General features: G+C 30.1%; 2 protein-coding genes across 2 annotated transcripts in view; one reads left to right on the forward strand and one right to left on the reverse strand.

Annotated features, from left to right (window-relative positions):
* Positions 1-20,238: 20,238 nt before the first annotated feature.
* On the reverse strand, positions 20,239-80,456 carry LOC142322280 (alpha-amylase-related protein-like). The gene is made up of 11 exons (XM_075361188.1): positions 80,063-80,456; positions 67,877-68,022; positions 62,689-62,866; positions 57,442-57,563; positions 56,396-56,538; positions 45,193-45,318; positions 41,053-41,204; positions 38,027-38,222; positions 28,031-28,167; positions 25,826-25,999; positions 20,239-20,451 (listed from the first exon to the last, which is right to left on the reverse strand). Exons 1-11 carry the CDS (start codon positions 80,393-80,395, stop codon positions 20,425-20,427), a joined length of 1,734 nt encoding a protein of 577 aa, XP_075217303.1. The 5' UTR covers positions 80,396-80,456; the 3' UTR covers positions 20,239-20,424.
* Positions 80,457-100,305: 19,849 nt separating this feature from the next.
* tous (testes of unusual size) overlaps positions 100,306-144,179 on the forward strand; it is a 51,024-nt gene continuing 7,150 nt past the window's right edge. Inside the window, exons 1-11 of the mRNA XM_075359259.1 lie at positions 100,306-100,514; positions 111,474-111,744; positions 114,970-115,235; positions 120,148-120,309; positions 120,548-120,722; positions 127,120-127,324; positions 130,061-130,278; positions 133,430-134,134; positions 139,589-139,773; positions 139,913-140,012; positions 140,745-140,926. Coding sequence (XP_075215374.1) covers positions 100,306-100,514; positions 111,474-111,744; positions 114,970-115,235; positions 120,148-120,309; positions 120,548-120,722; positions 127,120-127,324; positions 130,061-130,278; positions 133,430-134,134; positions 139,589-139,773; positions 139,913-140,012; positions 140,745-140,926 — 2,678 coding nt within the window. The remainder of the gene's footprint in view (positions 100,515-111,473; positions 111,745-114,969; positions 115,236-120,147; positions 120,310-120,547; positions 120,723-127,119; positions 127,325-130,060; positions 130,279-133,429; positions 134,135-139,588; positions 139,774-139,912; positions 140,013-140,744; positions 140,927-144,179) is intronic.

The raw sequence follows: 144,179 nt of genomic DNA on the forward strand, positions 1-144,179 counted from the left end.
AATATCAATTGAAAATGAAAATAATTTTTCACAAGTTTCTAAAGCTATTAAAAATGATTTCTTTGTCGATGGTCTCATTACGTGTTCAGATAACCTAAAAGAAGTTATTCAACTGAAAGACGATATCCCCAAATTATTACAACAATATGGTTTTTCACTTCACACTTGGTATTCTAATAATTGCATTATTTCTACGTCTAATCATAATTTATCCAAACCATCTAAAAGGAACACAACATACGTACGATTTCTATGGAACAATTCAGATACACTAAATTTCCAAATCACTCATTCTAATAATTCTAAAATTTATACCAAAAGGAATATTCTTTTCATCATAGCAGGTGTCTGTGATCCTTTAGGACTCATTCGCCTACTATAGTTATATAAAAACAGTTTATGCAGTCATTATGACAACTCAAAATTGACCGGGACGAAATTTTACCCAAGCCAATAATAATACGATGGCTTTCATCGTATAATCAATTACATTTGAGTCACTTAAGATAAGTAGATCCATTAATTCTCACAATAATATTAAAATTCATTCTATTCAATCGCATGGATTTTCTGATACCTTTATTAAGGGCTACTACAGTTGTTGCCTTTGTATACGCCCCTTATTTGCCAACCTATAATTACATCTAATCTACTATGTTCTAAATCAAAACTAGCCCCCTTAAAACAAATCACATTACCCAGAATTGAACTCTGTGGTTGTTTACTACTTACGCGTTTATTCGTGAAGTTATCTAATGCGTTAAAGATACAATTTGACGAGATACACTTACACACGGATTCCACAATTGCACTTTGCTGGATTCATGGACATCCTTCGAGTTGGAAAGTATATAGGTAATAGTTTCTGAAATTCAACAAAACACTTAATTATCAATTGCCATTACATCAAATTTTCTGATAATCCAGCAGTCGTACTGTCTAGAGGTTGCTCACAAAGCAAATTGTTTGTGTCACTGTGGTGGCATGGTGGCCTTTACAATCTTCTTCCCATTGGCCAACGGATCGTAATATTGCGTTTAATGATGGTAATTTAAATCCTGAATGCTTATTTGAAAGGCATAAAACTATATAATTAATGATTTATTAATCAATAAATGCTAATATTTACATCTTAATAATCGTATAGATTTATGTATGCATTCATACATAAGATTTAGGTTCAATAAGCAGTATAGATTACCCGATTTACTAGTAAAGACGATTATTAAGATATATGTGCACTTATTACAAAGATAATATTGATGTTTATTATTCATTACTATTTATTATTGTATTTCGTACAAACCGATGTGAACATAATTTGAAACTATAGATTCAATAATTTAATTATAAGCGATATGTGTAATTAATTTTTTTCTGATATTAATAATACAATATAATACATAATATAATTTTGAAATAATTATTATTTCATGTTATTAGCTGTAACTTTTAACATCTTAAATTATCTTTCTATGTGTAATACATATTTATAATTGTATTGTAAACTTATCGAGATTACAAAGATTATTTATATTATTTGATGTTATCACTTATAATATTTCATTACAATATTATAAAGAAAAATCCTCTATTTTTGTCGGGTAGCAATGTTCAGTTTTATGACCTCCTTATTAACGGTAAATAAACTAACTCTTTTCTTCTTTCATATCAGCAAGTAGACATGAAAACAAAATGTGAAGAAAACTGTCTCTAAAAAAAGATAATTGAGATTTATTCATATGTAAAATATTACCTGAAAATCTTTATTACTACCTATTCCAGTAAGTATTTGCGACGGTCGCAAAGGTAATGAAACTTTTTGAAGTTTTAAAAACCCTTTTATAAAATTTTAAGATTTGTTGTTCAGTGTTTATATTTTATAATAATAATCACTGACTTCTTGGACTAAAAATAAAAAAAAATCAGTGTTGAATCTAGAGCTTAGAGTGACCTAAATGAAAATAGGGATGACAAACTCTTAAATTTGAATTAAAGTTTACACTCTATTTTCGTATATACCAAAAAATTGTAAAACTTGGATAATGAGAAATAATTCGCAAGAATCTTGAACAGGTTTTTTATCAACAAAGAAGCCAGTTTATATCAGGACGTTAATTAAGAAGCAGAATTGTGATTTCTTATGGTTTTTGACATGAAAAATAGAATAATACCCACAACCGTAATTGAGGTGATTTTTCAGAAATCAGGGTGAAAACCAATAAATTGGTGTAAAAAAAACTCTGTTTTATGTTTGACGCACAATAACTTTGTTAAACAGGTAAAAACCACATCAAACTTTTAAAAACGTTGTAGAGAATTTAATTCTGAACAAAATGGTGTAAGATTAGTTGAATCAAAGGAACATTCGAACATTTGTTTGAATGTTTCTAACCTTTAATTTTGTTCGAAATTATTTTGTTTAAAATTATTTCATAATTTCATATTTCACAGACAGATCTAAATGAGAGATATTTATTTAACGTGTATGATCTATGTCAACAGGTGTTTGTTTCTGAATTATAAGTTATTCAAAAACATGCATTTGTTCGAATGTTTATAAATATAGAATTATTTATAAATTAATATATAATTATGGATAAGAAAATTACCATATAATTTTCTCTATAACTTTTGTTGTAGAATTTTAAGTTTTATATGTTTATTACATTTTATTATGTGTAATAAGTTTATTGTACGTCGAACATTTGTTTTTATCGCAATTTATTGGTTTTCAACGCCTTTTAATTTCTCAATTACTGTAGATACGGTTCTGGGATTTATTATATTCAATTTTTCCGGTTAAAAATCATAGGAAATCACTAATTTTGTTCTTATTTGAAGTCCTAAAAATTTCAGTGTGGTCTCATTTCACCAGGTAGCTGAAATCCGAAGGAAATCATTCACTAGTCGTAACTCGCAAACGGCTAATTTTAGGACATATTTGTATAAAATATTTCCATTATTCTCACAAGTAGATAAGGTTATGAAAGTCCCGGGAGAACTTCATGATACACTTTAAATGCGTATATTTGTATAATATATATTATATCTTTGTATAAGACGTAATTCTTTTACGTTAAAATATTAAGGTTTTTATGTAGTACGCAGCAGGAAGGATGTATATCGTTGGTATTTCTTGAAGCTATCAGTCGGTCAATAAAAATATTAAATATCGACCACACTGTTGAAATTCAAAGATATGACGCTCACAATTCCTAAAGAATATATTTCAAGGAAAAAACAGTTAATAACTTTTTTAATTAATCATTTTGGTGTCATTTATTGGTTACAAATGAATCATGTCATCATTTATGTCATTTCATGATCTATGTCAACAGGTGTTTGTTTCTGAATTATAAGTTATTTAAGAACGCGCTTTACTACAACGAAAAAACCCATTACTTGAAATGAAAAAAATACAAAACTGCAACATCTCAATTACAGGAAAATTTTACATAAGAATTACTTTTTAATATTAATGATTTTTACCTTAAATTTAAAACATTATGCTGTTATCTTTAGTATTATTATAAATCAAATTAAATAATGACCAGGCAAGAACTTTGAAGTAAATATTCGCATTACATTCCAAATTTTACCCTATCGAAAATAAAATTTGTGAGATTTTGGAGGCAGAAGTAACAATTGAAAGAATATTTTTTTACTTGAAAATCTTGTCCATTAAAAATAATGCAGCGACAGAAAGAAAAAATAGTGGTTACGTCTCAATATATGAAATAATAAATGAAAATACTGGAAAACTTTTTCTGGATCTTGAAAACGTTATAATCTGTCTACGATATCATTTGTCTACCTTAAACAAGTTAGCAGAAAATTCTCTGCATTACTTTTATTTTTTTATAAAATACTTTATATATATATATATATATATATATATATATATATATTTTAAATATTTAAAAAAATACAATCTAATATCTGTTCTGTGAAAGAAAATTCTGTAATTTTAAATAAATTAGTGTTATGATCTATTAAACGGGTGGGTAATTAATTAAAAATTGTCAATGAAGCATGATAAGCCCCTTCATTAAAATTTAGTTAATGTGATAAGAACTAGAAAATAGTTCTGCAGCCTGGTTAAATGTAGATAGATGCTGCTGCAATTTTTTTTTTTTTTTAATAAATGACGAATTTTTTTAACGTATATAAATGCATCGAAAGTAGACTTTTAGTCGACTTTTAAAAGAAAGGAATTTTCAATTTTATTCGTATAATTATTTTTATTATTGTTGAAGTCTTGTTCCTCCCTCATTCGGCTGATCGGTCTCTTCGGTAATTTTTCTACATTCTTTTTCTTAGATACATTTTTTTTTGTCTAAACTAGAAAAAAGGCGGGGCTGTGGCTAGCCGCGAAAATGTTAAATGGTTTATGTGTCATTACACATGATTCTGTTAAATGTTCTTGACCACTATAAATAAATAACGTTCAGTAAATAAATAACGTTCATTAATTTAGCGTACTAACAACAAAAACTTTTACAACGAAAAGCTTCTAAATCCTGAACATTTGTAGCTCTTTCTTGAGTTGTGATATTTTAACAGCTCTAACCCCAATTTTTTCCTTTTTTATCCCCAAGGGATAAATTTAGATAAATCGTTCGTATAATAAAGTATAAATACTTCGAACCAATGAATAGTTTGAGAAGTGTAAATCGTACGAATGAAAGGTTAGTGCGCTGCGCTTAGTTGCCCAGCTGCCCGGCGTACCACGTGGTCTGCTCTGCGTCAATACCAGCTAAAATAAAAATCATTTTTACTTTCTTGTACGAAGTAAAGAGTATTGTGAACGTGAAAAATTTCGGTTTTCAGATTTCAACGGAAATATTCATTTTGACTAGTTTTGGCGTGACTCTGTACGTACGTATCTCGCATAACTCAAAAACTATTAGCTGTAGAATGTCGAAATGATGGATTTAGGACTGTTGTAACATCTGGTTGTGCACCTCTCCTTTTGATTGCGGACGACTGGAACAAAAGTTTCCATAAAGCTCAAAATCCAAAAAATTTGGATTTTAGACTTTCTTAACTACAGTAATAAGCCCTCATCGAGAGCTTTTCAACGATATGCCATAAGTAGTACTTATTTTCATTGGTTTCAGAGTTTTAGTTAAATTAAATTTTAATTAATGAAATATTTTGATCTTACAAGGGGAATACCTATCTGCTCGAATCCTACACTATATATATATATGTATACACAAATATATCTTTTTTTTTAAATTTAAATATATGATTTATTAATAATATTAAAAAAAGTTTTACAATTATTAATAATAATTCAGTAATAAAAAAAATGAATAAAAATTATAGAATTTTATGTAATTTTCAATTTAATTAAAAAATTAATAATTAATTATTAGTAATCAATATATTGAAGCTAAAAAAAAATAAATAAAAATATGTATATGAAAGTCCGATTCTAACCGATGTGTCCGTGGTTACGGGTTCTCACTTAACGCCACATACGAGCGTCGTGAAACAAAATTATTATGTAAACTAATATAAAATGCTGATGCGGACACTACAAAAGAATGTGATGCAATATGATGTCCACTACACTGCAATTATGTAACTGTCCATTGTATTAAAGAATTGGAGGATCGTATTTCACTTTGAAATGAAATAAACTTAAATGAAGTTCAGCAAAAAATATGTATATGTAATTTAATAGGCGTACAAGGAAGTCAAATGGTGCCCACATCAGATTTTTTGTAGAAAATTATATGCAGGTTTCTTATGATCTTTTTACGTCTTGCAAACAGGTATATTTTCATAAGAATAGCATTGTTTGTAGAGCTTCAACTTATATTTGAAATAAAAGTAATAAAACAAAGTAGGCCTGCACCTAATTACTTGATGTTAGGTAGGTATTTTTTAATTCAGCACAGACTTGAAAATGTAAAATTTAAAGAAATAATTTATAAAATAATTATTCAAGCCGTAAATTTTGAATCGATTACGTAGTTTTGCTTTCTTACATATTTATATGCTTTCTACTCCTCGAATTAAAAGTCATTAGCATGAAAACTAACAGAATTATGATGAAAATAAAATGCTTGTCTCGCTTTTTTGGAGAAAAATCAGCAATGAAACAAATTATTTTTTCGCAAGAATTGAAATTGAACGTAATCCTTTTACAATTTACTTTAAGAACTCACAATATGTTCTAGAAGTTTGATAGGTTTGGAATGCCTAGATTTGAAAAAAGGTTGAAATTTCTTAAAAAATTTTCTTTTTTTCACAATAATTCAAAAACTAAAGAAAATAGGTAAAAAAAATGCTAGAGTACAAAAATATATTTTTTTTGGTAAAAATTTGTTTTTTTTTATTTCTGTAGAATAAAAATTGAGATTTCATTGTTAGAAGTTTGCATTTAAGTGCGAGGACCACCTTCCCCAAGCCCTTTAAACCCAAAAATTTCAAAAACGAAAGACTCGAGACATCTGAACTTTATAAGCCTTGTAGCCCTTGAAATTCCCTCCAAAATGGTTTTTTGAGCGATTGGATAGCATAAAAATTAAGGAAGGGTTGAAACGTAGTAAAACATCATAAATTATATTCCACAACATGTAAGAATGTTTACTACATATTTAAATATTATTTCAATCTATGAAACGTTTAAATCTATGGTTTTAGAACTTTTTTTAACAAGGGGTAGTTTTCACCCCCAATAAACAAAAAGCACACATCAGGAACGTATAACTTTTGAAGCAGAGGGTTAAATACACTTAATTACAAATTTTCATGAAAATGTTAGTCGAAAGAATTCTGAGATAATATTCTTATTTTTACTGTCAAACACTGGACTAAAAGATTTCAATATCTCTGCACAAAATGAACAAAATCCAAAAACTGCAACACTACAAAGACCTCACAATTTGTCATGAAAGCTAGATCAAAACCCTTTAACTGCATCTTAAAAACAGTAATTGCAATTATTATTGTTAACAGATGGTAAGTTTAAAAATTTTGGGGGTGCTAGAAAATGTTTAATTCTCACTGGGGGCAGTGGGCAAAAAAGTTTGAGAATCAAAGAGCTAGAGCTACGTTACACAAGTAAAATTAGGCACATTCAGATATTAACCATGTATCACTGTTTTAGTGATTTTTAATTATTGCACACTTGAAAATAATAAAAAAAATTATATATTTGAAAAACGTTTTTTCAAAAAAATACTGAAATTTGAAATTTAAAAACTTAACGTATCAGCTTACCCTTGCTTAAAAACTAGAAAATAATGCTGCATAGATATTTTTGACTAAATTCACCATAACAAAGTTAATTCTTGAAAAGTATAAGAAAGAAGTGATGGATTTCTTGAAATTTTGTCCATATCTTGGTCAGCTTTGTAGGTGCAACACAGAAAGCTTATGCAAATTGTAAGGAAGAATTTCACTAAATCATGTTTCAAATGTTTTTCTTAGTTCCTTTGTCAAAAAATTAATTATGAAAGACTAGTATAAAAAATAACACACTTTAACAGTGATGGAGGAGAAATAAAAAATGCAAAAATAAATTACAAATATTTAAACATTTTCTTTATCATAAAGAGGTAATTTTATAAAATTTAAAAAAGATCTAATGATAGTTTGTGGTAAAATCAATAATTTCTTTAATATTTTCAAAAAACCTACTTACCCATTTTCCCTTCACAACACTTTAGACTAACTCGAGAAGGTGTCTTCTCCTGTGGGGGTCAGGATATACTGGGTCACTAGATTGTCACAAGGTGTCTTAAGTTGCAAGGGTCAGGATGTAGAATTATAATGCAAATAATTCACTAGATGGTTTTTATTAATAGATTTTAAAACATAATTTAATAATGCAGAGAAATAATATGAATCTTAAAAGATTAATTTCATAAGACATGAGCTGCTCATGTAATATGTAGTAACTGTGCGGTCAACTTAGAATTGGCTAAAAGGCGGATGAAATTTCTTGCCGTTTGGTGTCCCTATGGCGTAAACCAAAAGATTACTTAAATGATTGTTATTTCTGCTTAACTAATGTGTTTGGAATTTCTAAGGAGTCTAATACACTGCATTCTATCTTTCATTGCCATCTGCACTTAAAACCTGTACCTCAAAGTGAATCCACCCAACTTCCAAGCTTCCTGAAAACTTTTTCGTGATAACAGTGATGAAGAAGAATACATTATGAAAGAAGATACAATCATGATCCAGGCTTTGAATTACAACCTAGTGACCCACATCTTACCACAAGATGTGCTAAATGACTTGATAAGAAATTTTAAGTGTATCAAAAAGTCAAGTTGAACTTTTAGGCTCAAGAATGCAAGATTGGAATTTATTTTTAAAAAATACAAAAATCTTGGACTATCGAAACGTTCAGAAATATCTCTCTCAATACTTTGCTGAAGAAAATGACTTATTTACTGTACAAATATTGATGAGGATGTTACAATTAGGGTAAGTTCCTGAACATGGGGATTAGCACCTTTTCATTGGTACCTCCACGTACAGCTTAAAAACAGTTCTGTTTCACAACAGTAATCAATGTCAGGGAAACAAAAATTAAATAAAGATTTTTGTTGGCTCTAAAATAAGAAAACTGGTTAGAGATTCAATGTTTTATTAAGTGTTGACCAGTGTATAACTTGTTACTTAGACAGAGTTTAACTAATTAACTATAATTATACTTTATAAAAACACTTTTTTTTTATAGGAATTCAAAACTTTAATCCTTTTTAGTTTTGATTTTTCCTCATTTTACATGATTTATATGTAAGTGTTGCAATTTAACATTTAATTTTGCAAAATAAAAATTAAGTGAAATAAGATTGTAAACAATTTTCATAGAAGACTATATTGATTTCATATTTTTAACAAACTATGAAGAATCCTTTTTTTTTTGTCTTCAGTCATTTGACTGGTTTGATGCAGCTCTCCAAGATTCCCTATATAGTGCTAGTCGTTTCATTTCAGTATACCCTCTACATCCTACATCCCTAACAATTTGTTTTACATATTCCAAACGTGGCCTGCCTACACAATTTTTCCCTTCTACCTGTCCTTCCAATATCAAAGCGACTATTCCAGGATGCCTTAGTATGTGGCCTATAAGTCTGTCTCTTCTTTTAACTATATTTTTCCAAATGCTTCTTTCTTCATCTATTTGCCGCAATACCTTTTCATTTGTCACTTTATCCACCCATCTGATTTTTAACATTCTCCTATAACACCACATTTTAAACGCTTCTAATCTTTTCTTCTCAGATACTCCGATTGTCCAAGTTTCACTTCCATGTAAAGCTATGCTCCAAACATATACTTTCAAAAATCTTTTCCTGACGTTAAGAATAATTTTTAATGTAAGCAATATATTTCTGACTGAAAGCTCGTTTCGCCTGTGCTATTCAGCATTTTATATTGCTCCTGCTTACATAAAAATTACTTTTTAATATTAATTATTTTTACTTTACATTTAAAATATTATGCTGTTATCATTGATAATTATAAATCAAATTAAATAATGACCAGACAATTACTTTGAAGTAAATATTCGCATTTCATTACACATTTTACGCTATCGAAACTGAAAAATCTGATAGGAAAATGGGCGAATTTTTTTTTACATAAATCAGTGCCGGATTTACCTACGACGAGGCCCCAAGCAAATCGATATTTTTGAAGCCCCCCTCAAAAATGGTTTGCATGACAAACCAATTTTAAAATATACTGTCATTATAATCTATGCTATAAATATAAATGAAGCTTTTACATAATTGAAGATAGCAATTACAATTATACATAAGTTATAAAAATAATGCATAAAGTATTATAAATATATTCTTTATTTTTTGTTAATTTTACTTTTATTTTTCAAAATTTTTTGCTTCAAGGCCTCTGTCAAAGTGAGGCCTCAAGCAGCTGCTTGTTTTGCTTTACGGTAAATCCGTCACTGACATAAATAAACGCATCGAAAGTAGACTTTTAGTCGACTTAAAAAAAGGGATTTTTAGTTTTATTCGTATTATTATTTTTATGATTGAAGTCTTGTTCATCCTTCATTCAACTGATCGGTCTCTTAAGTAATTTTACTGGATTCTTTTTCTTACATAAATATTTTTTTAGCACGACTAGAAAAAAGGGCCGCCGCGAAAATGTTACATGGTTTATGTTTCATTACACGTGATTCTGCTAAATGTTTTTGACATCTGTAACTAAATTACGTTCATGAATTTAGCGTATTAACAACAACAATAACTTTTGCAACGGAAAGCTTCAAAATCCTGAAAATTTGTAGCTGTTTCTTGAGTTATGATTATTAAACATCTCTAACCCCAATGTTTCCTTTTTTATCACCAAACCACAAATATAATTTTTGATAAATCGTTCGTATAAAGAAGTGTAAATCGTTCGAACGAATGAATTGTTCAAAAAGTATAAATCGTTCATGCGCTGCGCGTAGTTACCCGGTGCACCACGTGGCTCGCTCTGCGCCAATAGCAGCTAAAATAAAAATGTGAGCGCATACATCAAACAAACAAACTCACGCGCCATCATTTTTACTTGCTTGTACGAAGTAAAGGAAGTATTGTGATCGCGAAAAATTTCGGTTTTCAGATATCAAAGGAAACATCCATTTTGACCATCTCTGAATCCGATTTGACTAGTGTCGTTGTAACGTCTATACATACGTATGTATCTCGCATAACTCAAAAACGATTAGCCGTAGGTTATTGAAATTTTGGATTTAGGACTGCTATAACATCTAGTTGTGCACTTCCCCTTTTCAATGCAATCGACTGAACCAAAACTGTCCAAAAAAGCCCAAATCCAAAACCATTTGCATTTTGGACTTTTTCTTAACTGCAGCAATACGCCCTGCCCTCATCGAGAGTTTTTCAACGATATATATCATATGTGATACTTATTTTTATTGGTTCCAGAGTTATAGCCAAATGAAATTTTAATTAATGAAACGTTTGGATCTTACAAGGAGTGCCGCCTATCGGTTCGAATTCGACGTCATGTACATATATTTTTTATTTATTTAAATATATTGATTTATAAATAATTATTAACCTTTGATTGTAAAAAAATTTACAATAAATAATAATTCAATAAATATTAAAAAATATGAAAAAAATCAAATATTATTAGTGAAATAGAATTTTATGTACTTCTTATTTTAATTTAAAATTTTTTTACAGAGGTTAAGGGTAATGCAACTTACGTTACCGATCACGATATACTATACCCCGCAGGAGGTTTATTGATAATTCATAACTGTACACAAAAACTGCAGAAATACATCAAATTTAGTGATTCCCAAAAAATAATTAGCATGATTGTAGTACGTCTTAACAAGTAAGTAAATTAATATTAATTAATATAATTTCTAATATAGTAATATAATTTAATAATAATTTATATTTATATGTAATATTATTAATATTCGGATATGTTAATATATCAGATGTATTAACATGTATTGTTAATAATCTTAATTATTAATATATTAATATTCTGTAACAATAACGTTTTATTAAATTTTATTGGAAATTTTCATAAATGCTAGATATTCATTTGCTGTATCTATCACACTGTAATTTATGCGACTTACTTTGCAAAAATAAATTTAAATACAGCAACTAACTTCCTGAAACTATTATTCATCTCGTTTTCGTCGTGTTGAATATGAAGTCGTTGTATTCTTTTTTATAATGTTAAAACCTAATTTAGTATACAAAATAAATTTCTTAGTATTAGAAATCTTCATCTATTAGTTTTGTTTTGTCTGTTAATAAGTTGTTTTTGTCAGATTTATTTTTTTAGTAATTTTCAGGTACTTTAAACTGTACCATTTTTTTACAAATATATAATAATAATAAGTGTATACTTTTAACTGAGTATTTGGGCTCTAATTATCAAGGAAATTTTGAAAGAATATTTAACTTTGTTTTTTCATCTAGTGAAAATTTATGTATTGACATATATTGTTGTTAATTGTAAGATTTAACATTTTGTACACGCAAAGACTAATCTAAGCTTTATAAGATAGGATATATTAGACAAAAATTTTTGAAATCTGTTTTTTATTGCAAGATAATTTTTATGAGAGATGCATTTGCTTGTTATTATTTAACTGACCTTATACAATTAGCACTTGCTTAAAACAAAATAATGCAATACGGTGAAATAAGTATATTACAATCCGAACGTCACAAACAACTAAAAACAATGATGAATGCACAATTTTCTCGGCTCATGTTTGTATTATGCAACATACCAATAAATACAGTAAACTAAATAAATAAAATAAATAATTTTCACCCGGAACGAACTACGATTTCACTGCCAACTCAAAACAACAAACGAATGACATTTATGTATTACGTAAAATAAAAACATAAACAATCGTTAAGGTCAAAATAATAATTATATATGTTTACTATCCGAATATTAATTGCGATTTCACGTGCGAATTAAAAAAAACAAACGTGTAACCTCTGTCAAGTGGACTGCCATGTCTACCATGACAACCAATCACGTGATCAGAACAAAAGTCATTTTGACACTAGACGAACTTTCGCCAAACCGTCTTTTTCGCATAAAATGAGATTTACGAAAAATCGCCAGTTGGTCTTTTCAGCATAAAACTGAACCTAACGGAAAATCAAGTGGTCTTCAAAGGGTTAATAACTTTTAAAAATTTTTGATATACTTTCATATGTTTTTTTCATTCCTATAGCATGTTCTATCGGTATAGAAGAAAACTTATTCGAGTTATGCAACAACACTGCCTTTAAGCTTCTTTTTGATGAGCCTATGAATAAACGCCGATCATGAATAACATATTCAGTGTCCAGTTTAGACATCAGCCCCCTAACAACATGACAGGAACAAATAAAATCATTTCTTCTAAAGTATTTCAGTAAATTTTCTTTCGATTCTATATACTGAAATTTTTTGTATCTTTATTTAATAAATTCCATTCTTTATAAAACGTGAACCCAGGAGTTGTGCATGTTGTTTAGACAAATACAAGTCACGAATTAGGTCGCTCAGTTCTGCTTATGTGATGAGGTGAGGTTTAATATTTGATTCTTCTGGAATGTAATTAATATCTACTGAAGTTGAAAGCTTCTTGAATACCAAGAAGCTGAAGCGATCGGAATCGGTCCGGATTGCTGTAAACATTTCAGATTTTTGCCACCAGTCTCACACGTGGTTTTTGGGCCCCAAATATATGAGACATTTTCAAAATCTTACGATTTGGATGCCATTTTTTTTTTATGAACACTGTAACAGTCCATTTTTTATAATTACTACTAACTAGTTCCTAAGAGTTAAAAATTAAAAAAACAAGCCTGTTAACCTAAGCCCTTCATTATTTATTTTTGGACCAAAATTTGAAAAAACAATTTGTAAACGTGACTTCAGTAAACATTACATGATTTGGTTATGTAACAAAATGAATTTTGAGTATGCTACGGTGAAATCTTACCACTCGCGCCACGGAGGCCGGCAAACATATTCGTTAGGAGCCGAATAAAAACACGACTTACCAATATGGCGTTGTGTGTCAAACCAATTTTATACGGACTATAATTACTTTTAATACGCGAAACCCTTTGCAGTGATTGAACATTAACTTAAACCTCTTCAAAAATTATTCCTTTTGAACTAAGCCACATTTTGATATCATTGTTTTTCTATAACACGGCTGGAATTCTTTTCGTTTAATGATAAGAAGCGTTGTCGAAGACAATAACCGAATTCTCTTCCAAAGGACATAATACACCGCTAAACTATTTCTAAATAATTCAAATTCGTGTAATTTTTTTACAAATCGCGTTTTTATCAAAATCTCACCTTTTTCTCAATTGACCTGCAGGGTTTTGTTTTTGGAGACCGTAATTCATTAGTAGATTCATACTCGAGAATCACGTTGTACACTGAAGCAGCACAACTTCTACTTACGTTAGCAGTTTATTAACATCTGAAATCAACGCCGTTTGATTATTCTGTAATTTGTAAGTATTACTCTGATTTTGTAAGCATTTAAAATGATGTGTTTTTTCGCACGACTTAAGGGCTTTTTTTCGCAGCCCACAAATCTTTTTATATATAGAAATGTTAAGTTCGTTTGTGTACGCTTCAAAAACTCAAAATGTTCTGCACCGATTGAGCTCAAATTTTAGCACGATATATAACCCGCATCAAAGATTGTTTTTATCTATTTTTCGCATCAGTCACATACCCGCGACCGCGAGAAAACAGTTTTTTTAACGGTCAGCTGTGTTCCAGAGACCGCGCCATCTGCCGGAAGCAAGGGGAACACTCGCCATACCAGCTAACGACAACCGCAGTCACATGTGAAACAATACCTGTTCCCAATTACATTGTTTATTAACAAAAAAAAAAGAGTTAGAATTGTGTGGTTTAGATTTAGATGCGGATTGCTTCTCACATGGGCAACTGTATGTTGCGTGTTCCCGAGTCGGCAAACCAGATAGCCTTTATATCTACGCAGACAGTTGAAAAACAAAAAATATTGTATATCCACAAGTGTTGCAAAATTAAACTTCTATGAAACGTATGCTTTGTTTTGTTTCTCATTTCTCATCCATGCAACCACAATGTACCACAGCGGCGTGACGGGTAGAGCTAGTTCTCTATAAAAACACCGGTAGTTTAATTAGTTGATCATTTAAAAACCCTAGAATTTAAAAAGTTTTTGTTAACTACTAAATAAAAATAATTAATTATTTTTATCAAAATAATTAATTTTGATAAATTAATAATCTTTTTATGAAATTTCCTACATGGTAAAGAATGAAAAAAGCTCAACAGGATCCAGAACCATGCGAGAATGTATTTTAAAACACTATTATACTTTCAAGAACAATACTTGAAAATATGGTATTAGGGTGTTGTACAATAAAAGATTTTGTCACTACCTGGATTTCTTAAAAAAGGTGTCAAACTCAAACTCAGTTATGCCATTTCATGAGGTATATTAAGTAGGATATTTATTTACATCATGTGAATTGCAGTACAACCTAAAAAAAAAAATACTTATTTAACCCTCATAAACATTCATCTGATTCAAACATTCTTCTGGTAGACCTTGAAAAACCGTATTTCAGGTTATGCGACTTTTGTAATGGCGGTTTCGTCTCCTCAGTATTCATGTTAGGCGAATGTTAATGAATAGAATAGGAGGTAGTTGTGTGTTTTATTTACAATTTCATTTTTTTGCAATCTAGTAAACTTTTTTTTTAAGTCATGCCAGCAGGTTTTTTTTATGAAAAGTATTTGTTTTTTAATTTTAGAATTAGGATTTTTCTAAGTTTAAATAAAATTTATTTCCACAAAATATAAAAACATGGAAAGTCTTAAACCTAGTGACATAAATCGTGTGCTTCAAGAATTGTATGACAAAAAGTTTGAGAATGATGCTCTTGACACTTTGATTCGACCTCAGAAACAGAAGATAATATTGAGAATCACTGTGTGTTCGATGAACTTTACCTCAATGATACTGATCCTATCTAGACAATATCTGACAATGAATTGATTTGTAGTGACAATTCTTATGAACGAACAAATAAAAACATATCCTCCTGCAAAGAAAACAATCTATTTTACAACCTTAAATCCTCGTATATTTCATCATCCGCATCAGCTAATCATTGCTCTCCTTCAGGCTCACCAGATATAAATCCCAGTATTTCAACTGCATCCAAATTTCAACCTGTTTCTTCTCTATCCCTGGTTCTACTAGATACTCAATCCAATAATTAAGGAGTATATCATTCTTTATCTCAAACCATAAGCAACGTAGTATTTCCAAATAAGAACAATCTGCGTGGGGAAAAATGGTCATAAATGGTCAATTACTTCTAACACTGTTTACTCCTCTGGAAACCTTTCCATTGTTTGTAACACCATAATAAATAAAACAGCCACAATAAATAAAATGGTCATTTACACAATTGAAGTAAAAAACAAATATAAAATCCAAACAGTTACTGTTTCTGCCACAAGCTTTCAAGAAATTAGTGCTTTAAGAGGGATATTAAACTTTATCAGCTGCCTTACATGATAATAGAAAACCAGTTGAAATGTTTGATTAAACTATCAGTGATACGCGCTATGTCTTTGTGATGAGCAGAGAATGTTTTGATTTTTTGCTGAATTGTCTTCGTTTTGATAGCCTATTAACGCGAGAAAAGAAAAAAATGACATTTTTGTTCCTTTACGTGAGATATGGGAAAAATTTATTAGTTCCTGTCGCAAAAATTACATGCAAGGTTCTCATACTTTACGGTGGATGAGCAATTGCTTGTGTTCAGATGACACTGCCCATATAAAAAAAATTATATGCCGTCTAAACCAACTAAAAATCATTGTGGTTTGTGATGATGCAACAAAGTGTATAATAAATTCCACTCCTTATTTAGGAAAATTTACAAAAACAAATAAACTGCCATTGACTTATTATTTTGTGACAGAGCTCATGCAGCCTATTCATGGAAGTAATTGTAATGTCACAATGAATAATTGGTTTACATCCACCTCACTGACAACAGATTTATTAAAAATTCATAAAATAACGATTCTTGACACTGTTCGCCAAAATAAAAAAGAAATACCTCCAGAAATGTTACAAAGAATAGGAAAATGTTTACTTCCATGTTTTGTTATAAGAAAACTATGTTATCGTATAAAATAAAACCAAAAAATAATGTATTTTTAATCTCAAAAATAAAACCAAAATTATCTTGCTCGTCTGACTGAAAATCTTTCATTTTTTTGAAGACCTACCTCTACAATTAAGAGGAAATATGTGGTTTCATCACAATGGAGCTCCAGTACATTTTAGTCAGTTGGTATCAGATTTCGTGCATGAAACTTTCCATGAAAAATGGTTAAGCCATGGAGGGGCAGTGCCCAATCACCTGACTTAAACCTTCTTGACTTCTACCTGTGGGGCCATTTGAGATATATTGTTTATTCAACTTCAATACTCAGCATTGAGGATCTTCAGCAAAGGATCTAAAATGGATTTCAAGAAGTTAGGAATAGTCCTGGAATTTTTGAATGGTTAAGACAAGCTCTCAGAAAAAACGGAGACTTGTGTAATTTCTAATGGTGGACACTTTGAACATATCTTATAACTTTTAACAATTGATAACTATTTAAAAAAAAAAAAGTACACCTAATGTTCTACAACAATTAACAAAAGATTATTACAGGTAGCTGTTTTATTTTTTTAATTATTAGGTTTATTATTGTGAAAAAATTATTACTTAATTTGTGACTAATTTACAATACTACAATTAACAATAAATAAAAACAACTAATATTTAATCGAACTGAACATAAAGTGGAGGACATGAAAACAGACAAAAAATTACATCAATTTTCTTCCATAACTTGGCTATTTTTTAACCAATTTTAAAAAATAAAATGTCAATTTGTTCAAAAGTAAAGGCTTAATACTTTAGCAAATAATAACATTTTGATAAAATTTATACATATAGAGATATAAGAGATTGAAAAATAAACATGGCCACCATTTTGTAATTTGCAAAGGTCTGTAAGTTCTAATTTTATGCTAACTTTAAAATTTATTACTACGTCGCTTTCCAAATATTAATGGAATTCCTCTATCCAAACTTGATATAAAAAATTTTAATAAAAATAACATAATGGTGAACCGGTGAGAACGAAGGAGAAATTGCCATTTTTCATAAGAATATTTTATGTTTAGTTTTACAACTAGAATCCGAAAAAGTATAGCCAGCCCACAATTTTATAAACACTGTATATCATATTTTAATTGATGTACAAAAAATCAAATTTACTATATCTATTATTACCTATTTATATTTTATAAATAGCTACTTATATATTTTTAATCAGTTTATACTGAGGGAGGGATATAAACTAAATTTGCATATAACATTAAATGTATTGGCCAGCCTGAATACTTTAAATTCAATAAAACTCAATAATAAATGTATTAAAAATGAATTTCTAAATATTATACTTGTAATTGTGCTAAAGATCTTTTCACAAAAATGTAGTTCTTTCATAAGTCTTGTTGCAGAGTGCTGGTAAACCTGACTTGAAATGATTGTAAAATCTGTTTGGTATGGACAAATAGTATATTTGACTTGTGCTGAATCAAATCTTTATTTACTTTGCCAGATTTAATGAATTTAAAATTGTCACACTGGTTGAAGTGTGTAACTTATCGTAACCTTTTTTTGTACTTGTAAAACATTTCCATCGTCTGCAAGGTGGTTAACATTTTTATACATGTGCGTGGATTTCATCCACTTTATTATAACAGTTAGTGTGATTTTTGTAAACAAAATAGATATTCTTTTGCAGCACATTATTTTTTAAATAACCGATTGTTTGAAAAAACAGTTGAAATCAACTTACATTAATGTTAAAAATGACTGAAAAAACTACTTTCAATTGAACATATCAAAAAAATATAAAATGTAAAAGTCCAGTATCAAATAAATTTTGCATAAAACTAATTTTGTAATGGTTATAAGGCCTTTTTTTTATTGCTCTGTTTCCTCATTTCCAATAATCACTTTCTCTTAAGCAATATTGTTCCACTTGCATGTTCACTGGCCTATCCATGCACTTTACTTAGACTAGCCTAATTTTCAGAAAATATTCTAAAATATCTATGCTTATGTTTACTGTCAATGGTTTATCATGCTTCCATTTACTGGAGGGTCTGATTTGTTCACTGAAAATAACTTTGAAAATCAGTTCAGTACTGGACTATCATTTTAAATGTGAATTAACTTCTCTTTTAAAAATACACTTTATATCAATTACCCCTCAGGAAACAGCATAAGTAATACTGTACTGGTAGCTGCAATTATGATACAGTGATTTTACATTTTTCTTTTAATTTGTTGAAACATTTTACCACATCCATAATAGAAATTACTAGAACAAAAAAAATTTTTCTGCTACATGCATTAAACATGATGTCTTATAGGTCATCAAAATTTCAAATCTGCAAACCAGAAGTGAATGGAGGGCGCTTTTTAGTTAAAACTGACTTAGTAAATCTAATTTTTAAAAGGGATATACAGTCTACAGTAAATTATTTTGCCTAATAACACCCTTTCTTTAGTTTTCTCATGTATTCTAAATCTAATTTTTATTTTTTCTTGCATAACAGTCTGCAGTAAAAATTGGCAAACATGTTTTTACTCATTTTTCCCTGGCAGGATGTTTCCATAATTTGTATATCTTGATAAAACTATTCACTGTGCTCATCGCTTACATTTCCAAGGTTAAACTCCTCTCAAAGTCTGAATCCTTCATTATAATACGTTGGCCATTATGATCCATTGTTTTGACAAACTTTTATATATAATGGTGAAAGATACAAATTCTTTGGATTCAAAGAGCTTTATAAATAACATTCTTCTGACCAGAATGAGAGCTTCTCAATTCCACCAGTTCTTTTTTAATGTAGTGGTTTCTTTCTGTCTCTACTTTCTTTCTTTTTCCTGTTTAGCCTCCGGTAACTACTGTTTAGATAATTCTTCAGAGGATGAATGAGGATATGTATGAGTGTAAATGAAGTGTAGTCTTGTACATTCTCAGTTCGACCATACCTGAGATGTGTGGTTAATTGAAACCCAACCACCACAGAACACCGGTATCCACGATCTAGTACTCAAGTCCGTGTAAAAATAGCTGGCTTTACTAGGACCTGAACGCTGGAACTCTCGACTTTCAAATCAGCTGATTTGGGAAGATGCGTTCACCACTAGACCAACCCGGTGGGTTTTTCTACTATCTTGACATAAGAAACAACAATACTTAGTATAACTAAGCTGCAGTTCTACTAAAGTGATTATCGCCTTTAGCTATCCACATAATGTGCCAAGAATAATTTTTTTTTCATACTTCAAAAACTTCAATTTGTTATACATCTCATCTCATCTTCATTTATAAAGTTTAATATTTCTGTACACGTTAATTTTTTTCAATTATTGAATTTATTCAATACCGAAATAAATTAATTCGTCAAAAACTTAATCCAGATCAAAATGTGATACAAAATGGTTACTATTTTAAAGAAATAAAAAATATTCTAGTGGAAAAGTATAGATAGCATTGTTTAATTGATAATTCATATTAGAATGTAAAATGTATAAAACAAAATTGGTTAAAAAAAAATTATAAAAATTTATGACCAAACTAGTATTTATTTTTTGTTTTTCAAACAAAGCACAGTAAAATATTATGGTAACCAAAATAATAAAATAATTATAATATTATTGGTAACACAAAATGCAAGATTATTTAATGACTTTATTTTACAATAATAATAATGCTAACACACAATGCAATTAATTATGTAATGATTTTATTTTACAATTCATCTCTGGTAATTTTCATCTGAAACAAATATAATTAACATTGAAAAGAAAATTTATATTGATAGAAATAACTTAGAACGCAGTGATTTAAATAAAACTTTTGGAATTAATATCTAATGTCAAGTTCTGATATTTAGCTCTCTTTTCTATTTTAATAATCAGCATATAAATAAAGGTCAGTATGATTACAATGTTTTAATGTTAATTAAGTTGAGATGATATGTTTGAAATCATTGTTTATAAACTCTTATTTTGGCATCACAAGTTTAAGTTTAGTTTAATGTGCAATGTACGATGTACAAAAATGATATATTTCAAAATTTGCCATGCAGAAAAGGCAGATTTCACATTAACACACTCTGGTTGGAAAGATTACATCTTTTTGACCAAAACTCAAATTGCCTGCCAAAACTCAAGATCCTCCTTATTGGCATCAAAATTTTAATTTTTTTGCTTATCTTTTCCAAATCTGTTGCGTTTTCAAGAGGTTATGGCTCAGGTAAATCTTCAACAGTGATGATATATTAGCCAGCCACCTATCATGGCTAATGGCTAATGTATGACTCTAGCTAAACTAGATGTGTCCAGCTAAGCTCATCAATTTTAATTGATGAATATATCTGCAATTATATCACTGACTTCAGTAATATTTCTGATCACTAACCAACAAAGCTTGTTCAAAAACTAATACTGGCTTGTATAAGTGTTGTTACTATCAGAGACCCAACCTAAAAAATTAATCACTTTTTTTTAAAAGTAATGCATCTAAAAAAACAAAAACCTTTTATGATTAAAATTTCTGAATGATGATTTAAATATCTTGTACAGTTTTATTGAGTTGGAGCTCGTATCTTTTGTTCATATATGAAGTGTACCCAGTTGCTATATTCTTTGATTACCAGGCCACATATTTTGATTTTAAACATGAAACCATTCCAATATTTGGACTATTGTCCAAATATTTTCATTGGGTTTAAGTCTGAGGAATGGCCTGGCAAGGAATTACTTTAATGTTTCATTAATTGAAAGATTTTTCACTTTTTGGCAATACTGCATGGCATCAAAGGCATCATATCTTGCTGGAGCACTCTTTTGACTTGCAGGAATTTGTTTTGAAGTTGTGTCACAACCCTTCCTGCAGAATCTTGATATATCCATCCCTTTTCAATATACAATCTACTGGAAGTAATGAACAATGAGGGCTTTCAAATGTGAAACAACTCCAAAACTTTTTTCTAGAGATTGGTAACCGATTGTTGGATATGGGCCAGTAATGTATGTTCATCTGATGCTTTTCTAATGTATAAAATCCTAAGCCCCTGAACGTAAAAATGTGACTGTTGAAAAACATAACATTTTTCCAGTCTTCTTTGGATCCAGTTTAGTCCAAAGCAAATAAATTTTAGATCAAGTTTACTTTTTCTCACTAATAACCAACTCTGTGCATTCTTGGAGTTGTATCCATCATTAAAAATTCAAAACAGAACAAAAAATACAAAATTATGATTTTGTAATAAAAATGAAATAGATTTTCACAAAACACTGTTTATAACATGAGAACTGCTAAATAACTGAAGAACAATAACCTCACATAACACAGATAACTTAAAGGATGGCTGTGGTCAAGTATTGTAGCCACAACATAGAAATAAACAAGAAATTTCCTGTTTTTGGATTAATAAGCTTGTTACTGTAGAAGCCAATAAAAGAATGTAGATTGAAAGTGACAATATCAAGGAGCCAATACAATTAGAATATTATTAGTCTGGCATAGTAAGACATTTAAGAAATTAGATTTCAGTTAAGAACTTGTCAAGAGCATAAAGCCAGTAGATGTCAATTAAATTTAAAATCATATCATAGTATTTAAAGCCTATTGTGAAAAAAAAAACATTTTTTAAGGTAAAAATTTCTGTTTATACAAGAAATCCAGGTCAATATTATTGTTATATAATTCAATAATATATATATATATATTTTTTTTTAATTTGAAAATTAAAAAATTAATTTTTATTTGAGAAATAAATGTTTATTTTAAAAGTTTTATTCTATCACTTATTCTATTGGCCCACCCACACATTTGATACCAATTAGAAGTTATTAATATAATATTTATACCAGTGACTCTAAAATGTCACAATGTGGCTAAAATTTTTTTCTTAGCAATGGCTTATACTGCATCATCATTATTTCACTGCTCTTCATTGCAGCTTTACATTATTTAGTTAAAACAAGCAAAATATTTATAAAAATTAAATACACATCATAAATTTTATAAATGATTTATCTAATAATACACACAAATTGCAGAATATTTATATTATTGTAAAATAGTTTTATTAATCCACTGTTAACTTAATACATTTGTGTAATTTGTCATTCTTGAATCTTATAAAATTATTGAGATCATTTGCACGCATTAGCATCTGCTTCATTAATCTAAAGGATCTGTGTTGACTGTTTGTACATACATTTTATACACAGTGAGCACTGTGTTATCAAGTCTGAAAACATGGATGTTTTAATATAATGTTATATATAAATAATATTATACCAGGTGATCATTTGAAAAGTTATCACATTTATTATTCAACAGTTATCAATCCCATCATATCTTTGTTTGCAGACATGTATCCCATTCTCAGTGGAAACATTTTTTTAAGTTATTTTCAAGGGGTGGAACCCATCCTCTCCGCTACACCTACCCCAACTCATCTTAAATGGTAATGATAACATTTAATTACATTAATTTATAACCAGGAAAAAATATTGAATTTTGGAGAAAAGAAATTAAAATCCGCCCACCTCTTCGCTTGGTAGGTGCGAAATACCATTTGGGATAGTACTTTTTTTAAATTTCAATCCAACAAAAATAACTATAAAATTACATGATATTACTTCTTCAAACATTTGAAATAATCATAATTTGTGAATTAAATCTGTGATTTTTTTAAAATACCATCACAAACTATGCCCTTAAATGTTCTCTAGGGTTGTTTTCTAAATTTTCAAGGGTTGAAAACTTATTTTATTTTAGATGAGACAATGTAGCTTGTAACATCTCATAGAAATCCTTTGCATGACAAGTAATTTTGTACAAATAAATAAATTTATTTTAAAATGTGTTTTTTTAGGTTATGTTGGGATACAGTGTTATTGATCCAAAGGATTAGAACTAAGATTGTCCATGCTTGATAAAAAAATATGGGTTTTAGGTTTCTTCAGCATTGAAAAATCGTACCAGTAAACATAACATTATAACACCATTAAACATATGAAAAACCAATAATAAGATACCAACTTATTTACTGGCAACATGCTGAAAAATTGATAACAGGTTATAATTTTCTGCCAATTATTGAAATCTTAGTTTCTATCGTAAATTTTCGCAAATTGTTTTCTTTCATATTATAGGTAATTAGTGGCAAAAAGTATTTATTTCATCATCTTGTTTTATTTAAATTGCTGTATTCTTTAGTTAAAATTGGAATTTGGTTTGTGTTATTGTTCTACCATTTGGCATTTCATTTTTTTAGTAAATTTGTCTCATTAAAATGACTTACAATCTGGAAGAAAGGACTGAACTAATTTTTAAAGAACAAAATAAATGTGCTGGAAGAACTGCCCCAGAGTTTAATGAACTGCATCCAAATAAAAATGTTTCACGATCTTACATTGTAAAACTTTTAAAAATAATTCAAAGAAACAGGATCTGTCATGAATAAGAAACGTGCAGGACAAAAAGGTTTTAGACAAATTAACTGGTTGAAATCTTGGGAAATGTAGTAGTAAATCCTCAGGCCTCAATTCATAAAATATCAAGTGAAATTGGGGTTTCTTATGGTTCTGTTTTCACTACATTAAAATTGAATAAATATTTTCCATATAAAATTCAACTGCATCAAGAACTGATTGAGGATGATGCTGACAGGATTGAATTCTGTGAAAAAATGATTCAATTAATTTATGCCAATTCAATGTTTATAAAAAATATTTGTTTTTCTGATCACCTTCTTTCTATATGGCTTTGTTAATAAACATACCTGCCGATACTGGAGCGGTGTAAATACTCATGTTTTCAATGTTGGGAACATGCAGCATCCTTAAAAAATAAATGTTTGGGCTGAGATTTACGGTGATAATATAAAATAAGTCCAGTATTTATCGATGGGAATTTGACAGGTGAAAAGTATTTGCAGTTGCTGGATGAAGTTATTCACCCACTAATAGTTGATTCCTTAGAAAATCAATTAGATGACAATGGAAACATGTTACTTAATAAAGACATGCTTTGCTTTCATCAAGATAGAGCACCTGCTCACTATTCACTTCCAGTTCAACAATGGTTGGCCCAAATGTTTCCTGGTACTGGATAAATAGAAGAGAAGGAGTTGAGTGGCCGGCAAAATTTGTTCATCTTACACTACAAGACATTTTTTTGTGGGGTCATTTAAAATCATTAATTTGTAAAGAAATTATCATGCTAACATACAAGAGTTGAAAAATGAAATTGTAAGAGCATGTAGGGATGTAACTAAAGAAATTTTATTAAAGTAAGATGTGAATTTCGACAAAGACTTTATTATTGTTTACTGGAAAATGGGAATCATTTTGAACAAATGATTAATAAAGATTAACACTTCATTTTATTGAGGTAAAAAGAATGTGTTTCATATATTATTTCTTAAGAACTTTTATTGTTAAAAAATTTCATAACAAAATTAACTAATTAATGATTTAAGCTTTATTTTTTAATTAACAATTAGTTTCAACATGTTACAAGCAAAGAAATAGGTAGGTAGCTTATTACTAGTTTTTCGTCTGTTGAACTGATGTTATAATGCTGTGTTTACTGGTAAGTTTTTTCAAAGCTGGAGAAATCTAAAACCCATATTTTTAACAAGAATGGACAATTTCATGGTTTAAGAAGTAATATCACGTAATTTTAGTTATTTTTGTTGGCCTAAAAAAGTACTACCCCAAACGGTTTTTTGCATCCTACACTCTGTAGGATGAATTAAAATTCACCTACACCCATCACTCTGATGGGTGTAGGTGAATTTTAATTTTCTTTTCACCAAAATTCATTATTGTTTTCAGGTTGCCAATTAATGTAATTAAATGTTACCATTGCCATTTAAGACTTTTGAGTTGGGGTAGGTGTAACGGAGAGAGTGGGTTCTACCCCTTTGAAAATAATTTTAAAAAGGTTCCCCTTGAGAGTGGTGTACATGCCTGCCAACAGAAATAAGATGGGACTGATAGCTGTTGAATAATAAATGTGGTAATGTTTCAAATAATTACCCAGTATATAATATTTAATATAACATAATAAATTAATGTTTCCTTTAATATTAAAAAGACACACGCATATCAGATGTGTATAAACATACCGAGTTGATATGGAATAAAGCAGCTCCTTCATAAGCATCCATATTTAATTTTCCCATGCCATTTTCATTGACACGGATATACTTTCCTGTGCAAGGGTTTTTATCAGCTTCCCAGTTATTATTTAAAGTTCCACCAAATACATCACAGTAGATACCTGGCTGTTTAAAACATGTCTGAAAAAGAAATTACTATATGAAATGTTTATATAAGCCAGAAATAAAGACAACAAACAGAAGAAAATTTTCATGTTATTAGTTTTCTAAAATTAAATATTACTTTTTATTAGTGTTGATGGTTTGAAATTTTCAATTCCACTAAGTTCATTTACTTGCTCAATGAGTACTTATTTTATTCCAGAAGTTGCATATTTTTTTAAAAATGTATTCACAAAATTAAAAGAACAAGCTCAAAACAATAAATAAGAGAGCAAGTTTTTTTTTTTTTTAAACAATGTAGCAATATATTTTTTCTACAAAACTGACTTATAAATATTTAGTTTTGAAAACTTTTAAAAGAAGTCTACTTTTTTAAACAACTTAAAGAAAAAAAGAGGAAGTTCTCAATTCGTACTTTGTTCCTGTATATGTTTTTTAATATATGTTCAAGAATTAACTTTTCACTTTTGTTTTATTTTTCTGTAGGGCTATTAATTTTTTTTTTTTAAATTAAAAACAAAAAATTAAAAATTTTTTTTCTAAGAAACATTAAAATTAATTTTATAAAAAAAAGAAAGATCTCACTTAAAGTGTGATCTTTGTAAGTAATATACTTTGTCCCTTTATAAATCAAAGCAATTAATAGTTCAAGCTTTCATTATGATTTGAAAACCCATAGGTAAATGTATCATACATATTTGTGGAAAACTAAAAAGTTGATTCTAACTAAAAAGTTAAAACTATAATACTGGCTTTGGAAGCCCTGTTACTGATAAATGTTCAGCTGTACTACTACAATTAATAAATAGCACAACTTAATTAAAAATACTGGTTTTTAGAGTTATCCACATGAAAGATTATTAAATGTATTCTATTATACAGTGCAAAAAAATTTGATAATAATTATTAATTATGACTACCAGAAAAATCTTGTGTAAACCAAAAGCACACTATTATATAAATTGGTTATGTTTCACAATCTTTGATATTATGATTGATATTGATTTTATCTACAATAGTTTTTACTTTCATTTCATAACAACCTGTTGCTATAAGTTTTCAGACAGTTTAATTAAGTCTATATTCATTTAAATTTGAAAATAATTAACAATAAAAATTAAATTATTCAGCATTTTCTGATATTATTTTTTAGAATAACTTCACTTTTACATTGTACAGTTTACTCTTTACTGAAAATTTTCATTAAGTGCGAATTAAAGAATAAAAAAAATAGTAAGCACTATTTATAAATTATAACTGTATATCAGGTGACATAATCATATGATAACAGATAACCCTATATAAGATCAGTTAATCCCAAAAATGCCATTTCCATTAACTGATATCTTATGTATTTAATTCATGATATATGATATCATTTAATACATGTTACTCATGGATTTAATTATTTGTTTTAAAACTTTTAATAAAATTAACAATTTCAGCTTTACAAAGAATCTGCTTACAATTTTCCAAATCTCAATTATTATTATTTTCAATGAGATTACACTATTAAAAACTTAAATAAAGGCACCAGACACATGCTTCACATTTGAAATTAAATTGATGTTCTACAGTCCTTACGCCTCTTTTATACTGCTAAGAGCAGTATAAAAGTTATGTAATATGTTCAGACATATATGCATGTTCGAACATGACACTTTCACAGCAAATATTATGCAAGCAGACCAAATTACAAGAAGCACATATACATCAAGTTGGAACTTGTAAATTCCTCATGTTTGTACACTTCATACATGCATATTCATACCCATTGCTATCAACAGAACTAAATAGTTTTAACTAGGTTTCATTGGGATGTGGTTGGGGCATGAAATATTGATTATATATATATATTTTTTTTAATTTTTGGGAATCATGAAGCTAAAGAGGTAGGGAATCACTGCATTAGAGTAATGAAAAATTATAATAGGGTAAAGATACAAAGCAAGGTACGGCAAAAATATTTATCGGTACAAACAAATAATTAATAAGTATAATTTACAAAGTACTGAAAAAAGAAATATATATGTATATAAATTTATTTACCTGAACTTCTTTATCAAAAGGTATATGCTCTTGAAAATTATTAAACGCAACAAACCCAATATCTCCTACACAGTATGTTATCTGATATTCACCATGATCAATAAAATTTGTAATAGGTGGGAATTCACCATTATTCTCTAAAACAAACATATAAAAATTCAACTGATGCACATAGAAAGAAACATTGATAAATTCTGTAAATATACTTTAATAACAAAGATTTCAGCATTGTCTCGGTAAACCCCATTCCTTATAGTGTTTCTGTAACACTTGGAATGTCTTGAAATCCTAGAAATTAACGTTAACTAAGGAAAATATATCAATCGCCAAAACCATTTTAAACTGGTTTCCATACATTACTGAATCTAAACAACACGTGGTGCAATCTCATTACATGCTGTTAGTGTTTATTAATGTTTAATGACTAAACAATTTGATGTCACCTAAAACTGAAAGCATTAATCTGAGCAAATAGATGGGATAGAAATTGCAAAAAAAAAATTTTATTAAATTCATAATTTACAGTCACTTTTATTAAGCTATTATTTACTGAAATTTAGTATCATTCTCCAAACTGTCATAGTAACAAATAGTTTAATATAAATTATGTATGTAGTGTTTTTCTTTTCAAATATCACAAAGTATTATCAAGATTATTTTTTTTTTTATAAACAAAAAATTACATGTCATCAAGTAAGAGTAAAAATCTTTGTTTAGGCTCTGATTACACCCAGCACTTTGTCTTCATTCTATCATTTTCATTAATGAAACTGAACTAGAACATCAACTTTGTTAACCTCTTCCATGACAATTTATTTTTTTTTAAATACCCGTTTTTTAGCAGTTTCTAGCATCTTCATTTGTTGTGTAAAAATTTAAAAAAATAAAATCATTTCTTTTTAAGTCGCTTATAAAGGGGCTTAAGTTAATGTACACACGTGCCATTGCACATACTAAGTACTATTCAGATAAGGTTTTAAAAACTGCAATGTACTTTTACTGCTGCTAAATTCATTTGTAAGCTATTTTGAAATTAATTTTATTACAAAGTAAAAGATGGAATTATGGTATCAATATAAACATATATATACAAAAAAAAAGATATATATGATTTTAAAATATTTCAATAATATAAAATGATTTCTAACATGATGAAATTGCTTTCCTATTTGTAACAGTCTATTTTTTGTTCTCGGCTACAAAGTAAAATAGCAATTTACCAAAAAAATTAAGTTAAAAAAAATGTCTAAAATGTTTGTAAATATTATAAAGAAATAAATGTAATCTTATATTCCAAACGCATGAAAAAAAATATTCTTCTAACACAAGTTACTTCAGGTCCTAGAACATTTATATAACATTACACAATTAATATTTACACACTAAACTTTACAAACATAGAAATCAAGAATGAAAATTCTTCATACAGCCTGGATATATTAGTATGTCACATCTTATATAGAAATATGTTCTGCGATAGCAATTTTTGTCATGACATCTTGGTGCATTTGGAAGCTTTCTTTATTCTGGATAGTGACCTCCACTATCAAGTTGCAGTTCATCACACAACCAGAACAGGCTCTTCTCTTGATGTCCAATTCAAGCTCCTGGGACAATTTACCTCTCTTCTTAACGTTTTTGCAAATGTCGAATACAGTCTGGCAGATATCAATTTTAAAATTGACAAGTGACATTTCATTTTCCAAAATTGTTCTCTGGACAATCCAGGCATTTGCAATAGCCACATTCAAAATATGATTAAAAAAATCCTTTGATAATTTTTTTTATTTTTAATCCAGTGATCTAAGCCCCCCATGAACTAGTTATAATATCATCTCAACTATTCTTTTCTGTGTTCTTTCATAACAGGAGACTTTATCAAGCGGTTACTTTATATAAAGTCAACAGGTGACTTTATCAAGCCTGCATAGGATGACATTACCTTAACAAACTTGTTATCCAGCCAGCGGGTGACAGTAACATTTTTATTAGACATTGCACACTGGTTGTAAACCCTCTACCATCTATTGCTAGTGCTTTCATATCTATTAAGTTTTTTTGAGCTCCCACCAAGGTATTAGTTATGACAGTCCCAACAACATACATTGCAACAGTATCTCCAATTATGCCTAACTGTTGCTGTTACAGCTCTAGCTCCTTGGTATAACTCAAATTTTAAAACATAACCCTGGGCATTAGCTAGAGTCCAAACCTTAAAAACCCAATTTTTTTTATTTTGATCTGGTGTTTATTTTGCTTCTTCCTTTACAAGGAATTGCCATTTCATCCACAGCAATAAGTTCTGAGAAAGACATAATAGACTGAAATGCATTATTGAAAATATCCATTGCAGGGCAAATTTTTATAAAAATATCTTTATTATAGAATTGTTATCAATAAAATAAAAATCTTTTTAATTTATCAAACCATTTTATACGCATTGCATCAGCAATAAATGGTAAACTTATCAAAGGATTAGATGACCAGCACATCCTATACAGAGGAAGATAGGGCAATACTTTGACAACTCATTCTAGAGGTTAAAAATAAGAAAAAATTCATATAAACATACGTCCAACAACGCTTCGTTAGCAAGTTATACAGGGTGATAGATTTCGCCCGAGTTTCAGTTCCTACGGCAAAATTAAGGCTGTCTGAAATTCTGGGAAGGTCAATTAAGGGGCAAATTCAATTGTTTCTTATGGTTTTTGAGCTGGGAAATCGAAACAAATAGGTCCCAGAACTGTATCTCTCTTAGTTTCTAAGATATCCCATGTAAAACGCCAAAAATAGGGTAAAAAAAACACATTTTTTTACGTTTGACGTACAATAACATTATTAAATTGGCAATAAATCATAAATTTTTTAAACATACATTGTAGAGAATTTAAGTATAAGAAGATTGATATAAATACTGTCAACAGAAAACAAATAAAATTTTAAACATGTCGACTTTTATTAACAACAAAACAGATTAATTTTTAACAGATTGAAAACACATTTTCGTTATGTACAGTAGAAAATAACTGGAGGAAGAAAGAATACTTACTGATTTTTTTTTTTTATGATAATGATAAAATGCTGCTTACAAGTAGTATTTCATGTGGTTTAATAACTTTCAGAAATTCCATCGTTGTGTTCAATGCACTTTTCAACGCGTTGTATTAGATTTTGTGTTGTCAGTATCTTTGCGTTCCTTGATTATAGCTGCAGCGTTGAGAATGCGAGCAATCGCGTGTGTCTACTTTTTGCTTGTAAACCTCTTTTTTCAACCATCCCCACAAACAATAATCCAACGGAGTGAGGTCTGGGGATCTCGGTGGCCAATTAACCAGCCCTCCACGTACTATCCATTTACCAGTAAACTTTTCATCAAGACATTGCCTTATTTCATTAGTGAAATGTGTAGGAGCTCCATCAAGTTGGTAATACATTTCAATTCGTTTTTCTACGGGGATATTTTCCAGCAATATAATAAATTCACTACGTAAAAATTCCAGATAATTTCTCCCTGTGACACGATGTTGTAGTATGAAAGGACCAATTAATTGGTCATCTATGATACCACACCAAACATTCACTGAAAATCGTTGCTGCAAATTTTTTTTCCACTGAAGCATATGGGTTTTCTTCAAAACACCGATACGCATTCCGTGTGTTGTCTATTCCGTTATGAGTGAAAGTAGCTTCATCCAAAAATAGTATAAATGGAATTAAATGTTGATTCCTTTTAACCCACTGGCAGAACTGCAGCCGGCTGGCGTAATCACCAGGCTGGAGATGCTTCCTTTCTGAATATGAAAAGGATGCAATCCATTTAATGACCTCCATACTCTACTTTGTGAAATATTGAGCCGTGTTGCAAATCGTGTGCTCGTTGCCGGACTACGTTGAACCATCAGCAGAATGTTTTCACCTTCATCAGCGTGATTTGCTTGTCGTTCAGATGAAATATGAGTGCTGGGAAGTGTACCATTCTCTCGAAGATTATTAAAAATTCTACTAAATACTTCACGATTTGGTACAACACGACCAGTATACCTATGTCGGTATTCCGTAACCGCTGCCGCAGCAATTCCATTACAAAATCCATACATGAAAATCATGTCGACATATTCAGCATTAGTGGATACACGGCATTTTTCAAAACAAAACTAAACAGAATTTCACACTTTTTAACAGACTTGATTTTTATGTACTGTAAAATGAATACAAAATTACACTTCTTAACAGTTTTCTGAAAATTTTACGATAAAAATTCGACGTCATACTGCAAACACGATTGATCAGCGAAAGGTTATTTAACACATACCACGATTAACTGACAACAATGAGTAATATTTAAACAAATTGTGATGAAAAAAATCAGTGTTGCCAGCTTGTTTTCCGTAGGTCTAAAATTATTGTACCTACTAGACACATTTGGTCTCTTTTTTTGTAGCATTTTCTTCTAAGTTTTCGTCGGTTTTGTTGCTAATAAGAGTCGACAAGTTTAAAATTTTATTTGTTTTTTGTTGACATTATTTACATCAATCTTCTTATAATTAAATTCTCAACAATTTATGTTTAAAAAATGTATGATTTATTGCCAATTTAACAAGTTAAACACATACCATGACCTCCAAGAGTTTACTGCATAAAAATACTGCTATAACCTTTTACAAACTGAAGAAGCACATGTAAACTGGCTAAGAAACACTAAAATGTTATTGGTATCATATAACCCAAAGAGCAAATGAAAGAAAAGATTTAAACAACTAATAACTGCGTATTGACACTCTATAACTGGATAGAGGATCCCATGTATTGTAACTGGTAAAATTTGAAGCATAAACAAACGCCAACAAATGAGTAGTAGAACTAAAATGAAACGGCGCATGCGCGGAGGTAAGTGTAAGAGTATTTTACATCATACGAGGTCTCCTATCCAATTTATAGAAGAATGAAGAGGTCATCGGTAGGAGAAAAGGAAGAAGAAAGAAGACCCTCTACGCGACCCAACGTCACGGACAGGAGTCCGGAAAAGAGCCCAGCGGAGATGCACCATGAAGGGCAGTCGTCAAAGAAGTGCTTCTACTTAATCTTTTCTTTTAACTTACAATTAAATTAAATCAGCAATTGCGGCTTCCTCCGGAGAAGGGAGCGCATTGCTCCCTCCAAATAACTAATGCCCCCTTCTGGCGTATTCCTGCTAGCCAAAAAGGACTTCAGTGGACGGACTGAAGGGGAATCACGTAGGGAGCACGGGTTTTAAAAGCCTAGCCTCCTGCGGTCAGACCCAAAAATGGATGTGAGAACGCTGGACTCATACGGATATGGAACGCTATACAAAAATCCATCCATAAAACTAAAAGAAACCATTAAAATAAACCCCTAAACACGACCGATTAATAGATAGATATAGCAGCTAGGGACACTGTCCAGGCTCTGCATTTTCGAAGGGAGAAATGAAACTCCTGCCACTATTGCGTTCCGTTCCGTTTATAGAGATCAGTGGTATTAACATACCGGCATCATGTGTGCCAGTGCCCGGTAAAAGTTTAATGTTTGAAAACTATTTTATTGTAATAAGAATATTAATTTTTTAACAGCACTGAACAGCTGTTTTACGGAAATAGCTATGGTAGAACTATCGGTACGTAACTTGGCACAAAAAATTACTAGCATTCAATAAATATTTGGCATAGTACGTTAACCAAAAATACATACATACAAATTAAAACTAGTTTGGTATCCCAATTAATATTATTATTTTAAAGTACTTTATTTTTTTGTACAATTTTACTACTGCAGCTAACCATTTTATCATATCGTTTTTTAAAGAGTTAAAATTTTGCTGCTTTTGTAGCAGAACGTTATGACACGATGAGTTATCTAGAACCGACTGAGGTGGCAAGTTGGGAATACACTTTCCCGTAACGATTTCGTGTACTTTTCGGAATCGATCTATTTGAGATAATCTCCTTTCTTATTTACTCATACATTTTAAAGCATTGTTAATAAATCCTGTATTACAGTTGGCATGAACATTTATTAATAGTGAGCCTTGGATACCGGTGTTTTCAGTCCCCCATGAAGGTTTGTTCTATCTACCCACAATTTGGTGTCGCATGACTACTGTGAATATAGGTTTCATCTGTGTATACAATCGGTCTTCCTTCTGCGCGAAACAGGGAAATTTGTTTAGAAATTTCATTTTAATGTCATGCCGTTCCATGAGTATTTTCCGGTCGTCTTCTGTTTTTTCCATCTAAATTCCATTTTACGTATTATTCTCCTTAAAGATCTTAAACTCCCCTTGGAATTAATTTCACTTTCACGGGCTTTTTGCATAATTCTCTTCACAGTAGGAAGGATTTAATCGGTTACATAAAATTTATTTATTAAACGCCTCAAAGCATCCGTGTCAAACGAATCTAAATTGCACACAGTACTGGGGCGATTTACACGTTTTCTCGGCGAAACGAACACGGATTACTAATCGGATTTATTTGATTCCCTTCTGCTATAATTCTTCGGACCGTTCGTTTTGATACTTTTGTTGTTTGAACAACCGTATTCAGCACTTCAGTTTTCTTCACTATTCCGGTTTCGGCATTGCTTTGTAAAAAAAATTGTAAACATTGAATAAAATTTCCTTTGCCTGAATATGAACTACTGTACCTTCTCCTCCTAACTGGGCATTTTAAAAGAAAATTACTATATTGAAATATTATAAATTTAAATGACTGAATTCATGGCAAAGCTCTAAATAAAAACAACGCAAAATATTAAAAATAAATCACTAACAAATAGCTACTCACTACATTAAGTAAAATATACACTGCAATAAATGTTTTTACAATAACCACTTCTTGAACATATTTACAAGCAATATGTGGCATGATTCTTCACAGCACAATGATTACAGTATATTAAAAATAAGTAAATGAAATTTGTAGAATTGCGTGCTATGTTTACAACAGTTCAAAAATAGCACATAGTCATGTATTATTCTATTATTATTAGTTGCTATACAACAGGAAATAGACCTAGGTCACAACATCAATATATGATTGTAGAATAAAACTCAACAATTATATATGCTACAGCAAGTTTATGAAACCTCTTACCATAAATGACAGTGTTTTTAGTTTGCTTGTAGCAGAGGCCAATGCATGTAAAATGCTAGTAGATAGGCTTTCAGTCCCTGTGCCAACATATGTGCCAATACATTTAATGATGATATAGGATTTGGATTAATTAATAATGACAGCTGTTTTTTAATACTTAGTCATTTTTCCAAATAATAAACAACGCAGTACAGATTTCCCAGATACAATCATTTAATAGTAACAAAATAATCTGCAATTTTATTCCTAAACTAGCTAATCATTTTCATTTTTGCCAAATTCCTTTTCCTTGAAGTATTTTTAACAGTAACAATAGACTCAAGTAGTGCAGGTCAACATACTAAACTACACTCACCATGTATTAAAAAATTTATAACAAAAAATTTTCTTATCATAACTTACATTAACATTGAATATATAAGATATAGTTTCAGAGATGTTGAGTCTTCGTAAAAATTAAAAAAGTTTAAGATATAAAAAGCATTAAAGGTTGTGTTTACATATTGCTGATCTAATAAAACATTATGAAAAATAATATCTCAAAATCTAAAGTCATGGGCAATTGAACTTTTTGAGTTCAGTGGACCTTTGAAATCAAATTAAAATGTTTTAAAAACAGGTTTGCACAAAAAGAACATTTTTTGGGGTTACTTGGCAAATCGCAAACAGTGTCTGAAGTATGTTTAAAGCTAGTTAATAGGTTGAATCTTTGTATATGCTTAATGAAAATCTGACTGTCTGTTTCTGAACAGACAGTCTTTTGCAATCTTGAAATGTGATTGCAAAAAATATTTAATTAGAAAACAAATGAGTTTTACCAACATTTGATCAGCTGAATCTCCTAAACAGACGGGTTTAATAAGTGATAATTAAGAGTGAAAAGGTATTCTAAGCATATAGTTGGAAGTGATATTAAACATATCAATATATTTTTACAACTCTAAAAAGTTTTCCACTTAATTTTTGTCATTGAGGATGGTCAGGAAAAAAGTGAAAAAAGTTGCGACATTGAGTCTAAAAAACACTTTTTAATAATTTAGTTTGGTTTGTTACAATTTTAGAGATTGTCAGCCTAGTTAATACTTTACAGCACAATGGTACTCAGTTTATACAGTAAAACCTGAATTAACAGAATTTCACAGGACCAAAAATATTTTCCGTTGTGAACAGGATTCCATTAAATACAAGGATGAACTAGCAGACTGCACAGTTAAAAAGAAAAAATTATGGTAATGTACCAAAACCCTGTTTAATTTTCAGCAGTGGTTGTAGAGTAATTTGTTAGCGAATTCACAAGCACAAAATTAATATCTCATGTTAGCAGGTACAGAACAGTAAGCTGGATTTAAAACAATTTTCGTAGTTTAATTTAAAAAACTTTAAATTTAGATACTGATAATTTTGAAGAAAAACGAATTTCAGTACCTTAAAACTAATACACTAAAGTAAATTTAGTTTAAATTAATCTAAATGTACTTACTTGATTACTAATTATTATGTAATTTAGACTTTATTATAAGAAAAAAAAATTTGTAATTTATTTTCTACTGAACTTTTACTTTTAGCTACACTGTTTTTTTTGTCAACATTCTGGTTTTACAAATTACGTTAAACAACTCTGAATCATTGGCTGTAAGTGAAAATTCCTGAAGGTCTAATAGGTTGGATAACGCTGCACTGTATGATCTGGTTTATGTATCGTTCATTATTGTTCTAGTATTACTGTCCTAGTCATCAAATTGTTTTTGTCTTCGTCAGTTTTCTCTCGATGGTGGTCAATAAATTCTTCTATATTCTCTATGTTAGTCTCAGCCTCTATTAAGTTGTCCATGTTAACAAAACGTTCAGCAATTATATTTTCATAAGATTAAGCCCAGTTCAGTTCTTCCTGCAAGTCATCAAATGTTGTTGTAAGTTCCGTTTCTGTGGTTGTGTACAATTGAAAGTTTGCTTTTTGAAGCAAATGCTGATAGGCATTTAAATGCTCCGATAGCCAAATTATAGTGTCGAGCACTAATATAGATTCAGTAAGTTAAGTAGTTGATCGTGCCGTTTCAGTAGTTGCTACAGAGATTTCAGTAAAAATCTATGATAGTGTAATTTGAGACATTTAATTACACCCTGGTCCATAGGCAGCGTAACACTTGTCGTATTTGGTGGGAACCAAGCTAACTTATAATTAAACAAATAATTTATAATAATAATTCTCCATAATGGACGTTAATTATTTTTATTTTTGTAATATAAGGTTCAATTACTATCTCATATTTTTACTTATCTTTTTATAAAAAAAAGGTATTTTCTAAACTTTTTATGAATATTTTCAATTTTTATTCATGATTTTAGTAAAACTCTAATTAATTATGTAAAGACAATCTTTTTCATTTTTGAATTCAATAAATGTATAATAATATTTCATAGAGTAAATGTGTGATAATGATTTTACACACCATCCTTGATGTTCCCCTTACTTGCACAGTGATATATGATTTCTGATAAGGAAATCATATATTTTTACTGTGTACTTCATATGACCCCTATTATTGTTGCTATAAGAAAATTGTTAAAATTAATCTTTTTTGCATTAAAATTTTCTTGCTTTGAAGTGATTTTTGTATTAAATTCTTGTGCTTTAAAGAGTTAAAAATAAATAAATTTATTAATATAATAAAACATAATACCGTATTACAAAATTTTGTAATTATATGTGAATAAAAATATTATTAAAAAATCCATCTGAAACCAAATAGCTTGTATATATATTTGTGCATGTATGTATGTGTTGTTGTTGTTGTGTTGTATGCAACCAAATGTTTGAATTAAATTTTGTTAAAATCTGTTATAAAAGAACTCAAATTCAAAATGTTCTTTAAATGAAACTTACTGGATTTAACAAGCTTTCGGAAATCCACACCAGAGTAAATTTCACGTAAACGGTGTATGCCAGTAAATTTTTTTCCAGTTGTTTTCATTAAAATTTGACCACTACTGTCAATTCTCTCTGCAACCTTAGTAAATGTAAAACCTGATGTAATCAACGGTATACCATGTCCATGCGTTAACATAAATACAGTGGCCAGCTTTAAAGAAAAATATTTTTTAATTATTTCACTGTTAACAGAATAATTTCATTGCATTAATTATGTACAAGAATAAATTTATTGAATACTAGCTAATAACCAGCATTGCAGTGCCATCCAAAGAAAGAAAGTGTTTGTGTTTTAATTCTGTTTATTGAAGTGCTTTCAGATACACAATATTTTTTTGTTTTTCCGTCTGGTGTGTACACGAATAAATCAGAGGGTTTTCCAACGCTGAACAGGTCGTATACAGATGTACATGTGAGAAGCATGGATTTTCCAAATTTAGTCCACACATTTGTTGCAATTGTCCCTGTGCTTTGTTGATGATCATTGCAATTGCGAGTCGCATGGGAAACTGCAAACGTTTGAATTCGATTATCATATCTGTCTTTTTAATTTGTAAGGTGGACAATCCTAGTTATTGAGGCCTTTACTAAACGTCTTTGTTTAATTAATTGTTTCATTTCCAAAATAGTATGAAATTAATATAAATTACTAATATTACAGTAATAATGAAACAATCTAAATTAAATGTAATAATAACGTAAAAGATATTACATCAAGTAATGTTGTAGATATAATTGTTGTGATCCCTGGATGTATGAAGTTTGTTGTATATGAAGATTTTTGTGTATGAACATAGAATTGTCACCCAGCTTTATCCAGACTCTCACAATCTCGTATGAATTGTTGATTTGCAAACAGCTAACGGTCTATTAAGGAGACCAATGCATAAATTATGCCTGTTACCAAGCACATTTGATTAATGAAAATAATATATTTTCTTTTTATAATATTTTTAATATAAATATTTCATACATTTGTTTCATTTGATTGTATTTTTATAAAATATCTGTGAACATGATTAAAAATTACATATTGTATTAATTTAATTATGATTACATAACACGCAAATTTCTCATTTGTATTATTACGTACTTTGCCAATATGTTATTGTTATTTTTTCTTACAATTCATTACAAATTGTACATTTAACTCATTTATAATTGTAAAAAATCAGGTCTAAAAACAAAATCATATAACTCATATTATGGTTCATATTAATTTAATTCATATATCGTATGATTTTTGGCGGACAGCATGTTAAGACTCAGGGTTTTTTAAATGATATATTTAATTTTTAAATACTCTTATAAATGTTCACTTTTTGTTGCTCCTGTTTAAATGTTGGAGCTTTAATTTTTATTTAATATAGGACTTTTAAATTTAAAGATCTTCGGCTTCAATCAGATTTACTTGGCTCCAACATTAAGTGGCTGTTTACACTTCACTTGGCTCCTTTCTGATGCACTCAACTTTTTACAGTTGACATGGCTCTTTTCGGATGCACTCAGCTCCTGATGAATCAGTGGCAGCACCAACAATATATAAGCAAGCTCTTCACTTCATTACTGCCAATTTTACACCAGTTCTGTCGGTTCTACACCAGTCCAGTTCCAGTTCTACAGTTCTACAATTCAGTTCTAGTTCTATTCCAGTCATTTCACTTAAAGAAATATTTACAAATACAATGAAGCAGTTATAATTAATGTTATATTTCAATCATATTCAAACAATTAATGTTTTTATAAATATATAAAATACTTCAATCGCAATAAAATATTTATAATAATAAGAAATAAAGGCTTAAATTATTAAAAGAATCAGCGCCTCTTTTCAACAGTAGAGATATGTTATGTTGTAACTTAAGTTACTATTTAACTGTTAATAATTGATTAACAGAGTTAAAAGTATATTCTGAACATATAAATACAAAGCAGCCATATAAAATAAAATAAAAAATACATGTACAGTCATGCATCATATACTGTAATATAATTTCTATGCATAATTCTATTTCATAAAAATAAAAAAGATACAACTATAATCATGCATCATGTAATATCAACAATTTTCAAAATTTAAATTTTGGAATTTTTCAAAAACAGCGTGATGGAAAACTATTGATACAGATTCATTATCAGCAAAAAAAGAGATTCATTATCATTAAAAAGAGATTCAAGTATCACATGTTAAGAAATAGAACACAAAACACAAAATTGTTTATAAATGTTGTTACTACAACTAAATATTATCAAACCTCCCTGGTTGTACATTAAAAGTTTTGAATAGCTTTAGTCAAGCAAGTCTGGTCAGAATAAAAATGTTAGTGACAAAACTTAGTTAAAGTTTTGTATGATTATTCTTTCTGTTTTATTTACTTTATAAATGAATAATAAAAAAAGAAGAGAATAGATAAATGGTAAATTAAAACCTCATAAAATTTTTTAATACCAATTTTAATTGATCTTTGTTCAAAAGAGGAAAGCAAAACCAGAAAATGCTAGTAATTTACATTTTATAGTGTTATTTTTCTAAGTACTTTCTTGTATCAGCTTGTAATTTTACAGTAAAAATTGGGGAAGAAATTGAACACTTTTCTCTGCCAATGAGTTAATGTGTGTTACTTAGGTAAGGACAACTGCATTATTTGAATTAGTCATGCTGATTCTGCTTATTATGATGAGAAATTTTTTAAGGAAATAATTCAATTGATTTGAGATTTGGAGATGGATTCTTGCGTAGTTGCCATCAACTTTTTAGCGATATACTAACCTTTGGATCAGTAAGCTTGCAAAAATGCCAACTGGTCTTATTAGTATTATCTCCTTTATGAGAACCTGACAATCTTCTTTTTATCAGAATTATGATCTCAAAACATGACATACTGGTTCACACATGAATTACACCTGATTAATCAAATTGCTTAAATAAATCATGTGTACTTATAAACAGACATCTAATATCAATTATCAACACATTTTACCTTAAATGCTGTAAGCCCATCACTGTCATCTGTATTTATAAAGTCCCATCCATTTTCGGGAAAGGAAAACCCCCTATTAATATAATTAGCAGTTATAAAATTGTGAATGAATACAACTGAATTTTCACTTTCTTGCAAACTCCATGCTGTTCCTAAAACACAAACACAAATTGGAAAAATCTGAATAATTATCTGAAGCATTAGAATATTTATTAATATTATCTACAGAAAGTGGTTTATTTATGGTATTATTTCATTAAAGCAAATAAAAATGTACAAAGGTATTAAATAATTATAATGAAGGTAAGTTTGAGGAACATATTTTTTGTGAGAAATAAAAAATAAATAGCTGCTAAAATAGAATACAGTAAATTAATTATTAATGTATTAAAAATTGAATTATTGATTAATTAAAAATTACTCATGAAAATATAATATATTAATATTATTAAGACCTATGATAATAGCTAGAACAATAAACAAAAACAAAATTAACTAAACAAGCTTTTTTGACAGTATAGATAAATGTTCTTAGACATTTTTATCAAACACATCAACATATTCAAATCCATATGAACAAGTACAACTTCTGTATTGTCACAATTTGCCCTGTTTTTTTTTGACATTTTTTCTTATTGTTCACACATTATAAATTCCAAAATTATGACTCTTGCCTAACACGACTTATAATTTTGTAGTAGTACAATTTTTGACTATCCCTTTGGAAAATTAAGTCCAATTCATATAGTTCAGAGTAAGTGCCAAAAATGGTGCATATGTTTTACATGAGTGCCTCTGCCCCTAGACTGTTATAGCTTATTATTGTCACTATGTACATGTCTAACGATAATTTTCAATATGGATATATAGAAAAAGGTGAATTTCCATTAAATTTTATGAAAATCTTTAAGTAAGTTGTGAGTAGTATAATAGAAAACTGAAGATTGTGAAATAAAGAAAAAATAGCTACAGCTAATGATAAACAGATTCTCTTACATCACCTTAACAGTTCCATTTCATCCAACGAGCTAAATAATCCTAGATATTGTTTCCTCTGCATGCGCTGGGTAATGGAGTTGCAGTTGATGAAATTTAAAAAATACATCTTTAGATCAGACATCTAAATTGAATAAAGGCACATAAGTTGGACTATATAGAGCTATACTAGGGCTACAGCCCTACAACTTGGATTGGTTAGCTATATTTAGGTTGGGTAACTAATTAATTAGGTTAGGCACATGTTACTTTAGTAACTAATTGTGTGGCTCAAAGCTGTTTAAATCTCCAGCAATACATTTTTGGGCATATCAATTCCTCAAGATGCCAGTCAGTCTCAAGACTACAATATTCTATACTTATAATTAGATGAAAATGACTTCAGGTCATGGAGAGAATTCTGACTGAAAACTTTTGTGTATACCACATGACAGTTAATTTTGCCCTGCACTCTTGAACATTTGGCCAATTGTAGCAATGTCTGCATTGAGATTCTGTTATTAGCCTCAGAGATACCTTCTTATCCATGTCATAGTTAGTGATATGTTACAACACCAAAAATAGAGAAAACCTGATGAATTTTTACTGCAATTTTAATAGTACAAAAGATTCTTTAATTATATATGTATAAAAATCACTTAATGAAATGCCTAAGGCAATAAAAAAATCTATCACTTGAAATTACTAAAAACAGAATAAAAAGTTAAGTAAAAATAAAATCTTAACTTAAATGACTATTTTCAGTTTATTTCTGGTACTGTGGTGTAACTAATTTCTAATCATTGTGTAATTAATTGATAACTAGTCATAAATTTTTTTATTATTTTTTGATTATGATTAAAAATTTCTACATTTTAGAAATTAACATCTTAATATTGATATTATTTCTCAAAGTTTTAGAACAAACTAATATTTTTAGAAAATTTAGTTGAAATTCGTTAATTACGTGTTTTTATTATTGTTTTAAATTATTTATTTTATTTACTTTGATATTTGTGATATGTGTATATGTAGATTATAAATAAGTGTATATATATATGTGTGTATATATATATATATGTATATATATATATATATATATATATATATATATATATATATATATATATATAATATAATATATAATATATATATATATATATGGAATATATATATATATATTTATTTATAAGAATGATTTTTCTAAAGACAATAATTATAAGGTCCATATTCCTCTGTACAAATATATTGCATTTTTATAATCAAAACCAACTTCAACAACCAAAGTACAGAATTACAAAGTAAATGAAGTGACACCTGTATATAAGATATATTTATTTAAAATTTCCTATCAAACATAAAAATTTTTAAATTAAAATTACAATCATATATACCAAAACCTATGAAGTCAATTAAATAAAATAACTACATATATAAAAGTATGACATCATAATTAAAAAATTTAGAATTATAATTAAATTTAAAAATAAAATAAATAGAAAATTTATACTATTATACTATATAACCTGGCCAGCCAGTGTTATATTACTGAATGGATTTGAATTAAGTTATTTATATACATTATGATTATATCTATTTTTATCTAAAAACGTGCTGCTATCTGTTGCTGTTTTCATGAGAGTGTCATGTTCATAATCTGTCGAAAGTTGATCAAGTTGGAAGTTCTTTTATATTTATATATATAAAATCTCTCCAAAATGTTCAAACTTTTACTATTAGTATTTAGATTAATTTTTTTGATTTCCATTATGTCTAAATTTGTTCGACATCAGATACAGTATGTTTGTTAATAATAAGGTGATCAGCAACATTAGATAAACTCAATTTATCATTTTTATAATTTCTAAGTGTTCTAAAAATCTAGTTTTAGAATACCTATTAGTTTTACTTATATATGTATGGTCACAATCATTACACTTTACATTACAAATTCTGCATGAATTGTGATTGTTATTTTTTTAATATTTTATTATATCATTGTCTTGTATGCAGGTTTAAATTTACTTTTATCATTAATATTATTTATATTTTCAACAACATTGTCAATGTATGAAAAAAAAAGTGTCACTTCATTTACTTCGTAATTCTGTACTCTGGTGTTCAAGTTGGTTTTTGATTATAAAATACAATATACGAGAATATATATATATAATCAAATTTGTATTATCTAGATTTAAATAATAATCCTTACATCTCATGTTCTTATAAGTTTCTTCAATAAAGATACAACTACTATTAAAGATAATTTTAGCCTTATCAAGATTCAAAGATACCACTTAAAGTGAAAATTAATGTAAAGAGTAAGTTCATCATTTTCTTGACATCGTTGAACAAAAGTGCTTATCCCAGCTTGTAAATTTAATTAACTTTTGACAACTTAATATAAAAATTTACTGGTTGAAGTCAAACTCAACAAACAGCAGTTTTTATCAAGATAGCATGAATGAGCGTCTTCTCTTCCACTCTAAAGTCAAATTTGACTACAAATTTCTGTCCCAAAAATGATTTTTAAGTGAAAAAATGTAGTTTTGATATTAATAAGGACATCCAGAAAGCATTAACAATCTTTTAAAAGCAGACTTTCAAAGAAATAGAAGAAGTATTGAGAACACAATATTTGTGTGCCAGAGAGCTATATTATATACATGGAAACGATATCCTTTTTATGATAGCCAAAAGGAGCTGTTGAATGAGTTTTTAATTATTTACAGCAGTACAAAGCAATTTACAGCAACGTAAAGTGTTTACAACTCAGCAATTCTTTACAGTTTATTTTATTAAAATCTGGAATAACTGAGGAGGAGTGGAAGTTTCTAAAACAATTCAGATTTTTAAACCAGAAACTATGCTGTTGATGTTGGTATATACAATGATTTATAAATAAACAAATCTTTCTTTAAAAAATTTTACTTGAAACTTCCATTCCTCATGCTGGTTACCATTTTTAAACAATAAAATATTAACACATTTAACAAAAGTAACAAATAAATGTTGGAAAAATACTATCAAAATTGTTTTAATCAAAATTAGGTGCATCATCTTCTCTAGAAAAAAGGGGGATAGATATTCAAATTATAAAATTTTGTAATAAAATGGAATAAAGAATTATAAGTCAAAAAATTCTGTGTAATAATACAATATTACCCCAGTTTTTGAAGTATGACAGTGGATTTTGTCTCTTCAAAAAGGTCCTGGACATTTCTGCAGCATATTTATAATCTGTTGCTCTGGTTCTTTCAGTATAATCTACAGCTTTAATAACACGCACAGCTAAGGGAAAAAAATGTTAGATATGTTTATCAGTATGAATTACATTTTCATAGAATTAAAAACCATAAGACTAAAATATTAAATACTAAATAAGTTAAAACTAACTGTAATTTACTGCATACAGTCTTGAAGGAGAGCCTAATTTGAAGTGTAAAAAGGTATTAACTTACATACATATAATTTAAATGGAGCTAATACTGTAACATAAAGCAGCTCATAAAAAGAAAAGTGTCAAGAAATTAATAGAGAGCCAAAGGTTTATTAAACTTAAAAGGACAGGTAAGACTTAAAAGGTAAAGGTAGAATTAATGGAAATAAATAAGAACCACTTTGGATAAACAAAGATATAAGAAATAAAAATAAAAATTATATATATATATATATATATACATATATTTGTTAAAAATTTATTTATTATATAATAATAATCAGGACCGTACCAACAAGGGATTGAAAACTGGATTTAACGGCGCGAAAATCTAAAGGGAGGTCGGAACGTGAAGCAAATATTTCTTATAACGAAAAATACAATGTTACCAATACATTTATTAAAGGTTTTATTCTAAGCTTAGACTTAAAAGGACCTTAGTGGGTACGTATTCATCCAGGTATTTTTTTTTTAGCCAACATTGTCGTTTTAAATTACGTTTAACTGTAAAGTCAATAATATAAATTAAAACATCTAATTAATAAAAAAATATATATATATAAATAAATTTACATTAGTATTTCATTGTGCACACCTGTACATAGAATCTTGTAACTCTTTCGAAAATAAAAAAAATTAAAAAAACTTGTGAAAGTATGTAATTTAATTTATAAATTGTGCTGGATTCCCATGTTAAACATCAACTATTTATCCCCGAAAATTCAAAATTAATTTATAAAATCTTTCAACGTCAAAGGTATGCGAAATAATAATAAAAAAAATAATAAAATAAATTCAGCGGGAAAAATATTATAGTATAATTTTAGACAGCACCCGAGATATTTTACACAAAGATTAATTACTAGAAATTATAAGATATGATGAGTATTCCGATGGAAATATACTGTGGAAGAAATATTCGTAGAGTTTATAAACACACCAAAGAAAACTGAGGAAGGAATTGCAACTGAAATTAAGAAAACGCTGATCAAAAATGGGTTACTAATCGAAAATATTCGTGGCCAGGGCTATGACAACGAAACAAATATGTCTGGCAAATATAAAGGTGTATAAAAAATATCTCGCTCGCAAGATATATCCCATGTTCGCACAGTACAAATCTTGTAGGTGTTTATGCAGCATCATGTTGATATCACAAAGTTTTTTAATGCTATACTAGAACTTTCAAATTTATTTTCTGCTTCTACTAGTAGATGGGAAAATTTATCCCCTATTACTAAAATTAGCCTCAAAATGCATTCCGATAAGAGATGGTGCTCTAAAGCATATACAGTCAAGGTCGGTTTGATCGATTTGAGGATATCATTTCAGTCTTGAAAAATATGAAAGACGATCCTTTTACTGGCTCGCATTCGCTTCCTGAATCGCTGTACAAGCAGATGTTGAACTATAAGTTTCTTATATTTTTGGATCTTTGGAATCTGGTACTATAAATGCGTTAAACAATGTCAATATATTACTTCAGAAGAGAGATTAAGATATTTATAGATCGTAGATCAAATTTCCATAAAGATTGTTGATTTTTAAGACAAATTATGCATTAATACCAAACCAGATAAAAGAAAATATAAAAAGAAGAAAATGAGAGATGAACTTGCCGATGATGAATCGCTGAAATTTATATTTTGTTACAATGTGTTACAGCGTTGTAGATGCTGTAATAATACAATCGGAAGAACGCTTTCACTGCATTCGACAGATTGCGGAAGAGTTCTATTTTTTAACCGAGAAAGATATAATTTCATCGTCAATTGAAATTGAAGAAAAATTTATTGTCGGTAGTAGACCCAGAAATAAACAAAAATAAGTTCATAAATGAATTGAAGTGTTTTATATATCAAATAAAAAATTTATTGGAAAATAAAAATCCGAGCACTATTTATCATGCGGTTATTTTGAATATATAAATGAATGGGATTTAGAAGAAGCATATTCAAGTATTGCACAAGCTTTAAGCATACTTCTGACAACGCTAGCGACAGTAGCTTCGGCCAAAAGACGTTTTAGCAAATTAAAAATAATCAAAAATTGAGATAAACAAGTAATCAAGTTCGTACTTCAGATTTAAGCCTTTTGTTAGTAGAACATAAATTAGTAAGCGATTTGAAATTCAACGATACCGTTAATGATTTCACTAATTCAAAAGTGAGAAAAATAAAATTATAGAGGCATTTTTTATTTAAATTTGAAGTATGAATAATTAATTAATACCATGAATAAAAGTTACGTTTTATTGTAAATTTATATTTTACATTATTATTGTTTTAAAAAATGCTTCATTTTGAACTATTTAATTTTATTGCAATAGATAATTTTCATTACAAAATTATTTCTTTAAACATGTTTTTTCTATTTAGCTATTTAATAAAATCCCTTTCGGCACGCCGGAAGGCGGAGGTAGATTTCACCGGCGGTAAGTAGGAGATAAACAAGATTTTCACCTTAAAGTTAAGAAAAACATTAAATTTATTCAATACGACAATAGTTGCATGTGAAAAAAGTTTCACATGTTTAGCATACGACAAGCCCCATCTATTTACGTACAATTCCAGCAAGTTTTGATCATCCCTTGCCGTAAGGGTTGGTCATATCAAAAATTGTTTCAAACAATCGTTTTAGGTAATGTTTAGAGGACTAACGAACACTATCAACCAATTCGATACTGTGCCTATTAAGAGAGGTATGATTTTTTTTGTCTTCGAAATCCCCTTGGCCAATGGTTGGTGACATCAAAAAACGTTACTTAAATAAGTTAGGCCCTTACCCAAAGAATAATCGGAACTTTAAATGAATTCGATATTCTACTTAACAAGAAAGCTATAGCGATATTTTGTTTTTTCGAAAAAGCCCCCCTCACATTTCCACCCCTTGGTCCTATTTTGCCCATTAACGAACTCAACCGAGATTTTTGGTCGTTATATTTTATGTATCAATTTGAAAGTTATTGACGGAAAATTACGGCAGTTTCCGTGTCCACAAGAACCTTTGAACTGACGGTGGTTTTGAGTCTGGGGGATGTGAAACGCGAAAATATGTCGAAATTTTCTGGAAGTCGAATCATGGTACCTATACAACAGGTAACTTTCTAATGAAATCTACCTAAAAAGACATAAAGAGACGCCATATTTAATATTTTCCAAAATCATTGTTACGGCTCTGATATTAGTTATATATACAGGTGCGGCAGAACCGATTAAACGGTTAGGAAGTGTCAACGCTAGGGCGGTGTTGGGAAAGACCGGTAAATGTGGTCTCCCTCTTTTCCATTGGTGACCACGCTTCAGCAGCCAACGTGGTTTAGACCGGAGCTCATCGAAGTTTTGCCGTGCGCGCATATTTTGAAAACAGCCGATCTGTGATCGTGATGCAAAGAGCTTTTTTACAACGGTTCAACATTCCGCAGAACAATGCTGTTCCAAATACAAACACTATTCGGTCCTAGGTTTATACCCTGTAGTCTACTATTTAGTTTCATTAAATATTAAATCTTCAAATAACTATGACTTCTTTAACTGAAACTGAGAGAATAACTCCCTTGATGATGTACAAGTATGGTGACAGAGTTCAGTCTTTACAAAAAGTATGTGATTTATTTAATAAATTTCGAAACAGAGAATCAATAAATAAATCTACTGTGATCAACACAGTACAGTAATTTGAAGAAAGCGGTACTGTAAAGAATCGTCCTTGCACCCATGACTAAGAACTGTCACAACTGATGCAGTCATTAGATGTATTACAGACCTTTCTTGAGTATCCTTATTCATCGATTTGAAAGCTGTTGTCCAACATGGTATCAGTTATTTTTCAGATCAACAAATTCTTAAAACAAATAAATTTCACAATTATAAAGACAACTAGTGGAAGAACTTTAGGAAGATGATTTTGCCGAGTATTGTGTTTTGTTTTTTTTTTTGTTTGTTTGTTGAACCTCAACCTCCGGGTCTGCAGTCAAGCAATTATTTCTACAGAGGATGAGATGAGTGTTTTGTAGCGTGTGTGAAAAATGCCATGCCTGACCGGGATTCGAACCCAGGACCTCCGGGTGGAAGGCCGAGACGCTACCACTCGCGCCACGGAGGTCGGCGAGTATAGTGTTATACGAAAGTTAGACATAGACACAAATTTTTCCAATTCAATAATATTTACTGATGAGGACTTTTATGTTAAATTGTCATGTGAATAAGCAAAACTGTCGATATTGGAGCGATAATAATCCCAGACGGATGTTGGAAGATCGTACAGAGCACCCTCAGAAAGTGAATGTTTGGGCGGTGATCGTTGGTCATTGTACTATAGGGCCTTTTATTTTAGATGACAAACTTGCTGGAGATGCTAACTGCAACGTGTTAGCCGATGGGATTTTACAAAATATCTAGGAAAACAGTTTATCACTGATATTTCTATCTCTTGTAAATTAACGAATTTATGCTTATTATATTTTGTATGATCTGCATAATTACTTTTTTTACCATACTTGTAAATATGTACTTTGAATCCTTTTTCAAATATTCTGCTGATCATGCCTAAATAAAATTTGTTACAGTTCACTACCACAGTTCATTATATTTTTAAAATCTATATTATTATCGTTATTATTATTATTTTTTTTTTTTTTTTGAGGTTTTAGGAATACCTACGCTATGGTTTTAGCCCCTTCCACATAAAAAAAATTAAAATAAAAAATATATTTTCCTCCCCTAAAACGAGCACAAGTGACATAGTCAAGAAGACGTCTTGTCAAAAAGAGCATCTAAAAACAGACTTATCAATGGTTATTGAAACCCCGAAAACAAAGCATAACAAGTGTGTAAAAGTCCTTGTTATTGTAAAATTTTTCTAGCCATTTTTTACGAAATTTGGTCAAAACTATCATACAAAACTTCACTGTAACAAAAATTAAAACGCACATTGAAAAATTTTTTAAACACAATGATAAAGGTGTAAAGGGTCCTTGCCGTTTAACATCACACAGAATACTTATAATAAAATATCAAAAAAACATATCATAACTAACATGTTAATGAAAAATTAAAAACGCATCTTTTATTATAACACTCTTCATGGAAACATACGATCTATCTATTCTTCAGTTCTATCGCCTTGGTTTCCCTTCGGCCATCCTTTTTTGCTTCTTTTTTCCATCTTCCTAAAGACCTCGATGTCAAATTCCAAGGTATCTGAGGCCTCGGAGATGGAGTATTCAGATCCTCCAACGTAAGTCTCGGAGGATGTCCTGCTGCTGGCATCGGATGACACCGGCTCCGCTGGCACGGTCAGAAGTATATCACAGTCGAGTCTGGATGCACTCACCACTAAAACATGTGGGGCAGCCAAAGTTCTCACCCTCAAGCTAAGGGCCTCCGTCCTTTCGGAGGCTCCATTGTTGGTTGTTTAAAATCTTTCTTTTCCATTATTACCACTTCTGGTTTGCGGATCCCTCGATGAGGATTTTTTCTTCCCGCACTTTTACTTTAGATGTAGTTGGCTCAGTCTTTCTCTCAGTTACTGTTTCTTTTAGCTTAACATATGTACTAATTGTGGGCTGAAATTTAGGCTTTACGGAGCTCTTTTCCACGGAAACTTCTGCGACACCTTTGGACTATTTCCTCTTGATGGGCGACTCTAAATTTTATCCTCGATAATACGTTCGACCATCTCAGCCAAAGCTGGTGCCAATACTGAAAGCACATCTCGTGATTTTAAAGAAGCTGCAGGAGCGGCTGCAACTTGTGCATATGAAGCTATCTTTGGCGTAGTCCCAAGCACAATTTTCTTGCTTCAAAGTAGTTGACTTTCTGTACTGTCTTGATCTCTTTAACAGCTACTTCCTGTTTACAAATAGGACAATTTCTAAACCTTGCAGAATGGTGTCCATGACAGTTGACACCGACAGGAGAATCCCTGCACGGGTCATCTGGTAATGGTTCATGTAATGGTTCACAATGTACACATATCTGCTTCCTTGTACAACAGCCGCCGTGAGTCTGAATCTCTTGACACCCAAAACAACGCAAAGGTGTTGAGATAAACGGGCGCACATCTAACCTGTGAAACCCAGCTTTTATCGTCTCCAGACACTTCAGTTTACTGAAAGTAAACACGTGTGACGTAGAAGGTAGAATTTCTCCGTTGCGTCGCATGTATAAGCGACGGCGCGCAACAACACCTTGTTCCTGAAGTTCATCTACAATCTCCTCTTCTATGCAGTTTAACAAATCCCTACATACGATAACGCCCTTTGAGGTGTTCAAGGTACTGTGGGAATATAACTCAATCTCCATTACTCCAATCTTCTAGGCTTTTAATAATCGCAACGATTGAACGTCGTTGACAGTTTCCACAAAAAGTACCACTGAAGTTTTCCTTGTCTCTTTAACCGGTCCTCCAGCAGCTTCCGTGATGCCACGAGCTATCACGAAAGGGTTATTTTTCAAACAATCGCCATCTTTCTTCTTTACAACTAAATATTTTGGTACTGAACAACTATTCTTCGGTCTAAACTTACAAGTTTCCTTCTTCCTTTCCAGATTTATAACCTCTATTTTATCACTAAAGTCTACACTCTTCCTTCTCTTCGCCTGCGAAGAGAACTGTTCGCCTGCGAATAGAAGTCTGTCCAGGATGCGGGTTTTTACGTAGACGCTCTGTCACAAAGGTTGTCCATAAATCAATATTTACGCTAGTCATGATGTTACAAGGTGCAAGCGAAGACGCGATTGGGGCGCCCAGGATCATTGATTCTGCCTGGGTTCCCCAGTCAGCTGCCTCCCATAAATTTAACCCGGGCCAGGGCGTCAGGTACTGCCTGACCCACGATGCCAACATCCCAGTGCACGCACGTAGCAGAAAGGGCTCCGATACCCTTTTCATGGGGTAATCCCTTCCAAGGACCGAAGTTACTGACCCACGCTAGACGACGCAAGACTTCGGCAGAGCAAACTCACAGCAGCCCACCGTCAACCCAGCTCCACTACCGATAAGAGGGATGAACACTCCCCGTCCGTACTCCTTGATAACTCTGATGAAATAAGAAATAAATTGGACTATCTAGAAATATTTAACAGAGAAAAACCTAAAAACGAAAAAGTCAGAAAAAGAAAAAAATTAGAAAAGAACTTGTAAAGCAATTGGTGAGGCAAGTGAGAAGTATGAAAAAAACCTAACATCAGATAAAGAAGAAGAAGAGCGACTTGACGGAAAACTATACATACTGTATCCCATGGAAGACAGAAAAACTAAGGACTGTGTGGTATGCAGTGATCGCAGTGGTACAGAAGCAAGAAAAACGAGCAAGTTTTTTTTTAAAAACATGTCAGTCTCAGCTAGGACTTTGTGCAGGCGTATGTTTTGAAAAATATCATACGCTAAATGACTTAAAAGACTAGATTTATATAAAAAAGAAAAAATAGTTATAGGACACAGTAATTTTTTAGTCTATTTTCATTAGCGATTATTGTTTAATATATTTCATAATTATATAAGGTGAAATATACATTGTTTTTCTTAATTTTATTGGTGTTCTATGTAATGCAATATTGACTTTTAAAGTTATATGTGGCTTTAAATGTTAAAACCTTAGACCCTTGTACAGTTTCAGGATGTAAATAAAAACATAACCCGAGTTCACGTAGCGGTGTTGGCCTGACCTAAGAGAACTTACGAAATACTGCGCGATCTGACGGGGAATGACGTATGGCCAGCAGCGCTGGCCATCTGAGCGCAAAGGGATAAGAAAGATAAAACAATATCATTTACAATATACAACAGAGCTACAAATTAGACATTGCTTATGAATTATTGCGCGATCTGACGGGGAATGACGTATGGCCAGCAGCGCTGGCCATCTGAGCGCAAAGGGATAAGAAAGATAAAACAATATCATTTACAATATACAACAGAGCTACAAATTAGACATTGCTTATGAATTATATAAATACTTCTATTGACCTGCAACAGTTTGTACCCGTAATTTCCAACTGAACAACAACGGCCTCACAAGAGTAACTATAGTTTTCTAATTTAAAACTATGATGCAATAATTTATGAATTAATAATAGTTTGGAAAATTAGGTACTCCTTTGGGACAAGAGTCCTGTTTGGGGAGTTACCATCAATTTATGATTAAAACATAAAAGATTATTAAAGATATATAAATGAGAACAAATGTGGCTGAGTAGAAATTTAACTATTACTATAGATTATAAAAATATTAAAGAAAGAGAAAATCATTCAGTTTGCCATTAGAAGTCAAAAGGTGATTCACGTAAGCCACAATAAGTTTTATGCTTCTCTAGGATAACTTGTGAATTTTAGTCATAACTGAATCAACAAAAAAAAACTCAGTGTTTTCATACTGAATGAGCCAGCACTCAAGAGAAATTCTGGACGAATTTAAACCTAGACTATTTTTCACATACTTTGGCAAAATATTATAAACCTTTGGTGCCATAAGTGGAAAATCTACGAAAATACTTCTTCCGGAGTCTAGAAAGTACAAAATTACACTTGTTTCGCATATTTCGGCCAGTTAGTTTATAATTAAGAGCCTTTTCTCCATTCCTAAGAAAGAAAAGGTTAAGTACGTTGAACAAACATAAATGCCTCAGGGAACAAGTTCAAGATACAAAAAAACGGGAATGAATGTGTCCTAGCAGGTATTATACTGCTAGGACAGTATTACTGGACAGGTATTGTACTGCTAGGACAGCTGGCCTATCACTACTGGAAATTTTATTAAAATTCGCACCACCCCAACACTCAATTCCATATCTTAATCGAGATTCAAGCAAAGCTAAGTAAAGCATTTTTAGAACGCCAATCGGGCAGAAAACTTGATGATAATAAAACTTTCTCACGTAACAAAACATTTTATTCTTTAAACTAAGAATATGTTTTTCCCGTGAAAGATTGCAATCAATAGTTATCCATAAATATTTCATACTATCTTCTTGATCAATACTATCGCAACTACAGTCAGCTATTATATTGCAAGTGAGATTATGATATCTAATATGCAAGTTGCTAGTTTTCTCACCGTAACTGGAAGGTTACCTATTTGGATTTAGATACATTTAACGTAATCCCGTTTTTGGGTATAAAATAACCTTGAAAAAACCATGAAATTTGCCCGAACATTCGTTAATATATATGAGGAACAAAATTGGTCCCAATACTGAACCTTGAGGGATACCGAATTCTAATACTTCCTCATTACTGAGCGAATTTTTATTTTGAGTTCTTCCCTTTAAGTAGGATTCTAACCCGTTAAAGGATAAACTTCTTATACCTGCTTGCTCCATCTTATTTAATAATATCTTATGATCAACGTCATCAAAAGTACTTTGGATATCCAGAAAACGGGTGCCCTCTTTCTGTATCTTCGTTGATGCCATTTACCAATTGTGAGACAAATTTCAGAAGACATTTTCAGTGCCTAAATTTTTTTGAATACCAAATTGATTAACAGTCACAAAACTATTTTCATTAAGAAAGTTAACTAGTCTTGACTTTACTGTGGTTTCCACAATCTTTGAAAATTATGCAAACAGGGATATGAGCCTAAAGTTCCCGACATAATTACTCTTTTTTTTTATAAATAGGAACTACCACTGCTTGTTTAAGTTTATCTGGAAATTTATCCGACTGCAGACTTAAATTGCATAAATACACAAAAACATGAGAAATATATTCGCACACAGATTTTAGGGCATATGAAAAAATCTCATCAAAACCAGATGACATTCTGGTTTTCAAAAACTTTATGATTCTATCTCAAGATAGTGTGTAGACTCTAGGAAAATAGTGGATCCGATTTCGTTGAGATAAAAATATTGTTATATAAACATTGATTTGGAACTAATACTCTCAAGAGGTATTTTTAGTTTCTTTGTGATTCCTAAAAAATAGCTATAAAAATATCTGAAACTTTTTGAACCTCATTAACTACCTAGCTGTTTATATCGGCTTTAATTCTGTCTATTTTATACGTTTATCCTTTTTATCTATTAACTGATCAATTAGTTTCCACTGTTTCCTAGTATTACCAGTGTTATTAATGAAAACAATTGTAAAATGTAATACTTTAGACTTCCTTATGTCATAGATAAGTCTATTCCTGTACCTACTGTAATATCTTTTTAAATCTAAATTATATGGTTAATTTTTAACTTTTTTAAACAATAAATTTTTTCTTTTAATTTTATTTGATAGATTATCTGATACCCAGGGTTTAATTTTCATGACACTTTTAACTCTTTCATTTTTTCAGAGCATACTTTTAAAAGTTTATAAAATAGCTCAAAAGCTCTGTATACATCTTTGTCATTAAATAGCATTTAAGATCTCATGTTTAAACGTAACTAAATTAATAAAACTATATTGATGTAGAATGTTACATTCTGAGTTTACTTTATATAAAGGCTTTTTATCACTGCAGACAAGCATAAGGGAACGGTCTGTGATGCCAGCATGTGTGACATTAACAAAAAAATTTAAATACAATTACACAAATATATATATATAATCTGTGAACTGGGGTCATTGCATCAAAAAATTAGATGGTTTAATTCATTTTATTAAACTTCCATTATTATTAGAAGATGCTACTAATTCACCAGTTCTCTCTGGTGGACTGGTGCATTGTAACAGCTCTGCCATTCATACAGAAAGTTTTGAATTTGAGTCACTCTTGGGATTTATCTATAATTCAAAATTCAAATCATAAAAAGAGATATAGGATGACTGTAATTGGATGTTAGCCTCTTGTTGAAAACACAAATAAATAAGAGTGGTTTAAAAAAATATACTAAATTCTATTTTAGATTCCTAGACTAGGATTAGAATTCTTAGTAGATTAGACTTAAAGAACATTTGCAATTGATATCTTAATAAGTTTCCTGTATTTACCGTCACTGTTGTGATGTAAATCATACACATCTTGATAGATGAAAGGTCGTGCCTTAGTCTCAGAGTTTGGTATCGTGATATCAGGTAATCTGTCATAAATTTTTAATAAATGTGATGGATCCATATGATCAGCCGCAAGAATCCTGTAAAATACATAATTTGTTTTTTTTTTTTTCAGTTACTAAAATATAGTAATACTATACTATACTATAGTAATAGTGATCTATACTATACTATACTATAGTATAGTGATCTATACTATATATAGTATAGATCTATAGTTTTTTAAATACCAATTTGTTAGTTTTTAATATAAAGCTATTAAACTAGATGAAAGCACTAATTGAATCCAACTTTTCTTAATATAAATTTACAAATTCATGAACTAATTATCAGTTCAAAGGTCAGTCATATCACTCACTAGTCTACTGTAAATAAAAAAATGCGCATAACGTAAATATAAGACTAAAGAAATTTTAATTCAACTATTATAAATCATGATAAAAAAATGATAAATAAAACCATTTGAGATCTGTTCATTATATCAAAAGTGATCTAAAAAAATTGGACTTAGATTGCTTGCAAGTCAAATAAAATGCATACTGAAATAAAATTGCAATCAATAAAAATCCCTGCTTATACTGCACAGTTAAGGAATTTTATTCCAGCAGCGAAATCAAAATATGCTGCCCATAAAGAAGTGAAATTAATTACACATCTTATGGAAATATGCCTGTTGATCAGTGATATGATAACACTTGTTAAAAATTGATTCAGTTTAAATAAATATCTAAATTTTTCTAGATGATATGATTAATCAACTTTTCTGATAAACACATTATAGATTTAAATCAATATATGAATAGTTATTTACTGACTCAAAAACAAACTTCTTAGAAACAACTATTGCATTTCAATAATAGACACCATCACAAAGTTTAAAACCACTAAAAACAACTTTTTGTGCGTTAATCATTTATCTAATTCTAGATTAATGAATAATTATTATTATTAATTAACAAAATGAAAAAGAAAAAGTGAATTACCTAAAACCAGTGATCCCCAATTTGATAAGTTTTGTTAAAAAATTAACTAAATGTTTATTAGGCTCTCCTTTATCATTAACCTGTTTCAAATCATGACGATGTTCTAACTCGCAAGTTCGAACCTAAACATCAAAAACATTAACTTTTAATTATTTATGAAATAAAATTACACTTCAAATTACTTATACAGTATTAGTTACAATGCAATTGTTTATTTGTTTATTACATTTAGTTACTCTCTAAAGTTTACATGTTTAAATTTGCAAGATTAGTTGTCTGTTTTAATCCATAAAAACCTTGTTAATGCAGTTCACCTTCAACACAACCACTATTGTATACATCCAATTTGTGGAAGTTTTCAAAATGTGAGCATTGCATACTTTTTCAACAAGCTTATAAAAATATCTTCTTCCTCCACATCATTTCCATTTTTTCGTTATCAAAATTTGATAATCATTATCAATAAAAGCACTGATTGGTCTATTCTGGTGGTACATTCCTAGTCTTGCTTATAATATATTCTAGGGGCTTTACATCCTACCATCAAGTATGCACATCTTGTATTCAGTTTAGTATTATTCTTCCAGAAAAGTTCATCACAGTATAGTTGCTATCCTTATTTAGTATTTTAGGCATATATACTCTTATTTTACTCATATATTACTCTTCTTTATGGAGATTTATTATATCATTTATAAATGAAAAAAATTATTTAACCAAATATATATATATACATATATATTATATTAATCTGATCAATCCAATTACAGAACTAATAAAATAAAATGACATCTACCTTATTTCATAATCCAACTAAAGCACTTTCACGAGTACCTCGCACCATCAGTTGCTCTATAACTTTTCAAATCTTTCGTTGCAAATTACAAATTAAAATTAATATTGAGATTTTAAATTGTTAAAGATCCTTTTCTAATTAAATCAAAGCAGAAATAAAATAATTTTTTTTTATATTCAAAATTTTAAATTGTAAATTTAAATTAAAAATTAAAAATTGCATATATACAAAATATGAAGTCATTAATAAAAAATTAAATTAAAAATCAAAATTAAAATAAATAATATAACTTTGGCCAGCTAATCTATACGGATCTTTGTTTTATTTTAATTTTTAATTTTAATGTGTTATTTGCAATGAAAAATTATAGAACAACTGATGATGTGAGGTACTCGCAAAAGCGCTCTTGCTTGGATAATGGAATAAGGTAGGTGTAATAAGGTATTTTACTTTATTAATTGTGTACTTGGATTGAACGAATTTATATAATTTGTACGGTGCAGAGGAATATGATTCCCAAAAGGAACGATTTTAGACAGATAAATTATATACTATTATATAGTATATGGGGATCCCCATTGTAGCTTTGCCTTGCCTATATGGTTACTTGCATTTCCCGTCGCAGTCACTTTTTTTTATTTTATGTTTTTTAGTCAAGTAACCGGAAGCAGATGCAGCCAGTCGCATCACATATGTAGTAATAAAGGCAGTGGATGTGTTGGTTAAGCTGCTACGCCATACATCATCACATGCTTTAAGAAATCAAAATTAAAAAAACCTGAAAATAGATTTTTGATATTAATATGAAGAGTATTTGCAAGCCAAAACCTAGTGAATATCTTGTTTAATACATTTGGAAGTGGGGAAAATTTGCAATCATTCTTCAAATTTTTTTTGCCTTTCTTTATTCCTTTCTAGGTAGAATTTAAAATAATCTAAAAATTGGTTTTTAAATATTCACATGAATACTCCCGCCAAACGTCAAGTTGATATCTTCATTTGTTATCAAAATTAAAAAATAGTTAACGTCATTGTTACTACATTTTAACTCTTTAAAAAAACTCAGATTTCAAAAATCCTTTCTTAGTATGCACTTACACCACAAGAAAAATATTTATATAAATGTTCATAATTTACTTCAGTAGCTTTTTCTGAGCATTGATTATGAATCACTCAACATATTTTATATATTATATATATATTGTTACCACATATATGCCTAACTTATCATCGGCAGATGGCAACGGTAGCAGCTCAGATGTCAGCGAGAGTACAGTACACGTACGCGCTTGCACGCTTCATTCCCACGGAAATGACCGCGCAGTTATTCCTCCTTAGCGGCGCTGCGGCCCCACTACTCTCAGGCTCCAGTAAAAGAGCGTGCACGAGAGTGAATTTTTAATTCATCATCGACCACTACCTGGAAAAGACCAAGAAGAAGTTGGAAGAAGACAGAAGAAGTTCTCTGGCCGCCTCACCGTTGGACCTCCCGGCGGATGCCAACATCTCTGCCGGAGCAGCAGGCCCGGCCGGCTCGCTAGGGAGCTGCTGGATGCAGACGCTACCTTCCCCCTTCATCTAAACCCCGCAGAGGGAAGACACCCACCTTGTGACGTTACCGGTCGCTACCCCCTCCGTTCCGATCCGTGAGGGGCTTTATCGGAGGTCGTCTTTAGACCCTCTAACTGATTACATCTCATAGTCATCAGCCAGGCCTCGGTCGGGATGCCATCATCGTAAATGCCTCGGCAGACATTTTCATCAGTAAAATACAAATCAAAATTTGCCTTCACGTAGGCCTCAAACGGACATCTTCAATCCAACCTAACATGTTTCCCTCAAACTAACTAACCCAAAACGCAAAAGCGGAACTCCACGCCTAGTCCAAATTTGACAGCACCGTTCGTGACTGTGAATGCCTCAGAAAACGAACGAATGTAGGATTAAGGCAAAAAGAGAATTGAGGTAAGTTAATGAATTGTAAATAATAAAAAGATACGTCGCTTACAAATTAATATCATCATAAAAGCTACTTCCTCTTGGTAAGAAGGTAATTTGATCTCAAAACCTAATTATGCCACAACATGTGTAATGTTTGAAGGAATGCATCATACAAATTTAAGGGTGTGAATAAAAGACAGAATTTCAACTACCAAAACATTAAATAAACTATTCTCTGTAAAATATCAGTTAAATAATGGTAGAAGCATGATCAGGTTTCACTGCTGTGTATTACTGTTTAATGACTATTGAAAATGACACTAAACTTTTAAATAACATTTGTACAAATAAAATAACGAATGTTTAAAAAAAAAGAAAATGTAGTGTATTAGCTTTTCTTGATACATTTAATCATTTCTAGAATTTCAATATAAGTTTAATTTTAGTGTAATGTATAAAAAAAGTCACGATTATTGCCAGATATAAATTGGAAGATCAATCAGGTAACTTTAAAACACGATTATCACTGACCATTTAAATCTACATAAAATAGGAAGAAAAAATACCTTACATACTAGAATAACTCATAAATAAAAAGTATAGAATAACACATACAAAAAAGCCTTTTAATTACACTTACAAAAAAAAAAAGCCATTTACATTAAAAATATTTAATTTAATACAACTGATTTTCTTTTACTTCTTGTTAGAGGGTTTTTATAATGTACACTTCTTTGTCATCAACAATACTAATAAACACAATCCTTTTCATAGAATATAAGTTAAAAAAAAAGTTCAAACTAAAAACCTTTGATATATTACAGAAATAAATGAACTGAAATATAAGGAAAAAATTGAAAAAAAAAATTATGTTTTCAAATTCTATATAAGACAAAAACAATTCAATAAGACAAAAACAATATAGCGATTCAACAGTGTTTGATAACACTAACTTTCAGTAACTTAAGCAACTGTGGTTTTGTGCTTGGCTGTACTAGCAGTTTCATTTATTAGATAAAACAAATTCATAATAAAATATAATAAGTAGGTAATTTCATAACTTTTAATAAGCATATTTATTTATTTAAATAAGTAATTTTAAATTGTATTTTAATAAGTTTAGTAGTCACTTTCTAAAATATTATTAAAAATTCTTCCCTGGAAGAGTTTCTAGAACTTCAACAGTTGGCTGAAAGGGTTTGTGTTGTCTTCATTTACAGCAACATACTTCTTCCAGAACACTGACAAGAGAATTTGTTGTAGAGAATTGTGTTTTTAATTTTCTTTTACTGTGGCAAACCATACTGACAGTATTCCATGCTCTGTTAATTTTCTTCTGGGTCTTAACACAGCTAAGTTTTATCTCTAATCAAAGTATTGTAAAGGAAGTTATCTTTCTCGTCACAATAACATTTCGGAAGCTGTTCACAACATCTCTTTCAGTGTTGTTTATTTTTTCTGTGAGTTCATGTGGAAGGCACCCGCTGCAAACAGATTTTACAGTAGTCTGTGTCCTACTCTTTCTTTCGATATGGCTAACTGGGTGGTGATGCATTGCTGTTTGATGCGACAATCATTTTGAACCGATTCATCCACTTCCTTTTCATACTTCTCATCAGTCACAGAAACTGGTTGACTAGTGCGAGTTTGTTTCTCAATATTCACTTAAGCAGCTTTTGATGCAAGAAATTTTACTGCCCACTATACATATTACTTTCAACAACAATTTCATCACTATGAACAATTTTAGACAATGCATCTAGCATTCACTTTTTCATCTGTTAAAAATTCAATCAATGCACATTATTTTGAACATCTGATCATAAAAGATGTACACAGCTCCCTAGCAATGACAACTGACAAAAAACAAAAGCATGTGGATCAAAAAGTTTTTGAATGTTAGTAGCAGGGGAATGAAACTGCAAAATGGCATGCCCTTTCATTTTATGCAACATTTTGTGCTCCCATTATGTTTCAGTAAGAATGCATTTCACCATTCTTAATTTCTTAGTTAATTGTCCTCAGAATCGTAGGTATTAAAAGATTTTTCTGGAAGCATGGAAAATTATTTCACTGCTTTCAAAAGCATATTACATTTATTATTTCATAAAAGTTCAAACCACATTTTGCCATGCTGTATAATAATTAAATACTATTTTGTAAAACATGACACAATATGTAATACGTGAGAGACATTAATACATTTTTACTATGTAGGTGGTTAGTATTAAAATTATTTCATGTGTGGTTTTATTTTTTGTATGTTGAAAATTCATATTTTTTCAAATTTATTTTTCAAGATTCTGTTTTGTTATCAATATAAATCTCTTGGTAATATTTAATGAATAATATGTAGGTTGACATAGAAACAAAATCTATTACCTTTCATTGAATGAATATAAAAAAATAAGAGTAGAAAAAGCTGACCACAAAAAATAATGTGCAAATACATTATACATATGTAAAATTATTTTGAATAAAGAATTTATAAAATAAAATTAATTACTTACATTTTCAATATTTGTAGCATAATCTGTATCTTTTATTTCACATCCCTTATGAAAATCATCTTCAGTATAAAAAGGAATCTTGTGACAATCTGAGTATCGCTTGTCACTGTAAGATACTCCACATTTTGTTTTATCAGTTGATTTGGCCATATTATTAAGAACAACCTCAGCAAACACACTAAACATTTAAGCAGATATTTTAGATGCAGATATTTTAAGTAAAATAATAAAATTAGAAAAGTATCATCTAGTTAAAAAACAGACGCATTGCAAGTCATCATGTCACTGTGTTACATGGTTTTACACATCACCATAGTTTTTGAGCTAGACATTAAACTGCACTTGATTACAATCCAACAATTCAATACACCTCAAGTATCTTGAAGAGTTATGCTGTAATATGAATATTTCTCTTGGTTGGACGTGCCATTTTCCACACTCATTTCAGTATCATAAAAAAAAATACAAATATAATTAGTGTTGTTCATATTGCTATTTGGCACTTGTCTATCACACATAAAAATCAATAAATAATAAAAACAATTTTTTTAATAAACTGTTATTACACTAGATTGAGAGTTTACATATATAGATGATTCTTTTTTATCATTGACATAATTTACTTTATAGCATAATAAAAAATAGAAATAATCTAATGTATTGTATAATGTTTAATCTAATTAACTGATTATTTTTAATTACAAGAAAAAAATCTGGGAAAAAATGACAGATTTCTAAAAAGGGCTTATAAAAATCTCTCTCATTTAATTTAGCACGCACAGTATTCATTTAGTACACACAGCATCCATTTTAAATGTTCCACAATTAGGAGCTCTGTAACAGCCTTAAAAAACTTTAAATGGAGAACTAAATAATTTTTTCATAATCATGATAATTAAGGTACTGACATTTTAATTTTGCTTGCATTTTTTAAATATATGAATCAGTTTATTTTTTTTAATAGTAACCTCTCATTTTTTCCAGCTCTCAATATCATTTTAAGACAATAACGCATGTGTAAATTCACATAGCTGTAGACTTTTAACTTAAATTACATAAGCCAACTGAAGACAGCTTTTAAACAGTCGCATTTGGGGAACAATCCCCAAGAATAAAGATGGAAATGATGTTTTCTATTAGAAAATTACATGAAAAATATAAATTGTATTTAAAAAAAAAATTATGTTTGCCATCAAACTAATTATCACTTTTGAGAACCTGTAGCTTCTGAATGGTTTCATTTAGGAAAAAATACCCAAAAATAAAACGATTTTAAATGTCTTTTATTGAGAGCTGGAAACAAAGGATTGCTATTTTTAAAAAATAAAGTTGTCCGTCATACTGGAAAAATGGAAGCAAATTTACAATGTCAATATCCTACTTTGTGCTAAGAGAAAAACTATGAAATTCGCCATTTGAAGTTTTTTGTAGTTGTTACAGTTTTAGAGCTCTTAATTCTGCCATACTTAAAATGAACACTAGATAATTCGTATATGTTTCAAATAAAATATCAGTAAAAAAATAAATAGTTGCATTTGATTTCATTATTATTTGAGCAATAAGTGTTCATACGATTGTAAAAAATACAACATTCATACAAATACAGAGTCCGGCATATAACACTGACGATTTTATAGTAATTGTTATGTTGGCACCACTGTCAATGGAAGGCGGGAGTGTTGTTCATCGACAGGTTTATTCATACTATTTCAATAGCCAGTATGTCGTGGTCGGGTGAACAACGAGCGTTTGTGATTAAAGCCTATTTTAAAAATACTGACTCGGTTATTGTAACACAGCGTTTATTTCGCAGATATTTCAATTTAAATCGCACGCGTCTGTTCCTAGTAGGAATACGATATTGTTGTGGGTGAAGAATTTTAGGAACACATCGTCGCTTTAAAAATGAAACAACAGGACGAAAACGGACTGTGAGAACGCCTGAAAACATTAACGCTGTAAGGTTAGCTGTTACGCGGTCTTCACGACGTTCAGCAGCGAGACATGCTGCTGCGCTAGCCATTTCTAATCGAGGTGTACGACGAATTCTTCATGCCGACCTGAAATTCGATCCGTATAAGATGATGTTAGTGCAGCAACTTAATGCAAATGATTGGGCGTCTCGCAAAGCAGCTTGCGAGGTCATCCTCGAAAATGTCCACCAGGATGCCATTATTCTTTTAAGTGATGAGGCGCATTTTCATCTGTCAGGATTTGTGAATAAACAAAATTACCGTTATTGGGCTTTGCATAATCCACGGCAAATTCTTGAAAAACCACTTCACAGTCAATATGTTACATTGTGGTGTGCGGTTTCAAAGGTCGGCTTAATCAGCCCATACTTTTTTGAGGAGTTAAATCGCAGAATAACAGTAACATCTCATCGATACGTAAGCATGTTGAATGAATTTTTGCGACCGAAACTGAATGACTTTCAAGAACATGAAATTTCGTTTCAACAGGATAGTGCCACCGCCCATACGGCGAGAATCGCAATGGATGTTCTGCGACAACCCTTTCCTGGATGTTTGATTTTCCGATTTGGTGACATTCCTTGGCCAGCGCGTTCACCTGATCTGGTTGTTTGTGATTTTTTTCTGCGGGGTATCTCGAACATAAAATTTTCAGTAGTCGACCGCAGTAAATTGCAGAACTCAAGGAGGCCATTCAACAAGAAATTGTAGCAGTTCCACAAGTGATGATTGAGCGAGCAATGTCAAATTTTAGAATGAGGTTAAGTGAGTGTGTGAGAAGTAATGAAAAACGACATAATATTCAAATAAAAAAAATCTATGTAAGTAATTCACTATAAATTGCAAAAATTGATCTTTAATTTGATATATTAAATGTTTTAATAGTACGAAACACAGTTTAATTACTATCCCTCAAAAATCGTCAGGTTTATATGCCGGACCCTGTATTATTTTTACATACAGAGTACCCCACGAAGAAACGGATACACCACGACATCTTCTACTGGTGAAAATAATGAAAAACGTTCATGTAAGCATTGGTCTAGAAACTCTTAGCTTTCGAGATACGGCTTGCGAAATATTTCGCCCTGATTTCAGCTGTTCTAATAAAAAAGCCCTACTGTAATATTTGAGACCGAAATTAAAGAGTAAAGCTGACGGTTTATTATTTAGTTTGGGCTGGGAAATAGGATAAAATAGGTCCTAGAACTGTAACTCCAGTAGTTTTTAAGATATCCAACTTACGGTGTCGAAAAGCAAGTTTTTTTTTTGTATTTGTAGTACAAAAGCTTTGTTAAATGATTAATAAATACGGAAGATTTAGGAACAAAACTTGTAGAGAATTTAATTCTGAGAAAATTAATACAACTACCGCTAATAAAAACTTTTATACGTTGGTTTTAATTGAAGCAGAACAGACGAAAAGCAGACAGAAAATCGTATTATTCTATCTGTATCTAATAAACATTCTTTTAATGCATTCTTTTAGTATTTTTTAAACATTCTTCGGTATATCAGCATTTACAAACAAAAGGGTCATTTCCGTTCGTTTTCTGTTGAACGCCAACTAAATCATCGTATGATTCAGCATATTTAGTGTAACCCAGGCACCCACCGGATTGGTCTAGTGGTTAACGCGTCTTCCCAAATCAGCTGATTTGGAAGTCGAGAGTTATAGCATTCAAGTCCTAGTAAAGCCAGTTATTTTTACACGGATTTGAATACTAGATCGTGGATACCGGTGTTCTTTGGTGGTTGGGTTTCAATTAACCACACATCTCAGGAATGGTCGAACTGAGAATGTACAAGACTACACTTCATTTACACTCATACATATCATCCTCATTCATCCTCTGAAGAATTATCTAAACGGTAGTTACCGGAGGCTAAACAGGAAAAAATAAAGAAAAGTGTAACCCAGGCAGTAGTAAAAGCGAATTTCATGTCACACTGGTTTGTCAAAAATCAAAATGTGGCGCATCCTACGGAATGAAGATCTCTTATCCTTCCGCCTGCAGAAGGTTCAAAACTAAATTCAGTTTTATTTAATGATGAAACCACTTTTATGAGAAACGGTGTCTTCATTTTTTTTTAATAGTCATTTATGGAGCGAAGATAATCTACATTGTACTGTAGAAACTAGTTTCCAAGGTAGATTTTACATTAATGTTTGGTATGGCATTATTTATAACAAAATTCTTCATTTGTTTTCAATGAAAATCTTGCGGGAGATGCATACGTTCATTTCTCCAAAAATAATTTAATTTGGCTTCTTTTTTGAAGAATATACCTTTACAAACTACATTGCAAATGATTTTCCAGCACAAAGCTGCAACGCCACATTTTTTTTTAGTAGCTATCAATCATTTGAATGCTAATTTCTTAAACTAGATTGGACTGGTGAACCAATTGATTGGCCACCACGATCGACTTAACCAACAAAATGTTAAGACTAAAGAAGAGTTATTTATTAAAACACGAAATGAATTGAATTTATACAAAATGATACGGAAAGCCACCGGAAATATTTTACGTCGGTCAAGTAGTATGTACCTAACATTGTGAAAGAGGGAATTTCGAAAAATTACTGTAACAGAGGTTTGCTATTTTGTTACCATTTATCAATTCATGTATTTTTTTTTTTTGCTATATTAAAAATAATGTTTATAAGTTACAGAATGAATAATATATTTTTCCTGTCTATTTTTTGTCTGTTTTGCTTCAACAAAAAACTGATTTTTAAATGTTTTTATTTACATTTTATTGGCTGAATTTAGATTAATTTTCTCATAATTAAATTCAAGTTTTGTTACTAATTCCATTTATTAGTTATTTAACAAAGATATTGCACCACAAACCTAAAACAATCTTGTTTTTTGACGCTGAATTTTGTATTTTACAACGGATAATTTAAAAACTACTGGACTTACATTCCTGAGTCCTGTTTTATCCTATTCCATAGCTCAAATTACATAATAAACCACAAACTTTATTTCTTAATTTTAGTCCCAAAAATTACAGTAGGGTTTCTTTTTATTAGAAGAGCTGAAATCCGGGTGAAATATTTTGCTAGCCGTAACTGGAAAACAAGCGTTTCTAGGACAATGTTTATATGAACGTTTTTCATTATTTTCACCAGTAAAACATGTCCTGACAGTATCTCTGTTTCTTCATGGAACATTCTGTATATTAAAAAGAAGTGATTAATGATTTACCTGATACCAAGTGAATTACATTTTTCGATCATATCTCTTAGACTTCTTTCATCACCAGAGTCATTATTAATGTTGTAATTAGTAACACTATATCTTTCATCCCAACTTCTACCACGATTTATAGCATGCTCAGTCACTGGAGATATCTTTGAACATAAAAGAAAACCAAGATAAATAAAGTCAAACTGATTACATATGAAGGTTAAACAATATTTTATCAAAAGTTCTTTTACGTAACTCTAATGCATAACATATTTATTAAAAAGCAGACCTTGGGTGTACCTCATGTTTCACAATGTATCAAGCAGCTGAGTTACATAATGTATTAAATATTATGTAACTAGTACAGATATAATTTTGACTTCTTGTTTGTATTAATGTGCAACCAAATTTACCTAAAATATGTAGATTTGTTTTTAGGCATTCATACTTTACAATGCAATGGTACTTTTTTGTGACTGCATTTAATGTTTAAACAAAATTGCTGTAAAAGCATTTCTATTAAATATTAATCTTTAAGAAATTAATTTCAAAATGTTAAATAAAACGTTCATGCCATATTTATATGTACATTTATTGTGCATTAAAACCTAGAAGAAATTGTTAAGAATAGCGTCTAAATTTAAAATTCATGCATTTAAGAATAACAGTTTTTTTTAAAATAGGAAATGACAAAAATTGTGAAAAATATCTCTGAAAGTATTGTAATGACAAAAAAAAATTAAAGCATATAATACAAACATTAAGACTTAATAAAAAATTAAAGCATAAAAAATTTCCTTAAAATTATTTTTATTTTTGTATATGTATAATGTTCATGACATTAAAGTTTTTTGAATTTTCATAAAAATTTACTATTCTTGCACTTAAAAAAATGTAGGGTAAATTTCAAATTTATAACAGTATTTTCTAAAATCTTTGTTTTTAGAAAAAATATCCATTAAAAATATAAAAAAAATTCCTATCAAAATATGTTTTATTTTATTATTTGAACTGTAATTAACCTTTGTAAAATACTGAAAATTAATACATATATTTTACAAAAAACTTCTGATATATCAGACTGCCTTGCTGCCCTAGCCATTGTTCCAAAATTCTATAATTAATTGTTTAAAAACCGAATAACATTATTTTTAGTAAAAAGGTTAAAAATTAACCTTAAGTAGAAATTTACAAAAATTAAAAATATGATTCCCACAGAAAAAGAAATATGTGGGTACACGAATTTTTATATATATTAATTTAAAATATCTTTTACAGCATTTTGCATGATCATAAAAATCTAGAGCTACATTATACAAGTAAAATTAGGCTTATTCAGAAAAAAACCAGACATTGCTTGTTTAATAATTACACACGTGAAATAATAAACAATTTTAAATACCTTTTTATCTTATGAAATTTATAATTGAAAAACTAACAAGCTTATCCTACTTAAAGACTACAAAATAATGCTACATAGATATTTTTGACTAAATTCACCATAAGAGAGTTAGTTCTTGATGAAAAGTATAATAAAGAAGTGATGAATTTCTTGAATATTTTTTCCATAGCTTGATCAGTTTTGTAGGTGCAGTACAAAAAGAATATGTAAGTTGTAGGAAATTAATTTCACTAAATCATGTTTCAAATGTTTTTCTTAGTTCCTTTGTCATAAATTTAATTATGAAAGACTAGCATAAAAAATAATAATACTCTTTAACAGTGATGGGGAGATAAAAACAAAATACTAAATTAACAGTGATGGAGGAGAAATAAAAAATGCAAAAATAAATTACAAATATTTAAACCTTTTCTTTATCATAAAGAGGTAATTTTGTAAGCTTTAAATATGATCTAATGACAGTTAATGGTAAAATCAGTAATTTCTTTAATATTTTCAAAAAACTTTTCTTACCCATTTTCCCTTCAAAGCAGTCTAGACTAACTTACCTCCTTTCCCATCACAACACTGTAATCTGTTTCTTATACTTTCCAGAATCGTAATAATAAGATAAGCTACATGTGTCAAACAAAAAACATTGATGACCCCAGTTATACAACCTATATTTTTGTAGTAGTAAATTACTATTTAGTTTAAAAATATAACTTTTATTACAAATTAAAAAAGAATTGTATGATATATTCCCAAATACTCACTTATGTTCAACAACTACGGTTGGAGGGTATTAGGGAAATAAAATACTAAGGGTAGACAAAACCAGTGAACTGGTCAACATCCTTGAAGGCAGATGAGGAAGAAATTCCCGATGGCAGGAAGGGTGGAAGAGCCCAGGAGGTGGATCTTCAAATGAAACCCAGAGCAAGTCTAGGAGCTCTTAGGTGGTAGCCCGACCACTGATTTTACTTTACAAAGCATTGGTAGCTCTTTTAGAGGAACTCTTTTCTTACTCACAATCTTCAAATACAAAATCAGGACAGGATTATTAGCAATAAAAATAACCAGAAATGTAAAATAAGAGATTAAGGATAGTGGATAAATTAAAGTTAATTACTTAGAATGTACGCAGCTTGGGAATAAAAGAAGGTGAGCTAGTTGAAATATTGAAAAGACAAGAAGTTGATCACTGTAGTTACCAAAACAAAGAAAAAACTTCAGGGAACTAAAGAACGTGGAGATTACAGAGTGATATAACCCAGAGTAGAAGAGCTTGCTGTGAAATAGCAATATTAATTAATTAATAGGAAGTGGAAATAGAAGCTACAGAATTATGAGTGTTGGTAAGAGATTGGTGATACCAAGATTCCAGATTATTAGAGGTCATCTAACTACTGTAGGAATATATGCTCTGGAAGAAGGTCAGAGAGAGGATACAGAAATGTTCTATAATTCTTTGCAGAAACAGTGTGATATATTTAATAAGAGTGATCATTTAGTTTTGTGTAGAGATTTCAATGCAAGGATTGGAAATCACCAATTGAAGGTGTTGGAGTTCTTGGAGAGTGTTGTCAGAATAGTAATGGGATTGAGCTGAGGTAGTTTCCAAGTTTTAATAAGTTTTAAATAAGTTACTCCTTTTTTTGTGGATACCAGTGTTCTTTGGTGGTTGGGTTTCAATTAACCATACATATCCGGAATGGTTGACCTGAGATTGTACAAGACTACACTTCGTTCACATTCATACATATCATCCTTATTCATCCTCATCATTTTCTGAAGCAATACCTTACAGTGGTTCTAGAGGCTAAACTGAAAAAAAGTAAAAACTCCTTTTTCAGGAAAAAGAATGTCCATAAATATAGCTGGTCGGCTCGTGGTCTTCAATGTAACTCCATTGTAAGTAATACATTATATTATTGTCAATGATAAGTTGAGATCAACAGTTGAAGATGCTGCAGTGAGGCATGGAGAAGAATAGGTTCTGATTATTTTATGGTCACCTTATTAAGGCTTTGGACAAGGTGGAAAACTAATACAGGTCTAAACAAGACAAAAAAAAAAGAAGTTGTTAAAGTGCATATTTTGCAGGTGGACTCAGTGACTTTTACCAGAAGCGGCTGAATGAACGTTTGATGGCATTTGAAACAGTTAAGGATGAAAATCAGGGATGGTGAAATGTAGAATATTGTATTAAAGGTATTACTTATGAAATCATTGGTATTACAAAGAGTAATAAGGGGTTGCAAGGCTTGCACAAGTGGAATGAAGATTTAGATAGAATAATCCAGGGAAAAAGGCAAGCGTACCTGTTGTTGTTACAAAATAAAACAGAAGAAAATGAGGAAATTTATGAGGAAAAAATAAATTGATAATGCAGCTGATCATAAAGAACACCAGCAGTCATGGGATAGATTTACATAGATATTAACATAGGTATAAGACAAACAAGTAATTTATCTACAATTTTTAATATTTACATTAATGGCACTGTGAGATGACAGAAAATTAATGTTTTTTATAGTATAACACTTAGTCCAAGAACAATCATTTTACATACATTACATACAATAATGTTAGTTTGGATTGTTTCTGTTAGGCTTTATATTTTGTTTAAATAGAAAGTAACACATATGCACAGACAATGAGAATCATGCAAACAGAACATTATACTGCCATTGCTTTGTTGATAATATATACCAGCTATAAAGCCAATAAATAATTTTTTTTAACTGATCAGTACATAATACAGTTCACATTCAGAATGGATAGATACGGTACTCCATTGATAATTAAAGGAACTGTCCCAGCATCGCTTTTTTTTCTTTTAACCACTGCGACCACCGTTAGGTATTACTTCAGAGGATGAGATGAATGATAATTTTTGTAGCGTGCGAAAATGCCATGTCTGACCATGATTCAAACCCGGGACCTCTGGATGAAAGGCCGAGATGCTACCACTCGTGCCACGAAGGCCGGCAATAGTAAAGTAAAATGCATCCCAGCATCACTTGAATGCATCAAAGGAAACTGTGGTAAAATCTTGATCAGAACATAAAATACAAGATTAGTAATAAAATAAAAAATTGAAGCAATTAAAGTCCATTCAATTAATATATTGTAGTTAATTATTTAAAATATCTAAACATTAAATAATAATATTAAAACAGATAGATGAAGATACTAAATAAAAAAAAAAGACCCTACAGAATAAATTATGATTCAGAAGGCTTCAATGAAAATTATATGACAAAATATTTAGATGCAGGTTGAACGGATGTGCAGAAATTTCAGGTTTCTTTATTTTATTGTTTATTTAGAACTACATAATTGTTTTTTTGACTGAGTAATATTGCTTCTGTAAAAGAAAATGTTTTAATAGTATTTCAATAAACTGATTGAGAGAGCAGTATGATTGGAGAAGAACTGAAACTGGGAAGCCTTGTGGAGTCAATTAGAAGATCAAAGCTCAGGTGATTTGGGCATATTGAAAGGATAGATGAGAAAGGATTGCCAGAGAGTATTTTGCATGTAGAGGAAACAGGTGGAAGACCAAAGGGTAGACCATGAATGAAATGGATGTATATGGTGATGGAGGAAGTGCACAAGAGAGGGATGTAGTGAGAGTAATGGAAGAGAGTTGGTTCATGGATTGAGGCAGACAGAAATTTTGTAGAAAGTTCAACATAAGGAAACTTGGATTAAAGGTAACTAAGATGATAATGATGATGAAACTGATCAAGATTTTTAAATGATTCAGCAATTTATTAAAAATGACAACCAATTATCTGACAGTCCATTTTGTGTCTTGAAAAATCTTAACTGAGAGAGAGCTCAAGAGATGATATTATACTTCAAGAAGAAATATACATATATTTATATATATTTTAAATTCTATTAACATAAACCATCCAATGCCAAATATTAAGGTAAAACTTATCTTTTATTTTATAATGATAGTACTTTCACAGGGTCCCACTCATGATTGAATTCATTTAATTAAATTGTATATTAATTATATTAAAAAAAAATTCTAAAATAAACCATGCACATGGTGTAATGTATGTTACATTACTGTAAAATTATAATTGAATTGTAGGAAAAAATTATAGTTGTTGCGATCAACACTTGTTTTGTTGATATGAAGACAGTATTTTTCGTGTTTAAAGACTCAATCATGTAATGATCTGAGTACAAAATCTAATTGGTTAGATATACGATGGTTGATGTGTGAAACCTTCAGTGTTAGAAGAAGGCACAGGGACTACGCTTCAACTAATCTGTTAATTTGATATTTAAGGGTTGTAAGTTATAGTAGGTGGTCATGGTTGGAAGAGGCCATACGAAGGCGATAGTAGGTTGAGTAAATACACTGATGGAAATATTTGCCAAGGCATTTGCATTGGTGGCAGACAAACAGAGGCCAAACTGATGACTGTGTTGTGTTACCAAGTTTACAGGGTATAAAAGACGACCTCTGATACAGCCCATCAGTACTAGGAATGGACAAAGTGATAAGCCAACTGGGTTTATCACAAAGCGAGAAAGCATCTTCTTCTGTGGGGGTCAGGATGTAAAATTATAATACAAATAAATCACTAGGTGGTTTTTATTAATAAATTTAAAAATATAATTTAATAGTGCAGAGGAATAATATGAATCTTAAAAAGATTAATTTCAATAAAATAAACATAAAAGCATGATAAATATTTAATATTGAAGAAAATTGCAATGTTTATTAAGGTGCTTCAAAGCAAAACAATACAGTAATACAACAGACAATGTCATGTATTCTTTACAATCTTATCAATCTACACCCAATTTACACTTCACAATAGTATATGAACATTACAAAGTATTCAACTTTCTAAATGTCAACATATCCAATCACATACACCCTTCAATATATAGAAAATATAGCACAACTGAATCACTTAATAAAAACACCAGATCCCCTGACAACTAATTACATTGAGACATGAAATTCTTGTTTCTTTTTTTTTTATTGCTGAAAATGAATCTGAAGTCAGAATTTTTCCATCACCTATGTTTTTGAAAAATCAAAATCTCCCTATTGAAGCATACATGAACAAGATTCATCACATCTGTACAATTCAAAACAACACAAAGCTTGTTGAGTTTGTTAGCCTGTTGCTTTTAATAGTTTAATATCTTTACTTAGTGTGATAATTGTATTAAATGAGTGAAAAATTAAGTATCATAATGCTCTTATGTGTGTGAATTATTCCAACAGTTTTTAATACGTGTATGGCAAGTTCACAATAAAATCAAATAAGAAAAATGGTACTCCTTTAATTAAAAAGCTTATAGATTGTACTTTGTAAAGTTAGTGATCAGGATAAGGCACGAACTGTTTATGTAATATGTAGTAACTGTCCGGTCAACTTTAAGAATTGGCTAACAGGCAGATGAAAGTTCTCGCTATTTGGTGTCCCCATGGTTTGGCGTGAACCAAAAGATTACTTAAATGATTGTTATTTCAACTTAACTAACGTGTCTGGAATTTCTCACTGGATTCTATCATTCATTGCCATCTGCACTTAAAACTTGTACCTAACAATGAATCCACCCAATTTCCAAGGTTCCTGAAAACCTTTTATGTGAGAACAGTGATGAAGAAGAATACATTATGGAAGAAGACAATCATAATTCAGGCTTTGAATTACAATACAGTGAGCCACATCTTTTCACAAGATGTGCTAAATGAAATTTAAATGTATCAAAAATTCAAGTTGAACTTTTAGGCTCAAGAATTCAAATTTGGAATTTATTTTAAAAAAGTACAAAAATCTTGGACTGTCAAAGCCTACAGAAATATCTCTCTCAATACTTTGCTGAAGAATATTACTTATTTACTGTACAAATACTATGTTACAATTAGGGTAAGTTCATGAACTTGGGGTTTAGTGCCTTTTCATTGATTCCACCATGTATAGCTTAAAAACAGTTCTGTTTCACAATAGTAATCAATTTCAGTGAAACAAAAATTTAATAAGGATTTTTACTGACTCTCAAACAAGAAAATTGATCAGAGATAGAATATTTTACACAGTGTTGTAATATAAGGTTATACTTTTGACATGTATATAGTATGTATTTGTTTCTGAAACCAAACATCTTTTTCAGTATGATAAATTAGTGTCATTTGATTTTTTCTGTCATGCTTGATTTATGCAGTACAACAAATTATTGGAAATCCATCTACATGCCAAAAAAATTAAATAGTATTCAGTAGAAAATAAACTGCAGGGTTTCACTGAATGCTTGATTGGGTAGACTGGATGCACATTCACCCACAGATACGATGCATGTGTACAGGCATTTAGTATAACAGAATCAAATTTTATGCATAGCACATGGATCACAGCATTTAAGAAAAATGCCATAAACATTAATGCTAAAAATTTAACTCCTTTTCAATATAAATGGTGTATGACTGGTGACTCTAGGTCTATGTAAAAAAAAAAATCTACTAATTTGAAAGCGACTTGTCCAATATTTAATAAAGTTACATAAACTGAAAAATATAAAATAAAATTTCAAAATTCGTAATATATAAAGATAGCCTACTGCAGATTAATATAATTATAAACCATTTAAAATCGCATCATAATGTGATGCTTTTAAGTCAACTTACATTCTTCTCTAATACGTTAAAACAATTTCATTCATCTCCCTGCCTTTATTTCATTTCAAACCAAAATACAAATAATTTCAAAAATCAATGAAAGTATTTTTTATCAAGTTATGGTAATTACTATGATACAAAATTTACAATTGTCCAATAACCAAGAAAGTTGTCTGGATGCATCTTAGCAATTGTTTAACCCACCGGATTGGTCTAGGGGTGAATGGGTCTTCCTAAATCAACTGATTTGGTAGTCGAGAGATCCAGCGTTCAATTCCTAGTAAAAGCAGTTACTTTTATGTGGATTTGAATACTAGATCGTGGATATTCTTTGATGGTTGGATTTCAATTAACCACACATCTCAGGAATGGTTGAATTGAGATTGTACAAGACTACACTTCATTTACACTAATATATATCATCCTCATACATCCTCTGAAGCAATACCAGAACGGTAATTCCCAGAGGCTAAACAGGAAAAGAAACAAGAAAAAGTAGGTATTCTTTAACAAAAGGTATCCCTATCAGAATTATTACATAGTATGAAAAATTTTTCTCCCTTACAACATAGAAATATAAATACAATAATGCAATACAAATTCCGTTTCTTTATGTCTTTAGGTTTCTTATTATGCAAACGATATAAAGTAAATATAACAAGATTAAACATTTTTTTTGAATTTTTGTTTTTGTTTTCAACCTACATTTGTAATTAAACATTCATATTATCTTTATAATAATGCACAGATAAGACACAGATGCAATTACATGTATGAACATTATGAAATTTCCCATAGATTGAGAAGTACCTAATATTATAATGTAGTATTACTGATTATTGTAATATTATATATGTAGTATTACTATCAGTATTACTAATTCAAGGATAACGAATAATATTAAGTATTCAACTATAAAAATTATCGGCAATATTGTATGAAAATGGATACTGCAAATTCACAACCAATGAGTGAAACTGACAATTATAGAAACTGTGCACCACACAATGTAAAAGAAACTAGAGAAAATGATTTTTGTGAAATTGGACCAGAAAGAAATACAGCAGCATCTCGCTGGTAGCAGGAAAAAGGATATGTTAAAAAAGAAGACAATTTTTGTGCATAGCAAAGGACAGGTATGAAAGAAACAACAGAATATCCATCCAATTCAAGTCAACAACAGCAATCGTCATTTCCGTACGGTAAACTGCCTGTTGGAGTAAGCGCTGCATTACTGGTGGCTTATGTTGTTAACAAAACAGTTAAAAGAAACAACACAGGAATTAAAAAAAAAAGAATTTGTATCAAACAACAAAGTAAAGATACCTGCACTTTTACTAAAAAATTATAATCAGCTCATTAATAACTGTGAATAAAGGTATTCCATATCATTTAATAATATGTAAATAAAAATTTGAATCCAGAATTTATTCATAGACTGTAAGGTAACCTTACCTTCCTATAAACTCCCTGTTTTTATAAATTTTTTTTAATCTCATTTTTATGTTAATAGTAGCAAGAAGTGTTTTTCTCACATGGATTGTGCTAAATTAAATTAAATTAGAATCTTCATACAGTTATGTTTTGGTTCATTGCACACTTTCGTAAGACAAGTTATAGATATATAAAAAAATATAAACAAGTGCTTTATAAAAACTTGCCAACAACAGTATTTAAAAATACACAAAAACACTCTTAACCATTTTACTAATGTACATCTAAGCAAATGAACATAGATTTACAACAGAACTTAGTCTCTCGAACAAAGGGAATAAATAAAATTTACATTTTTCTAATAACAAATACATAATGAATGTATTTCTTTCTAACACTTAAATAAAATTGTACAGAATAATTGATTCCAATAGGTAAGTTTACTTAATAATCGAAACAGATTTTTTTTTTCTTAATATAGTACTTAATACATTACCAGGATGAATTAAAAATTGCCAATTAACTCAAACTAAATGAAATCACTCCTAACTTAGTCTAAATAAAAACTTAAAAAAAGAAGTTTGGCAATTATAGTTTACAGTGGTTAAAGAAAAAGGTCACAAACAATAGATTTAAAAAAAATTAAATTCTGAATCAGATCTTCAAATAAAAATTAATAGATAATAAAACTACACACAGCATATAATTACAAAAAAAAATTTGTAAAATACATTTCCTCCTCACTTTTTCTTTATTAAAAGTACAATTCACTTCAACAAATAAGACATAAGTTAGACATGTCACAACCACATAGTGGTCCCACATACAGATTAATTAAACATGTAGACAAAACTATCAAATCATACATTAATAATATGGAATAAACCCATGCAGATGGGATAACAGTTAATATTTAAAGAACACAAAAACTATCTTCTTCACAAAACTAAGGATTTCACATTACACATTTGGATCCTTTCATGTAAACAGTTTTCATACTAATCATCCATTTTGGGGTTACATTGAAGTATACAATGTATACTTCATATATTGCATAACAAAAAATAATTGACTATTTGGTACCAATGGGTTTATCAGTTTTGAGTCGCCTGGTTGAAATATTTTTACATGCTACAAACAATCTCATTATTACACAATATCCAATGAGAAACATTGAGATGGGAGTATAACTAATGAGACAGAGATTATGAGGTATTGCAAAGCTGATGAATCATACTCCCATATAAAGGAAGTAACATGGCAATTCATACATTCATCATCCAATATATGTTCAGATATTCATCAACCCACTTTATATTTCACTATGAAATATGAACACAACAAACTAACTTTGATCTCATCATATCCAAATAAACACATTTTCAAATTATGGAAAAATTCACTAAAATTAGCATGCTGAACAACCACTTAACACTTCTAATCTTCCCACTGGGCACTAAAAAAATAAAATTAAAAACACAGCATCAAAGAGTATACAGTACAGTCCCACTATAATGCTATAACCTGTCCCCCAAAAAATATCTGAAAAAATAAAATAGGATGAATAAATGCTAGTCACCCTACCACTGTATTCGATGTTGGTGTAAAACCCACCATAAATCATTTGAAATTGTCAACAATACGCTTCTAATACAACATCTGTCAATTAGTAACGACCAACTTTAAAACCTTGGAAGTTCCAAAAACATGATAAAATAAAACTAAACTATGATTCTAATACAGTAATAAGAGAAATGTCCTGAACCAGTCCCTTAAGTTTAGCTAACACCTGCCAGGATTCCCTATGCATATCAACCAACAGTCATACAATATCACTAAAGTTATAAGGATAGAAGATTAATAAACTGGTTTAGAACTACTAAAAAATTATAAAACAAACTGAGATAACATGGCAATCCAGGAATATATTAACTAAACCACAATTAGTTGCACAAAATACTGCAGGCTGGATAATAGATAGATTGAATCAACACATTCATTAATATATTCATAGATTTTTTGTTTAAAACATTTTAAAAATTTTTCTCTGAATGTTATTATTTAAAATTGAAAATTATGAAAATTTTTTTTTAATTTTGAATAAAAGACTTTGAAGAGAATAAAAACAGTATAACAAAAAATTGGTCACTGTGATTTTGAACTTTCATCTAATTACAAACTCGACCTGAAATTACCACACCTGAATAATAGTCTACTTATATCTTGTTTTTGTTTATTGGTGTTCTTTTATTAATATTTATTAAAAATCATTTTGTACCAGTGTCAGTGTGAAATTAAAAACAGAACTTTTATTTTTATAAGTTACATAATACATACAATATACATCATTTTTATACTTTACTAGGAAATGATACTGTCAAAAGAAATGAAAATATTATGCAGGAATGGACAATGTGGTACCAGTATTCTCCTAAACATCACCTTAACTTATGAGGTGATTTTCCTTCCTGATAAAACTGATTCCAAAGAAGTTCAGATTATAATTCTGCAAGTTTAAAAAACAGTAGAGGCATATTAAACTATTCAAAAATAAAAAAATACATTAGCAAAATATTGAAGTGGGTATTTATAAACTGTTTTGTGAAGACTATAAATGTTTAATAAAATAGTAAGAAGCAAAATCTGTAATACTATAAATAAAATGGAAAAAAAAATTTCATTAGTTTTCTAATTAGTATAACTGCAAAATGGTTAAGCTGCTCACCTGAACTGCACCATACCCAAGCATTGAAAGTATCTTGCATTCATCTTTTATGTGTGTGTACGGCCAGTCAACTAAATGCACAATTACATCAGAGAATTCTGAAAATTTATGCCAGGTCTTGTATGAACTTTTTTCATCAATGGACTGTGGTTCTTTTCCAACAGAATCAACAGAATCAACTGAAGCATTCTGATCTATACCTGATTTAACATGATGTACTTTAGAATTGTCTGTATTAAAACTTTTACTGTTATTGTTCACGACTAGATCTTCTCCATCTCCATGACTTGAATGTAATAAATAAATTACAAAAATGAATCTGTAGATCATCATTAACCTAATACATTTAAAAGTACTGAAAGAATAAGATAATTTCTAAAGATTAGTGTGCATTGCGATACCAGTTAATTGCTCATTATATACCCGTTAAGTCATGTGTTAGAATTAATTTTACTAAATTAATTCATGCAAAGGCAAGTAAAAGTAAACAAAAACAATTTTTTTTAAACAAATACATATTCAAAAGGAATATTAAAAATAAAAGTTGTTTTCAATCCACAAGAAACTTAGAAAAACAACCATGTAAGAATAATTTCATATAAATTAATGCAAAACATTTAATTATTATTCATTATATACCATTCATTTCATGCAAAAGTAAATAAAATCAGTTTATTTGTTGTAAAATAATAATTATATATAGAAGTAATAAGTAGTTATATGTATAGAATTAATGAGAAAGAAGATGTTTTCAACAAAAAAAAGAAGAGATAAAAAAAGTATGCATATCCATAAAAATAACTTACAATACTAAAAATACTTCTTACAATAGCATCATGAAGTGATACTATCACATTTGATAACAATGTTGTAGGTATGATTATAAAAATTTGATTCTGAATTAATGAAATCAAATTTAAAAAGCCCTCCTGGTTTAGGAAACATTTACCACTGAATTTATTTCCTTTTAGTTTTGGAATTCATAGTAATAGATTTTTTAGACTTTTTTCAATTGAATTTAAAAATAGTAGTCGACATTTAAATCTACATTAGATGAAAATATTCATACTTGTGGCTTTGCAAGAAAGGCAGATGGAGTTTAGCTATTGGATGTTATCCTCTTAAAACATTCAATAGATTCTCTGTTGAAGAGAGAGAGATCATTAACTGGTATATTGGTGGGTGGAACAGATAAAAATCTCATCTCAGAGAATGAAGAAGAAAAGATGTCAGGAAATTTAAAACTGAAAGAACAGCCAATCCCTATCAGGAAAAATCGTGTCAACAGTTAAATGAAGAAGACTCGCGTTTAAGACAGGTGTTAGCTGCTAGAATATATTTTTACTTAAACCAGAGAGGTAACAGGATTGATAAAGAGTGAGAAGGCAGAGCACTGAGATATAAGGAGATATGTCAGACATAAAAGCAAGCCTAGGAAAAGAATACAAGAGCGAAATCTAGAACAGTGGTGGAATAGTGTAAGGAAAGAAGAAGATTGGCAAGTAAGATACTCAGTAAGAAGAAGAAATGACATCAGAAGTTACAGTCGGAAGAGTTAAGAAAAAAAAGAAAGCTTCGCACCAACAGGTGTTCTCTGCAAATAGAAGAAAGATAATTTGATTAGAGGCAAGGAAGCCGCTAGAAAAGGAAATAAATATTTTGATGGAGACAGATGGAGGGAACAGGAATATTTGAGTTGGTGATGTGCCAGAAGAGGACTCAAGCAAAGAGTGTGATAGAAGCAATAACAAAATTTTAAAAGTAATAGAGTAGCTGGAAGAGATGACAAAACAATGATAAAGATGCTTAAATGTGATTGTGATTAAGTAGAAAAGATTCAAAAAATAGCACAGGGGTCTGAATAAAAAAAGAGGTATAAACCAGAAGTGTAGATGAAGATTAAAATTGGATAGTATAGAAAAAAGGATATTTTTGCTTCAGATGTAAAATATCATCAAGGACTTTGGCTAGGAGATAGATATCCTAGACAAAATATAGGAATACATCAGTATGACTTCATAAACTTGACACAATATACTACACATAAGTTTGACAGAATATACTGATGATGTAATACCTAGGATATATTCATGAAATAGAGATAATAGTGTCATCAAAATTTATTTAGAAATTATTCTTACCGTTAGACAGAGAAGTTGGAAAGGTAAGCTGGGAATTAAATGCAGAGAAAACAAAATAGACGGTTACATGTTTTAAATTAATTACTAAGAGTGGACTTTAATGATTGCTTTTGTCAGGCTAGTGTAAAGATTAATAATTGAAAGATGCTTGCCTGAAACATATTCTTTGTGGATTTAGTGCAAGGTATCTGAAAGGTAATTCATTAAGGGGTTTAATAAGTGTACTGGTTACATGTGTTACACATAGCTCACCAGGCTGGTCTAGTGATTAACTCTTCAAAATTTCATTAATTAAAATTTAATTTGGATATAACTCTGGAACCAATGAAAATAAGTACCACTGATATGTTGTTGAAAAGCTCTTTATTAGAACTTATTATTGCAGTTAAGAAAAAGTACAAAATCTAATATTTTGGGATTTTTTGTACACTTTTGTTTCAGTCGATTACAATCAAAAGGGAAGGTGCACAACTATATCTTACAAAAGACCTAACTTCAAAATTTCAACATCCTACGACTAATCGTTTTTGAGTTATGCGAGATACATACATATACAGAATGGATTCAGTGATGGTCAAAATGAATATTTACGTTAAAATCTGAAAACCGAAATTTTTCGCGATCACAATTCTTCCTTTACTTCGTACAAGGAAGTAAAGACATTTAGTTAATTTTTGGAACAACCTATATTTTTAATACATAGTTCTGACGAATAACTTCACAATGCCGTGTCGAACACCTTCCTACATCTAGTAGAACCCGAGATTATCAGATGATCAAAGGAAATATTAATGACAAGGGTCTTGTGTCGAGTATATATAAACGCATAAATAGGCTGATATGTATATTGAGTGCCTAAGGACACAGAGTAGTTTTCCTTTAAATTACCCTTTGCATTAGTATGAAAACTCTTTGACAAATATCTGTGAACAGCAAGCGATAATCGATGCATTTGTAACTAACAAAGTTTTTTTTGGCAGCTTTACTGCCTCCAAACGGTAAATATATTAAGGGGATTAGTTATGTCAATAAAATCAATACTTTTAGAATAGAAACTTAATCTGACGTATCAATCGGTATCAGATTTGATTTTCATTTGCTTACGATTAGCGCAAGTCCTAAAATAAGAGTTGAAAAAACATGCCTTATTACAATATTCATTACTTAGTTACTTGATCCTTAGACACTAATTCTCTTGTTAAAAATGTTCTCTTGCGTTTAATACCCATTCTAAACGTAATAAATACGAGTTATTAGGTGCACAAAGAAAAAAGTATGACTAGCTTTTCAAAGATTTAAGTTACGAAGTATTTCAAGAAACGATAAATTTTATTTTTTGGAAAATTGAAGATCTAGTTTACTTGAAAGATTTTTTATTTGCCTTGCCTTTGATTAATTTCAAAGTTCTCCAACTCCGTAATCTTTCACTTTTTTACTATTTTTTTTTTTTTTTTTTTTTTTTTTTTTTTTACTTCCTACAATTATCTTCTTTCTTAGAATTTTGAAGTGCTATTAACGTCTTTCGTTTACTTCTATTGTTTCTTACCCGTCTAACGTAAAGTTTACTGCCGGATGACATAGATTTTTTCCATGGATAAAACATAAAACATTCGCAGTGCCAATTGCATGTGGCTTCTAAACTGTGGTCGCAACTGTTCGTCTTGAATTGCTTTGAATGTCGTCAACACCCTGCTATATACTGCTGTACATATATTCATTTGCGTCGTTGCAGCTGGATAGTATCATTTAATGTTTGATATGTATCTTTAGTATCTTTAGTCACAACTATATTTTAAAGCAAACAGCCGAACCGATATTCAAAATATTTTTATAAATCAATCTTTTATCACATTTCTTAGCAGAATTTTTAACATTTAAATATTTAATTTTACAAACTTTAGAAAATTATTGTTTTGGCTAATACAAAAGAATGACTTTCCTCTTAATAGGAATTGTACTATTTTGTGAATTAAGCTTTTTTTCAAAATAATTCTTTGAAAAATTTTGCTTTGAAATTTTACGTTTACAAGCGTCAGATAAAATTCTAAGAACGTAATAATAATAGATAATATTATTAAGAATTTACCTTTCCCGAAAATTAGAAATTTAAAATACATAAAGTAGTTTTAGGACGACCGTAAACCGCTTTTGAATAATCCATGGCGGGTTCATGTTTTATAAGTTTCCGCAACCACTTTTGTAACAATTCTTTCAGATAGATTTCAGTCATTTTCTTTCAGTTAATTTTAATACTATGAACTAATAATCATTGCAAATATAGCATAAATAAATATCATTAGTACAAAGTTAATACAAAAATACAAACCACCGGTATTACTAAATAAAATCCAATATTGTAATTTTTCAATAGTTCTCCGAAAATTACCTAAAGGTGCAAAACACTTGTACAGTAAATTTGTTCTTCTTCCTCTAAATGCTGGGACATTACACTTACGTAATTCCAGTCCACAGCAACTTCACGAACGTACTGTTTAGTTTCATGTCCTCCTTATTCATGCTAAATACTATGCTATTTTATACTACTGTCTAACTCTTTTCTTTTTACTTATGTAAAGTATATAAATTTGTTATTCTAGTTGAGTTCAACAGCTGTTTTATATTACATATTTTTTCTTTCTAATAGTATTATTAGTCTAAATCAATCAGTAAAGAATGTAACTTAAAATGTTAACTAAATATAAATATGTTATTTATAATACTCTTTAAACATTTATATTGTACATGTACACCATTTTAAACTTAACTATGCGAGATAATTTACTAATGATATAATATTTAAATAAGTGAAAATGTATCTAGATGTGCTATAAATTATTTGAAAAATAATTTATAACACATCACTTATAAGTAATTTATAACACTTTAATATAAGTTATATATTATAACTTATTTAAAGATATTAATGATCCAGCGGCATAAGTTCTGCATAATGAAAGGTGCACTTAGGAATAATTATTAACTTTATTTGTTCCCCCGGGCAGGATATATGAATATTTGATTTATTTATTGTGGAACTCTTCAAACAAAAACAATCCAGGTTAATGTTACAAATCTTTCAACATATCAATTTATGGCTAATCAAAAGGAAATATTAAAGATGCCAATTATTCAAGTGAAATGCAGCCTACAACAACTTATTTCTTCATTACCAACAAGTAATTTCATTTAATTATTTCTTATTTAACATTGTTAATTAAGACTGTTAATTCACAATGAAGAGAACAACTAATTAGACAGAGAGGATCAATTAAATCCTCAATAACAAGAATCTGTACATTTATTGAAAAATATGTCTCTCAAATTTATATTCATCTTTTACGAATTAAATTAAAAAAATCCCTTTCGGCACGCCGGAAGGCGGAGGTAGATTTCACCGGTGCTAAGTAGGGGATAAAAAAGATTTCCACCTTAAAATTAAGAAAAACTTCAAATTTACCCAATACGACAATGGTTGCATGTGAAGCAGATTTTAGATGTCCGAAGTATCTTGGGGTTACATTCCAGAAGAATTGCAGATACACTGAACACATACTTAATATATGTAAAAAAGCGGAGGTCATGATTAAGAGTCTCAACATAATCATGACTACACAAAGAGCCCCTAGAGTATCGAAACGGAAATTAGTTGCATCGACTGTGGTGTCCTCACTACTGTATGCAGTGCCAGTTTGGTAGCCATCAGTTAAGATCAAGAAACACTACGATAGGCTAGTGAGGACACACAGAAGATTATTATTTGGTGTTGTCACTGCATACAGGGCGGTATATTTTACGACGCATTATGTGAGCTGGCCAAAGTACCTCCTATAGACCTATTGGCGCATTATAGAGTTGAAAGGGCGCAAGGATTAGAGGAATACGAGGCCAAAAATAGGCTATTAAACAGATGGGAAGTAAGATGGAGACAAAGAGGGAGTAGCGAAGAGTACCAAAGACCTCATTACAAATTTACCAGCATGGCTTGGGAGGCGGCGTGGAGAAACAGATTACTATATTACCCAGTTCCTCACGGGACATGGGAATTATAACAGTTATCTATACAGAGTGGGAAGAAGAACGGAGCCCACATTAATGTATTGTGAGGAACTGGATGATGCGGAACATACGTTTTCTGATTGCCGTAAATGGGCACTGTATAGGATAAATGCAGGCGTAGATGGTAAAAATCCGGCAGAGGTGATGAATGAAATGCTCCAGGATGAAGCGCAATGGCATGGGAGAATTCATTAAAAAGGTCCTATCACAAAAGGATAAAGACGAAAGGGCATTGGGGTATTAAAAAGTAGAGTAGAGTAGGGAGGATAGCCTCAGTGGTGAGGGCCGTCATGTTCAGGTGTGGCGGTCTTGATGATCCACTGAGGACTCCAGGGGAGAATAGGAAAAATGAAGTGTACGAAAAGACCCGACACCACGTCGCGACAATACGTGGTATGGCGTGGTGTCATAAATGGGCATTGAAAGAAAAACTCAAAAGAGCTGACCGGCAAACGAAAAATTCCGACCGATAAATTTAGTGGAAAATGGGAAACCAATTTATGAAACTAACTCCTTAAAATATTTAGACATTTTTTAGATAAAAGTGGATAATTTACTGACCACATCAATAACTGTAAGAAGGCAGAAAGAACGGTTGAAGCACTTAACGCAATACTAATGTCAAAACGCGCTCCAAGGGCATCTAAGAGAAAGCTTGTATTATCAACGATGACCTCCTCTATTTTATACGCAGCATCAGCGTGGGGGAAAGCCTTACGAGTCAGAAGGAACCTCTCACGTGTGAATAGTGTGCATAGAAGAGCCCTGATAGGAGTAGTTTCTGCCTACCGGACGGTTTCGTACGAAGCATTATGCGTTCTTGCTTCGGTCCCGGCAATCGAGTTGCAAGTGAACGAAAGGGTAGACATAGCACAAGGCCTGAGTAAGCAAGATGCCAGAGTAAGATTGATCACCGAATGGAAGAGCAGCTGGTGAGCAAGAGGGGTGGCACAGTGGACCAAGAGGAACTTACGTAATTTAGAAGCGTGGAACGGAAGGAAATTTGGAAATGTAAACTACTACACAGCACAAATTTTAACGGAACACGGTAATTTTCAGGATTACCTACATAAAATTGGTAAACGAGAGTCATCGACATGTATGTTTTGTGAGGAGGATGACTCTGTGGAATACAGTCTTCAGATTTCGACGATGGAACACACTGCGGAATAGGGCTGGAATTGCTCAGTGTACCCTAGACAACCTGGTTGACTTCATATTAAACAGTGAAGATCAATGGAGGGGAGGGAGTAGATGCATACGCTAAGGAAGTGCTAAAAAGTAAGGATCAAGAGGAGCGGCGCCTGGGCTATTAGGGTAGAGTAGGGTAGGAAGGACAGCCCTAGTGGCTAGGGCTGGCATGCCTAGGTGTGACAAAACCAATGAAACTCTGGGGACTCCAGGGGATAGTAGGCTGAACACTAAGAGAAAAGACCTGGCGCCGTGTTTGGCAGAATTGTCCGGACACGACGTCAAAAAGGCATACAAAAGTTCCTCAAAAGAGCTGACCTACCATGCCGGATATACAGCCGGTGGGTGGGAAAGCTCGTTAGAGTAACCAGACACTCCTTCAGGTGGAGTTAGACCTACCAGTTTGGTCCAACCTCGAGGAGTAGAGGAGAAAAAAAAAAGAGTAACTGAAATGCGAGGGAAATCATTCATTAGTCGTAACTCGCAAACGGCTTATATTTGTATGAAATATTTCCATTATTCTCACGAGTAGATAAGGTTATGAAAGTCCCGGGAGAACTTCGGGATACACTTCAAATACGTAGTATATTTTATATATCGTTGCATAAGACGTAATTCTTTTACTTTATGAATATGAAGTTTTTTATGAAGTGCGCAATAGGAAGATATAGATGCGTATCGTTAATATTTCTTGAAACTATCAATCGGTCAATACAAATATTAAATATCGACCACACTGTTGAAATTCAAAGATATGACGCTCACAATTCCTAAGGAATATATTTCAAGGAAAGAACAGTTAATAACTTTTTTAATTAATCATTTCGCTGTCATTTATTGGTTACAAATGAATCATTTATCTCATTTCATGATACTTAAGTCAACTGGTGGTTGTTTATGAATTACAAGTTATTCAAGAACACGCTTTACCACAACGAAAAAACACATTACTTTAAATGGAAAAACATAAAACTGCAACATCTTGCAATCTCAATTATAGGAAAATTTTACATTAGAATTACTTTTTAATATTAATGATTTTTACCTTACATTTAAAACATTATACTGCTATATTTACTATTATAAATCAAATTAAATAATGACCAGGCAAGAACTTTGAAGTAAATATTCGCATTGCATTCCACATTTTACTCTATCGAAAATAAATTTTTGAGATTTTGGAGGCAGAAATAACAATTCGAAGAAAATTTTTTTACTTGAAAATCTTGTCCATTAAAAATAATGCAGCGACAGAAAGAAAAAAATGTGGTTACGTCTCTAAAAATATATGAAATATTAATAAATGAAAATACTGGAAAAATCTTTCTGGATACTTGAACACATTATCATTAGTCTACGATATCGTTTGTTTACATTATCATTTGTCTACGTTAAATAAGTTAGCAGAAAATAAATTCTCATTGCTTTAATTTTATCTTTTTTTATAAAATACTATATATTTTTTTTAAATATTTAAAAAAATACAATGTAATGTTTGTTCTGTGAAAGAAAATTATGTAATTTTAAATAAATTAGTGGAATGATCTTTTAAACGGGTGGGTAATTAATTAAAAATTGTCACTGAATCATGGTAAGCCCCTTCATTAAAATTTAGCTAATGTGATAAGAACTAGAAAATAGTTCTGCAACCTGATTAAATATAGAGGCTGCTGCAATTTTTTTTTTTTTTTAATAAATGACTGGAATTTTTTTAACGTATATAAATGCATCGAAAGTAGACTTTTAGTCGACTTTTAAAAGAAAGGAATTTTCAATTTTATTCGTATAATTATTTTTATTATTGTTGAAGTCTTGTTCCTCCCTCATTCGGCTGATCGGTCTCTTCGGTAATTTTTCTACATTCTTTTTCTTAGATACATTTTTTTTTGTCTAAACTAGAAAAAAGGCGGGGCTGTGGCTAGCCGCGAAAATGTTACATGGTTTATGTGTCATTACACATGATTCTGTTAAATGTTCTTGACCACTATAAATAAATAACGTTCAGTAAATAAATAACGTTCATTAATTTAGCGTACTAACAACAAAAACTTTTACAACGAAAAGCTTCTAAATCCTGAACATTTGTAGCTCTTTCTTGAGTTGTGATTTTTTAACAGCTCTAAACCCAATTTTTTTCCTTTTTTATCCCCAAGGGATAAATTTAGATAAATCGTTCGTATAATAAAGTATAAATACTTCGAACCAATGAATAGTTTGAGAAGTATAAATTGTACGAATGAAAGGTTAGTGCGCTGTGCTTAGTTGCCCAGCTGCCCGGCGCACCAGGTGGTCTGCTCTGCGTCAATAGCAGCTAAAATAAAAATCATTTTTACTTTCTTGTACGAAGTAAAGAGTATTGTGAACGTGAAAAATTTCGGTTTTCAGATTTCAACGAAAATATTCATTTTGACTATTTTCGGCGTGACTCTGTACGTACGTATCTCGCATAACTCAAAAACGATTAGCTGTAGAATGTCAAAATGATGGATTTAGGACTGTTGTAACATCTGGTTGTGCACCTCTCCTTTTGATTGCGGTCGACTGGAACAAAGGTTTCCATAAAGCTCAAAATCCAAAAAATTTGGATTTTGGACTTTCTTAACTGCAGTAATAAGCCCTCATCGAGAGCTTTTCAACGATATGCCATAAGTAGTACTTATTTTCATTGGTTTCAGAGTTTTAGTTAAATTAAATTTTAATTAATGAAATATTTTGATCTTACAAGGGGAATGCCTATCTGTTTGAATCCGATTAATATATATATATATACTAGCGGACCCGACAGACGTTGTCCTGACGTGGCATTGTTCTGTAATAAATGCACAACACATAAATATAAGTAACTTATTTAAGTTAAAATTAGCAGGAATGTGGACGAAATTTCATTAGTATGACTATTATCAGTTTGTGATTGTTGTATTATTGTAATGGGTTTATTGATTAATTATGTGTAGTATGGTTAATATTTATTTTCACTAAATATTGAGATATCTGACGAAAATCGAAACGTCGTAAAATTAATAATTAGTGTAATTAATAAATTTTGGTACTTACGTATTAACGCCACCGCAGCTACAGCTTTATTTAAAAACAAAGTAGTCAATTGGATTTCGGTGGAAAATGGGCCAATATAGAGTTTAACGTAGATTAAAAACAGTCTATTAATTATTTTAATGGTTATTTATATTTATTTTTTTTATAAATATAATTTAACCAAACTTAACCTACGCTCGCTTCGCTCGCTAACCTTGACTAATTAACAGGAGTGTTTTGATTATTTAAATAATAAATAATTGCAATAATTACTGAATTTATTAAATAAATACTCAAAAAATTACGGTATTAATTAGTCAAGTTTAGCGAGCGTAGATTAAGTTTGGTTAACCCACCGGGTTGGTATAGTGGTTAACGCGTCTTCCAAAATCAGCTGATTTGGAAGTCGAGAGTTACAGCGTTCAAGTCCTAGTAAACCCAGATATTTTTACATGGATTTGAATACTAGATCGTGGTTACCGGTGTTCTTTGGTAGTTGGGTTTCAATTAACCACACATCTCAGGAATGGTCGAACTGAGAATGTACAAGACTAACACTTCATTTACACTCATACATATCATTCTCATTCATCCTCTGAAGAATTATCTAAACAGTAGTTACCAGAGGCTAAACAGAAAAAAGAAAAAGGTTAAGTTTGGTTAAATTATATTTATAAAATCAATAAATATAAATAACCATTTATTAAAATTAATAAGAGACTGTTCATTTTCCACCGAAATCTGATTGACTACTTTGTTTTTAAATAAAGCTGTAGCTGCGGTGGCGTTAATACGTAAGTGCCTAAATTTTCATCCACGTTACTTCTAATTTTCACTTAAAATCATTTTAAAAAAGTACCTCCTGCATTTTTTTTTTAATATAATAATTTTCATAACCATGTGATAGCTTAATTAATCAATTAATAACAAATTAAAGTACTGTAAAAAAGCAACGTTGTTAAAATTTTAGTCGAAATTTTTATCATTTTTCTCATTCTTTATTTTAACATCTACTTTAACAAATTTTAGATAATTGTAAATTAAAAACAATTTTAGGAAATTTTTTATAAAATTAATCAGCTACAAAAATTATAACTTCAATTTTTTAGATATATTTTAAACTATAATTATTATACGTAAATTATATTTTAATTGTATAAATGTTATAATTTATTTTACAAACTGACATTTATATTTTCAAAGAGCCGTTCAATACTTCATAAGTTGCATAGAATCAAATGAGAACTGACAATTTAAATTTGTAGGTTAAGTTGATTGTTATTGAATGCAGGTGTATACATCATTAAAATTTATGAAAAATCATGTAAAATACTCACGTCAATACTGCATCTTACAAATTTGCACAATGTATATTTTTTAATTACACTTTAAAACGTTATTTAACTAAATAATATTCTCAATAAGCGCGCAATTCTAGCAGACTCGGCAATGCTTCGCTATTTCTAGATTTGAGTATACATACAAATTAATTAAACGCAATTGAAATTTTCATAAAACCTTAAAAACAATGAACATTAGGAACTTCACAAAATTTAACCTTTCACTTTATAAAAGTCAGAAGGTAAATAAATCCAAATGGCAAAACAACAGCACTGCCTATCGGATTTAATTCACACCACTTTCTAATCATAGTATTCGGTGGAAAATAATTTTTTAACGAAAAGGGTTGTGGCTGCAAAATCACTACAATTAATACTCAACATTAAGAAACTTACAAAATATTACGGAACTTCATAAAATTTAACCTTTCACTTTATAAAAGTCAGAATGTAAATAAATCAAATTGTCAGAACAGCACTACCTATCGGATTTAATTCAAATTACTCTCTAAACACAGTAGACTGTTAAAAATACGAATTTTAATATAATAACAACATTAAGCTACGACGCAAGTAACTGATATGCGAAAAGGCAACAAAATAAAAAAATTTCCTAGAATCCGATCGCACCACCAACTACTGACTGATTGCCAAAAATTAAAAAAAAATTCTAAAACGCGATCGCAGCGCTGCCTACCGGATTTAATTGTGAACCTTAACCAACGCAAGATCAACAACAACACATAAATAAATGAATTAATTAAAAAAACATTTTCTATCGGATCAAATTGTAAATCTAAACCATTCTCGAATCAACTTAATCACACACACAAAATTTCATCAAAATCAGTCCGGCCGTTAAGGAGGAGTTCAGTGACATACACACGCACAGAAGAAATATATATATAAAGATATATATATATATAAACTTTTATTTTTAATTTAAATATATGATTTATTAATAATATTAACCTCTGATTGTAAAAAAAGTTTTACAATTAAGAATAATTCAATAATAAAAAAAAATTAATAAAAATTATAGAATTTTATGTAACTTTCAATTTAAATTCAAAAATTCTTAATTTTGTGCTTTTCTCGACTTACGCGATTAATTAATAAATAAGTAAGATTAATTTTCTCGTAATATTTTAATTTCAAAGGATAGGTGAAAGTAAAATAGACCTATTTAAATATATATATATATATATATATATATATATATATATATAAATAAATAATTCATTTCAACTTGGTCTCCTAGTAATGGCAAGTCTTTTTTTATCATTAATTCGCGAATCACGTTTACGTTTGTTCGACATGACTTGGGGTTTTAATTTTTGTAATTAACGCGATAGTAAAATACAGAACGCGACTACCAAGAAATAAATTTATTTTTAAAGTAAAGAAGTTGAGTTGGGGCACGCGCAAGCGCACACCCCCACCACACTGATGGTGGAGGTAACTCAGTTGTGCGCTTGCGCGTGCCCCAGCGTGGGCATGCGTGTAGTATACCACGCCTTAAACTAAACAACTAAAATTTAATTTTAGTTGTCGAGGATCGACTGTATTTTTTAAAATTAATTCAACTTTTGAAATTTCTTCTTTTTTGCCTGTTTTAGCCTCCGGTAACTACCGTTCAAATAATACTTCAGAGGATGAATGAGGATGATATGTATGAGTGTAAATGAAGTGTAGTCTTGTACAGTCTCAGTTCGACTATTCCTGAGATGTCTGGTTAATTGAAACCCAACCACTAAAGAACACCGGTATCCACGATCAAATCCGTGTAAAAATAACTGACTTTACTAGGACTTGAACGCTGGAACTCTCGACTTCCAAATCAGCTGATTTGGGAAGACGACGTTCACTACTAGACCAACCTGGTGGGTTAACTTTTGAAATATTACCTTAAACTAACTGCTCTATAATTTTTTTTGTGTGGGTCTCTGGCTTGAGCAGAAGTTTAATCTTAGCCGCTTTAAAATGTTAAGTAAATTTATCTTTTTTTAATATTATTTATATAACTGAAAAAAAATTTTCATCCAATCCAGAGTTAGCACTATTTCTTAAAGTTTTACTAAGTGTGGATATACTTCAGGGAGACAGACAAAAATTTTTTGTTTATTAAGTTTGTTTTTTATGTTTATATTTCAAAGTGTTAAAATCCTCTTTTAAAACCCATTTTATTTCTATTACTTATCAATGACGTCAAGTATAATCTACTTTTTTTAAATTTCATTTTGTGATACCGTAGATTGAGTAGCATTATTTACATAATTATATAAATCAATAAAAGAACTAGTTAATTTAACAGTACAATCATTCTATTTTTGTACAGAAACCCCTTACCTAATACCAATCAGAACATTATTTCTTTGTTTAAATGTATTTATATTTTGTATTTTACTAATTATTAAATCATTATCCTTAACTATGTGAAACATAAAACCGTAACGGCCCATTATAGTGAAATTACATATATTACAATTAAACTTAAGTCTATTAATTCTATAAAAAAAAAATGGATACAAAATTAAATGGGCTCAATCAGTTATTCTATTATTTTTATTAATGTGAGATTTGAACCACTGCTATAAATCATGTACATAATTCACTTTTTTACGTAAATTTGTATTTTTAATATTTTGTATATCACTCTAGTTGCCTCATACATTCAAACAGATTATGAACTTCTTCATCGATACGTAGAATATTCGCTTCCTTAATAGCACAATAAATTTAAAAATCATCTTGCTGGTGAAGGTCATGCGACTTCCATATTTTGTTCCCCGCCACTATTCGTATTCTGCAGTAGCACGGAGCGCGTACTGCCGGTACATTATCACATCCATCATTAACTATCCATCAGAAATCTAATAAACCCCACAAATATAGTATTTTCAGTAGATAACTAAATCACAAAATAATTTTATTCATTCCCTTCGCTTACGGTATTTTCCGAACACATTAAGGCTATCTCATTCTAATTACTTGTATTTTCCCTTATATTTCGCGATCGAACTACTTCATTCCTTTTTGTATTGTTATTGAGTAACAGTCACGAACAGAAGTAAATCTTTTGTTAAATAAAAAATTCGCGCAATTATCATTTATAGTATTCAGTTTAATTGTTACTTTGAATAATCTACGTTTACTAATTCAAGACGTTGTTACATCACGTTTGTCACCGCATGCGCAACTTTTGTTTGTAATACAATTTCGAACAGTTCAAATTATACATCAATCGCAAGTGCAGTTTCTTTAGTTGATCTTTAATTGTGAATATTAGGTTACTTTAATTCTGTAAATATAAGTTAAAATAGCATCTAACAGTCCTCATCTTCAAAAACAAACCAAAAAGTTATTTATAGGGTATATAATTATTTAAAAGAACTTGTGCGTAGCAAACCTAATGCTAATATAAAGAAGGTTTTTAATGCAACACAGGAAGTGTGTGCTGTATCAGAGCCTACTGAACAAAGTTTGTGTCGTGAAGGTAATGAAAATTCATCAGTCCAAGGCGAATTGTGCGAACATTCTTTTGAATCGCCTCGGAAAAAATTGCTCATACAAACTGATAACCGATCTGGACGATTCTAATGAAGATGTAGTTCGTCGTTCCATTCAAGAATTTTACGATTGAGAAGAGTATCCAACGTGCAGTAAAATTAGAGACATTTTGAACAAATAAATAGATTTTACGGAGGGTGCAGAAAATCCGTGTGGAAAATTGTAAGACAATAAGGGTTCCGCTTTCGTAAGTGTAATGACGATAAAAAAGTTTAGATTGAGAGGTAGTTCTTGCTCGAGTAAAGTCTTTGAGGAATGCACGAAATTAGACAAAATAATTCTCGACCAATAATTTACCTACATGAATCGTGGATAAGCCAGAACCATTCTATAAAATTCATCTGGCAGAATTGAAGAAGCAGTGGTGGCGTTAAGATTCCGGTTAGGAAAGGATCCCATTTAATTATATGGCACGTTGGTTTCTATGAGCGTTTTTCAGTCGTAGGTTACGGGAGACTTCCATTAAGAAATGAATGGTGATGTAATCCGAGAATGGTTCGTAAATCTGTTGCGATTTTTGGAAGAAGGCTGTATTATCGTGATGGATAACCCCAAATAATATTCTGTTCTTAAAGATAGAGTGTCAGTGATCAACACAAAAAAGGCGGAAATTGTTTCACGGTTAGAAAGGAAGAAAGTTTTATGGTACAAATATAAAAACTACTTTTTTACTACACCCCCACCGTTTTTTTTAGATTTGAATCATTATTTAATTACCATTAATTATTTAATAGATAAATTATTAATAATTATTTATTTTAAATTACAAGATAATTACGAGTATAATTTAATTTCTTTAGCTTCAACATATTTAGAGTAGTGATCTCACGAAAAAAATTAAATTCTTTTTGCTGACTACGTCATTTTTGTTTGTTACTCATTTATGTAAATTATTCGTACATTTATCTACATAAATGCATGTATAGTATCAAACAACGGTAAATATTAAAACATTCTTAATGAAATTTTCCATTAATAGTGAAGTTTATATTCATGCTATCATTCTGAAATATTAAAACTCTGATGAGAATCAACATTTTTTTATCAAAACGCTTAGATAAAATAGTAGTTAAATTTATTCCCCTAATACAGGCAATCATTACTATTATATTAAATTAATATAATTTCTTCTATATTTATTTCATAAATTAATGTTTTTTAAGCAGCCAGTCTGAGGTTAATTCAATTCCTTTATTTTAATTTTAAATTCTTTAGCCAAAGAATATTAATTGTAATTAAAAATAAATTTACTGTAAGGATTTTGATTTGTCGAAATCTAGAACAAACAGAATACGTCATCTTAAATATCTTAGAGGTAGGCTGCTTACTTTGTAATGTTTGCACTACCATTATTTAATATTTTATTAGTTTAAAAATTACTTATCTTTTGAAATAAAAAAAGATATTTTTTTGTTTTCTATATAACGAAAAACTTTTATATTATTTTAATTTACCTAATTAAAAACATAATTTTCCCTCTCTTATCTGTTTGCATTTTCTTTTACTCTAGTTAAACAATTGGCGGTTTTATAATTATTTTATGATTTGATGTCGTTTCCGAAATGATAATAATTTTTATGACATAACTATTTTTATAGTTATGTCATAACTAAGTTATATATAGACAAAGTTGTAGTCCAATATATTTTTGTAAATCAACTTTATTAATTGTTAATCAGATATATTTGTCAGTTTGATTTTATTATAGGTTATTTGTAATTATTATCCACCAATAAACAGATACACCTTTCCTTCTGCTTACGTGTGTAGTGAATGAAATTAACTATCATTAGTACTTCACTAGTCTTTTACTCTGCTAATAATTACAAATGACCCAACCACCAAAGTCATTCGACTGCCGCTGTATCACTGCCAGTATAACCCAATAGAGCTAAAAATATTGAATTTCAAATAAATTACGTAAAAACGTTACTGGAAGATGCCATAAACCGCGTAACAACAGATGACTGAAGAAAATACATTCAAGTAGAAGATTTTCATAAAGGATTGTGGGATGACCACTTACAACGCATTGTAGTGAACTAACAAGAAGATGACAGTAATGACTACGGCAGATTCATCAGGTGATGAAGGCTTATAATTTATTTCAGCTGATACTGACTTTCAGATTATATCTACTTAGATTTTGTATAAAGTTTTACGATTGTTTCAGTTTTAAAGTCCATATTTAAATTTAATTGTAACGTTTCCAAATGTTTGAACGCGTGGGAAAATTAAGGAAATAGTTTATGTAAAATAGAATGTTTCAGATGAAAGATATTAACTTTTTATGCGCACCAGAGTAATGCAATAAATACGTAACATGAGTTGACGAAAGGTTGGCCTGTAAAAAGAAAAGGAACAATTCAGTACTGCATTATTACTATGGTGTAAGGAAAAGGAGGACAAACCTTAGGTATTGAAAGGGGAAAGAGCGCATGACCTTCACCCATAAGATGATTTCAAATTTGTAATAGTACCAATGAATCATTTATAGATGTTTGATGACAAACCAACTTCATTTATTTAACAGAGATTTTAGATATTTATTTAAAATAGGTTATACTGAAATTGAAATGAATTTTATCTCTCATTTTCGTTTCAGATAAATGATAATGTCGAATTTCGATTAAATGTTAGATTAATTAATCAAAAATCGCATTCGTATGAAAAACAATCATACTTATTATTTTTTATATACTATTACTTCATATTATAATATCAACTGTTTAACAATCGAAATGACCAGTTTCAAATTTTAAGTTTTTTTAAAGCAGTTTTTGAACGTTTTCTTGATTTCCAGTTGATTTATTCATTTTGATTTTTACCCGGCACCAATTTAAATCGGCTATTGCGGTTAACCTTTTAAATTTTTATATTTGTTAAAATTAACATCTAGTCATTGCTCAAAACGAAATAAATTCAATATAAGTCTTAAATATTTAACACTAGTCACAAGATAGCACAAAACTTATGTTACTTACTTATGTTAGTGTGTAATATTACTGATATTGAAAACTATATTGTCGCATGTTTCCGGCTCGATCAGGATATTAAGAGACTGACAAATTAAAAATGTTTATATTATTACAATTTATTAGTTTAATAACATAAGTAAAATAAGACAAATCAACAATAATAATAATAAACAATGATTAAATTCAAAATATAATTTCAAGTAAGGACAGGATTTATTTACAGGTAGTTAATCATAAAAACCAGAATTCAGTCCCGTTGACGAAAGAGATTGTAATGGCCGCTAATATTTATACTTTTAACAACTGAGATTGTATTACTACGAAGATAATATTTTTCTAAACTTCTTTCTACTGAAAATTCCTTTCCTGTTCAAAAATAAAACTACCCGAACAGTTTATGAATAAATTGAATACGTTATTCCTTTCACTAATTGTCTAACAGTAACTACGGAACAACTTCCTGCATTCACCCATTGACCACGCTGGAATGCTTGTGTATCAATTCAATCGCTTCGAACTTGTACGCACTAGAAATTTTCTTCTTCACTGACTCGCTTAATCTAGGTTCTTACTCCTCGCTTAAACTGATCTTAACTCGCCTTTCGTGAAGTATTTATACTCCTATCCTCTTCACCTGCAAAACCACACCCAAATTGAAGCGTGAGAATGATCGTCTGAGTCCTTACATTTTCCCATGAATTCCTACCCATGTCCAGTAATTCTTCTCATGGAATAATATTTATTGTAGGTTGTAGTTGACAACATTACAAAGTACGACTGTTAAACGGACCTGTTCCTCAGAAAAAGAATTCCTGTTAGTCCTCTTCTGATTTCCTCTTTCATTTGTTATTTTCTACTACTTTCTTCTTAAATTTGCAGGAATCCGTTACTCAGCTCCGTTATACCGGTCATTACAATATTATATATTGTCAGAAATTAGGGATATCAACTTCGCTTGCTATTTGAAATTCTCAGCTTTTATAATATCACTTTACTTACAATTTTTTAAAAATCGGATATTCGAATTATCGTGAAACAGTTAATAAATAGATAACACAAAAGTTATTTAGAAGTAATAAAAACATGGAAGCATTAGGGTAACTGTCTCGTGAGGAGTTTAGTTGGACATTGTCTAGCCAAAATCTGAACAATAAATTAAAATTCTAAACAAGCTTAAAAACACTGTTTAATTTTAGCTAGTACACAATACAAGGAATACAATATTATACTGAATCGGGAATACTCAATATCATTAATTTTTAATATTATTCTTTTCGTTTTTGGTTAAAATGCGTTGTGTCAAATTGCTGTAACATTTTAACAATTTTTTTTCTTTTCAGCAATAGTTTCATAAAACTAAATTCAGTGGAGTAGTAGATTCTCACTTGAAGACTAGTGATCATTTTATATTATGGTATTAAACATTTCTACTGGTAAAACAAAAAATTATTAATTTTTGACAGAGTTGAAACACTTCGCATTCCGAGCGGGAAAAATATCTAGTGTGGAAGCTTTCGCGTGCTGCGAAGCATTTTTTAATTTAACTTAATCAAATGAAAAAAAAAATATATATATATGTATACATTGTGTAAAGGTAAAAAATATTGAACTGATGTACTACTGTAATCATTACGTTTAAAAAAGGAGTACTTATGCGATCGAAATTAGTTAAGAAACCAAGATAATGTAAAAGGAATTTATTTTTTAAATTTAGAAGATGAAAAATTAATTTTATAAAAAATATATTATTATATAACGTCCCTACTAATCATTAAAAATACTTCTAGGTGAAACAGCTGGTTGCTAAGATAAACAAAATGTTTTAACAACGATGTAAGTGATTGAATTCCAACACACCCCTTTAAAAATAGTTATATTTTAATTTCATTTTAAGAAAAGTCGATTTTATATTGTGTGTTTCGTACTGCAGCACGATGAGTACGATACCAGGTTTACAAGTGCGTTTATTTTTGGGACTTAACAATACCATTAAGGGTAATGCAACTTACGTTACCGATCACGATATACTATACCCTGCAGGAGGTTTATTGATAATTCATAACTATACACAAAAACAGCAGAAATACATCAAATTGAGCGATTCCCAAAAAGTAATTAGCATGATTGTAGTAAGTCCTAACAAGTAAGTACATTAATATTAATTAATATAATTTAATAACAATTTATAATTAATATACTCGTATTTATTTGTAATATTATTAATATTCGGATATATTAATGTATTAGATGTATTAACATGTATTGCTAAAAATCTTAATTATTGATATATATAAATATTATGAAATAATGTTTATTAATTTTATTGAAAATTTTCATAAATGCCAGATATTCATTTGCTGTACCTACCATAATATAATCTACGCGACTTACTTTGCAAAAATAAATTTAAATGCAGCAACGTACTTCCTGAAACTTTTATTCACCTTCTTTTCATCGCGTTGACTGTGAAGTTATTGTGTTCTTATTTATAAATGTTAAAACCTAATTTAGTATACAAACTAATTTTTTTAAAATTATAAATCTCCACCTATTAGTTTTTGTTTCTGTTAATATGTTATTTTTGTCACTAATTTTATTAGTAATTTTCAATTATTTTTAATTGTACATTTTTTACAAATTTATAATAATAAATGTATAATTCTAATTGAGATTTGGACTCTAATTATCAAGGAAATTTGAAAAGATTATTTGATTTTGTTTTTTTCATATACTACTTGGATGTATTCTTTATGTATTGACATATGTTGTTAATTGTAAGATTTAACTTTTTGTGCAGGCAAAGACTTGCTCTAAGCTTTATAAGATAGGGTATTCTAGACAAAAGTTTTAAAAATCTGTGTCCTTTTTTTGTCAAAATAAATTTTATGAAAGATGCATTTGCTCATTATTATTTAATTGACCTTATACAATTAACACTTATTTAACTTATTTATACACAGTCAGCTTACTTTAGGGACAGTAATTCTGTAGCATTAAACTTAGGTTAGATTAATTTTAAAATGCTGCTGCAAGCAATACCCACCACTCCCCCAAATCCTTTCTTTTGCACTAATTTGGGATCTGCAAAATAATATATACAAATAGCATGAAACTGACCGACCTGGCTTCAAATAACTCTTCAGAACTACATTCTTTTCCATGTTTCAACATAATTATTATTACTAAGCAATTTTTCACAATACAGATGAGACTAATGCACAAGATGAAGCGAACATTAAGAAAACACATAGTGATAAACATAAACAAACAGACCCAGGAGTGCACAAATTAAACTCCATTGATTACACCAAACACTACAATGGAAACATATTTACTCGCGCGCGCGCGCGCGCGTGTGTGTGTGTGTATATATATATATATATACAAGACACTATTTATAACACAATCAATTTTTTCAAATCATTTCATAGATATAGAAGACAAATACAGAAACATTAATGTGCAAAGTTTTACATAGTACATAAAAACCAAAATGTCAACACGCACAGAAATATATAGAACTTATAAACATTCAGTATGTAACATAAACCATATATTTAATGAGCTAACATGACGTAGGTTGATTACATTATTTTATCACATACTTAAAAGAGTTTCCTATCCTTTAAGACACGTACCATTAACACCAATCCTGACAATAAATCCATTTAAGAGATATTGAAAATGCAGTGAAAGATCCTTTGGAAAAATTAATTCCTAACTTTTTAAAGCAGTTAATTATTTAGTAATTTAAAGTGTTATCATATTTCACCATGGTATTCAACAAATAATAAAAAGTGCATGCAATGTAAAAAACAATTTTTATTATGACTTTCCTAAATGTTGAAATTAAAGCCTCATGACAAAACTATAAAATACATGCATAATAATTAAAAATAACTAAAAGCAAATGAATAAAACTGATAAAAATTAAATAAACCTGATTTTTTTTTAACTTGACAAAAATTTTTAAATCGACTGTATGTAATTTAATCTGCCAAATGAACAATATTTAAAACATGTACTTAGTAATGCTATTCAGTAAAATTTATCAACAAAAGTAAAATTAAAAACTCTAATTTTAAGAAAATAAAAATTTAAAAAAATAAAATTATAAGTGAATATTTGTTCAATTTATAGGCAAAAAGAAAAACAGTTAATTCAAAAATGGTTGAAATGAAAAAAAGATACTGCACTGTATTATGTTTCAGTGAAATGTTCAATTAAGGTTAGTAGCAACCAGCATAGATTTTACGAAATACATTTGGTCAGAGAACGGTTCGTTAGCAAGTTTTGGCTCGCGAAACATTTAGCCCTGCTTTTGCTCCCTCTTTGAAATTAATCCGTACTAAAATTTTTACAAATCGAGGAGTAATTTTGGTGCTTACTTGTGGTTTTTGATCTAAGAAATTGAATAAAAGTTGTCCCAGACCTCTATCTTACTTAGGTTATAAGAAAAAATGGAGTAAAACAAGAAAAGGTTTTGTCGGAAAATAAACTTTTTTAGGTTTGGAATAAAATAACTTAGTTAATTTACCGATAAATAAATGAAAACTTCTAGCTTACTTTGTAGAGAATTAAATTCTGAGAAAATTGCTGTAAATAACGTCTATTAAAATTAAACCCAAATTTGGGAAGTTCAGCTTAATTGTAAACAAAACATAATAACTGCATCGGAAAAGTGTAACAATTTTAAACAGAAAAATTTACATATAAATGCTAAATTTATAAAAATAAATTTGAAAGACATTTTTCTAAAACATATTAAAAATTTTTATTTTTTCATAGGTTGGCAATAGCAGCTGATCAACAATTAAGTTTAGTTTGTAACATTTCAGTATTCATTTGAGCGATATTTGTGGTATTACTGTTCGATCAGTCATTCATAATGGACGATACCACAAACTTGTTTTCGTGTTGAGAGTTGACGGACATGTTAATACTTAGGTAAAGTAAATAAAAATGGATTGGCTGATGTGTGTGAATCCGGGAGAATTATCCAGATTGAAGAATACTGGATCGTAAAGCATTTGAGGCTTTGGAGAGGCGAGTTCGAGGAACAGGTATGCGTAAGGTTTGTAAAGGTCGTTAACCTTTTGTGAGAAATGTCAACCCTGAAGAAGCAATATTGAATGCGGCAGAATTACCTCCCACCACAAGCACCAGATCTTGGTGTTATATCTCCTTTATGTTTCTCAATCAAGAGTGTGGCACGTTACGGAAGCAGCAATTATACGATTCATATAACACGTATGCAAGAGTTATTACCATCTAATTTTGATAAAGGGATGAAAATCTGTCTATGGTTAATTAGAAAATGGGAATATCAACTCGATTTCTTAAGCAATATTCACAAGGGTCATCGAAAAAGGTTACAGTAAACAAAAAAAAATCATGTCCTCCTATGCGATTGAGTTGAAGTATTAATTGAAACAGCAAAACAATCGGGATATCAAGTTTATTTGGACCGGCCGTGACCCTGAGCCGATGTGCACAACGCCTCTACGCCAGTCAGTCAGTGTAATGGCGTCAGCTCAGCAGAAAACCACAAAACGCGCAGAGCGCGTTTTGTGGTTAGCGGAGTATAAATCGGTTATAGCTGTTGAAACAAACTTTCTGGCGTGTTTACGACAATGATCATCTCTCTCATGCAAACAGAATTAGACGGTGGTAAGAGCAGTTTAAGGAATCTGGCAACGTGAAAGTGAAAAAGTGCCCGGACGGCCCAAGACTAATGACAAAGCAGTAAAGCAAAGTTGTTTAAGAAGCCCTAAAAAATCAATTTCTTGGCGAAGTTTACAGTTAGGAATTCTAGAGAAAACAAAAAATTCCTGTTGCACAAGCCTTTATGCCTTCACGCTTACAAAATTTAGTTTAAACGTCAAATTAAACTTACAGATCGTCCTAAACGTGTTAAATTCGCGAGTAAATGCTTAATAACATTGACAATGACGAAACATTTTTAAAATGTGTTATGGTTACAGTTATACGTATTATGTTTAGTTTATATACGTTATTTTACATGTTACGGTTACGGTTGTGTCAACTGGTATCATTCCAGGATATGGAGATCTCATCAACCCAATGAAATTATTGAGTATGTCAAATTCCCAAAAAATAAACGTGTGGTGCGGTTTGATATCTGATTGGCCCATTCTTTTTCCAAGAGCCTACTATCACATGGTACGTTTATTTAGACATGCTACAACTGTACGTTTTCCAGCAAGTTAACCAAATTGAACAAGAAAGTAACGTTGCTGTAATGTTTCCACTAGATGGTGCGCTTCCACACTTTAGCCTAGCGTTCGACGCGCTTTCAATGAAAGATTGGCAAATTGTTGGATTGGTAGGGTCGGTCCCGTGCTTCGGCTTCCGAGAAGCCCAGATTTGACATTACTAGACATTTTCTATAGGGATATGTCAAAAATATTGTTTACAATGAAAACGTCAGGGATGTACAAAACATTTAAGGCAACAGATCACAATTGCCACAGTTACGCCTGCAATGATCCAGAAAACCTGGGTAGAAGTCGATTATCGGCTGGATGATTGCAGAGCGACCAACGGAGCTCATATTGAAACATTCTAAAGGTATGTAAAAAAACTTTTTGAGTTGGTAAATTAAAAAAAAAAAAATACACATTTGATTACCTATAATAGTTTCTGAGATACGGAATCTTTTCTAAATTGCACCAGTCTTTTTCGATAACCCCTATTACTAATGAATCCTATTTTATAAGAAAATATCATTGCAAATTATCAAAACACTCAAACTTGGGTAGAAGGAAATCCCCGTCAGACTGCTACAAGACATTTCCAACACACCTTTTCGTTTAATGTGTGATATGGTAGTAATCTCATAAGCCCTTTTTTCTTACCGCCAAGGCTCAATGGAGAGCGGTACATGCATTTTTTACAAATAAATCTGATGAAACTCTTGAAATAATACATTTCACATGCATATAGAGCGCAGATGTGGTTTTTCAGTTAAAATAAGAAGTTGAGCAGTCCAAGAAGAAGCAGTTTTGGATTGTGATTCAGCTGTCAGAGACATAGTCAATAGATGGAAAGTGGGGAGGTGAGGGACAGCTCTCAGTGAAATCGTTGTCTGTTCGTGCTTGTGGGGGTGGGCAGCGATGATGAAACTGTGGGACGCCTAAACCTCCCTGCTTTGACACCCCCGGGGTTGTGTTATAATTGTAAAGCCAACCCCAGGTAGAGAGGAATTGTGAAATAGGAGTTTTAGTCGGTAGGGTACGAGCACGCATTTGCTCTAATAAAAAAATCCACCCGAACCTTGCGAGTCCGACACTCCCTCGCTTGTGGGAGGTAAGTAAATGGTATTTCTCCGCAACACAGATAAATAAAAAAAATGTGGCGCCCCTGCTCACTGCTGTCGTGATAAGATGAATAATTTAAATAACAAATTTAGTAAACAATGGATTGGTCAAAACGGACCAGTAAACTGGCCACCTCGATCTCACGCCACTGGACTTTTTCCTTAGGGGTTGGATGAAGGCGTTAGGCTATTCCGTACTGGCATCAGGAAGAAGTGAGCGTGCCTGGCATGCATGGATTCGCCGAGCTGAACTATGCATTGAACCGAATGGCGTCCAAGTTCAGCAGCTGCTTCCAAAAAATGTTTCCAGCTTTTTCGAGTAACCTATTTATATTTAATAATTATTAGAAAAAATAAAAAAATATGTGGTTTGTACTTGTTTTCATTTACATTATGTTGTTCAAACATTGACGAAAATTGTTCTGTTTAAAATCATATCACTTTTCCGATCCATTTTGTGTTTTAATTAAAATTGAACTTCTCAAATTTGTGTTTAATAGACGCTATTTTACATAAATTTAAAGAATTTAATTATCTACAGTTACTAGAAATCTTTACTTGTTTATTAATAAAGTAACAGTTATTTTATTACAAACTTAAAAAAATGTATTTTCCGACAAAACATTTTCATGTTTTACCCCGTTTTTCTTAAAATCCAGGTAAGATAGAAGTCACTTTTATTCAATTTCTTAGATAAAAAACCTTAAGGAAGCACCAAATTTACCCTCGATTTGTGCACCCCAAAAATTTTAGTATGGTTTAATTTCATATAGGAAGCAAAAACCAGAGCTAAATGTTTCGCGAGCCGAAATTCGCTAACAAACCGCTCTAATCTGTTTATATGAACATTTTTCTTATTTTTGGGTATAGAATCATCTACGGAGAGATTGCCGTTCAATTTGGTATCACGTGTATTTTACTTTAACCCCTTCTTCTTTTTTCTCTTTCTTCTTTTTTCCTTTTTAGCCTCCGGTAACTACCTTTCAGATAATATTTCAGAGGATGAATGAGGATGATATGTATGAGTGTAAATGAAGTGTAGTCTTGTACAGTCTCAGTCGACCATTCCTGAGATGTGGTAAATTGAAACCCAACCCCCAAAGAACACCGGTATCCACAATCTAGTATTCAAATCCGTGTAAAAAAAATAACTGACTTGAACGCTAGAACTCTCGACTTCCAAATTAGCTGATTTGGGAAGTCGAGAGTTCCCAAAAAAAAGAGAGCTCCTTCTAAAAAAACAAAACTACAACTAATATTTATATTACGAATCATGGCAAAAAAATGAACGAAATGTCACTGAATTCCACCTGAGTGTAATACAACATTTACTATACATTAGTAGGTATAAAACAGCCTTATATTGTTGTAACAATACATTCTTTAATGGGGGATTTGGCTAAAAGTATTTACGTAATTTAATTGAATACTTTGGCACAATCACCCAATACTGAGAATGAGCAACTCGTGGAAGAAGCCTGGGCATGTTATCAGATGGACCTTTATTATATTTAAAAAAAGTTTTTGCATCATGCATATTTGAGTTGCTCAGTGCAAAAGTTGTGTCTGTAATGAGCAATGGATCCATATAAAAAATTCATGGTCTTTTTGAAATTCTGGTTTGGATAGGATTATTTCATCATTCTTCTGTGGTAAATTTGATCTTCCTTATTATTCATCCTTCCTTCATTATGTTGTTCTAGTTGCATTGATTAAATGATTACTGGATTCATGCTAAAAATATGGGATCTTTTAGAAGTTTTGTGCCCTTAGTATTTTGGTATCTTCATTTTATAGGGGTGGAACCTTACCAGGATTATGTTTCTTGTACGTTGAATGTACAACATATTGATCTGTGACTGGAGATAGACTGTCTGGAAAACACAAGTCTCCAATTTTACAAACAGTAATTCAGTACTTTATTAATAAATAATTTATTGAATTCATCCTTGCAGCAAAATATAACTATTTCAATGTGTACTCAATTTTAAATGTTTTTGAATTATTTTTCCTGAGAATACTTTAGTTTTGATCACTGCTGCTACATTAATTCTTGCCTAATGAAGCAAAGAAATCATGCCAATGATTGCTGCTGTGAAATTCGTGAAAGGCTAATTGTGGGAGCTACCAGTGTTAGATGTTTAACTCTCAAGATTCCAAATTAGTAACTAGGATAATTAAAACATATATATATATATATATATTAATTAAAAGTATAAACATGTAATATACACATATTTATATGATACAAAAAATATATCGAGAGGTAGAAAATATAATACATGTAGCTGAATTTGGTTTCTAAAAACATGTAGTATTAAGAGAATCAATTCTAATTGTTAGATTAATTTTAGAAGGCAGGTTGAAGAAAAACATAGTTATAGTCGTAGAATTTTTAAATCTTGAAAAACAGTTTCATGACATAAAACAGAATAGAATGTTTAAGATTTCATAAAAAATAGGATTAAGAACAAAGTAATTCATAAATGGTATAAAAACCAGGTTTAAAGTGAAACTAAAAAATGAGTTAAGGTAAAGTGCAATAAAAAAAATGAATGAGACAAGTACTTAGTTTGTCCCCCTTTTCATTTTACTTTGTTTACTGAAGAAGCAGTTAAGGAAATAAAAGAAAATCTAGAGACCAAAGTAGGCAGACTGGAAAAAAATGTAAAAATGTTTATATTTGCTGATAACAATTTATTTATTTAATAATAAGATTGTTATTAAAACAAAATAGAAATTAAATTATCCCCGGTGTTTTAAGGATACACAAAGTAGAAATCTGATGTAAATCCATAGTAAATAATTTGACTGAATCAAACAAAGATTTTTTTTTTTATAATAAAAAAATAACAATTTTTTAAATATATGCAGAATATAGCACTTTATTGTTTTAAACATTAGATCACAGGAAAATTAAATAAACAAAGATTAGACATTCAAAGTGTGATAGAAAATGCTGGAAATTGAGTATGAAAGGAAATAGTTTAACATGAACTGAAGAAGAAATAAGTTTTTTGGAAAAATATTTTATGAAACGAAGGTTTAACAAACTTAGTTCTCTAAGTACAAGTTTAAATCAATAAAGGTGAAAGATTTTATTGAACCTTGTAATTTTAAATCAGCTGATTTCAAAGTTAAGAGTTCTAAGAGTTCAAATCCTAGTAAAAGCAGTTACTTTTATACAGATTTGAATACTGGATACAAGTGTTCTTTGATGGTTGGGTTTCAATTAACCACAAGTCTCAAGAATGGTCGACCTCATTCATCCTCTGAAGTAATACCTTATGGTGGTTCCAAAGGCTAAACAGAAAAATAGAAAAAAGAATGAAAGGAATGGAAAAAATGTAACAAACCAGTCATTTGACTGAAGACAAAAAAAAAATTTAATTAAATACTAGAAATCTGAAAAGAATAGTGCGTAAGTAGAGTCTTACTGGTAACATTTTAAGGTGAAAGAATCCATAGTGCTGCCCAGTTACTAAAGGTTGTGTAATCTCCTACATATAAATGAATGAGAAAGCACTTTTGACTCGCTTACCACAAACTCTTAGACAGCTAGAAAGATGAAATTTGGGATAATTATTTCTAATGGGATATCTAGGAAGAGTAATAAAAAATTATGTTAAAAGAACCCTAAGGAACTAAAGTTAAAGACAAAAAAGCCCCAGATGCGAATGACATTCTAGCTGAACTAATAAAATCAGCAGGAAAACAAGCACAATGCACTTTATAGATTAATATGAAACTGATTTATAGATTAATATTAATATGAATATTTATGAAACTGGAAGATCTTCCAACAGATTTTTAAAAATGCATAATTGTACCTTTGCCAAAAAAGGCTTCTGCTAAAAGGTGTGAACATTAGTGGGATCTTGAGCTTACAATATCACATACATCAAAAATATTAACAACAATCATTCTTAAAAGAATAGAAGATAGAATTGCAAAATAGATTTTACACTGGCTGAAGACCAGTTTGTTTTCAGGAAGGGACAAGAGATACAATCCTATTACTAAGATTAATTCTGGAAAAATGGCAAGGAAAAATAAAAATACCTTTGTAGATTTACAAAAAGCTTTTGATAGGGTTAAATGGGGTCTTTTGTTTAGGATACTAAGGGAAATAGGAGTGAAGTACAGTGGTAAGAGGATTATTTGGAGTTTCTACATTCTACAGTATAAAGACAACGCATAGAGCATAAGCAAGAGACAATCATTAGTAGGGCATTAGACAATGTTGCTTGCTTGTTACCTATACTTTTTAATGTTACATCCAAAGGATTCTGAATGACAATCAAGAGAGGTTAGACTTACCAGCTGATATTAAGATTCAAGGAAAATAAGCATGTTTAGATTTACAGCCAATGTAGCAGTTTTATCAGAAAGTGAGGAAGGGTTGACAAAAGTTCTATGAGAAATAGATAACATCTTGCCACTTATAACATGAAAATTAATTATGATAAGACACAAACAAAATATAACAACTCATATAACATTAAGTGAAAAGTATCTAGGAAGTGTTATGGATTTTACATACTTTGGTAGTAAACTTACAACTGATGGCCATAGCAGGAAGAATACAAAACGTAGGGTAAAACAAGCAAAAGCAACTTTCAATTTGAAAGGAATATTGAACACATCAAATAATATTAACCTGATATTAAGGAAACAGTTGCTAAAAACTTGTGTGAAGCATAGTATTATACAGAATTGAGTCTTGGACATGCGGGAAGTCAGAAAAAAGGAGGCTTGAAGCCTTTGAGTTATGGTACTACTGAAAAATATTGAAGATATCTTGGACAGAGAAAGTAAGCAACAAAGAGGTTTGAGAAAAATCGGAGAATCACAATTTTTGATGGATCATTGAGGAAAAGAAGAAATAACTGGATTGGACATGTGTTAAGGGATGACTATTACTAAATATTGTGAAAGGTTCTGTGGAGGGTACAAATTGTAGATGAAGACCTCATCTGGAATATATGATCAAATGATTCAAGATTTTGGTTATCATTTATATAAACAACTTAAAGGACTAGCACTAGGTCGAGAACTCTGGAGAACTGCTAGAAACCAACCTGCAGGTTGCTATCAAAAAAGAAAGAGCTAAACAAAATAGGAGTTTAAAAAAAGGGGATGAGACCAGAAGCAAGCCTATAAACTTAAAATCTGGCAGGTATGTGTTTATTTTAGGATATGAGCTACTGCTATGTAGTGATTTTATTTTTACCCACCTCTAAGAGAAAATGAGATCAAATTCAATTGTTTTTTGAAAAACCTTCTCTGATGTACTTATCACTTATCACCTCTGGGACCACTGTCAGAGGATGAGATGAATGTTTTGTAGTGTGTGAAAATGCCATGCCTGACCGGGATTCGAACCTGGGACCTCTGGATGAAAGTCCCAGATTCAAATCTCCATCAGGCAACCCTGGAAAGTTGAAATTTTTTTGAAGTTAGACCTTTAAGATTAATCAAAACAACTTTTCCTTATTTTTTAAACACTTTCTGAAGTGAAGATTATATTTATTTATTATTAACTGAAGTCTAAAAACCAAAACACCCTGGTAACATAGGCATTTAAGTCAATATAAAAAAACAATATAACTATTTTTACTGTACTCTGAAAGACTGTCAGCAATGCAGAACAGTTTCATAAAATCTGAAAAACTGATACATGTTTACTGTTAAGAGTGTATGCTGATCTATACATACTTATCCATACTCAGACAAATTGTTTAATTATCATTCCATTTTTAGAAAAATTGTTGCTCTGGCTGAGAAAGGAGAGAAACCAAGTATTACATTATATGACTTGACTACTTTAAAAAAAAAGAAAGTACTCGGTTTACCATATGAATCTGCAGTGCATGAATTTGCTTCAGTAACATTTACATTTGACAGCAAATATGTGGTAGCAGTAACTGGAGACCCAGATTGGATGATGTTATATTACAATTGGGAAAAAGGAAAAGTAGAAACTTCAACAAAAGCAAACAGTCCTCCTGCAAATACAGGACCAATTGTACAGGTATGTAGAGATATTGTTTTATTACTTCATTCTATTATTACATTCTGAAATAAAGTTTTAGGTCAGTTCTTACAAGAAAAATTTATGTAATCTCGTATGTAGCAAAATTTCAATCATTCCAAGCGCTTAGAGTTGACATAATAGATGAATGGTTCTTGACTGGTTGGAAGTATAAATAAATTTAATCAACTGTGTTTTCATGTATTATGCATATGAAACATATTTCCACATATTTTTAAAGCAACTCATTCAAACTTTTTTCTGAAGTTCTTTTTCTAAAATTATAAAAATACAGTATTTATCACAACACAAGCCTTCAGAAATTTAAAAAAAAATTCATGTATAAAAATTATATTTTATAATATACATGATGTATTTCATGTATATTTTTTCATATATACCAGATATCATGAAAAAATACAAATGTTTAGAATTTATTAGATACATGAATGTGACACTATTAGTATTTAAAAAAGAAATAAATAATAATGAAGAAAAGATTCTGGAAGAAATGAACAAATTCCACCATAACATTAAATATACAATGGAAAAAGATAAAGAAGAGACTATCAATTTTCTAGAGCTAACAATAAAAAATAATAATCTAGATTTTGTAATAACACAGAAAAAAACCTTTACAGATAACATCATAGGTTGCGATTCGAGTCACCCAATGGAGCATAAATTAGTAGCTTTTAGATACATGATAGACTTCATAAATTACCATTAAAGAAAATAGCATATAAAAAAGAATTACACTATTTTCCAAATAGCAGAAAATAAAAAGTATAAAAAAGAAATTATCAGATAAATGAATAAAAATAGAAATAAATTAAATTAAACGATAAAGAAACCTTCAAATGGAGTAAATTAACATTTACTGAGAAAGAAATTTACCCAATTAAACAATTTTTTAATAAATATAATATAAGAATGGCTATAAATACAAATAATAAAAAAGATTTTTAATAGCAACATAGAAGAAAAATATATACACAACAGTAATGGTAAACAAAATAAAATGTAAATGCAATGCAACATACATTGGACAAATGGGAAGAAAATTAAAATTAAGGTATAATAAACACACAAGATCTTTCAAAAATCAAAAAAAAATTTCTAATTATGCAACACATTTAATAAAAGAAGGACATACCCCAATGAAATTGGAAGAATCAATGAAATATGAATATTTTAGAAAATCTAGAAACTTTAAATTAAAAAGTAACAATAAAATGATCATAAATAAAAAAATCTGTAATAAGTGGATGTTTTTTAAGAACCTCAATTTATTGAAAGCAGGAAATAAATAAAAATAAAAGATAAGTACAACCATAAATAAAAATAAAAATAAACATGAAATATAAGTACAACAAATAAACAAGAAGAAGGCTAGATAAGGCATCATGTCAAATATAGGGAGAAACCTTGACTTAACGTTACATAAAGACTAAGAGAAAAGTAACAGTACCATAAGTTTTGACAATGTAGTGGTTCTGAAAAGTGTCAATAAGAGATAAAAGAATTAAGCTAAGAAAGGAAAGTAATACTAAACATAGAACTATAGTGATCTAGCAGAAAAGAAAATAGTAACTATTATCTTAACAACAAAAAAAATACTTTTTACTTAACATGGAATTGAGTTTCCAGAATATCTTTTCAGAACTATTATGCAGCTATTTTGTTGTCTACAGATGACATTGTTGTGGATATTTCTATTAATTTGATTACAAAAGAAGGCTTGTGAAGTCTTATCAGGTGTTTATAGGTATATTTTCACAAATATTTGTAAAATATTATATCTACAGTATATATTTATATTTGCAAATACATAAAGATGTATAGCTACATATTTTTCAAATCACAATACATAGAAAACATTTCTCAAAAATAATACTTTTAATATTTTTGTAGACACCAGTATATTATTATGTTTTACACCATATTGCATAGCATGAAGATAAGAATTATTCAATGATTTAAAAGTATACTCATAACTGGTCACATTTTTACTATTTATAAAAAAAAAGTAAATACATACTGAATAGTTTGATGGAATTCAGTAGGATTATTTCTAGGTGACCTGTTAAATTCTGTGATGAGACAATAGCTTACAATGTTTTTTTTCAACAAATTCCTGAAACTTGAAGAATATTATGATGCCTGAATTTTTTGTAATTTAGAACATGATGAAGGATTATATAAAAACTATTCCATACCTATAATGCTTCTCTGTTAGTTTTGATTTTATTAGCTTTTAAAACTGAAATGCCATAAACACCTATTATCCATGGAAACACCTGTCAGGAGAAGCATTCTTCCAAAAACAAAATTCTTAAGCTACAGTTTATAGCCAAGCTATTATAATTTATAGCCAAACTATACCAAAGGTCTTCAACATGGTGAATCTGAGTGTAAATTACCAGTTTAATAAAAAATAAAGATATAATTAAAATTATGTCACTAAATGAGTGGATATGAGAATACCTGTAAACGATTTAAATAACAAGAATGAACTGTGTTTGTTTATTATATATATAACTTAAGTCTAAAATATCCTATCACTGATTGAAATAATTGTATTCTGCAGAAGAAAACAATTTTGCAATTGATTGGTGTTTGAAGTAGAACTTGTCAGCACACTCCATGATTTTGCACAACCAGTATTTACTTATATTTTTTCAAAAACAATTACATCTTAATGTGATTCATTTAAATGGCAAGTTCACAAAAATTAGTTCAGTATAGCAAAGATAAGGTTCAAATTTTGCTACTGATAATTTTCAAACTGATCAATACTTTAAAATTACACAAATTACTTACACATCAAAATAGAGATCCAGAATGTTTGCTGACATATTCCACCAAAAATTAAGTACTTGTGCATATATATATATACACATTGATTCTCCCTTCTTAACAAAGACTGAATTTTATTTCAACTTTATCCTGAATTATCCAAGCAACTTTCATTTGGATTAGAGCAATAAATCAAATCTAATTACATTAAATTCTGGCCAATAGATTACCCAGTTCATCACAAGATTTACTTAAATAAAACTGATGAACAGACTTTGATTATAATTATACCAAAAGAAATCTATTATTGCTTTTAATAATTTTTTTTATATTTCATGATTACCATATTTTTATTACATAAATATTACACTAATTAATCTTACTTAATGTGATATTGTAATTTATAAAACCCTGTTCTTTCTACAGGTAGCAACTAATCCCACAGATAACACTGTAGTATCACTGGTTGGTCCAGGTATATTTCGACTTCTGTCAGTATCTGATATGGTCTGGCGACAGTATGGTTTTCAGAAAGCAGAAAACTTTCCATTGACGTGTGTTTGTTGGTTAACATCAGATCGAGTAATAGCTGGAACAAAAGATGGAAGACTTATAATTGTAGAATATGGTGATTTACGTGCTTTATACAAAGCACAAGAGGTTACGCTGATTGATATCAAAGTTAAAGATGAGTAAGTTAATACATTTACATATAATTTTATGTGGTAGTGTATAGATATTGCAAACCATAATCCATTTCACTTATGTTTGGAACTGATGTAAACAAACCATTCCAGCACAAGGAACATTATTCCAGCATAAAGACATTCCTACGATGAGCAACAAGGATCTGTAGGTAACACCTCTCTCTCTCTCTCTCTCTCTCTCTCTCTCTCTCTCTCTCTCTCTCTCTCTCTCTCTCTCTCTCTCTCTCTCTCTCTCTCTCTCTCTCTCTCTCTCTCTCTCTCTCTCTCCAACATGGTATGGAATTTTCATGAGCTCAGTTCCAATCACCTTCTTGAATTATTTAAATTTCTCACTTGCATTATAAGAAACATATTTTTGTAGATGTTTACTTCCTATTACATAAAAATGGATTAAATGTAAAAAAACTATGATTGAACAGTCAAAAGTATAAACACTTCCATTAATACTCAAACCAATCCAGTATTACTGAATAACCAGAAATGGTAGAAATATTTATAATAATTTTAGATTATATGCATGTGTTGTCAATTAAATCAATAATAAATTTTAAACTAACTGCTGTTCTCATTGTCACTAGCCAGCGCTATATTACTTGAGAAGGCAGCATGTAATGAGCCAACTTTGTTGTTGTTATTTATAACAACTCTAGACTCTGGTTAACCAAATATAGGTTGCAAATACACATGTATTGTGTGTTTTAATTATTATTATTTGTTTGTGAATTTGTTTCAAAACGCAAATGAATCAATCAGTAAAGTATAAAAACAAACACAAAACCTACACATAAGAAAATCATATCAAAAGTGATAAAAATTGTAATAAAATTGTGATAAAAAGTTCAATATATGCATCTTTTGTAGCTTGGCAGACATCTATGCAATAACTCATGCCAGTTGTTTAGTATAATCTGCAGCTTTATTAGCAACAGCTTCAACAATTCTCAGTTTTAAATCATCCAAATCTCAAACTTTTGTTTAGTACATACAACTTTTAATAAATCCCCAAGCAAAAATGTCTAAAGGGGTGATAACTGGAGATCTAGGTGGCCATGCAGTTGGACCTCCTCATCTGATCCAACATCCTGAAAATAGTTGTTCAACAACATTATAATATCTTGATGACAGTGTGGTGGAGCATATCTTATTGGAAACTGAAGCCTGCAGGAATCCGAGAAACAGCAAAGTCCTCAAGCGTGTCACAGTATGTGTGCCTTGTCACAGTGGACTCCATAAAAAAAATGGACCCACAATGTCATTTTTGTGCAGTCAGAACCAGACATTGGCTTTCAATGTGTCACTTTAATTTTCATTTATTGAATGGATGTTTTACGTACCCCAAATTCAACAATTGTGTCTGTTACCATTCCTGATCGTATGAATGGTTGCCTCATCAGTAAATAACAATGTAACAAGATAATTCAGATTGTTTTTGACACTTTGCATTACCTCTGGAGCAAACTGATATTTCACATGGCAACCATTTGGTTTAATGTGATGGAGTTGTAGTTTGTAAGCTCACAAACTGAACCACTTTTGAACAATGTTATGAACAGTGGAATGAGAAATTTGCAGTTTCTAACTACTCCTCCTAATTGACTTCTTTCTAGGACTGGCAGTGAATGAATCACGAATGCATACATGATCACAGTCTCTTCACTAACTGAAACTTTTGAATGATTGTGAAACCAAGCTTCTAGTCACTCTTAGTTGTATCTCTCTTGACGAATAGACTTGGATGTAGGGGGATCCATTCAGTTTGTACACCCCACTGAGCACGCATAACTGACTGAAACTCCATTAACCAAAGCAAGCAATAAACCTTCAGTTGTGGGTTCACATCTCTACTCACTGAAATTGCATTGTAAGTTGGCTTGCCTGCGCATGCTTATTTCACGACCTTGAGAATATACAAAACAAATCTTGAAGCTATATCCTGTCAGTTGAGCCTATATTTAAGAGATTGCAGCGACTGGTTTTCTAAATATAGTCCACTATTTTGGATAACTTTAACCAGACTATATGTCTGGATAGACTATGTCTATATGGATGACTTTTAACCAGTGTATATGTCACAGATTTGTTATACATACCCAATCCTTGACTGTATCAGATTTAATGATGACCATATTATTTGAGATCCTGAAATCCTGGCTGCTTAGCAGTTACATTACGTTCAAAACAATTATACTTGTCCATTTCTGTATCCATTCTTCTCGTAAATCCAAAAAAAAAAATAATATCACCCTTCATTCCAAAGTTTTAACTAATTGTCGAAATATGACCATTATTTTCTCTGAACATCATTATGAAATGGTAACTCTAGAATTGAGGTCTTGGCAAATTAAAGGAAATCATTCTTATTATATCAGACTGAGTTATGTTACTAAAGAGAGGATGAAAAACAAAGAAACAATAGAAGTAATTGACCTCAGGGTCTTTGTAATAATTCTGGTAGAATTTAGAGCTAGTGTGGACTGTATTTTTGTTGAGATGGTAGATGATGAAATGAAGCAACGCTATGTTCTTCTTGAATCATTATGTTTAATTTTTGTCACCCTTGACATTTTGATTGAATTACAATAGTTACATTAAACTTAAGAATGTATGACACTTTAGTCATAATTGAACTTGAACATTATCAAGAAACTATGAGTCCCCTTGGACTGAAATGAAAACATGAAATACATGAAACATGAAATGAAAACTGTGTCGGATTCTTATGTAAAATATAACTAACACTAATTGTCCATCCGGTTGAAATGAAAAATGCAACTGCACTGGGGGGCGGGATTCTAACGTAGAATGGTCATATTAGATTAACTCAAGAGCAGCACTAGCAGACGCTAGAGCGCAGCACCAACTGGCTCAACAAGGAACGGAACAGATTCTCATATCTTTGGTAGCTACAATTAGCTTGTATAGCTGTTATTAGATTGGGTGCTCGGTAATCAGCACACGAAAACACCAAACCCAAAGTAGTAGTAGAGAAGCCATCTAGAGATGACCATCAGAGGAGTATAAATTCCTCTTGTTGAATCAGTTTTTGAATAATATCATACCTGATTCTAAGCTTTTTGTGGGTCTGATAAGTTACAGAAGCTGAATTGAGAAAGTGTTGGCTGATTTCTATTCCCGTCAACAGCTTTCATTTTCCTCACATAAATACAACCTTTACACCTCATTCTTACGTGGTCTAGTTATAAATATATACGACACGATTGTCTTGAAAATTTAAAAAAAATAAATACATTTATCAACATGACAAAAAATGCTTTTAACAAAAAACCTCAGAGTAATGTGCAAATTAATCTGAACACTGATGTTATTTAATAAAAAGTAACTTTATTTAGAAAAAAATCATACCTTACAATTTTTGAATATCTAGTAATTAATATATTCTCCTTTATTTTAATCATTCATGTACATGATTTGAAATGAAACGACTAGCACTAGATAGGGAATCTTGGAGAGCTGCATCAAACCAGTCAAATGACTAAAGACAAAAAAAAGTACATATTTGACATTGATTCAATAAGTTTACTACACCTTTTTTAATTTTTTCATTATGAATTCATACTGATTGTATTGCTCTAACGAGATAAATTTTTGTGGTAGAATTCATTTTTGAGAATTGTTTTTAACTGTTGCCCAAACATTTTAAATTGGGTTAAGTCTTTGGGAGTTGCCTGGCCACAAGCACTTTGTTTTATTCTTCAAAACATTTTTCCACTGTACTGGTAGTATGACATACCACCAAATCTTGTCGAAACACTCCTTTGCCTTGTGGGAATTAGTTTTGAACTTATGTCACAACCCTTTCCTTCAGAATCTTAATATCCATCACTTTTCAACGTACCATTTACTGGAAATAATGAACAAAGTCCTTCAAAGGGTAAGCAAACATTTTTTTCTGGGAATGTTTAACTGATTGTTGGTTATGAGCCAATGATGTATGGTTCATCTGATGCTTTTCTAATGTATGGAACTCTTTGCCCCTGAAAATAAAAATGTGAGTGCTGGAAAAATATTACATATTTCCTGTCTTCTTTGGTCAAGTTAAGCATGTTCTTTGGCCCACAAAAGCCTTTTTTTTTTTGCATACAGCTGGTATTAAAAGCTGCTTTTTAGCTTGCTGACAAAAGCTTTCTGTCCAGCTGCAAGAAGTTTGAGTCTAACAGTTGTCAAGTAAATTTGTTCCCCTGGCTGCTAATTCTTGATTTAAGTCCACAACAAATAATTTTGGACCAAATTTACTTTTTCTCACTAATAACCAATCCTGTGTTGAGTAGTTTTTCTTTTACGGCCACATTTGCCGTAAAGAAAGGAACCACTTTCTTAAAATTGTTTTAAAATAGCATTCACTGTCCCCAGTCTTAAAACCACACTCAGAAGCTACTTGTCATTGTCTCATACTGGTGTGCTCAGAAAGAGAAACAATTTTCAAACACTTTCTTGGAGCCATGTCCAATATGAAAATATGATTTTGTAATAAAAAATGAAATAAATTTCACAAAACACTACTTATAATTGGCTCATAATCAATTTATTACCAAAGAACAATAACCTTGCATTACACAACTTTGGGTGTGATCAAACAGTGCAGTCACAACATAGAAATAAACATAAAATTCTCTTTGTTCGGATTAATTTGCTCCCTACTGTACTTACCTAACAGATTAACTTCTTAACTTAAGAAAGGAAGTTTTTTAATTATTTTTGAAGAAATAAAATTTCCATTCAAATTAGAAAGCATATTTATTACGCTCTCAGAAGGAAAAAAAAATCAACTATATGTATATAGTAAGCAGGTAATCTTAGATAATTGGAATTTTACTATATGTTTTTCATATTTTAATAAATACCACTAATAATCAATTTGTTTTTGAAATTAATTTAGTTCAGCTCCAGCAGGTCAAGTGGTGTCAGGAATGAATCTCCTTCAAGAGAGTGATGAAAGTGATGAGTTTGAAGTGGGCTGCTTAACATCATTCTCAAAAGGTTTTGCTTATACATGTACTTCAGGAGTAGTCATTTTATTTGAAAAGGATTCCAATTTCAGGTTGGTCCAATTTAAGGTTTAAATAAGTACAATTAATTTACGTAGTGTGAATATGTTAACTAATTATTTTTAAATATTTTCATTTAAGAAAATAGTTTCAAAATTGAAGTTAATTATTTTTAATTAATGTTTTTCTCATATATTTACTATAATCCAAATATACTATAAACTAGAATTCCAGTTGCTTTTAATACAGAAACATTTCATTACTAAGAACATGTTAATTTTACTTATATAGGTACAAAAAAAGGAATGTATTTTGCATTAATGCTGGAGATATTAAGGATAAATCAAGAACTGAAATGAACAAAATTCAAAATATATCTGTCAGTCCGACACAAGATAAACTTTTATGTACCACTCACCGAATGCAAATATTTGCAGTGCGGTTATGGGGACAAGATATAAGTCAGGTAAGGTATATATCAGGAATAGTTGTAATAAATTAACTGTTGTGTTAACTAACTTACTAACTTCAGCATAATTGTATACACTTTCTTCACTTTTTTCAACTTCTTTTATTAAGTTGCTATTGCATAGAGATTACTTGATATATCATTTTTAGATGTAATAAATACCTCATTTGCTAAAAACATACACATTTATTATTTTAATTTAGGCAAGTTACTTTTTTTTAAACTGTATTATACTCCAAACAAAACAAAATTTCACTTACATGTTTTTCTTGTTAATCTTTGGTAAACTTTTACCAATTTATGCAGTCAGTTTTTTTCGTTTTATTAAAAATACTGAGTCTCTAGATGTTTGTTGTAAAGCAAAGTGCTCCAATTACTTGAACAATAATTCTTTTGAATTTCTTTTGTTAAGTATTTGTGATTCTTTTAAATACAACAGAATAAAAAATGTTTTGAAAGAAATACCCTTATATATTTGCCAATTGCTATTCTTCAAACTAATGTACCATTAACTCCTGAAAAAATCATGCGATATTTGTTTCAAACAATTCTTGAATCATATTGAAAAAGAAAAGGAAAATAGTTCAGTAAAATCAACAGCTAATTCTTCTAACCAAACTAAAAAATAAGTTTCAGAAAAAAAGTTGATAAACATTAGAATATTACTTTGTTACTTAAAATATTATTAAGTCTTATTTCCATGCCATTATAAATTAAAATAAAAGAAGTTTCTAATATCTTTATCAGCATAAAGAAGATTTTGAAACTGGTGCTGAATCTTCAGTACGTCTCATGGAAAAAAATCCAAATGACTGAAGTGGAGGAACTGTTAGGTGGTTATTTTATTTGTTTATTTATTTATTCTCAATCCAATGTCATTGTTTTATGATATGTGTATTTTGTAGCATGAAAATAACCAAACCTGACTGGGATTTGAACCAGAGTGTAGTTTATAAATCAATTTTAATTTTTTTTTGCAAACTTAAAAAACCTAAAATATTAAAAAGGTACTCATAAATGAAAATATTAAAAGATACTCATATTAAAGGTACTCAAGAGAAATAAATTAATTAATCGATTTTTACCACTCAGTTGAAATAAAAAACAATTGTAGATGACAATAATTGAATTTCAATCTCTAAAAATTGTAAAGAAGTAATATTCCAAAATTAATTTTTCTGTTGGACTATCAGTTCAGTAAGGAGACTATGTTGCTTAAATATATGATTAGATATTTGCCTGGAAAGGTAACAGACATAAATGATACAGAAAAAATTGTATTATTCAATTACTCAAGGACCACCAGGACCTTTGTCAATATTTTATAAGTATACTATTCCTGTGCAACACTATAAAATTTAAAAAACTTAACTGTTAATGAATTTTCTGCAAGTACAGGCAGCTGTAGTAATATGACTGAAAGTTACACCTACTTCATTTAAGATCTGAAAATAATACAATTTATTTGTAAGTGCAAATAATGAACCTCTTAAAGAGTTTATTTAATTTTAATAACATATTAGGACTGTTAATCTCAACTGACAGCATGCAAATGTACAAGGGTCATCATGAAATGTTTAAAAGTTTATACCTAATTTTTTTTTTTTATATATGATATATATATATATATATATATATCTTGCTTAAATTTTAATAAACTGTTGCCAATATATAGGGTGGCATTTAAACTTTGATTTAAATTTAAATTTATTGATTTAAACATGATTTAAATTTTGGATTTTCCTCTGTCCTTTACAGAAAATATTAAATCAAACTTTTAAAAATGTTTTCCATATCACCTTCTTCCATAGTTATTAAAGAAAAAATCGCATTGATCAGTGCCCTTCTGAAAAATTTTTGACTTAAAAACTAAAAAGTGAAACTTTTATTTCCCAAATTTTCAGTCATTTCTTATTTAGAAGCTTAACTTAAGGGGAGGAAGCATAATAACCTTATTGTTAGGACTATTAAAGTTGAGAAAGATGGTTTTTGTTTCATCCAAACTGGCTGGCATGGAAAAAGAGCAGCAGTAATTGGTAGAAATGTTTATAAAAACTAAAATTACTGTGTGCTTGCATCTAAAAATGACTGACCCCATTAAACAAAAGGGAAAAATATTATTTTAAAAATTGGTTTTGAACTCTACAAGCAAGTAGGGAATCTTGTGCAATAATTTATTTTTGTAAAAAATTAAATTCATAATAGTCGAATGTTTTAGAATGATATATAAACCCATTTTATAATTTAATTAAATTTTTAAATGGATTAAATTTTTTTATAGTTAATTAAATTTTAGAATTTTAAATACACTAACAAGTCAAAGCAGCTTCGTTTATTGTTTAAGATCAGTCATTAAACCAATATTTTTGTTAGACTCTTTGATGATGTGGTTTATAGTAAAAACCATAAACTGTTTCTGTACATCTTTAGATTAATTAAACCTGAAACCAAATTTTAAGGCTTGATGAGTTGTATTCCTGTCTGTCCAGAATGCATGAAAAGTTTATGATCTGTGAATATAATCATCATAATGTAAATAAAACATTTTTATTTTTTATGATCTGTGGTTTAGATTTCCAGTTTATTTTAATATTGTATGAATATTATTTGTTTTAATATTTTATGTATTTTTCTTTTGCTTATTGATTTGTTATAATTTGTTCTTTTTATATCTTATTAATATCATAATCATTATCAAATTAATACAATTTTAATTATAGATCTTCATTCACTATTTAGTTACCTGTAATAAAGTTAACAAAACAAATAACCACACATGATCCGTGGCCCAAAAGTATACATTAAGTTCTTTAATTATATGTTTCAAGTAAATTCAAAGTTAGCAAAAACAGTTTGAATAGAAGGAATAAATATAGTTTACAAAATTATTCTTTAAGTTTGAGGAGTAAAAAGCCAGTTACTCACAAAGTGGTTAATTAATGTAATTAATTAAATTTATTTGACAGCATGGCAAAATCTGATACAATTTTTAAATTGCTCACTTTTTAAACAGCTTCTTCCATAATGGAGAACAGTGCTACCAGATGCTGGATTGGGTGTGAGCTCGTAATTAGATCTGAAAGTAGTAAACATTGCATTATTTTAAAAGTTAAGCAATTTAATACTTGCTAATTTTAAATTTCTTATCATATTTTTTATAACCTAGATTTCTATAAAAATAAAAATTATTTTTAATATTTAGAAGTTACTACTGATATTTTGCAGCTAGTTACTTTTATTTTTCTTTAGTAAAGCAATTAATGTGAGTATTTGGTCTACTACTGAACTCTTTTTTTTTTTCAATTTCTTAATATTTACAAAGATTTATAGGTAATAGGTGTGAATTATTGTTGTATTTTAGATAATAAATAGTTAGCAGTTTATCAGTTACACAGAAAACTGAACTTAGTTTTAGAAATGCCAGTTGTAACTTTAATAAAATTAATAAAAAATGTCCACCGTTTAGTAGACATAATTGAAATACGAGTAAATCATTGATGGTTAGTATATTTTTGTAATCAACAATGACAAACATTGTACATAACATTCTTTAATTTTATATAATATATTAAATCCTGAATAAGAAATGGATTAGTCCAAAATTTAATGATAATTTTATTTTTGGAGTGCTATATGTTTTTAACAGCCGCTTGATTCTGTCTGGAATACAGTGCTTCAGTATGATTATTTTTATGACAGTCTGCATTTTTATTATATCATTTTACTCTTCTGATGTTGTCTGACAATATAGAGTTGATCATAATTTCGTTTAATTGTTTTTTGTTGCCAATCATTTAATTGCTCTTTGATTTGATATTCTGATCTTAATTTGTGTACACAATCTCTAGTTTTCAAATTTTCTCTGTGTTTATATTCATCATCCACTGTTAATTTTTTTATTCTTTCCTTAGTCTTAACGTTTTCTCCCTCTTTACATTTATCATCATCTCTTAAATCTTTTTATTCTTTCTTTGGTTTTAACATTTTCTTCCTCTTTATTTTTATCATCTTCTCTTAATGTTTGTATTCTTCCCTTGTTCTTAACATTTTCTTCTTCTTTATATGCGTTATCTTTTTTTTTCCTGTGTGATTGTTTCTTTTTCATTTTTGATTATTCACCAAATAATCCAATAATGAAAACTGAATATTTTACACTGTAAGGTCGAAATTAGCATTTGTAACCAATGTACAGGAGTTCACTAAATGGAAAAGTTTAATTATTAACTTTTATTTGTAGGACATACCAGAAATCTGAAACTTCTGTCAATCTTCAACTCATGAAGATACGAATAATACTGATTTAGTAATGCATGTAATAAAGCGACTTTTACTCCATCCTAATATTTCATATAAGATTGTTGAATTAATAGTTATATAGATATTTGATGTTAATAAAAACGAATATTTCAGCAACTGTCCACTTTATTAATGAATTAGAGGATCGTATCTCACTTTAAAATGAAATTTGTCCACTTCATGAAATGAAGTGCAGCAAAAAATGTGTATATATATCATTTAATAGGCGTACAAGGAAGTCATGTGATGTTCACATCAGATTTTTATTGAGAGGATTGCAGTTAATAGTAGCCTCACTTATGTGTACAAAAAATCCCAGTTCATAAAAGAAACTTTAAATGTGTTAACGAATGTATTTTCAAGTAAAAATAAGTAAATGTAATTCTACTAGTAATAATAATAATCAGTTTATAAGGAAAGACTCTAATGTGTAGAAATATTGTAATGTCTATAAATTTTTTTAATACAAGTTCAGAAATCTGAACAGACAGCAGATCTGTTGAAAAGAAAAACAAATTACACAGTGCAGGCACGCACAACATGAAATATTAAGTTTCATGTGGGAAACGTAAGAACTGCAAATGCGTATTATCTTAATAATAATAATAATAATAAAAAAAACGAAAAATACCAATAACAGAAAGATTAACAATTTTAATACGATTAGACGCGGAACGAAAAGATTAGATTTATCGACAATCAGAACGAATCATATGAATTGTGATGCGGAATAAGCATGTTGATATAGGCTCTATTTACCGAAAAGATGTACAAATAAATTCACAGAAAATGAATTGAAAATAAGACATCATCCATGAAACTAACTTACTTGGAAAGCTAATGGTATTACTAAACATTAAAAATAAAATTTGCGAAACATTAATTCGATTGTTTTATAGTATGCTCCTGGGAATAGATTTCACTCGTTAAAAAAAATCTCAACGCGCCTTATTACATACCTCATGAGGGGTGTAGAAATTGTTGTATATTATTTATAATATTTACCAAAACAAATTATTTGGTAAAGGTTTTGCAGAGAGAGAGAGAAAATACGTTGTCAGAAAACGTTTACTTAGTTTACTTGCAATAATGTTCAAGATATGAACAAGTATAACTCATCGATGTTTAGAAAATGTAATCACATAGAAACACAGTAGTTCTACAAGGGGCTTATGAAGTGGAGGAGAGAGTATTCCATAGAATATTGCTTTCAAGAAGCCAAACCAATAATCCATACCCATTCTTTGCATCAAATAACTTAAAGAAATCAACATAAACTGTAAACAAAACCTTTAAATATTATGTAATAAAACATATTTGATTAATTTCTTGTTTTTTGTGTAATAATCATTTTTATTAAATTTTATGTACATGTAAATCTCATATTGTACAAGTTTGTTGAGACCATACTCATTCCAAGAATGTTTTTAACATTCAGGTACAGAAGTTCTTTATGAAGAAATCTTCCAGAACTCTTGCAGAAAAGTACCTTATTTATCAAAATTTAATTTAAAACTATCATAAAATTAAATGAAATGCAATAAAAACGACATGTTAACAAGCAAGTATTACATACTAATAAACTACAAAATAGTATGAAATTATAAGATAAATAAAATGTAAGTTATGATTTGGTAAGTTAACAGTAGCATATTTAATTAAACAACTGAAGGTTGTAATTAAAGCAATAATCTATTTCTCTAAGTGTAATATGATTAGGTAAATATAGAAATAATTAGCTGAATGTTCCATAAAGTAATACAAAAAAATTGAAGATAATTCAATTAAAAACAATAAATACTAATTAAAAATTAGTTTAAATATCAATGATAGAATATGAGTACACTAAAGTGAAAGTGCTGTTCTGCTCAGATAAGCCTCATTTTTTACCCAGTTACACTCATACAAGAGGTAGGAGATGTCAGGATCTGGGAAATAGCAGTGACAGATCCACCATAAAAACTATGAATTACATATAATTCTAATTTAAAATGAAGTATTCTAATTTAAAATACCAGGAACTCAATAATGTATTACAGTTACTTATTATTCAATAATGAAAAATCTAGATAGTATTTTCACATTCATTATGTTACAGGCCCCAGAGATAGAATTTAAGGAAGTTGGTGAAGCATTACACCATGGTCCAGTAGTTGGAATAGCGTTATGTGCATGGAAGCAAATATTGATAACATGTGGCCAGCTCGATCGTACTGTTAGAGTTTGGGATTATGTTGACGAGAAAATCCTACTAACTAAAAAATACCAAGAGGATATATACTGTGTTACATTGCATCCATCAGGTATTACTTGCATATTTCTCAATTACTCTAGTCATTTAAGCAGCAATTCTAATATTTACAGTAATTTTGTTTTAAACTATAGTAACTGTTTTAACTTATAGTAATTTATGAATAAATTACTTCCCATAATTTCCTAAAACTTTATTAACACATTTTGTTGGAAATATTAAAACTGCAACTTCAGCTTGTTTAGTTCACTGATATTTTTAAAATTATAAATATACATATATATGTTATTACATGTATATATATATACACACATACATATTTATGTAATCTACATATAAATGTTATTAACATAAATTATAAATATAGTATGTCCTAGAAATCCCCATACCCCCAGGTAAATTCAAATGAACAAATGTACATGAATGGTTATTCTTACTTTTAAATTTGGAAAGATAGTTAATACCCCAACTTCAAGAGAAGAGTACCACGGATCATGAATCATGTCTGTATATAGCAAGATGGTGCCTAGATCATTCTGCTTTTTGGTTGTGCTATTTCCTAAATGAACAATTTCCAGGCAGCTGAATTGGTTATGTTACCCACGCATCATCAGCCTCATTGCAATAGCCATATGAAGCCATCATTTACCACATCAAATCATTTCAAGAAATAACCAAATCGATATGCAAATGAAGAAACGCATAAGACTTTGAGGAGCCCTTTCAAACCACAACTTTAGAGAATCTTTGCAACATATCAAAAAGGACATGGAAACACACACCATTCAGCCTAATGGTGCATGCTCTCTCTCACACACACACACACACACACACACACACACACACACACAGAGAGAGAGAGAGAGAGAGAGAGAGAGAGAGAGAGAGAGAGAGAGAGAGAGAGAGAGTGAGAGGGGGGGAGATTCACTGAATCATTTGTAAGTAACAAATGTGTGTACATGTGTACTAAGTTCATAGCATGTATTTGCCTAGGGGTATGGGGACTCATAACTATAACAGTTGTAGGTGACCAGGCATAAAATACCATTCACCGTTGAAAGTGTCATTAAATAACAAGTGTTCCGTACAGGATTAAAAAGTAAAGTGAGTAGTGAAATAGTTTTCTGTTGTTTATTCACTGAGCAAAATGTAGCGTTAGCATATCAGCATCTAAGCTTATTAAGATGCAGGTAATATTCAGCTCTTCGTATCAAGTGACACCTTCACTTTGTACTCATAAGAGCTAGCTGTGTAATGAAGATCATTACTGTCAAAACAAGAAAATTTATCCATTACCTGAATAACTACGAGCAGACAATTGTTTGATACATTAACTTTTATCCTTCTTAATTTTATAATTAATGGTAGCCCTTAAAACATGAGATATTTTTTGGATGAATCAAAAACAGTACCAGATTTAGAAAAATTCAGTAGACCCTACTTTGGATGATTGTTTTTAGGGAGATTCTATGTATAATTCACTTGAAAGGTGAAGTAGGTGAATTATGCAACAAAATCCCTTACAATTTGAAGGAATTGTTTGTTGTGATTTTTAAAATAAATTTATTAAATTTTAAACGTCTAACTATTATGCTTTTGCATTTATTATGAGCACAATTCCTCAGTTACAAATCCTAGAGACATGCAATTAAAACATGAGTTTAATTGACTCATTATTAGTTGATTGTAATAAATGATATTTTGAGATAAAGATAGAATGAGCAGTTTAAAAAAATGTTATTCCTTTATTAAATAGGGATGGTAGGTAATGCTGTAGGGAAGCGGACAATTAAAGAGAAATTTTTTTTGCATGCTCAACTTACTGTAATCATAATTAACAATATAAACAGGATCTGTTTAATGAATCTTTTAAATGCAATAATAACAACTTTAGTTTACTTTGTATTATCATGTACCTTTTTTTTAATATCTTACATATATGCAAGTGAACTTACAATCTTCAACGTCAATAAAATTTCTGTGGATAACTGATCTTCTACTGTTCTTATTTACTGTCTTAATTGCAATCGTAATTATTTATTTTCTTTATTTCAATCTGCACACACAAATTAAGAAATTTTTTCAATATAGTTTTGCTAAATTTATTTATAAGTTCAGATTACTGATAAAAAACAAACCCAATAACATAATGTTTATATATTTTAGATATCAATCAATTTTATTATGAGTGAAATCATTGAGTCATATTGAATTTGTAAAATATAATTCACTCAACACTGGGTCTGCTTTGTTAACAGAATACCTATAATGTTCTATAAGTTACAATATTATGTCATATCGAATACAACTTGCTTCTACACATTCAAGATTCTTTGTAGCACACAATGCAACCCTTTCAGGATGAGATAGAATATCCTTCTTTTGAAATGCTGGCATTTTGTTTAATCCTGTTCTAGTGTAGGTAGAGTGTTATAGTAGTATCACATCAATTTATCATAATTCTTTAAAATAATATTTATAATAGACAGTCAGTTTTATTAAAAAAAGTAATGAAAATTTATGAAAAAAATTAGTTCTTAAAGAAAATATGAAGATCTGTAATAATTTTACAGATGTTGCGATATGAAAAACATTGATTTACTAAAAAATTATAAAATGTTCACTAAATCTTTTTTATAATCAAGCAATATGTATTTGTTTAGATTTAAAAAATAAAATAACTATCTGTTGAAGTTTGAAGATTAAATAAAATGTTTAATCTTAGCTTACGTTTTTTATTATCTACTTTAGATTGCAAAAATAATAACTGATTCATTTTTCTGAATAGGATTATATACAGTAATGGGATTCTCAGACAAACTGAGATTTATGATCTTGTTAATTGATGATTTACAAGTAGTCAGAGAATTTCCAATAAGATATTGTGAAACAGTACAATTCAGTAATAATGGCCACTTCTTTGCAGCTATGAATGGTAATGTAATAAACATATACTCGACAATTACATTTCAACTTGTACACATTCTGAAAGGTCACAGCGGCCAGGTATGCTGATTAGCTAATATAATTATTCAAGTTATCACAATCACTATTGTTAGAAACACCTAACATAGAGATTTAAAAACCAGTTAACATTTATGTATAATAAATTAACTTATGCAAGGAAAAATTGTGAATGATAGAAACATGATTTATCTGGACGAAACCATTTTTGTAACTGTTAATAGTAGTAAGTTAGAATAAAGTATGTTATTAATGCATTTCATTATGCATCTGGTTAACAAGTTACATAATGAAACTGGGTCTTTTATTTGCATTATGCGTAATTAAGATACCATACATTTTAATTAGTTTTTAAGGTTATTCCATTATCTTGACTATGTTCATTAAACAATCTTTCTAAATTTACAATTGATGTCAGATCTATAAAAAAATTAACCAGCACTCAAGCTTTAGTTCTGATGTAACATGAATCAAAAGGCACTTCCAAAAACAGAACAATAATTCTCAACAATAACTCCAATGCCAGACTTGCAACAGAAAATTAAGAATAATTTTTTTTTTGACCGAGCCGAATGAACTGCTTCATGCCAGTATCCCAAACTCACTAAAATATCATATTCAGCTTTGCAAGTGACACTTGCAATCTGTTCACAATAAAAACTATTATTCTACATTGAACATACATCTTCTTTCTAATATATACTAATGCTTTAACTCATTAAGAAAAACATTCAATGAAATATCTTTTTCTAAAAATCCTTCAATTCACCATTAAAATGATCCTGTATCAAAGATTTTCAGTCTCAAACATGTTACAGTATGTAAGATTAAGATAAATCCCATTTAACACACTAAAATTTATCAATCACAGATAGTTCAAGAAGATGACCCCAAGCTGGACTATGGCATAGAAATCATATCTTGCCCTCTTGTGCTTAATAAGTTCAAATCATCGCTACATGTCATATTTTTTATTAAAATCTTCTGGTTCTATTTTACAAAGATCTTTGACAGCCTCAACTACAGTACCGCCAGCAAAGAAATGCAAAATCATATTTTATTCACAGTAAATACTAATGTTGATAATATAACTGTGGTAAGAGTATATTGCAAGTAACTCAAATAGTGATCAATGTGCTAGCTAGCAAGTTGAATGATTCATAACAGCATTATCACAAAATCACTACCAAGGCAAGCATAATGTGAGATGACTAGTCCTTCTGAATGAGACAAAAGTAGTTATATGAGTATGAAATAGTAATAGAAAAGAACAAATGACTAAGGTAATTTAAGTTACAACTTTTACAATTAGTATTGTGTAGTATTGCACATCACAATTAAGGTGATGTATTTTTAAGGTCCTTAAAAACGAACTAATAAAATATGTATCATGGATTCAATATTTATGCATACCTTACCATTTTCTTCTGACTCTTTTTGTATTAAGGAGCAGGTTTTCACCTACATAGTGCTTAAAAATCAACTAGCTGGGATTTCAACCAATCCTTCGACTCTTCAATTGCATCAAATCTCCACAGTGTGGTAAAGTAAGATGTGAAAATTATCCCTGACTGAGATTCAAACCCCGAGGTCCCAGATTTGAATCCTGGTCAGGCATGGCATTTTCACACATGCTACAAAAATCATTCATCTCATCCTCTGAAGCAATACTTAATGGTAGACCCAGAGGTTAAAAAAACAAAATGTGGAAATTAAGTAACAATAATAAATTAAAAGCTCTGGGCTGTAATAGGATAGCCAAATTAGTTTCCATCAATATTCTTAAATCTTGGTTTATTTGAATTTTTTGTTTTTGGTAAAGTTGAATGATATGAAGATTGTTTTTTGATAGCACTGATACCATAAATCCATATTACATTACCAGTTATAAATATCCAAGAAAAATCCATTGCACTTCTCCTTCATAGCAATTAAAAAAGTATTTACAAATGATATTCCTTGATTTTTGTATAGAGTGCTTAACAATTTTCAGGACCCAATGTACATAGATATGACAGCCTAGATTTTAGAAGTAGTGAAACAATGTCCATAAATTCCACAGCACAAACTCCACCTTGAATTTTTGCATTAACTTTTTTCAATGAAACATCAGTCTGATCATAGACCTCCCAAGTTTCTACTTTCACAGTGAACATTTTTATCAACTATTTTAAATTTAACAATGGCTCAGATTTTAAATTACCAATCATTATATTTAATTTATAACAGATTGAAACCAACTGGATTACAGCAAACTAATAAATTTTACACTTTCAATGATGAATTTTCTGAGCATTAAAATCTTTTGCACCAGGAACTTATATCACAGATTGATCTTGATAACTGGTGTAACTGTTTATGATTTCTGCTATCATAGTTCATTGACATAGGCTGCTGAAAAAAGTGAATGATAGCTACTTAATCAATCGGTCTTCAACAGGTAATCAGCAAATGTGATCTGATTCACTGTCACTATCATTTCTATTTAGTAACTAGTCCTTACTTTTTACAAATGCCTTGTATGTAGTAGTTCAGATCAGTTTTCCCTGTATACAGAATTTAATTCTGTAACAGGTGTGAAATTTTGGTTTTGGAGTCTGTAGTAATAAGCTGATACAAATATTGTTTAATTGTTATTCAGTCCATTTTTCTATCTATACTGAGAATAATGATGTTTAAGTATACAAAACAAGAATGGGTTTTTACAGTTTTTAAATGTAGTTACAAAGGAAACTGAATTTTATCCCACACATTACAACAGATATTTCATAGTAATAATAATGTATCTTATATAAATATACATTTTAATACTTTAAACATATTAATAAATGAACCAATGTTAACGACACAAAGACAAAATCAGTCAACATTAATAGACTAGATCATCAAGTACAACAACTAAACTGAACTCAATAGTTTAGAGATTTATTTTGTTCTTTAATCTGAGATCTATCACATTATTTAAAATGACATATCCTTTAAATCTCAGGTAAACTAAGAATCAAAATATGTCCACCTATTGGTAATGGAGAATAATTTTATTCTCTCATGCTCAAATCAGAATTCAATAATGAAAACATTTCTGTTGCACTGAATGAACTAAAAGTAAAACAGAATACTTTTTTTTATTCTTTACAGTTTTATATCAAACTATCTTTAAAACAATCCTAACAATGTCTAATTATGTTAGTAGGTCAGTACATTATTTTGGTTGCCAAGTGACTTTACACTATTCTCGTGTGGATTAGATGGTGCTATATATGAATGGGACTTGCGTAGACAAAAAAGAGCAACTGATATATTTATTAAAGAATGTCAACACAGAGGTCTTGTAGCAACACAAGATGGTAACTCAGCTTACACAGTTGGTTCTGATGGTATGTTGAAAGAGGTAATGGAAGGTCAAGTCGCTAAAGAAGTTGATGTCGGTCAAAATCAACTGAATTGCATAGCATTATCACGTTCTGAGATGTTGATGTTTATTGGTGGAGATGATGGTAGTATTATTTCAATTAAATTTCCTTTAGTGCATCCACCTATATACCTTCAATTTTCTGTCCATAATCACAGAATTGTAACAATGAAATTAACTTACGATGACCAAGTTTTAATATCATGCAGTGAAGATGGAACGATGTGTTTTTGGAAAATAACATCTGCAGAAGGTAAACAAATTGAGTTGGATCCGCACTTCAAATACTCAAATGAAATTCTTATCAGTAAAGATGATTTAAGGGAAAAAATAAAAAATATTAAAAATTTATCAACAAGAATAAAAGAACTAGATTTTGAACATTCTTATCAGATTCGACAGATGGAAACTCTACACAAAGAAGAAGTGGAAGAACTGCATTCAGGATACTGTTCTGCTATTGAAGAATTAAAAGAAAAGAATCAGGTAAGTACAGTAATTCTCATTTGTAAATCTATTATATATTTATAATCCCATAGAACAAAGAAAGCTTTTATAATAAAAAAAAAAAATACTTTTTCTTTTCCTGTTTTATAATTTGAAACATATTTAGAGAAGATATTTTCAAAGAACTATGATCCCCAGTAATTAGTAATACTGTAGCTAGCTGGTGCTGTCATTAATTATATTAAGTGGTAAAGAACTGTGACCAACAGACTAAAAAATACACAACAGCATTACATAACAACAAAAACAACCTTTGCAAATCACCTCATAGAACTGATACATACATACAAAAATACAACCACAACATGAAAATTTTCCACATTTGAAAATATATAGCACAGAAAAATCATAAACTGAAAACACTCAAATTAATCTGATTAAAATATTGTAGAAATCAAACAAAAGAAATATATGAACATATAATTAAAATATATTCACAGAATTTTGAGAGTAAATTAGTGCATGGCAACATTTATACATATGGAATTTTAATATAGACATGGTATATTAAAGATATTCTCATTATTTATAACCCGGTAATAAATAATGAACATTTAATAATATTAAACAAAGTAAATTCTTATAATGAAAATCTAAAATTCACATTTGAAATGGATAATAATAGAATTTTAAATTATCTAGATGTCAATTTCAAAACAAACAAGGACAACCAGATTGAAACATCAATATATAGAAAGCTTACATCTAATATAACAATTTATATAAAATAAAAACTGCCCTTGGTTTCATAAAATTAACACATATACAAATATGATTAATAGAGCAATCAAATACACACATTGAAAATGGATGTTTTAATTAATATTTACAAAAAACAACTATTAGAACAAAATAATAAAATAATTACCTTACAACCAATAGAATAAGATACAAAAGAGTGAAAAAATATACAGAAAGTATTTATACACTAATAATATCATTGAAATATTACTAAAACTATGATGGTTGGTGGTCCAACTGAAAAAACTACCAAAAACAATCTTGTGAAATGGCCTAGATCGGCTTTGTCTGACGAGGATATCAGTAATGCAGAAAACAAGGTGAATTGTAAAGCAACCCATTCGCAGATTAAGAATGTTAGATTCATTGTTATGTGAAATTCTCAGTAAGGTAGACCTTCCAGAGGGTCCTGAAGGGTCTCGCCCTTCCTGATCAACAAGGTAATAACAAGATCATGTGACTAACCAAAAAACATCAAAAAATTAAGAGGTGGATCGATACTGATTGAAATTCATAACAATGAACAGAGTAGATCTCTCTTACATGTTACTAATATGGGCAGTATAAACGTAAACACAATGTGCCACAAAACTTTAAATACCAGCCAGGGAGTAATTTTTTGCAGAGACCTTCTGGGGTTGGACGTAATGGAGACAGCTGATGATTTTGACCCAAGAAGTTTCTCTTATATTAATGTTTAATCTCAGACTACCACCAGAGAGGATTAAAGTGGTTTAGTTGTCGATGTTTCAAGTCTTACTCAAAGATCTGTGCTCGATGTGCTAAGGAAGGCCACAGTGACACTAACTGCCATGAAGATGAAAAATGTGTGAGCTGCAGTGGTTCACAAACAGCCCGCCCCCAAGATTGCCCAACTTTTAAAGAAGAAAAGACATTTCTCAAAATTTGTACCATGCAGAAGATATAATTTCCGGCTGCACACAGAGAATACAGAAAAACAAAATGCTCACGGAACCTGGTTAAACCAGATATATCTTTTGCCACCGCTACATCAAATCAAGTTCCCACCGCTACATCAAACCAAGTTCCCACAAATTTAGGTAATCAGCAGTATGGATCCTGCAATGAGCTAAGAAAACTTGTTCAGATGTTATCTGATCAAGTCGCTTCACTTACAGCCACTATCTCAGAGCTGATGAAAGTGAACAACAATTAGTCATAGTTAGTGAATCCAATCGTGGGATCCCTCTGAAAGTTCCTGTCCCAAAAGTTTTACCCGTGCGGGCAGGAATAATCACAGCTGTTCGTAACCCATCTACTAAACTCCCTGTTAAGGGAGCCCCCACAATCACCTTCTTTGGGACATCATCTATGATTTTCCATTCTTCAAAATATCCTCCTCCATCACCTCGTGTACTGAAGGATATGGTAGAGGAAACACCCAACCCCAGGGCATCAGATTTCCTTACCATCAAAACTACAAAAAAGAAATACCAGATCACATACAATTAATTTTTTATATGCTTTGCTGAAATTCTGTATCTATAACTACCTTTACTTATGAACATTACTCATTAGAATATTAGAAGTCTTCGGTCCCACACTGAGGATATTAGGGTATTGGCGCACACATATTAATCATGTGCTTCCAAGAAACGTATCTTGTACAAGATGCAATAACACTCAGAGGTTGTTTCTGTGAGAGATAAACTGTCTAATAAACAGCGGGGAGAGTGGTGGAGTAGCTATTTTCATATGGAATGAGGTATCAGCTACAAGGATACCACTAACTACTCTTATTTCTTGCTGTTGCTGTGAAGGTGTCTGTCCCCTTCAAATTGCATATGTACAATTTGTATCTCTCACCGAAATCTGAGTTCAATGCTCTAGAACTGTTGTTAATAGTAGGAGACTTCAATGCCCACCATATTTCCTGGGAGTTATCTTTCTGCTCCTCTTGAGGAAATTTGGTAAACTGATTGAGACAAGACTTGGACTTTTGTCTACTGAATGACGGGTCACACACATTCATGTCCTTATCATCTGGTACACTGTCTAACGTCGACCTCCCCGTATGCTCGCCGAGTAAACTCCCTCGTCTTAATTGGTCTGTTTCAGATTACTTTCACGGCAGTAATCACAGGCCAATCATTTTTGCTTTTGGTGTCAACCGCGAGATGAACAAAAGGCCACGTAGATTGATTGTTGAAAAGGCGGCTTGGTACGGTTACAATAAAGCCTTCCTATCACAGTGCGGGCGTCAACTTTCCTCTTTTACGTACATGATGCTTGAGACTGCTAATAGATATATATATATATTCCACAAATCTCGGGTAACCCTATATTTCCTTCCGTTCCTTGGTGGAATGATGATTGCCGAATCGCTATTAGTAAACGACGGCAGGCACTGCGTAAATTTACCCGCAGGCCTATAAGTGAAATGAAATCACGTAAAAAAGCTAAATTAAAATTTGTTACTTTAGAAATATTTTTTTTTAATTTTATTGTATAGATTGGTAATACAACAGTGGTCAACAATGAAAACTGTGTACTTCGTTTGAATCCGTTGTCATAAATTATCATACAGTTGAAGGAAGTGTAGTGTTATCATGTTGTAGTGCAAAAATGCTGTTAAATTTTCTAAGGAATATGCCGATATAATTTTTATTTATGGATTTTTTAACGAAAATTCTGAAGTTGCTCGACGTGATCAGGAGAGATTTCCTGGAAAGCGGAACCCAAATACGAAAACGTTTTCTTCGGTGTATCAGCATTTACAAACGAAAGGACCATTTCCAAATGTAAATCATCGTGTGATTCAGTATATTCAACGAAGCCCAGGCAATAGTACAAGGCGAATTTCATGTAGCACTGGTTTCTCAAAAAACAAAGTGTGGCGCATCCTACGGAAAGAAATTCTTTATCCTTCCCGCATGCTGAAGGATCAAAATTTGCAGCCAACATATTATTCCCAGTGGTTAAACTTTCGTCATTGGCTTCTAGGCAACACTAAGGTAAATTCAATCGTGTTTACTGATGAAGCCACGTTTACGATAAAACCGAATCTTCAGTTCTAAAAGTAGTACTTTCCGAAACGAAGGCAATCCAAATGGCACTGTGGAAACTAGTTACAACATAATTAGTTTGGTGTGGCATTATTTATGACAAAATTCTGGGCCCAATTTGATTTTAATGAAAACTTTACGGGAAATGCATACGATAATTTCTTGAAAAATAATTTGCCGGCTCTTTTGAAATATGTACCTTTACAAACTAAGATTGCAAATGACGTTCTAGCGCGATGTTGCAACGCCACATTTTTCTTTAGTAGCTAGAAAACACTTACAATTCGTTAAATTACGAAATGCTACTGAATTTATACGAAACGTTCCCGAGATGATACGGAGAACCACCAGAAATATTTTACGTCAGGCCGTGCTATTTACATTGTGAAAGAGGGAATTTCGAATAACTGTAACAAAAGTTTTTTACTCCGTTACCAATTATCATTTCATGTATTTAATTTTTTTGTGTTTTGTTATATTAAGAAATTAATTCATAAATATTTTTAATTACTGATGTTAAAACTACAGTGCATTCAAAAAGTTGCTGAGTGCTGGTGCACTGGAATTATGTAAGTGCAATGATGAAATTTTCATAATTATTACTTAGCATTTTTATTTCATTATTTTATAAAAATGGATATTACAATAACTGGAATAGTTTAGCTGATGTTCTGGAATGTCTCATACATATGCCCTTATTGCGGTTTTCAGTTTGTCAACCATGTGTGGTCTGTTGCAATACACTGCTTGTTCTCCATAGAAAGTAACGTGGGGGTGTCTTGATCAGGCGATCATGCAGGCCACAAACCCCTCAAAATAATTTGTTCACCAGAGACATTCGGTAAAAAAAATCATTGACCTGTAGCTGCGTGGACTGTGGCACCATTTTGTTAGAATCAAACATGATTATGTGATTGTTTTCCACTTGTTAACTGATTTGAAGTATGTTAAAACAGCACAATAACGATCACTATTAACAGTATTTTCAAAAAAGATTGGACCCACAATGTGCGTTCTATTTATACCGTGCCAGATTCAAATTTTTGCTATGTTTAAAGATTGATCATATACTCATACCCCCCCAGATGAAACCACACTTCATCTGTAAAACATAATATCAAGGATACTTATGGAATTTTGTCAATAAAATGTTTAAACCATTGACAATAATCTAGTCTTTTGACATGATCTGTAGGTTTTAGTTCTTGAACACCCATTACTTTGTAAGAGAAAAGTTTCAGTTCTTTTCTCACAACTTTATGCGCAGTAGCAAGTCCAATATCTTGCTCTTACAACAATCCACACAGCAACCACAACCTATTGCTGAAAGAACAAATGTATCACATAACTCTAAAGCATATTGCTCAACAACTTACCAAACGCACTGTATATTTTAATAGAAGGTGAAACATATTTCTTTCTATATAATAAAAAGATATATGTGCAATAAATTTCAATATTTTAAACTTATTTCTAAAATGGAACTGGTTACAATACAGCAGTGCCAAAACACTAAAAAAGGAAATAATCATGTTTAAAGCATCAACAATTATTGAGCTAACTAAAGCATGCTGAAATCTTCAAATTTTAAATTATTCAGGTTTTTAATGTCTTTTTTGATAATTAAATGATTTTTAATAACCTTTTAATGACAATTTTTTTATAGGAACTAGAAACTGAGCATACTATAGAATTAAATAAAATAAACAGAAAAATTGGAGAAACTAAACATGAACATGAGCAAGCAATGGAGAAACTGGAATCTGATTACAATGCTAAACTAATTGTTGAATACACTAAATTTCAAGATCTGGAAGAGCGCTTTGCGGCTTGGAGACAAGAAAATGAAAGGTAATACAATCTAATATATTATTTTTAAATTGCTTTAATAACTCTTATCAAAATCATTATTAATAAAATAGCTCTTATAATACTTCATGGGCTGCATTTTTAAAGAATATTTTATGAGAAAATTGCTTACTGCTTTCAGAAAATTTCAAGAATTAGCAGAATCTAAGAAAGTTGCACTAGAGGAAATGACATTGAGTTATGAACTCAAACTAGAAGAAAAGAGTATGCTAATTGAAGAAGTAAGTACAGAAAGAATCTTGTTTACACTACAATACCAATTAAAAAATCTTACAGCATTCTCCTATGGATTATTTTGAACAATAAAAACAAATATTCTAAAAGACTTCAAATCATTTGCAAATTTTAGAATAAAATGGACTCATATTCTGTAGTTATTACAGTAAAATCATATTATAGAAAAAAATTACCTTTAAAGAAATGCACTCCATTTAACTTAATGCCAATCCCACAAAAATATCCTCTAAAATATCAAGGAAGCCCAAAAATCTAAGCATTTCAGGTTTTTTTACTTTCATTTGTACACTGTTTTACTTCACACAAATAAATTATTCTAAAAAGCCAATATATTTAATGTACATTATCATTTCATTCAAATTCACAAAAATGTTGTAGCTAAAAAATTGTTTAAAGGTTTTTACTGACATTCATTCTCAAAATTTTTCATTAATTATAAAATTGAGACTTACATAAATGAGTGTAACTTAACAGATATTAGTCATGCTTGAAAAGTAAGAAAGTAATAAAACTCATTCAGCCCTGAAATGTTCAGAATGCAACCTTTCTTTTCAGAATTGGGATAAAAATGAATTCAACTTAATTTTCAAGAAAAGATGCCTGTTCCAATCACAGAATAAGTTTGAAAGATAATTCATTTTAAAATATGAAAATGTATTTAAAATTTTACTACTTTAAATAACACCTTCTTTGCTTATTTTTTTTTAATGTTTAAGATGATTGAAACATCAAAACAAACAATGAGAGAACATGAAGAGATAAAGGATCAAATTGAAGATGATGCTGATAGAGAGATAGTTGAATTACGAACACGATATGAAGATTTCTTACAAGAAGAACGAGAGGTTAATATTAGACTGCGAGGTGAGACTGGAGTTATGAAGAAAAAATTTATTTCGTAAGTAAAATTAAAACATACACAAAATTACAAAAACTGTTTCTTTTCTAACAAATATTTTATTTGAGTAATTGTTAAAGAATAAAAATTTAAAAACAATTCTAATCTACCTTATCACCATGAGTGTAAAAATAATTTCACCCAATACTAAATCTATTAACATCAAATAATATGTTTACATAACCAAACAATGTAACAATGCAACAAGTTCATTTACACCTAAATCTTATTCAACTATGCAAATTATACACAATAAAGTATAATTTTTTTTAATAGATTTTGAATTTTAGAGTTTTCAGATTCTGAACATTTGGTCATTCTTGAGACATCTGAATAGAAACTGAAGGCTTCAAAGCAATTTAAAACTGACAATATTTCGTGTGGAGCAGGTCATTTTGTGTTCAGCTGTGTACATAATGTAAAACAGAAATATTTCAGCTGGATTTCAGTGCAATTTATTTTAATATCATTTTTTAAATCTTCTTCACCTCTCAAAAGAGAATGTATACAAGTATTTTCAAATGTCTTGCGTGAAACTGGGTTTTCACTATTATTTTAGATAGTCCCATTCACCTAAACAGATGTCATTGTTATGAGAACAACTGAAAAATTACCTATACTTTTCATTATATAATTTATCTACAGAAAGATAGGGGTTTAATGTGTACAAATACATAACTTTTCTACATGGTCACCTCCCTTGCCAAAGCACTTGGTCCTGTGTTCCACAAGCTTGCACATTCCTTCCAAAAAGGTTTTTGGTTGGTCGTGTTTTTGGTTGGTTGACTTTTGCACTGCTTCCTAAGTCAATGGCAAACCATCCTTAACAACATATGAAAGAGGGATTACGATCTGGGCAGATAGACTTTACAGAAGCCAAGCTTACTGTGGATGATTTGATAGGCAAAATCATGAGATGTATCTTGATGGTATTTCACCTACTTGCCAGATATATTTCTCAAGCTTGCTGAATCTTGTCCATAGTAGAGGTTGATGGACATCCTGCTCCCACTCGTCATTGTTTAGAAGTAATAAGTTTAAAAGTGGCCACTTTTAAACTTATCGATCCATGAAAAAACACTTCTGTGATGAAAGTCTACAATGAATTTCAGCCCCTTTCAAACCCTCAACCACAGAAATCAGATCACTGCTCGTTGTTCCTCCTTGGTGCAAACTGCTAGTGGGAGTAGACATGTTATACTGTAGTAACCACCAAGGCAAATGATGCAATTAGGATCAAGTTTTGCACAAATGATTGAAGTCATACAAACTCTAAGCACGCATACACAGAAGGCAGTATGATAATCTCTAAGGTTTGTTATGGTGAGTGTAGATAATTTTTTACTTTTCCTATATTAATTTAAATTATCCATACATAATCCAGTATTTGATGGTTTTTCGCCCAGAATTCTTTTGGACAAAAATGATTGATGTGAAACTTGGACAGTTATTAGGGAATAGCTCAAGGAACAAGTTATATAGTGCCGATGTAAGCTTTTACCCTGCGGGTGGGTGCCACCCCTTATCAGGGGTTGAAATTATAACATTCAAAATAACCACAGAAATCGATAGAATAATAAATACTAAGCAAAAAATGTTCTATAAAATTTTTTTTTGCATTACTACTTTTTCAGTTATTTGCGATTGAAAATGTTGATTTTTCATTCAATCATTGAACGATTTTTTCTGAATAACTCAAAAACCTTACATTTTATCAAAAAAATTATTATTAGCAAAAATGAAGCTTATAAAATAACGGAGATTTTTTTCTGTAGATGCAATACATACAGAGTTATGCCTCGTTGAAGGTAACTTTTTGTTGACTGAAAACTGAAGTCGAACCTTTCAACATTCAATAATGGAAAATTTTTAGAGGAAAACTTTAGGATATTTTTCAATGTACTTGAAAACCCTTTAAAATTAGATTTGGTAGAAGTCATTAGCATGAAAACTAACGAAGTTATGATGAAAATAAAATGCTCGTCTTCCTTTTTCAAAGAAAAAATCAGCAATGAAACAAATGACTTTTTCACAAGAACTGCAATTGAACGTAATCCTTTCACAATTTACTTTAAGTACTAACAACATGATCTAGAAGTATGACCGGTTTGGAATGCCTAGATTTGAAAAAAAGTTGAATAAAATTTGAAAAATGTTTGAATTTCTTAATTTTTTTTCCTACTAATTCAAAAACTAAAGAAAATACATTAAATTTTTGTACTCCAGCAATTTTTATGTTTTTTTTACTGAATTTGTTTTTTTTTTTATTTCTGTAAGATAAAAATTAATTGATATCACTGTTAGAAGTTTGCATTTGAGTGTGAGGACCACCTTCCTTAAGCCCTTTCTTTAAACCCAAAAATTTATAAAACAAAGGGCTCAAGGAATCTGAACTTTACATATCATGTAGCCCTTGAAATTATCAGCAGAATGGTTTTTTGAGCATTTGGATAGCTTAAAAAGTAAGAAAGTTATCGTTGAAAAACAAAACAAAAAAAAACTTAGTTTTATATATATATAAAACTAAGTTTTTTTGTCATTAGAGTGTATTCTAAGGGTTACACTGTTGTAACACATCATAAATTATGTTTCAGAATAAGAAACAGTGTTTATTCTACACATGTAAATGATTTTGAGATACAAAACACTTACATCTATAATTTTAATAATTTTTTTCATAAGGGGGTAGTTATTAAGGGTTGAAATGTTGGAATAAATCATAAATTATATTATAAACAGTAAAGGGATTTTAATTCATTATAAATGCACCATTAAAACATTTCAAACTGTTGAAAACTAATTTTTTTTTTTAATTTCATCATAAAGGGGGGGGGGTGGTTTCCAAGAGTTGAAACACAGTAAAACATCATGAATTATATTCCACAACATAAAAGAATGCTTATTCTACATGTTTAAACATAATTTCAATCTATGAAACATTTCAATCTATGGTTTTTGAATTTTTTTAACAAGGGGTAGTTTTCATCCTCAAAAAACAAAAAGCACACATCAGGAATATATAAATTTTGAAGCGCGCAAGATTAGATAAGCTTAATTACAAATTTTCATGAAAAATTGACGTCCAAAAGAAATCTGAGATGATACTCAATTTTTACCATCAAACACTGGACTAACAGCACAATTTAACTCTTATTTAATTTAAAGCAAGTAAACTTTATGAAAAACATCATGATTTTTATTTAACAAGAATGAAGTATCTATCTCTAGTGAACCTACTTTTTAGCTGAAATGC

Source organism: Lycorma delicatula, chromosome 3 (assembly GCF_047948215.1).
Source record: "Lycorma delicatula isolate Av1 chromosome 3, ASM4794821v1, whole genome shotgun sequence".
NCBI classification, from domain to species: Eukaryota; Metazoa; Arthropoda; class Insecta; order Hemiptera; family Fulgoridae; genus Lycorma; species Lycorma delicatula.

Bases quoted from the DNA above. Each gene is read 5' to 3' on its own strand.
- LOC142322280 (XM_075361188.1), bottom strand. From the start codon at position 80,395: ATGATGATCTACAGATTCATTTTTGTAATTTATTTATTACATTCAAGT. The intron at 56,539-57,441 runs GTAATTCACTTT...TGTATTTTACAG, and splicing joins TTGGGGATCACTGGTTTTAG to GATTCTTGCGGCTGATCATA. The intron at 45,319-56,395 runs GTAAATACAGGA...TTTTTCCCTTAG, and splicing joins TTTACATCACAACAGTGACG to CTGTGCGTGTTATTAAAGCT.